Source organism: Anopheles gambiae, chromosome X (genome assembly GCF_943734735.2).
Source record: "Anopheles gambiae chromosome X, idAnoGambNW_F1_1, whole genome shotgun sequence".
NCBI classification, from domain to species: Eukaryota; Metazoa; Arthropoda; class Insecta; order Diptera; family Culicidae; genus Anopheles; species Anopheles gambiae.
The window spans coordinates 3,954,072-4,098,250 of record NC_064600.1 but is presented as its reverse complement, the minus strand read 5'-3'; the positions used below and the strand labels follow the sequence as shown (position 1 = coordinate 4,098,250).

The 144,179-nt window shown below is 47.7% G+C and overlaps 1 protein-coding gene across 7 annotated transcripts; it reads right to left on the bottom strand.

Annotated features, from left to right (window-relative positions):
* Positions 1-32,647: 32,647 nt before the first annotated feature.
* LOC1272049 (irregular chiasm C-roughest protein) lies at positions 32,648-105,722 on the bottom strand. 7 transcript variants are annotated; one of them, XM_061644207.1, is made up of 10 exons: positions 105,440-105,691; positions 101,746-102,309; positions 79,660-79,772; positions 59,149-59,387; positions 37,764-38,333; positions 36,400-36,929; positions 35,535-36,320; positions 35,167-35,450; positions 34,808-35,049; positions 32,648-34,661 (listed from the first exon to the last, which is right to left on the bottom strand). In XM_061644207.1, exons 5-10 carry the CDS (start codon positions 38,146-38,148, stop codon positions 34,237-34,239), a joined length of 2,652 nt encoding a protein of 883 aa, XP_061500191.1. In that variant the 5' UTR covers positions 38,149-38,333; positions 59,149-59,387; positions 79,660-79,772; positions 101,746-102,309; positions 105,440-105,691; the 3' UTR covers positions 32,648-34,236. The 7 variants fall into 7 exon arrangements, with proteins under 7 accessions (XP_061500191.1, XP_061500181.1, XP_061500174.1 ...); XM_061644197.1 differs by lacking the exons at positions 59,149-59,387; positions 79,660-79,772 and adding an exon at positions 70,139-70,224 and having other exon boundaries at positions 101,746-103,165; XM_061644190.1 differs by lacking the exon at positions 79,660-79,772 and having other exon boundaries at positions 101,746-103,165.
* Between the last annotated feature and the right edge of the window lie 38,457 nt (positions 105,723-144,179).

Below are 144,179 nucleotides of genomic sequence, written 5' to 3'. Positions count from 1 at the left end.
TACACATTTCCGGAAGCAAAATGCTGCCATCTTCTGATATAGAAACTAATTAACGGCTCACTGTGTCGCAGAAGAAAAGAAAGGAAAAAAACGCCGGATTTTCGATTTGCCGTACGCTGGGTGGCCGGATTTAAATGATTCTCTTAATGCCCCACATTTTATTCCGATCATTAAAGTATCCCGTCCACCGACCGTCCCGACTCCCGGAAGCATTTGCAGCAGCAGCCGCAGCTTACGCTCAGCGAGTGTTTCCGATGGGCCGGCCGCTCAAGACCATTCGTGAATTGATTTTAAATAAATTTTAATGATATCACTCCTCCTAAATTCCAACGGTCGAAAGCTTAATGGGATGTCCCTTGCATGGAATAACAGTAATGAAATTTATTTAAAAAAAAAAAAGAAATGCGCTTATTCTTGAACTGGGTGTATCGTGAACGTCCATCGGTCCACCATTCGGTCGCAAATCTTGCCCGAATCGATCGGCTCATGGCGACGGTAATGAAGCGGGGTGCGTTGTTGTTTTGCTTCAGCGCGAGTATTGCTTCAGCCTGCGCGCATAACGAAGCTCGCATAAAAATGTGTAACGCTGCCGATCGCCGAAACAAAATCGAATCGAATTTAGAATTGCTAACGGCGTGCCTCGTGCTCGAGATGACAAATGAACCCCTTTTTTTCAAACGTTTCGATTCGATTTCGGTATCATGTTTCTAGTGCTTGTCGTCGATTTGGTGGTCGTTGGAACTTTTAATGCCCTGCGACCACGTGCTGACGTGAACAGTGAGCAAATGTGGTGAGGAAAATGAGTCAAGAGTGTTGGGAGTTTTTTTTATGGCAGTAATCGTTCGATCAAAGGTTTTGCTAGATTTTTAATTTACGAAAGGACCACGTTTGCATAGTCCACTTAATGCTTCAGCCTTGTAGGTGTAGCGTGGAATGCATACATTTAGGCTTTGAAGGTTACATACATTTAGGCGCTGGTTTTTATAAATTTTGTCCAATTTTGCTTCCTGATCGGGCTTAGGGTGACTTTGCCTTCACGCTGTTTAAAATGCACTGTGGGTTAGTAATACACGCGCTAGCGTTTTGTTTCTTTTAACTGCTCATAGTTTATCACCGCTGCTTTCACACTCACTCGTGATTTGTCAAATATTCAAACAATTGCAGATGTAATGGGATATTTCACCGGCAATCGAGCATCGGGGTGGGCAGCTGGCTCGCCCGGAAGTCACACCCTGAGGTTTTACAGTCTCCCGTGGCCGTGGTGCACCCACCCACACACACACAAACACACAGTGGGAATTAACAGCAATTGCTATATTTTTCTCCGCAATAAAAATTGATTTATTTCATCGAGTTTCCCGAGCGCCAGCCCGTGCCCGACGACCGAAGAGTGTCCCGGCGGATGCTGCTAGTGTTGAATTGATCGCTTTTCCATGTGTGCTGCAGGGTGTGGGGGAGTGTGTGTGTGTGTGTGAGCGCGTGCTTTTACCGTGATTGATTTTTCGTTAAACCGGAAATTTTCCGACCATCCTTCAAGAAGCAGGTGGGGCTGGGCTGAGGGAAGAAATCGTAATAAAAATAAATAATGTAACATCCCTTTGTTTTCCTCCCGGGGGCTACTGCCCGGGGAGGGGTTGACCGGGCAGGGGATGGGTTTTTGTGCCAATACCTGAATGTCCTTGTGACGGTGTGTGTGTGTGTGTGTGTGTGTGTGTGTGTTTGTATGACTGGGGGTTGCTTACCGGACGGAAACGGTTTTCACTCACCGATATCCGATCCGACCTTGTGTGCCAGCGCCAGAGAGCGAGAAAGAGAAGGAAGGCAAGAGATCTGGGCCGGTGAATGAAGTCATCCAAATCAAAATTCGGGTTCGATTGATTGGTTCCGAATCGTGGAAGAGCATCCGGGCAGGGGGCTGCGGGAACGGATCCATTTTGAATTGATGATGTCGAATGCGATGCCCCTGGGGGGGGGGGGGGGGTGCGCTCTGACTTAATTTTCATCTTTGCAATACCACTGGGATGGAGGGGAGCTGGAAGGGGCAGGTGGAGGTAGCACGGACGGTCGGGAGGGTGGGAGAGGAGGGGGAGCGATCTGGAAAATTTATCTATAAACATTCCTTCACCCCCCCCCCCCCCCCCCCCCCGCGGGCGCTTGTGGCTTTCGTAGCGACGGTAGAAATGTTTATTTCATTGACATCCGAGCTTCGAGTGCGGTGCGGTAACGAGTATGTAAATGACGTGTGCTGTTGCCCGAATAACGACGTTAGGGTAGGGGTATTAATGTGGCCGCTCGACGATAACGACAACGACGACGAGGGGCAGCGCAGAGTGTGCTAGATGGCTGTCCTGCTAGGCAGGACGAATTTTTCGGGCAGTGTTTAGATAATGATGCGCTTCAATAAGTGTTACCTTCTAAGGTCGTGCATAGTATGGCAAATTGTAACGGCACTCACTGTGGAGTTCAACGAGCTGAGTATGGTTTGGCATCCATGTCTATGATTACAGTACAAGAAATAAATGATTTATAGTTAAAAGTTTCTGCACGTTTTTATTTCCTTCCTTCAAAATGAAAAAAAGTAAAGATTAATCATTGCCAGCATTGAAATGCGCCTGAATGCATGCAATTTTTGATGTTAGTTGTTTTATTGCCTATTTGCTTTGGTTGCGCGTTTTGAATGAATTAGTTATGTAATTATCATTAACAGTTACAACAAAGTGTTCCCACAACTGCAAAAATTGGAATAAATCGTCTTGTTGCATAAATTTAGGCGCTACAATGAAATTGATGTAGCTTACACTAAAACTAGTTATTTAGTTGAAATCTAGTTGCAATACCTTTAGGCGCTTAATAAGAGTAAGGATAAATTATAAATTTTTAGATAAATATTAAAGGGTTCCCACGATGTATTGGTTGGTTCTCATCAATTTTTGGTTTCCACGATGTTTTGGCCGATTCCGTTGTACTTGTTTTTACGTTGTTTTGACCGAGTTGTTTTGTTTTTACTCAAACACTGCTCCAAAATGGGCGACCGAATTACCGACCATTGAACTGTTCCACGCATTACAATTGTGCTACGAACATGCTAACACTCCGAGCGCTTGTTTACAGGGTGCAAATTTTCCAGAGAATGGTACACTTTTTTTTACCCAAGTAAAACATCTTTAACCTATGTATGTCAGTGTGCGTGTGCATGTGTGTGTATGGGTGTGTGATAGTGCTTTGCTAAGATATGATCCTATTTGCACCCACCGCAGCTATTCGTCGGTGATTTGTGAAATATTCAAACTAATCCATTTTGCTCGCACTTGCTGTGGGGTTGAGCCGAACCTGGCACTGGGACGGAGTGAGCTCGAATCCGACCGTGTAACCTTTACTCGCAAACGGCGCAACACCCCCGAGCTCAGGTAAGTCGCTGCAGCCGGTGCAAGGGCAAACACGATGGGCGTGCTACGGGGTGCCCGGCTGTAGAAACTACGTGTGACGTTTGATTGTCAGCCGTAGCCGTCGGGCGATGCGTACGGCGCCTTCAGCAGGGTCTCTTGGGTTGTCCGGTACAGTTCGGCTCGCTTGGATTTTCGACAAGTGCACTGGGTAAATGTAGAACAAAAAATCTCAATATTAAATAAAATGCGCCCAAATTTATGCAATTTAGCTAAATTTATTTCTGTTTATATTAATTGTCTGATAAACAGTTTTGTACCTAGAATTGTAATGATTTATTAGATGAAACGGTAAAAAAATATTATATTGCATACATTTAGGCGACTATGAACTTTTCTTTTAAATTTGTATATTTTAAAATACGCTTTTAACACGTAAAACCAAATTAAATAATGTACGCTCAACCGTTAGAACTTCCCCATAAACCTACACTGCAGCTTGGGCGGCGTCCCATTTTTCGGCAACCAAGCCGCGCATCAGTTGCAGGACGTGTCGGCACAACCAGGAGCTTGGGCGATTGCAAACGATTGCACTTCTTTGCACACCCTTAGGGCGCCCTGTCCTGGGCCGGTGCCCATTCCCGCCGCACACCGTCCCAGAGATCAAGATCACGGGTATAGTCCCCCCCCCCCTCCCCCAACGTCCCCCGCATTGCTCCCGCTCAGCAGTGCATACGATGCGCTCCATCACATCCGATATGCATGAAATGTTTACTATTTCATAGAAAATTATGATTACAGATGAAGCGAACAAGGCGGACTTGGGCTGGAAAACGAGCCTTCCCAACAACAGGCAGCGAAAAAAAAGCGCCTCTCTTGTTCTTTGTGTGTGTGTGTGTGAGAGTTTTTTTGTCTTGTTAATTTTTTCACCTGCACCCCCACGCGGGAACAAACGGCAAACAGTGAATCACGTTTCGCGTCCATGCTTGTGCTGCAGTTGTCTGCTGTGTAGTTGCGCATCCGGCGAAATCGGTTTGGCGAACGAGCGGTGTGCTAGCAGTGTGTTGTTTTTTTTTGCTGTCTGCGGAGTCTTCGCCGTGTTTGCGGGCTGCTCGTAGGCGCTCAGGACTTTAGGCAGGGTCCTGGGCGCCGGATCAACAGGCCGTGGCGTATCGGTTTCATCCGTTTACGAGGCAATCGAGCCGCGCGATCCCGCGTTTGCGATTGCTGCTCCATTCAGCAAACGGGTGCAGTGGCTTTTTTTGTCGTGCTCAGTGTCGGTATTACATTCATGCCCTTCCGGGGGTGGGGGGGGGGGGGAGCTTTAGTTTATCGCTTTTTTTCCGCTGTTCCCCATTTTCCTGATTTATACGAAACGCTCGCGCGTGATGGCTGTGTACCACCCGCTCGGGAATGTCTTTGTGACGGTGTTTAAGCATCCGTTTCGTTACAGGTTCGCGAAGATGGTTTATCTTTGTCGCCGGCGCTCGAGTCTGAGATCGTTCGCATGGCTCCCTGGATTTTTTGTTCTTGTTTTTTTTTTTTTGGTTGCGAATCCACGAAATAACAAGCGTGCAAACAACAACTGCCACACGGGCCGCAGGTGAGCGGCAAGCGCGTAAGGCATGGCAAACAGAGCAGAGCATGATGTCGGAAATCAATTTTGATTCACCCCCCGATAATCCGCACAATTTGTCGACTGTTGTTTTTTTGTCTCTTCCTGCGAGAAAATATTAGCGCCAAACAAAAGTGCGGCACCCCGCGTCAGCCCCGATTTATGGTGCGGCTTTTGAGCCGGAAGAAAGCGAGCACGGGAAGGGCATTTTTGAAGGCGGGGGCAAGCGTTAAATAAAAGCGAAACCTGTTTACGGGCTTCACTTCCCCCTCGAAAACCAAGGCGCGCCGGAAAATGGTAGGTTTAGCTTTTATTTGTTTGGTGGCATCTTTTTCTCCGCCTGGTGGTGTTTGATTGTTTAACTTCTGTTTGAGTTTTGTTTTCTACGGTGAAATGATTCAGCTTCGCTCATCCGTTGCGGGAAGTGGAGGGTAGCATTATCCGGTGCAAATCCAGTCCCCACCATAATTGAACTCCTGGTGTACGTAAAAAAATAAACACAAAAAATACATTCCTACGGTGTACAGCTCAGCGCCTAGAGGTATGCAATTTTCAGGGATTTGCATGTTATTTTTGCTTTTTCTGGATAAAAACTAGAATTATTATTTTATTATGTTTTATTTGTTTAATTATTTCAAAACCTTCAATCTCAACGTTTGGATCGAAATCAATTTAAAAGAAAAGAGTCTAAAGAAAAATTTGCGGCGAAAAACAATTTACACTTACAGCTAAAAGAAGACATTTAGGGGTTGAAAGATCGCCGGTATAGCAAGCATAATCGGCGCATAAACGAAACGAAATATTTGTATTTTGTGGCAAACACGCTTTCCCAATTGCGAACCAATTCTTTCAAAGCTATTGTAATAAATAAAAAAAAATTAAAAATTTACAAATGGGGAATGGTTTTTGTTTTCAAAATTGGAATATTTAATTGAAGCTTAAACATCGCTTAATGAGCTATGCGCCCGAAGGTATGCACGATCAATGTTTTGCGGCTTTTTAATTTGAATTTATTTTGAATCGAACGTGGAATTTGCGTTAATTAAACACACATTGAAAGCAACAGTGTTTTATTCGATGTGAAATTATTTTTTAAGGGCATTGATTGCATAATTTGCATCATTTAAGCAATCTAATCAAAAGCTTGTTATTACAGCACAGCGAAAATAACAAATTCAAACCAGTCTCCCAGCCTGACTGTTCTGATGGCTGTATCTCTGTGTATGCTTTTAATGAAATGTTAATTTGTCTGTTAAATGTTGCGTCAGCTTGCTTCGTGTGAATTTCCAGCACAATAATATCACCTACTTTTGGTAAATTAAAAATTGATTCTAAAAAATGTTAAGTGCCAATCACTTCAATCGATGCCATTGAGAAATGGGAAATAAAACTAACTACTTCTAGTGAAGTTTTATTGATTTTGCAACCTTTTTTCCCGAAAAAACAACTCATTTGTATCAGCGAGTGGGAAAAACATACAGATCCCTTTGTGTAAATGATGAAACAATAAAGAAAGAAAAAAAAAACAAAACAAAGCGTAGTGCATGCGTGAGTGGGCGGGCACCGAATGCGTAGCGCAGCGGCCATGAATATTAATTCCGGTTAATCTTACGTGCACCATTTCATTTCCAGCCCATGGGTAAACGAACGCACGCCGTACGCAGCTTTTGTAGTGTTTATTTTGATGGTGCACAAAACAACACAACAACAAAAAAAAAAATAGGAATGCACAACCAGTGGAACAAAGTTGTTGTTTTCGTGCCGTTTTATCATGAAAACAATTTGTTTTTTTTTGCTCGCTGCGATTGGTTTCGTTTTCCGGTTCCTGAAACACTAGGATCTGGTATCAAGAGGAGAGAGAGAGAGAGAGAGAGTGAGTGACGAAGCACCCAAAACTCGCAAACACACACACACACACTAATCGTCTCATCCCCTACCTCGCACTCCAAGCACCAATAACACATATTTTGCGCCGATGCCTTCCCAGCGGCGGGCTGCCGCGACAATTGCGGCGCGCGATCTCAATCACCTATTGGCACTGGAAATCGCGGAGCAATAGAGGGCGTGTGAATCCGGGTGAAGGACGAAACCGAAACCGTACTGCCGTAGCTGCACAAATAGCCCGAGACCTTTCGGGATCACGGGGTTGTCGAGCGAACGGTTCCGCTTATTCCGCCCGCCCAGCAGAAGAAGACGAAGAAGAAGAAGAAGCGGGAAGCGACAGCGGCAAGCAAACACAAACAACAACAGCAACGCTATCCATCCAGCTTTGATGTTGACGATTCGCCTATTTTGTGTTTCTGCGGCGGCTCCTGCTGCTGCCTGTTGTTCGACAGTGCTGTCGCCCGGTGCTGCGGTGAGCGTAAATTTTCCACCCCCCGGTTCAGCCTATCCCTCCCGGCTGGCGGGTGGCAATTGAACGGTAGCAGCACACACTGTGTGTGTGCCGCTCTGGCGTGTCGCAAGAAAAATATGAGACATTCAAATCACACCGCCGTCCGATGGTTCGCAAACAAATAAATAAATCAATCCCCGTTCGGGGCGGTTGTTTTCTGCCTCCTGGCACATGCTTCCTTGGTCCTGTGAGTGTGTGTGTGTGTGTGTCGATGGTCGTGGGATGGCATTTTGTTGCGAAGGGTAAATATTTTCGCCCAACGAATGGCACACCGCTGTCCCGCTGCCGCTCAATGAAACTAATAATATTCCACTCGCTAGCGGTGTGTTTTTCTTTTCATCTACAGTTTTGTCTGTGTGTGTGTGTGTGTGTTTTTTTTTTGACTGTCTGTCTGTGCGCTAATCTTCCACCGACAGACACGCGGACTCTTTGTTTGTGTATGTGTATTTTTGGAGTGTGCCTTTTCCACTTTTCCGCTCCGCCGGCCGGGAAGGCTGAGCCCAAACGGGCCATCCCTCCACTTTGCACTGATTGATTTTAATTAACGGGTCGCTCATTTGCTTGCCTTGGCTGCTTCGGCGAGTGCTTTGGTTTGTTTGTCTGTTTGTTTGTTTGTTTGTCACGGTTTGTTTGTTTGTTTTGGCACATTTTAGCACACAGCAGCAGATGCTGCTGCAAGGACAGGAAGTTCGAATCCGTGACAGATGTTATTATTGCGACTCCATGAGCCACGAAGGTGAAAAACAATGTCACAGCAGGGCAGGAATGCAGGTACGAACAATAATAATAATAATAATAATAATAATAATAATAAAAAATCACGGATATTGACTCAGCCTCAGCTTGCTTCTTTTAGGGATTTTTGTTTTTTTTTTGCGAGTTATTTATTTCAGACCTTTGTTTGTGCATTTTGATTTGTATACCTTTTTGCTTTGTTTTTGGTTTTTGATGCCAAATGTGACGCGTGGAAAGAAGCATACCTGCAATAGTAATAATAACAGAAAACCAAGTTCCAATCTCGTTGAATGGGTTTTAATAAAGTATTCGCCTTTTTTTTGTACACTCCAGTTGTGAAATATATTCACTAAAGTGCTGGATTGTGATATTAGCTTAGTATAAATTTGTTACGAAGAGTGCACCTTAATCGCCGGTCTGTTTGCAACTGTTTATTCGTTTGTCCCGTAGTTCATTACATAATTCATTACAAAGTTCATTCGTGTAGTTTCGAGCAGTTCATTTCATGTAGTTTAAATTAGTCAAGTAGTTTTATCTATATCCTATGGTTTATTGCTTTCTAATTCATATGTGTTTTCTTATTTGAATTCATATTCGAAATATTAATGTATAAACCCAAAATCCAACACCAGTTTAAAATGTTTAGCTTACGAAAGAGCCACGCTCATGACGATTCCCAGTCAGACAAATCGGACTTAATTTACCCCTTTAATTTACTTTCTTACCACTAAATTACCGGTAATTTAAGAGTAATTCAATGGTAAGTTAGCAGTCGTTAATTTACCCATTTGAGCAGTTTTGACAGATCCTATGCCTTTTTCTATTTTATTTATATTTTTTTCGGCCAAATTGTTAATAAATAACACGAAATATATTATAATACAGTCTAATGGTTATATTCAGTCATTTTCCTTAACCTACACAAACAATTACAGTGTATTTTTTTTTAGCAAACTCGACTTGAACAGCCGCTTCAACCGGAGTAGGTGATGCACAAAGAGCACTCATAAACACAATTTCTCGGCTGTTTTTTACATTTAACAGTTTTGAACACCCCGCCGACGTCTTCTGCTATTAATATATAATTAAAACAATACTCTTTTTGTTCTTTTTTTACATCTTTTCACTGACAACAAACGACAACACTTCGTACCGCTAAATTGCTCTTAAATTACTGGTGTGACAGACACAAAACTGATCGGATGGGTAAATTAACAGAAGGCTGTCTGGCTCGGTTATACTTTGGCGTATTTCTTTTCTCTAATGTTAGCTTAATTGGTGCCAGTCGTGTGTAAACATTTTATGTTGAATCGAGTTATTTTATGGCAGCTTGAGGCGCCTAAAAGTATGCAACCATAACCCATTACTTAGTAATTATTTAAGTCTCTTTGAATTTAACTCTCCTGCTCAATTGAATTACATTCATTTAATTACAAATCATTAGTTGCAGACGAAGCCTTTTGAGCTTTAAAGCACCGTACGTACACGCTGGGTTTGATCTTGGATAGCCCGAGCATTTATTTTCAAGAAGGGCTGGTTCATTAGAGGGACAGTGAGAGCATATCGAACTGCTTTACTTGTCAGTACACGCAATATCTTCATTGAGAAACATACCGGCAGCTTCAGAAGCTAAAAAACGACCCTTGTCTATTAATCTTCGGCATGATTTATTATGCAGAATGTCCCTTTTACATACATTTAGGGGCAAAAGACCTTAGAAAAACAATTCGCTCAAAGGTTAATATTTAGCAACATTTAAAATAAATCAAAATATCAAAACAAATCATAATTAGTTTAATTTTGTTGATAATTTAATGCCAATATTGTGCACATTGGTCATTGTTTGTTTTTCATCAAACGCAGCTAACGAGAAACCCGCACTGCCCACAACAAATCTACAATTCCGTGCATCATGAACACATCATATTGCATACTTTTAGGCGCACAGGTAGCCATGGCTTTCCAGGAACCATTACGAGGAACAATTTTCCATGAAATACTACGTGCTGAGGAAGAAAAAAAAACAACATTACGTGCAAAACTTTGATTGATTAAAACAGTAGCGAAGCACCATATACACTCACACACACACACACACACAAGCGCAGATCATGCTTCACATCGCACAAACTCGCGAAAGAAAGACGACGCACAAAAAAAAACCGGGACTGAAAAGCTGCACTCTTCATTACATACCTTTAGGCGCTTTCCGTACCCGGCTGTAACCGGTTCGCGATGCAATCAAAACGCAAGAGTTGATTTAAAGTGCGCCCACCTGGAAAGCTAATTGGTTACACAAATAATTACTCGAAGACCGTCCCTGCCGGACGCGAAACCCAATAAACTACACACACACACACACACACATATATGAACGGATGCCAGTGCGCCAGCGGGAACGGTCTTGCAAAAATCTCTGATACCGACACGCTCTTATCGATCCTTGTCGAAGTCGATTGGCGTTCATCTTGTTTGGTGAAAGTGGATGTGTGTGTGTGTGTGTGTGTGAAGTGTATAGAACAGAGCGCAATAAAGTTAGTTGATTAAGCTCGTGTTCCATTTCGCCGCACAGCCCCCCCCCCCCCCCATTGCACCTTCCCCCCGTTGCTGGTTTTCATGTCTTCCGGCATTCACGGTAGATTCGTACCAGATCCAATCGGTGTAAGTATTATAATTTAATATAAATCGTTTGCTCGTTTGACTGTGCATACACGTGCACACAGCTGGTCAGTTGGGGTTTGAGAGGGAGGGAGCCAATGTATGTGTAACCCAGCTGTTGATGACCGGTCGGGTTGAGTAGCGACAAGCAAGCGGAGGACGCCACCACCATGGTAGATGTGGATAAATCAAAGCTTACCGGACGCCTGCCAGCTGGGTACTGCGGGGGAATATTTGCTCCTACCCTCCGCACCCAGCACGCTCCATCACACGGAGCAGGGCGCACTGGTGACTGGAAGGAAAAAGATAGCTTATCATAAGCCGGTTGGCAGAGGCAGATCGAAAAATGCGCTGCGCTGCTGCTTCTGCTGGCTGCCAAGAATCTAAAGATTAGCACGTGAGCTATGTTGGTCCTGCCACTCTCTGTCTGTGCCCCTCCCCCCCCCCTCTGTGTTCCTTCTTGCTTTTCCGAGTGCTGCTACTGGCTGCACGGCACGCACGGACCGCTCCCTGTCCCGAGCAAAGGTGCCCGACCCTAGTTTAGTTTTTATTTACACAGCGGAAAATTAGGAACCAGCGAACCGATACGGAAACATCAATCGCCCGTGAAAATGGGATAATTTATTCGATTTTCCCACCCGGAGCAGAAGCTGCTGCCCCGGAGCTGGGTCGCCCGAGCCCCGGTGCCGGGGCAAGCGGGCGTTAGATTGGACGAGTGGACAGTGTGTGTGTTTTCGTGTGTAAGTGAGTCCGAATAAACTTCCGGGCAGCCGTCCGCGGCGCTACCACCGGCCGCTCCTTGGCTGCAGCAGCTCGACGGTGCCGGCTAAGCTGCTAAGCAGTCGTGTGCTGAATTCTATCTCACCCATTTACGGATCGCTTTACACGTCCCCACACACACACACATGCAGATACACACGTACATACACCAAAGCATACCTACGCGTGCTCACCCACGTTTCATTCTTTTCTTTACTTCGATTCGTTGCGATTTCATTCCGTTTGATGTGCACAGTGGTGGACATAGTTTTACAACAGGTTGCTGTTTTATTTCCAATAACGTTTTGATTAATTGTTTTGTAAGCTCCACCTCAGCTTTGTTAAGTACTCGTCGGGGAATTCGGTTTACTTTTTTCACTACCTTACACTGAATTTTGAATTCGTCTCATGATTTTATGATTTGTTTTTTTTTTTCCAATTGAATTCCCCGTACAATCTTGGAATGTTTCATCATAAAATAAACGAAAAGTTAGATTATTCCAGATAAAACGCAATTTATCCCCGAAAAGTATGAAAAAAAGAACATATAAGGTGTCATCCATAAAATACGTAACATGAAAAATACTTTTTATTTGAAGATTTTTTGGAAAAAAAAGTATTTAACAAGTACGTGTAATACACACAAACATAATCTAGATACATTTTGTTTAATTATATTGATGTAAAAAATGCCATCGTTGGCTGTTTCATGATATTTTATTGTTTATTTCAGGCAAATATGGAGTTTTTTTCTTAATCATTTGTGGAATGTTATGTAGCACAATTTCGAATCTTTTTCCTCTTCATTGAAAGCGTAACGTAATTCATGGATGGTCCCTGGGCTGCTTATTTTCATGCAAGCTTTGCTGAAACATGATTTTACTATATGTATTTGAATACTTTTGTATCATTCAAAAATTATCAGCAAACCAAAGAAAAGCCAACCTTAAAAAAAAAAAAACAGAAAGCGAGTAGATGTCGGAGAATTTTTCAAATGAATAAATAAATTTAAATTTTTTCATTACATCCAAGGTAAGTGGACACTGAAACACACCGCACCCACTGTAATCTATCTCAATTTTTCCTTTTTCTAGTTCTATCTCCCACAACCTTCAAGCACCCCTCCCTCCCTCCCTCCCTCCCCCTCGCCCCCGTTCCATCTCGGGTGGGATTGATAAGCCACCCAAGCCCGGTTAGGTTGAGTTAATTTTCTGATATCAATCATTCTACCACAGCGCAGCCCCTGGCCAGCTGCTGTGGCGGGAAATCGGTACCGAAAACCTCGCACACCCTCGCGCACACCAACACACATTGCAAAACCAGCATGATGGGGATGAGGGACGAGGAGAGGATGTAAGCAAACCAGAGAGATGATCCAAGAGGGAATATATTTAATGTGATTTGTAACAAATGGCATTTGGCATACAGCACACGTACCCCCGTCGGTATACCTGGACACACTGGCGATCAAGCGCGTGAACGTGGCAGAAGCTGCGTGTGTGTGTGTGTGTGTGTGAAAGAGAGAGACAGAAGGTAAAGTGAAGGGAGACTAAAATAAAGCAAATATCAAACAAAATTCCTAGCAAAAACGGTGGCGGTCTCATGTGGACGAGATCCGGCGGACTTGGGTTTTGGTTTCTGCGCTTTTTGTTTTTTGCTCTTCTTTTTGTCTTTTTGTGTTCTGCTCTTCTACCCGCCTGTCTATGTGGATGAACTTGCGCGCGCGTGTCTGTGTGTGTCTGTGTGTTTTTTTGCGCCGTTTTGAAGACAAGATTGACGAATGTGTCCTCGGGTAGCCGTGCCGTCCCGGCTCGTCCAGCCCGTTACAGCGTTTGCGGCGAGCCGTTGGCAGGACAAATCTATATAAATACTTCAGCCCGCCACCAGCGAGAGGGGAACGTTGGCGAATGCCAAACGTCGAATCAGATCAAAAACCGATTTCGCGGCAATCCGAAATAAGCGGCGGGAGAGCAGCAACGGTCGTACGTACGTAGGAAGCTGCGGGAGAGTTTTGCCTTAAAATTCAGCCCACGTGTTTCACTAACCCAGCGCCTCCCCCCCCGTGCGCTCGCCCCAGTGTGTTGCGCCTTCGGTGTTCGTAATCTGTTTCTGAGAGGCTGAATCCTGAGCTGAGGGGTGTGAGGGTGGAAGGTGGAGGGTAAGATTCGCGGGCGTTTGAGCGTCTTGCCGTGCTGTGCCGGGCTCCGTCGACACTTCTTATTTTTTTTTTTTGGTTTCTTGTGTCTTCTGCATTGCTTGATCGAATAGGGGGGGGGGGGAGAGCAGGAGGAGGAGGTAGAAGGATGGTAGTGAGGGTGTGTGTATTTGTGTGTATGCTTTGTGTGCTGTGGAGATGTGGAGATGTAGGTCGTAGGCATTGACGAGTTTTCATCCGGTTACTGTCTAGATTGAATTTGCTCGGCTGCTCGCACAACCCACCCCCGCACACGACGCCGGCGGACCGTCCGGAAAACGGGTGGCGATGAAGTGGGGAGGGTGGTAATGGTGGAAGTGTCCTTCTTGGCGGCTTGCAGCAGCGGAAGCATGCGGTTTTACACCACTGCTAGGGAGCGGCGCGACCAGGCCTTCCGTTTGCAATGGAAACCCATGCCCTCCCGCTGCTCGCCCGCCCGCCCCCTCCTACGTCCTTTGCTTTGCTATCGAAACCCGGGCTGCCGGATTAAGAAGAGTGGAGCGATGTTGCCCGTTGATGAAATTAATTGAATACTAAACCTTGACGAGTGAAGAATAATAACGAACTCCGCCGGCACGGGTGCGCTGTGCGGCTTCCGCTGTTTGTGGAACGTGGAGGTGCGGGGCGGGTGTGCATTTAAAATAAAAATGATACCGTGTATGATTGAGAGGAAAACATCCGCTCCGTCTGCAGGCATATTGGGTTGCGATGGAGTTGTTTGTTCCCGCCGGCGGGATGTGTAATTTAAGATCATTCGCGTTGCAAGACTGGCGCAATGGAGCACGTTGTCGGCCGAAATAGTGTCGTATCTTTGTGCTCGATCGCACTGGTAATGACGCCTAAACGTATGCATGCAATCATAATTAGCAGGCCCAAATCAGTTGACCGTGTGGTTCTGAAGGAAATTTATATGGTTCGTGGGAACTGGTAAGTTTTGTAGATAAAATATAGGCCAGACTAAAAAAAGGATTTTTTTTTCTCACAAAATGAGCACTAAATTGTGCCTGCTGTGCTGTGAACTAATACATCAGCGGGGAGCTACACCAACTTTTGGACAGAATTAAAGCAAAAAATATTACCTCGGGAATGGGTTCGTTCATTAGCAGCGGAATCAATAACTGGAACGGAATAGGCGCTTTATTAATTCCTGGACTAATTCGGGTCGTAATTCGTTGCTTGATTGAGATAAATAATTGTTGGGCATCAGTTTCCACGCGATATATGAGTTCTGCATAAGGTATCAGTTGCCATGTTTATTCCAACAGTATTCCTACAGCTGTATGATACAGGATTAGCGATGTAGGAACGGTTTGGGATCAGGATCAGTTCCAGGGATCAGGATGGGATCTGTATAATCACTTAAGGATCAATTCCAGGAACGGAAAGACTTCCGTAAAGGCATCGGAACCGATATGCGTTCATGATCAGTTCCAAAGTTGGTATATGTTCAGGGTTAGGCCCATGACAGGTATGGCATCAGGACCAGTTTCAGGACCTGTTGGTATAAGTTCAGGAGCGGTTTAAAGATCAGTGTGGGTACACAACCAGTTCTGGGACGGGTATGGAATGTGTATAAGTTCCAGGACCTGTATAGATTCAGGATCAGTTTCACGACCGGTATGGGACGCAGAACAATTTCTGAACCGGTAATAGTTGTAAGTGAGTTATGAGGAGCGTTATGAGTTCAAGACCACTTCCAGGACGTGTACAGGTTCTGTAAAAGTTTCAGGACCGGTATGGGTTTATTATCAGTTCAGAAGCGGTATGCCATCAGCATCAGTTCCTGAACCGTTATGGAATCAGTACCAATACCAGGATTTATATAGGTTCTGTATTAGTTCTGGGATTGGTATGCGGTAACAGTTCTTCTTCTTCTTCTTCTTCTTCTTCTTCTTCTTCTTCTTCTTCTTCTTCTTCTTCTTCTTCTTCTTCTTCTTCTTCTTCTTTTTATTCTTCTTCTTCTTCTTCTTCTACTTCTTCTTCTTCTTCTTCTTCTTCTTCTTCTTCTTCATTTTATTTTTCTTCTTATTTTGCTTCTTCTTCTTCTTCTTCTTCTTCTTCATTTTATTTTTCTTCTTATTTTGCTTCTTCTTCTTCTTCTTCTTCTTCTTCTTCTTCTTCTTCTTATTCATTTTATTTTTCTTCTTATTTTGCTTCTTCTTCTTCTTCTTCTTCTTCTTCTTCTTCTTATTCTTCTTCTTCTTCTTCTTTTTCTTCTTCCTTTTCTCCTTCTTCTTCTTCTTCTTCTTCTTCTTCTTCTTCTTCTACTTCGTTTTCTTCTTTCTCTTCTGCTTGTTCTTCTTCGTCTACTTCTTCTTTTTGGCGTTGTGGGTTTTTATAGAAATATTGTACAATAGTATGTTGATTATACTTGACTACTTCAGCATATAGGACTACAGTCAACTCTCTCTCTCTCTTATTTGAGAAGCAATGGGACTATCGAATAAAAGGGTTCACTGAAGGTGAAAGTGAATTAAAAGTCCATACAAATTAGAAAGAGAGAAGAACATTTAATATGCAGCCTTGACTGTTGCTGAAAGAAACTTCGAACGCGACTGCAGATTGGAGCATACATCATTCAAGAACCATGGCAACACCATACACAAATAATAAGAGGAGTATAGATTTCAGAGGTTTTCCAAATTGGAGAGCGAAAAATGTACTGAAAATGAAGGGACTGTGAAACATGTTCAAATAAGAGGGGGTTTGCAAATTGAAGAGGTCTCAAATAAGAGAGCGTTCACAGTGTTTGTTTCTTATGCTTGACGTCACAACATAAATAAGGTTAATGGGCAAAGTAGGACATAAATCAAACTCAAATTACAATACAATACTGGTCCCGAGTAGCTTTGCTCTGCTTTGTTTTAACCTACAATCAGTAAGCAAATCCACAATGAAAAAATATCAAACCATGTCGATTTGTCAATTTAAAATCCATCCACTAATGTAAAACTACAAACATTGATTGCCATTTGTACATCACAATCCTAAATTTGCTCTGCTAAAAAAGAATCGCTATAAACTAAGCTTTCTCTCTCCTCTCGGCCCACTCCAAAAAAAAAAAAACGGTACGTTGTCACGGAACCATCCACACATTCGACTGAAACCGGCGCACAAATTGACCATTCGTGCGGTGGCAGAATTTTCGCCGTTGGTCCGTTTGCATAAATTTATCATGTGCAGCGAAAGCCGTGCTGAAGCAACGGCAACGACTTGATATTTATGAGCGCACGCTCTCGCGCGTCCTCTGGGAAAGGGTCGTGGTCGTCGTCGTCGTCGGTAAAGGTAAGAAATTAATTTATCCAATCTCACCTCCGGGGGCATTCCGTCCCCCTTTTTTTGTCAACCCGTGATCCCGAACCGCCGGCGAGCGTTGCCGAGGAGCCTGCGAGGCTGCGAAATCGATGCAACGGCTGCTGGTAAGTTGCCAACTTTGGTATCTGCCGTCTGGTTGTGCTGCTGCTTCTGCTGCTGTTTTGGCATGATCCTTTCGGTTCGGTGATTGTCGGTTTTGTTGAAAAACAGTGACACACTCACACATACACACACACACACACACACACACACACAGGCCCTGTTGGACCCGTCTAGAGACCGGTCCCGGTGTGCCGGTCAAAGTTCGGGTTAAAATACCTTTCAACCAGAAGGGGTTGTTTTTAAAAACGGAAAGGGGTAGCGAAGAAGATTGCGATGAGGGGGGGGGGGGGGGTGAAGGTTTCGTTTTCTTCGTCCCGTGTCTCGCTCGCCGTTCGCCAGCTCAATCACTCGATAGCTTTCTTTATGTGTTTTCTTTCGTTCCGGGCCTTTTTCTTTTCTTTCTCAACAGAGGTTGTGCACCTCTTCTTTTTACGCTGGAACCCCCATTCCACCCTGCTCCCCAGTTTCACTCTAAGTTTGCAATCAGAGAATGACCACGAAGGAAGAAGGGGGGGGGGGGGGAGGGGTTGGGGCCGTTCAGGCTCCGGGCCGTGGATCAGGGGAAACCGTAAGCGAAATCGTGAAATCTCCGGAGCGCTTTTACGCGACAAATCCTTAAGCACAAACAACTTCCGCATTGCAGATGTGAGGCATTTTGTCCTTGTGGTCGTTGCCGACCGTGTGCGGGACCGAGTGCGGTCAGTGCGAGGTGAATGGGGTTAAAAAGGGGGGGGGGGGGGGGGGGGTTGAGGTTCGGACCGCTCGTGCTCGTTTGATCGAGTAAAACATTTCACATTTCCCAGTATGGGCTGCCCACCCCGCCGACCCGTCTCGGTGGCTGTTTCCCACTCCTCTATGGCGTGGTTCACGCTGGGGAAGGATCGTACGAGACTTGCTACGAACAGCCGATTGGGTGAGGGACATCAAACGGCAATAGTTCCCGCTTTGCTCTGAAGTTTTATTTCATCGCAGCAACCAGAACGGACCCGTGCGAGCGAATGGTAGTGCAAGTGAGTGTAAGAGAGAGAGAGAGAGAGATAGAGAGGGAACGAGGGGTTGTACAGCTCGTTGTACGAGCTGTGGTGTAGGATCGTGGTGTCGGAGTTTTGCATTGTGGATTGATTTGGTATTAGCGGACGAAACGAAGGATTACCATTATCCCTTAGCGTTGCTGGCGTATACTGCAGCGCAGTGGAGACGTTTCCCGCTCAACCATTATCCATTGATGAATTAATTGGCAGTTTGTTGTCAATGGTTACGCTACGTGGCGTGGCATACAGATTGATTTATATGGTTGGAATGCATCACAGCTCAAAAGAAAACAGCTGTGGCAGTGTGCAACGGTCCGTTAGGTAAGTGCGGATGTAGAGAGCAAAATCTAGGCCGAGTGAAAAATTTGCAAATGATAATAAAAACAATACTATCTTCATTACTGTAGTAAACTACCAGGCGCCTCCATGTACTAGACGCCACCATGCACTAGGCGCCTCCATGTACTAGACGCCACCATGCACTAGGCGCCTCCATGTACTAGACGCCACCATACACTAGGCGCCTCCATTTTCCAGACACTCCCACACACCACACGTGCCTCCTTGTAGTTAAAATATAAAACGATCCAATAAAGTTGCTCCGTAAAATAACCTTTTCGAATTACTTCAGTGCACAGCTTCGATGGGTAAAAAAAACTGTATAAAATTTATCTCATTGCATTAATACAAAATTGCTATGATCGTAACTAGCTGTGATCGCTACCCCTTGCCATCCTGCTGATGCTGACAACTTGTCCCTAAATCGACGCAACGTTCAAGTCACCCAGTGCAGCACACAGCTCCTCACCGCAGTGCGAGATTTTCACCGAAGCAACAACAACAACAACAACAACAACCGCAATCGAGATCGCAACAATCCGATTAGATTCGTCCGGTTCGGCGTGGGGTGCCGCAAACGTACGGTTTTGGCGACCCGGGCTGTTTGTTTTCATGCTGCGCTGCGCGTTCACCTTCCACAGCAGAATATGTGTTTTTGATCTCGGGCGAACCACCATTTTCGCAATGACGCAAATCGTAAGACGCACACACACGCAAACACACAGCCGAGCAAACAAACTGCACGCTGCCGGAGGGTTGGCCGGGATCGGTTGCCGTTATCAAAGCAGCAAGGATGGTTTGCTCGCCAAAGAAAAACGGCCCCATGCTGTGGATGCGGGTGGGCGGCGGCTCTGAAGTTGATCCATCGGTCGGGCGTGTTTAAGTGTCGCATGCGAGTAACGGTTGCGCTCTCGGTTTCACCTTGGCGCTCGCGTTTCTCGGGGGGGTTCGCTTTGTTCCGGAACGATAGGCGAGACTGGTTCACAGGTTGGCTGAGGGTTTGTTGTTGTGTTTTGTTTTTTTTTTTGTGTCTGTTTGTGGTCGTAAATGTAAAATACATGCAGGAGTGCAAATGAGGCAAGCGACCACAGGACGCAGGCGAGTGGCATGTGGTGGCAATTATATGGTGCAGCAAAAAAAAAATTAAATAATACATGTTTGCAGACAAAACGATACGACTGCCAGTAAATCATCCATTAACTTTAGCTCCTATTTGCAGTATGCCGCGTTTTGCATATTTAAGTGACCGCGTGCAACAAACAACAACAATAGCAGCAACAAAACACACACACACACACACACACACATGCACACCTTGAAGCAAAAACGTGGTCCAAGCTGGTACAGCCGCAGACTATTACCGTAAAGCGCGCTGAAGCTAGCATTATTTTATTTTTAAACCCATCTGCAGCCCATTTAAAACGATTAGTGTAGCGGAGTCGGAGCTCATCGGTTCGTACTGGGTCCAGGGGGTTGAGGACAGAGGGGCAAAAGCAATAAACGTTTGATTTAAATCGACAAATTTAAAACAGTTCCAGGGTCGTGCGGGTCGGCGTAGAAACGTGACACGGGGAAGCGGCTATTAAACCGGGTTGGTAGCACAAATGATGAAATAATTTACTGGCAGGCTTTTGGAATACGGGTGCATTTGCTTCCGTTACCTCCCGGGCACGATAAGTAGGTGCTGGACAGTGAGAGCTAATCGAAGAGAAGCTCAACATGGGAAATGAGGCGTCACGCATATTAAATGCGATATAGCTTAATAAAGTGATATACAGAGCTTACCACAACTATATGGACAGTCGGAAAATCGATAAGAGATAGATAAAAACAGTGAATGTATGAGTTGTGCAGAGTACTATTGCACATCTTTGTATATTTTTTTTAAATTTTTCAAAACGTTTTTACACGACTTATTATGAAAAAACAATTTTATGTTCGTACCATAACTATAGAAACACTTCGAAAAAACAGGGTTTTTTTGTGCTAACTAACGCATTTAAAAATCATTCAAAAATATAAATAACATATTCAAGCAGTGTTTTAAAGAAAAATGTTTTTAAACGATTTTTAAAAAGTGTATGTATAACTTATTTTGAGGTTTTATAAGTTTTATGAGAGCAATAATCGACATATAATTTGTTGGATGGATTATCAACAAACTTTAAAATTAGCCTTAAAGCCAACATTCTAATAGTGCTTTCATGAAAGTTTGGTAAAGATTGCTTCGTTTTAGGTAATGAAATATGATAAGTGAATATTAAATTAATCAGTGGTCCTATTGATTTGTTCGCCACTGTACATTCACTGTTTTTATCTATCTCGCACGGATTTGCCACAAATCGCGAAAAACGACTGTCCATATAGTTGTGGTAGGCGCTGTAGCTGAAACTCGTTAAATAAAATAGCTTATATGCAAGGTTTTAAAAACATCTTTTCTTATGTTATGTTCATAGGTTCGAATTGCCATTTTCGTCACTTTAAATCTAGACAGTTTAAGATTCATTTCAAGTCAATTTATTGAACAAAATGGTTACGGATCGCCAACGTCTACGTTTTCAATATAAAACTCAACAAATTGTAAAGTAAAATGTGTGATTTTGCTAATGCTTTTGGATTGCAAACTGACCACTACTGCAATGACGTTTCATTTGCAATCCCAAGCAAATCTTACCTTTGTTTTGATGGCAATAGTTGTTGATAACATGTCCTCAGTTGATTAAAGAACTTATATAATATAAACAAATCATTTAACAGTTGTAAACAAGTTCATAATCTATAAAAAGATAAAGACAAGTGTCAAACGCTTGAACAATTCATTACTAGTTTGTTGTTTTACTCTTTAGCTAATTATATCATCAAACCGATCATCGTCGTATTAGTAAGTTCATAATTAATAAGTATTTTGTTTATTTTGTAAAAATATCTTTTATTTTAATTGTACTAAAAATTCAGTATTTTGCAGTAGCGGACGACCGAAGCCATTACTCAAACTCCGCGCAGTATAAAACATCGATGGAAGTCTTTGTTCCATTCAATTCCATGTATTTAGTGTGTACCACGAGCATGACATATTTTTGATTTTTTTTTTAAACATTTCAAATGATTTTATGAAGTAATTGGGTGTCATTACAGGATTTTTCAATTGAGTTTAGACTCACAGCATACTTTTTTTTTAAATAGTCGCAATAGATCCTTCTAGATTCTAGTCTAGCACGTCTAGTTTTGATGACGTGCAATGGATCATTGACTAGGAGCAATTGATTTCAGCAGCCCTTTGCCTGACAGTTTAAGAGCGTATATAACACCCGGTGTGACAGATCGACTTGAATATTTATCTGTTAATAATATTTAACTTCATGCACCCATTAGTTTAAACGATTTGTTTTATTGTTATTTATCATTCACAAAATAATAGATAAATCTGATCTGATAGGTCTTCGGTGCTATTGTTTTAATTTTATGAATGTACAATACAAATTAAAAGCATTTAACGGCTGAATTTTAACATTGCAGTAGTGGACCCATAGGCATAACCTAACCATAAGCTAGATTGAGCAAGTTTTTCAGAGTGACCATGTGTAGTTCTATCGATTTTCGACCGAATATCGGGTTACAATTGAGCACACTAAAACAAAATTTTTCTAACCTAAAAGCTAAGATTTTTTTATATTTTGATTATTTAGTAAATATTTAGACTTTTTTGAATTTCATGAGTTAATGAAAAGTTGTTTTTACCGAAAATTATCGAAATTTCCATTAGATTTCCTACCTGTAACCTCTAAAAACAAACTGATCACTCTGCACCAGCAACCGGTCTGCTGAAGTCAATTGCTCCTACTCAATAATCCATTGCACGTAATCAAAAATAGACGATGCTGTTCAAGAATCTATTGCAACTATTCAAAAGTATGCCGCTAGTCTAAACTCAACTGAAAATAGCCTGTACATTTTGAGCAATGTTTATTTGTTGATCGTACATGAGCTGGGGAAAAAGTGAACGCATGTTTTAGTTGTTGCCGCAGCATATTTTCATGTTCATGTTATACATTCACAGCTATGCATTCAAAATATCATCCATTAGCTTTGAAAAAAAACAAAAACAGTTAATGGATGATGTTTCGAATGCATAGCTGTGAATGTATAACATGAAAATGAAAATATTGTTTTTTGTTAATTACAAAATGAAAAAAAAAGTAACAAAAAACTATCAAAAACATGCGCTTTACCGGCTCAAACAATGTCGGATATAGGTAGGAAATGGCGTCCAATGAGGGCTTCATCTTTTTTTTTGCTTGTATGTAATGATTTTCTTGATAAACAAAATGTCATAATGCATACATTTAGGCGTTTACGGAAACCGATCAAAGAGAATTATTTGCCTTCTCCGGACCGGAATATTGAAATTGAACGTAGTCCTTTCAAAGCGCCTAAAGGTATGCAAATGTACGTACGTCTTACCGTTCCCAGTGCCCCGCAATCGTTCGGAGTGTGCAAACATTGTAATATCACACCAATCGGGTCAGAGCAGTGAGCCTGACAGTTTGGCCCTCCAGCTGGGTTGACATTGACAACAATTGCACTCCTCGTAAACCGTGCACGCTCGAGCACGGTGCTTCCAGTGGCCCTTTTCGACACTCGGCAGTGCGTGCTGCTCTACACACAAACTGCACACTTTTCATTAGAATGAACTACCCGCCACTTCGGTGCGGTGCACCAGCGGTGCGATCCACAAAGCGGAGGTGTTTCATCCAACCAACTGTGCCAACACACTCCTTCCTCTCTCTCTCTGCATACCCTTCGGATTAAAAAAAAAAGATTCCAATAAGGACTACTTTGCGCTGCTGTCACGCAACAATGGTCATTTTAATTTGTAATTATGTTCCACCACTCAGGGGTAAAGGTGCGCGCACGGTTTGGCACCGTTTTCTCTGCAAAATGTGGGTCGAGCGTGCGTGTGTGTGTGTGCGATTTCAAACAGCTTCACACACTCTCTCTCGCATCGTGCCGCTCGCTCGCTCGCTCGCTGTGGTCGGAATAATCAATCAACATAATAAACCACTCATTGCGGATAAAATGCGCCGGTTGTTGGTCCCGTCGGCCCGTGCGTGATGGGAACCGTGGGAGTGATAAGACGGCCGCCGTTTTTGGAGGGTCGCCGGGCGGCAGCGCTGTTTACGCGAATACGGCGAAAAGCTTTCAGCTGCTGCTGCTGCTGCCGCGGCCGGTGTTAATTGGGAGGCGCGAGGCACCGAGCGGCTACCGGTGCAGGTAGCCGCACACCCTTCAACTCGCGCTCTGCTCGGGCCGTGGCGTTACAAACGCGCGCCAGCAAGTTGCGCCAGCACGCAGCGAATAAACGCAAACGGAAGAAGGGGGGGGGGTGTGAAAGCTGTCCCCGACCGCTAGTAAAGCTGGGGCCTGCAATTTTAAACACGTTCGTACGCGCTCAATCGTCACCTTTGGCCGGCTGGTTTTTGTCTTGCCTGTTGTGTTTTGGCCAATTTTTTGACTCGCGTTTCTTTTTTTTTTTGGGGCGCTTTTCTGCGCTTTTCACTTTTTGCCTTGTACTTTCTGCTCTCAACCACCCCTCCCCCTCCCCCCTCTCCCCCTAGCAAGCCCCGAATCGACCCAGGATGGACGGACTAAAATGAACGGAACAGTCATTTCCATTCCGCTTCGCCTGCTAATGAGAAAAATGGCAACAATAATCACAACGATTAATAATAATTACGAGCGGACGGCTGTGACTGTATGTATGTGTGTGTGTGTGTGTGTGTGTGTCTGCGTGGCAATGGTGGTCCAAATGGCGGTTCCGGGGGCTTTTAGCTGTTGTAAGCGTTGTTGTTGCCGTTGCTGCTTCGCATGTTCGCTTTTTATGTTTCGCTTCCCAGGCGCGGAGGAAAGAAAATTGGTACCGCAATGAGTACCGGAACTGTATTACGGCTGTCGCTTGGCCCATTGTGCCCTTAATCCACGATTGTGCAGAGCATAGACAGCAATAGCACACACACACATACACAAGCAAATGAAAAGCAGAGGACAGCGCAAAAAAAAAAAACACAACATCCTCCGCGTAGCTCATAATGATGGAAACCAGACCTGTTCCCTCACGCGCTACTTCTTGGTGAGAGGGTTTTTAGTTCGATCATTTGCTGCCGGGCTTCTGCCCGTTCTATCCCCACTCTACCCACCTCTACCGATTGCATCCCTGTCGTGTACAAAACACATGTATTTCAATTAGGGATTCGTATCGAACTTTGAATGCAGGCGCCCACAAATTCACACACACACACACACACACACACACACACACACACACACACACACACACACACACACACACACACACACACACACACACACACACACACACACACACACAATCGGCATGCTAATGAGGTACCGATGCTAATGCTCGATGCAGTGTCATATTTTATGCTTTGCGAATCGGATAACAGGGTGCCCGGTGGTATTCTATCCTTCCTTCTTTCTCTTTCTCTTTCTCTCTCTCTCTCTCTCTCTCTCTCTCTCTCTCTCTCTCGGGCTGGGATTTTGCCGGGCAATATACGGCCCGAATGTTAATCATTTTGCGAACGCTAGCGGTTAACCCGTTTGTAATGTGACGCGTGGTTTTATTGCCACTTTTTCCACGGTTTTCAGCTGACGGCCTTTGAGATGTCAAAGGGGTGAATATGCCGGGTTTTTTTTGTTGTCTTACCACTTACCAAGGAGCCCACGCTCTTGTGGAGTTTCATAAAATGTGTACTTTTGTTCACTTTTCGCTGTTTTTTTTATTTTAGTTTGGAATTTTTGATCAAATATTAATTGATATTGATTGCGTATTGCAAAATGTAAGTTTGAATTTTGATATCAAATTAGATAAGCTATTGCTATTGGTATATGCTATTGGTTTTTGGTAACAAGAATCGTTTTTCGATTCATTTCTAATAAGATGGCCAACTTCGTAGCGCTTATTGGCATACTTTTAGGCGTTTAATTGCTACGCGTTGTGGAGCCAGCACGGCGGTGCCGAAGTGCCCCCGCCATCTTTGGACGAAGTCATTGGTGCCACCGAACAGCTGTAGTGTAACAAGTCAGCTGGCACCGATGATCTAGTGGCCGGTACAAGATGGGTTCGGAGCAGCGGCATGCCGTCACCATGCATCGGCGGATTGTGAGGATTTGGGCATTCAGGAAGAACGAACCGGACGAGCGGAAACTGGGTGTCATATACCCACCAGTGTACAAAACGGGCGACAGGCTGGACTGTGCCAACTTCCGTGCCATCACAGTCACCTGCATGCACTTTCGTCGGCAGTTAACCAGCCTGGATTTGTTGGAGGACATCTTTACTCTACGGCAGATCCTCCAGAAATGCCGACAGCACCAGATCCGGGCCACGATTTTCACCGCGTTCTCTCCAATTCCTTGCCTTCGCGGATGACATCGACGTATTAATGCGAAGCGTACACCCGACTGAAACGCGGATTGAATTGAGGATACCTGAGGAAAGTACCTGCTTGCCGGGGGCTCTGACCGTGATAGAGCCCGACTCGGAAGCAGAGTATCAGTTGACGGCGACGTTCTCGAGGTGGTAGAGGAGTTCTGCTACCTTTTGTACGATCGTAACCTCGGACAGCAACGTAAGCACGCGAAATCCGAAGGTGCATTGTTCAGGCAAGTCGTGCCTACTACGGGCTCCACCAACTCCTGCGATCCAGAAGACTCCAGCAACACACGGAGGACGCCAATGCACTCGCCATTTTCGAACGGCGGGTGCTAAGGACTATCTTTGGCGGTGTGTGTGAGCAGGGCGTGTGGAGAAGGAGGATGACCCACGAGCTAGCTGGATCAGGTGGAGTCGAACCTGTCGGAGATCGGATGCAGCCCAGGATCGAGTTTCCTGGAAACGGGTTGGCGACCTGGCCATGTCTACGAGACATGACTCCAAGAAGAAGAAGAATAATGATAATAATAATAATAATAATAATAATAATGAAAATAATAATAATAATAATAATAATAATAATAATGAAAACAATAATAATAATAATAATAATAATAATAATAATAATAATAGTAATAATAATAATAATTATAATATTAATAATAATAATAAAAATGATAATAATAATAATAATAGTAATAATAATAATAATAATAATAATAATAATAATAATAATAATAATAATAATAATATTTATAATAATAATAATAATAATAATTATAATAATAATAAAAATAATAACAATAACAATAACAATAATAATAATCCTAATAATAATAATAATAAGAATAATAATAATAATAATAACAATAATAATAATCATAATCATAATCATAATCATAATCATAATCATAATCATAATAATAATCATAATCATAATCATAATAATTAAAATATTAATAATTATATTAATAATAAGAAGAAGAAGTAGAAGAAGAGGAAAATTACTAGTTTTACCATAAAATACAATTAAAAGCACCATATTGCATACCTTCAGGCGTTATGTACAGATGTCATCAAGGTAAAGTTGATGTAGCTACCTTTATGACTTTTTTTTTAATGCTCAAATGACTGCATAACTAAATAAATGCACCAAAATGGTGCATGCCTTTCAGCGTTATAGACTTTTAGCGTCGTGCTACCTTGCTGCTAACGAGTGCTGATGACTTGTTTGCCCAGCGTGCATGTGCGGAATAGGGGGCAAAAAAAAAAATAAACAAACAATTCGTCTGCAGCTGCAAAGACAAACAAGGCTTGTTGTGCAAGTCCAGAGCGCCTGAAGGTAGGCAGAAAGCTCTTCCAATAACACTCCAGCGCCTGAATGATAGGCTAACCAATCAGCAACCGGTAACAAAAATTGCATTCTGGCGCAATTACAAAAGCTTTACATATAATTACAACCACACGGTTAGCTTTACTGTTCTTCAGTTGCAAACCAGCATGCTGGCAAGAACAAAACAAAACAAAAAAAAAACAAAAACAATCGCCCAGTCAGTCCATACAGTGCGGCAGATAAAAGTGTACCGGACAGCGAGCAACAACCTTGGCCTGCTCGGCCGCATCTCAAGACAGCAGCTCAGTTGCTACCCTCCGGTAAGCGACCCCCAGGACCAGATGCAAAACGTTCGCCCCATTGTGATGCAATGCCCGGGCACAGAGCACAGCGACGGTGTCCATCAATGAATGATTTCCAGTGCGTCGACAAGGACATATCATGTTGGCATTCACACGACCCGGCACAATTTGCCGCCTTGACGAGCCTTACACGTTTCAGGTCTTCTTTTGTCTTTCTCTCTCTCTCTCTCTCTCTCTCTCTCTCTCTCTCTCTCTCTCTCTATCTGTGTACGTGTGTATTGCTGTGTGCAGAGGTAGAGTGGACGGTACGAGCAAGCGGGCCAGGCAGGCCCAGGCAGTTTATTATTGTCGGTGATATACCGCTGGGAGTTGTTGATGGCGCTGGTGAGGCGGAACGGTGCCAGCGGGCACTGCGGGAAACGGGCTGGTGTACAACTACGGCCGGACACAGCCACTGCTAATTGAAGTTGCTGTCTTGGCTGAATGCGAAGCTCTGGAGGCGTTTCTGCCCTTGCTGCCTTTGCTTCTCCGACCGCACGAGACACAGGCCGCCCGCAACCCCGCACGGGTGGACACGATAAGGACGATAATAATGACCGTCAGCAGGACAATCACTACGGCAAATCGAACTTTCCTCCATCCCAAACACACACACGCGCACACACACACACACACACACACACACACACATGCGTGCTCGTAGACAGCACTGCTCGTCATCGGTTGTTTTGCGGATGCAACAGCTTCGGTCGCACTGGACCGAGCGCGTCCGGCCCGAATGTCCAGTGGCCGGGGCTCAGCATCCCTTCCACCCGCTGCATAATTTATTAATGAACGCCGACTATTTATGAAGTATTAATGCGTTTGTTTACGTCGTACGCGTTCGGTGGGCAGTTTCGTTTCGTTTGCGGTCGTCCCTGCTTTTAGCTGCTGGCGGGCAGCTGGCAATTAGGCTGGGGGCAAGTTCCAAAAACTACGCACAGAGCAGGACACACAAGCTGGCGGCAACAGTTGACAGTTGAAAGGCTCGACAAAGGCTCGAGGGGGCGGGCGGACGGATGCCTTTTATTGATTGTGGCTGCTCAGAAGTGGCAGCAAAGTGGGGATTAGTTTTTCAATTAACTCACTCGAGGCACAAAAGCTGGGACGGACCGGTAAGTAGGAACAATCGGATCGGAAATGTATTCGTCACTGCAAACTCCTTGCTGATGCCCGGTAGCAAGAGAGAGCGAGAGAGAAAGAGAGAGAAAATACAGGTACAACTGAATGGAAATCAGCAATGAAAAATATATCCGCGAGTGACATTCCTAGCTGGCATAGAAAATTCGTTGCAAACGGAGGAAAAACCAAGACAGCTCCGACAGTGATTGTCAACCTCGGTGAACAGTCTAAAAGGGCCCAAAGGTATGCAAAAGTATTGAATGTTTTATAGCATGTAATGGTCGCCTAAAGGTAGGCACATTTTCATTTTACTTCATGGTGTTCTGTATGCGCCTAGATGAATGCTTTTTGTTATACAAAATCAACTTATTTAACGCATTATGAAATTAAAAAAAAAACTAGAATACAACGTCGAAAATGTACATCTATAGTCAGTACCAGCAAACGTCACAATCGATCTTGCCATAAGTTATCGATCGTTGGCTTATATTTGAGCAAGCATCATGCTTAAAGTGATGCAAACAGCAAGATGCAATAAAAAAGCTTTTCAATTATACCTGAACATTCTAATCAAAGCATCAAATTATATCAGAACATTTTAATCAAAGTGTAGCTTCATTTTTTGAATTAAATTAATGTTACCAAATGAGCAAATTTGAGAAGCGCCTAAAAGTATGCAATTTTTCTTTCCATATGTATTTTGAGATAAATAATAGTTTGAAGCAGACAAATCAGAATTGAGCGCAGCAAAATGTAAAACTCGTGTTTTATTTTCATTCTTTTCGACAAAGACACTCTTGAACTCCTTCTGTACTCGCAAAATGAGTTAAAATAGGAAGGAAAATTAGGAAAAATACACAACAATTTTCATACAAAACGACTATTCTTCCATTAAAAAAATACACACACACACTAGTTCAGCAGCAAGTTGCCCACCACTGTCGCACAGTCGAGGAAGCGTACGGGCAAAGAATGCAAGCAGAAAAGGCCAAAACCTAGCCTGCACCGAAACCATGCGACTCGCTTTCATTATTCATGCCCCGCAGCGCGTTTCGCGCGTTTTCCGGCAGGGAGCTTCCAGCAAGGCTCGTGAAAGACGCGCGAAAGAAAGAGCAAACAAATGAAAAAAAAAAAAACCATTGCAACTACAGCTCGTTTGCCGCCGTCACCAGTGTTCGCCCAACTCCACTCGCCCACAGAGGAGGAAAGGGCTTTGGTGGAGGTAGATTTTTGTGTATCATCGCACCGGGTGAATTTATATCGTGTACCCCGCCCCGCCAGCCACCGTCTCGCGCGCACGGGAAAGCGCATCGTGGCGGTAGACGAAGCGAAGTTTTGCTTTTTTTTTTTTGCACACCGGCGAGCGCAAGCGAAACGAAGAAAATGCAAACCATTTGCATTCAAATTGACTCCTCGCACTCGGGCCCCCCCCCCCTTAGCCTCGTAGCGTGCGTACGTTCTTTTGTTTTCGGATGCCGTGGTGGGGGGGGGGGGGGGAGAAGTAGGTGACTGAGGGCGAAAGGAAGCGAAAGCGGAAGGCAGGGCTGTCAGTTTTTAAAATCTGTTTCGTTTATTTAAATGAGATTCAATTGACTTTCAAATACTTAACGCTATAGTAAAGAATTCCATACTATGTACAAATTGACAGTTTTGTTCACATACTTTTTGAGTGGTTTTCGCTCGGGGAAACGGGGAGGGGTGGGCGGAAGGAGCTCGAGGGCGCTCGCTTTGCCGTCTGCTTGAGTCTATGTTGCGTGTGCCGCAGCTGCTCCGGCCTGCCTGCTAGATCCCTTACCAATTAAGCTATAACGTGGTCCCCACCCCGTACCGCTCCACCGATGGGGATGCGATGCGGCAGGGTGGGAAGGGTTGGGGGAGGGCTGTAAGCCGAACAGTGTCGCTGTTGTCGCTATAATGACGGTAATTACAACATCACTTTCACTTTCCCGCATCGAGACGCGAGCTGACAACATGCGCGGGGAGGGGTTGGCATGGAGAGTCGGGGAGGGAAGATGAAGGTTAAAAATATGTTTATAATACAGTCGAGTTTTGCTCTTTCCTCTCTTATTTTTCTCTATCTATAAGCATAATTTCTATTTGTATATATAGCTCTAGTTGTATCTTTAATATGGATGCATGTCTGTGTGTGTGTATGTATATATGTATAAACCTATACGCTTTATAATACATGAACGAAAAGAAAAGTATAACGATTTCGTATGCGCTTTTTATCTGTGTATGTACAAACTATCGATAGATTGGATGCAAATTTCCCTCTCTTTCTACTCCCTCTTACTGGCGTACAATTGTCGGGCCCTCCGCTGTGACTACTCTGCGCGTGGTTGCATTCCCTTTTGTTTTGTTTTACTAGCATCATGCTTAGCTACTAAGATATATGTGTGTGTGTGTTCCGCGTTCCAAGCTGCTAAGGTTTGGGCACCAAGATTCGTCTTACCGATTAAGTACTTACTGCCTACTGCTTGAATGAGTTTGAACGATGTATTGTTGGGACAATCTGTTTGTTTGTTTTCGTTTTTTCGTGTGTGTGTGTGTGTTCCTGTTTTCTCGTTTTTTTTTATGCAATAAGACGCTACGTCAACCGGGGGAGGGTTCGTCGCCTACTGTAATGCGAATCGAGCGCCTTTAAAAAACGATACGAATTTCAGTCGAATGGCCTTAGCGAGAACTTTGGGGCGGAAAGTGGGCGACGAGATGGAGGTAACCTCCTCTCGCTTCTCCGTGCTTTCCCTTTCCCCTACTTCCCTCACACTCTCAATCTCTCTTTCGCTGGAGCTTGTGTTTACGTTTCTCCGGCGAGTACTTACGTGCTATGTTCTATTCTTACGCGAGTAGCTTGTTTTTTCCCTTCTCTCTCGATTTTCGCTTATATTATCCCTCCTTCCTTTTCTTCTCCCTCAACTCTAAGCACCGGTCGAAGGGGGGGGGGGGGGAGGGGGGGGGGAGTTGTTTCGCTTTGCTGCCCTAAATGAAATCTTAGCGAAGAGAGTTAAACCTATAAGAAGCGGCGAGCGGGCTGTACACGAGGCGAGCCGCCGCGACCGCCGCTGACTAAAAATTAATAGCTATACACATATTAAAAAAAGAAAAAAACAATTTGGTATATTCTCACATGATGCATTCTCTCGGGGCCACAGGCCAGCCAGACCCCCCCCCCCCCCCCCCGCAAACAAAATTAGGAAGGAAAAACCAATCGCCTCGCTGCCCCAATGTACATGTTTGTTTGTTTGCTTTTCTCTCGAATAAATTCCGTTCGGCTGCTTCGCTGTGCCGCCGTCCCAAAGCACACTTTATATCTCAGTGTGTGTGTGTGTGTGTGTGTGTGCGTGTGTGTGTGTCTTTGTTAAACCAAGCATATGGATACAGTAATATGGGGGAGGCAAGGTGCAAAGGTGAAAATGGTGTTGCGTGCAGTTTCGAAGCGCCTGCAAGGTAGGCAAACGTGCAGTGCAAGCAACAACAACAACACAACAAATGTGCTCAATCGCGCGCGCGTGCATCGCAGCTGGTGCGATACACGTACACTCTCACACCTTCACAAACGGCACACACACACACACATACACTTGCCAAAAACGAAGAAAGAATTATTTTAAGCTGCTTAGTTTGGTTTTGTTGTTGTCTCGTTCCGAATTCCTTTGCCAATTTGAAGTCACACACACACACATACACACACACACACACATACATATACGCATGGCGCACGGCCACAAGCACCAGCATGCATCAGCCTTGCATGGCTTTCGGTGTGATTTCCTCTCGTCCAATAATCCACCACCGCTCATGCCTCGCGCTTGTTTGTTTGTTTCATGGCGATTCATGATATTGGGATTTTTCTCCTTTTTAAAAAAAAAACAAAAGAAAGGCATTATAATGTACTAAACTCTTTACCCCCGCTCCGATGTTCAGCTAAACATGTGTACTTTTTTAAGCTAAAGCTAACGCTAAAGCGCTCACCATCCCTGTGCAGCGAGATTTTGCTTTGACTTTTCACCCCTTTTCGTACGTTTCGATGGAAAGTGGCGGCGTTGGAGTGTTTTTTTTTTTTTTTTTTTTGCTAGTCTAAAATTGTGTCTAACCTTTGCTGGCCTGCGAATATCTTCCACCTTTGCTGGGCGGAGGAGGAGGAGGAGAAAAGGGGAGAGGGATGGTTTAGCAGCGAATCGCTAAAGCAGCTTGCGCGCACATCGTAAGCAACACGTCAAGCTGCGTGTATATCCCTATATAAACACTCCAAGTATATATGTATATATGCACACACACACACACACACACACACACACACACACGTATGTACACGCAAGTGTAAACTCACACATCGCACGCTCGCACGCACATTGTCGTATTTAAGCTATGAGTAGACGAGCTTTGATGAATTCCTTTTACCAGCATTTGGCTACCCTCCTTCCGCTTGTATGTGCAGCACATGTGTCACTGTGATTGTGTGTTTCGTGTAATTGTTTTTTTTTTAACATTCTTTTGTAGTGTGTTTTTGGTTTGCTCCTGTTTTCCTACATTTTTGCTTTCTCATTTAATAAGGCCACACATTTTGAATCAAAATAGATTTAAAAAAAAAAACAAACGTTAAACGATCAAACGGTGCTGCTGCTGCACATGCTAATTTTGCCTTTGGGTGTTTGTGCGTGTGTGTGTGTGTGTTTATGTACGTTTGTTTGTATGACACGCTCCATACACATCCATTACATCTCAGGCAGTTGGCATGAGCGGGGTGACGGGGAAGGGGCAGATACAAAACAAAACTGCATACAGTCGCCCCGGAACCGGGGGGCCGAAAAGAAGACCAAAACATTAAGCATCGCTTCCTATGCTGTCACGCTCGTTTGGCTGCGGAGTATGACGCAGGAAAGCTGGAAAAAAAAATGAAAGTTTCCTACTCCAATGTGCGTGTGTGCTTTGTTTTTGCCCACAAAATTAGACCTGTTTCGCTATCTGGTAGCAATTAGGGGGCCGTCCATAAACAACGTAACAATTTTATTTTTGTTCGTTTTTGGCATTACATCATTTATGGACGATCTCTTAATGCAATCATTGCACACGGGCGCATTTACAGCCTAGGATTGATTACTTCTGGTCAATATGATCTAATGGCCACGCGTGTGTATCTGTGTGTGTGTCGTGTGCTGGTTCCAAGCATTGATAAAATCACTCACACACATTCACACACACACTCTCTCTCTCTCTTATCCACTCATGAGGAAACGAAAATTAAAAAAAAATACCTATCCTACACATGGAGACACGGATGCCCCTAGATGGCTGCAAGCCCGCAAAGCAGCACAGTGCGCGAGGGGGGATGGGGGGTTTTGGCTTGGCGCGGGAGCGAGGAGCGCGAGGAAACGATGGAAGGAGACGGGTGCGGGGCCGCCGCTCTGCACGCTCTCGATGGCTCGGTGGTGGATGGGGGTGGTGCGGAGCCGCCGCCCCGCTAGACGTGGGTCGCCAGCGCCCCCTTGCGTATGTCCCCGTTCGCGGGCAGTATGAACTGGCCCGGGGCCGGGCTGCCCGTCTGTCCGGCGGCCACCTGGCCGCCCTGCTGCTGCTGCTGCTGGGCCGCGGTTCCGGCCGGGTCGCTGCTGCCGGCACTGGTCGACCGGATCGATTCCGGGCTGGTCAGGCTCGAGCCGATGCCGATGACGCTGCCCGAGTTGACGCCCATGTTGACGCCCATCAGCAGGGCGCTGGTCGGATGCCGGCCGGCACTGTACGGTGGCGGGGCCGGCGTCATCGCCGGGTTGGCCGTGCTGGGCGGGGGCAGCGGGGGCAGATGGGTGCTGCTGCTGCGCAGGTACGGATTGCCGTACGTCGCGCTGTACCGCGGATCTATGCTCGGTGCGTTCATCAGGGATGTATCTGTTTTTGTTTTTTTTTTTTTCATGGCGAAGAGATTAAGGTTGAAGATACGGGTGGTGAGTTTGTGTATCCTGAGATGCTTGTAATGCTACTTTTGTTTTTTTGTTTTTGGAGAAAAGTACTAAACGACAAAAAGAAAGACTTACTCATCAAACCGGCCGACAGCGAGCCCATGCCGCTCTGGATGCTGGGCAGCCCGTTGTCCTGCCGCAGCTCACGGTTCCGCGTCAGGCTTAGGTTGCCGTTCGGCAGCTGCCCGTTGCTCGATATGTGCATCGGCAGGTTGTAGTCTTGGGCGTAGTCGACGTACGGCACGTACCCACCATTGCTTTGTCCAATTTTCGCCTGCAGCGTCGAACCAATGCCGTCGGAATAGTCACCCGAGTAGCTGGGGAGTGAAAGAAAACAGAACGAAACAAAAAGACGCTCAATTAAATACCGCCCGAATGGTATGCAACGTGCATCGCAAACTATCGTTTTTTACAACCAAAACTCCCAAACTTACCGATAATCGTTGGGAATGCGAACCGGGCCGGCTAGCGGTACACCACCACCACCACCGCCACCGCCACCACCTCCACTGACCACTCCTCCTCCTACTCCTCCTCCTCCACCGCCACTATTGTTGCTGCCGCCGCTCGACGAGCCCATCATGTTCATTGCCAGCCGGGTCGCGATACTGTCCGTGCCGGAGCAGGTTTCGGAGTACTCGTGGTCCCGGTCAATCTTCAGGTCGCTCACGTTGGACGACCGGTCGCTCTCCTTGCACGTCTTTTCCGTCATGTAATGCTGCTTTGCAAAAAAGAAGAAAACAGCAAATAAAAAGTTAATGTATAAGTAACACATTTCCCTGCGGTGCCCCCCCCCACTTACATCCGTAATGACGTCCGCCGGCGGCAGCTTCTTGTTGCCCTTCCGCTCGCAGCAGCACAGGCTCACCACCAGCACCAGCACGAACGTGATGAACACGACCGCCACGATCAGTATGATGACGACCGGCAGCGACGACGACTCCATCGGTGCGAACTGTATCTCGAGCGAGTCGCTGCCGTACTCGTTCAGCACGGTGCAGTTGTACACGCCGAAGTGCTGCCGCTTGCTCTTCGGTATGATCAGCGTGGACCGGACGCCCTCGGGCGAATGGTTCTCCAGTATCGTGTGCTCGTTCTCGCCGCTCACCTCCAGCCCGTTGTACGTCCAGATCACCTGCTTCGCCTTCGGGATCGCGATCGCGTCGCACTGGATCTGCGAGTTGTCGTTCACCGAGCCGTACTGCTGGCGGGGCGACCGGATCGTCGGCGGGCCCTTGAGCTGGATCGCCGCCGTCGCCTCGATGTCCGGGAAGCCGCGCACGCTCGCCTTGCAGCAGTACCGGCCGGCCGTTTCGCGCGTCGCCATCAGCGTGATGTTCGCGCTGCTGGACACGATCCGGCCGGACTCCTCGTGCACCCAGATGATCTCGGGCGGCGGATTGCCGTCCACGTCGCAGGCCAGCGTCACCTTCCGGTCGAGGTCCGTCTCGACCGACTGGGGCCGGGTGCGGAACGTCGGCCCGTAGCTGATGTCGAGGATTTCGCTCTCCTCGCTCTTGCCGACCGCGTTGTGCACCTCGCACTTGATCACCGCGTCGTGGTACTCCTTCGAGACGTTGTGTATGACCTGTTTGTTTTGTGAAATGAAACCGTTGCGCTCAGTACTGACGCGTGTGCTTAGACAGCTGCTGCACTGCATCACTTACCAGTTCCGTCGTGTAGTCGCCCACGATCGGTTCGTCCGCCCTGTACCATCGGTAGGTGACGTCGCTTGGGTTCGCGTCGGCCCGGCACGACAGCCGCACCTCGGCCCCTTCCGGGATGCGACCGCCGGCCAGTGCGCCACCGACGACGCTCACGCTTACCTTCGGCGCGTACTTCACCTCCAGCTTGAGCCGCACCGACCGGTACGTCCGGTCGGCCGTGTTCTGCGCCTGGCAGGTGAAGGACGTGTTGTGGTGCTCCTTCTTCGGCGTCAGCTTCAGGATCGATTTCGCGGTGAAGCGGCCGGTATCGCCCATCGGTTCCTTCACGTACTCGATGCCCTTGGTGAGCACCGTGCCGTGCCCGTCGATCCAGGTAATTTCGGCCGCCGGTTTGCCGCCGACCGACACACACTCGAGCTCAATCTCCCGATCCTCGGTCGTGACCAGAAAGTCACCCTGCACTATTTTCGGCGGTTCCGGCGGAACTAATACTGTCAGCGTGGCGAAGCTCGACCTAATGCCGGGCGTACCTGCAGGAGAGGGTACGGTAGCGGGAAAGCGTATGTCAGCACGTGATGTACACACTGGGTAAGAATGAGTGAGTGAGTTGAGTGCAAGCAACAGGAAGAGCACTCATTGGCGATATACCTCTTTGCAAAATTGACACTCAGCTCAGCTCACTCATCGAGATTTTAATGTATTGTGAGTTTTCCACTTTTTTAGTAAATTAATTTGCAATGTGTTACTTTTCTCATCATACAGTAACTCACTAACAGATAATTATATCATAAGACAGGTAAAATTGAGGTAAAGAGCAACATCTTCACGAGTTATTTCACTTCTAGCGAACCCTAGAAGCTAAAATGCTCTGAGTGGGAACTCATTTTGGAATAAAATTTCGAAATCTGATTTAACTCTTCATGCCATCACTCCCTCCAAGATATTCTATGAGTTACATAACTCTTTTGAGCGCTAAATCACGAGGAATGATACTCTACTGCGACTCGTTCACTGTGAAATGAGTCATTCTCAAGTTAAATCATTCTTTTGCGAGTTCATCCGAAATGAGTGATTGTCACTCAGGGTGAACTAAACAATCATAGGGCAAATAACTCTTTCGAGAGCTTATCTTCGATGAGTCGTTTAGCTCTTTAGATGTAGCGCTAATTACTAAAGTGAGTGGAAGAACTCTTTCCAGAACTCATTGTCGAATGAGTGATTTAGCTCTCAGTGACTACTAGTAACCCGCTCATATTACTTTTTAATAACTCTTAGTGAGTGAGTTAAACATTTGAGCCACACTAACTCATACGCTCTGAAGTAACTCACGCTGCTGAGTGGATCACTTCTCAGCTCACACTTACCATCCTTTCCGCGGCCCACCTGGCACTGGTACCGTGCCTCGTCGTCCAGCATCAGCGGGTAGATCTCGAGCGAGTAGTCGCCCTCCTCGTCGCTCCCGACCATCGAGTAGCGGTCGAAGCCGCTCAGGTTCCGGTGCCACCCGAGCCCGAAGTCATCCTTCGTCCACTGGAGCTGGCCCACCTTCGACTCGACCCGGCAGGGCAGCGTCACCCGCGACCCCACTATTGCCGTCTGGTTCTGCGGTTCCATCGCAAACTTTTGCACTCCACCACCACCACCACTGCTGCTACCGGCACTGGCCGTGGTGTGCACCACCGTCCGGGAGAGGAGCAGCGCGAACGTGCCGTACACTAGCACCGTAAACCGCAGGCTTCCGTTTGCCATTTTTCGGTGTATTTTTTGTTGTTGTGTTTTTTTTTGTGGTTTGTTTGTCACTTTTCGCAAAGCAGCTCCCTACTACTGCTGTGTCTGCGCTCAATCGTCGGTCGTCTTCGTCGGCAAGGTCGCGTCGGCTACCGGCCCCGATGCATCTCCGAGTGCGCCTAGTACGGCTGTGCACTAGTCGGGACCTGCAACGAAAAAAAAAAAAAGATGCAAAAAATAGATTAGTATTTCCGCGATTGAAGCGATAACCCCTTGGGCGCAAGGGGTGGAATGAAGTTAATTTTACGCCCCGAGAAAAAAAAACGTAAATAAAGGGAAAACCACCCATCATCAAACCGCCATCATGGGTTTCATTTCGGTGGCAATAACAATTGAGTGAGTGTGTTTTCCCGCCAGCAGACAGCGATGGATGATTTTGATGGCCCGTTTTACCTGTGTGCGCGCACACACGTACAGATGCGGAAGGGGGCGATAATGTCTCCCCCTACCCTACCACCATCGCTAGGCATCAATTCCGCCCCTCCGATACAAATCAGACCCAAGCGGCAAGATTGATTTTCCGTTTCGTATTTTTTTTTTGCTGCTGCTGCCTCCGAGATGAGGTGAGATGATTCAATTTCTCATCGGGGAGACGAACCAAACACAACAAAAAAAATACAACCAAAAATCAAACAAAAAGACAATCTCTTCCACTCCGCTGGCACCGTCGACGAAAAGTGTGAACGGTGGAAGAGCCCAACAATTATCTGGCGTGCGGGGCAGTAGCCTGTAGAGGCCAGAAAGAGAGACAGAGGGTGAGACAGCGAGAGAGAGAGAGAGAGAGAGAGAGAAAGGGATGCAAAAGGTAATCCTCTGCGGAGGCACACTCGCACAGCACCGTTCCGATCCGCTCCTTCTTGTTTCGTTGCCGATCTGATTGAAAGTGGAGCAATCGACCGGTTCCGATTGTTACTAGCCTATCGCACGCTCCCCTCTCGCTCTCCTTTACCCACAGATGCACAGTAAGCAGGAAAAGAGAGAGAGAGAGAGAGAGAGAGAGAGAGAGAGAGAGGGGGGAGGGGGAAAAAACGAGCACAAAAATGGTTGTCAGTATGTAAATGACAGTGGTTTTTTACGAGCAGTTCGATCGAATTTCGGAGGATTGTGATTTGATTTTATGCCCCAAACTGCCACGGGACTCGGTAATCCGTCGAGTTGCTCATCTCAGCTCCGCTCTTTGCCTTACTGCGCTCTCCCCCCCCCCCCCTCCCCCTCCGGTGTCGGCTTTTGGGGTTGGATTAAGGATTGCTGCGGGGCCGAATGCTTTTTTGTTGTCTCCTTCCTCGCTTCTTTTACAAAAAGGCACACTTTTACGACATTCCCTCCTTCGTCAGCACCCCCCCCCCCCCCCACGCACAACACACAGCTAGTGAGCAGCGAACGATTCTAAGGCACGTTTCGGCTACAGGGTTCGGTGTCGGTTGGGGGGGGGGTGTGGGAGGGGCCGCACACTTTTCGTGTCTTAAAAATTTGATTTACTGCAGGTTTATTTATTTTAAACAGCATTTTATGTGCGTCCAGAATTGCTTCACCTTTCTTTCTTCGGTACGTGTGGGTAAGTTTTCTTTCTTTGGGCAGTCTCCCTCCCCCCCCCGCCAGGTTGTTAACGGATGTTTGCGTCGATTGGGAGGTTGGGCGAAACCGTTTTATGCCGTTGTAAACTGTTTGCCCTTAACAAGATTCCATCGACCGGCTATCACCCGAATGGAGCGGATGAAATAAAACACACACACACACCCACTCACCATCCACCTTCAACGCGCGTGCTATAATAAAAAAAAACCCCACGTCCCGCAGAGAGATCGAAACAAATTGATTTTGGCTCACTTCACAATGCTAAGTCGCGAGTGGTCCAAGCGCAGCTGTCCCAACCTGTCTGTTTTCCCCCTCCTCCCTCCCCGGCCAGCCAGGTTGATTGAAAATATGGTCCGCCCCGCCAGGCAGTGCTCTGGCCTCCGGCCGGCTGCGCCGTAAAATTATGTCTTAATTTTATCAACCATCAATTCCCGCGCACCAAACGCCGCACGAACGCGCGAGCGGAAACCGGCTGCAGGAAGCCGTTCCCGAGCGTTGTGCGGATGGCCTACCATGCAGGCGCAACACTGCACCGTTCGTCCGCGCGCACACACACACACACACTTGCAATACACACGCCATGACAAAGGCCGCAATTGAAGGCCGTTTTTGCCTCAACCGTTCCGTTGACGTTATCTTACCGCAAACGACCCAACAGTACCACAGTGGCACAGCCACAGCGTTGCCTGCCCTTATCTCCCGGGGCCCGGCGTCCCCGGACACACCAATGCCCGCCAGGGTGGGTGGGTGGGTGGGTGGGTGGGTTTGCGGGCAACTGCCAAAGTGCCGAACGGTGTCCAGCGCAAAGGTGGGCTTTGCAAAATGGCCCTTTGGAAAAGGCTTTGGCTGCCTTGCATACCACCGGTCGCGGCTTTTTCGAGCTGGAGAGTGTCATAAATGATAACACACCCATTGTTTCGGGCTGCGGACTCATAGGCGCGGGACCACCCACCCCCCCCCCCCCCATTGTGTCCCTCCAGTGCGGACCGATAAACCGTTACACTTTGTGAGCTTGGCGACACTGCCCCGGCGATGCGTGCCACTGTCCTGCGACATATGCTAACGCTCTTGCACATACACACCCACACACACACATATACAGGCAGCATGGTTTCGCTTTCACGGCAAGACAATGGGACCCCGGACAATGGGACGTGGTCCAACTTTTCATTTACATGTGTTTGCGCGCGGAGGGGTTGAAGTTGGGCTGGGCGGACCGTGCACGCTTGTTGACTGGCACCGCTTGAATCCGGTTCGAAGGACCAAAACCGAACCGAAGTGAATCGCCACCCACCCGTGCAACCGGGACCCAATGGCCGGCGCTTTTTGTTCTTGCTCTCTCTGTGTGAGTGTGTGTGTGTGTGTGTGTGTGTGTGTGTGTGTGTGTGTGTGTGTGTGTGTGTGTGTGTTTTTGCTATTTCTAACACGCCGAAAGCATCCTCAGATCATGGCTGGAGCGCGCTGGAATCTGAAAAGAGGCGATAGCCCTTACTTCAAGCACTCCCGCTCGCATATCTGACGCATGCCCCACATGACCCCCCCCCCCAGCGAATGAATCCAATAGAATGCAGAATCGGCACCCGGGCAGGTAGCTTTTCGACCGTGTCGTGACGATTACCATGCTCTCCCAAGGGGACGAGAGCAGGGGAGCGCCTACATTCACCGCACCGCCCCAAAAAGGTGCCAATGGGGCACCCTTTGTGGGGCACCGTGGCGTAGCCTCTGTCGCGCGTGGGAAGAATGTTTGCCAAAACCCGGAACATGCATGCATCTGGAGACGCGTTTCCTTTGTTCACTTCACTCGCTCCGAGGGTGTTCGGCGGGAAACGGGCGGCACAAAAAAAAGAAGTGGGAACCAAATCCCAGAAACAAAACCTGCGGGAAAAACCTGGGTAACTTGCACAGTGCTCTGTGCCACGCTGCCGTCGTCGCTGGCATTCGTTGGCATTCGAACACTATCCGCCAGCCCTGTCACACGCAGGTCCTTGCAGCTTTTGGGGATGTTAAAGCTGGTCCAGTGGTTCAGTTTTTGTTTTCCCCGCGGGGGTGACGGGTCGTTCAGTGTCTGCCGTAGCAGACGCTAGGCAGCGTGCCTATCGGGCATATCTTTACCATTGACACCGTGCGATTGGTGTCGGAGACACACGCCGTTTGTTGCATTTCGCGGGTAGGGGAGGGGGTGCACATCGATCCTTTCACGTCCACAGCTCGAACGCTTTGCAATGGGTTGTAAATTAAGATAAACGGATACTATTGCTTAATTGAAATAATTTTCCGTGCTTCAGCAAAGTTGCCGTTTCGGCCGAAAATCAACCCCAAGCTCCTGGGGTTTTTTTTTTTTTTTTTTGAGTGAACAACCCACGAGTGGAGCTTCTTTTGCGGGTTTTCAAGTGGCCCTCCTTTCCCGCACTTTTTTAGTTGGTTGTTGTTGCTTTTTGTGTGGACCGTCCACTCCGCTCCGCACTTTGCCAAGCTCAGCAGTATTTTGCCGAGCGCGCACGCACGCACCCACTCGAACCGAACCGCTTTTGCGTTTTTTTTTTTTGTGAAGAAGGCGAATTGGACAACATCCAATTAGAGATCGATTACCGTCGATCAAGGGGAAATAAAATAGGAGCAGCACACAGAAAGAAACAACCCACACACACACACACAGAGAGAAGAACCCGAAAACGAGAAACAAACGGACCGGACAAGGACACTCGCTCACGTCTGTGGAGGGTTTTTGAAGTCCTGCAGCGCGAGTGTGGGTGGCGGAGAAGGGCTAAGAAGCTTACCGACGACGGGGTACTTTTATGGGGTTTTTTTCCTACCACTCTCCCTGCCCCCCCCCCGCTCCTCCCCTTTTCCAGTTGGAAAATTGGAAATGGGCCGGCCGGGGGCCGCCCGGTTTGGCCTTCCACACGGTGCGACGCCGCCACCTCCAATCGTCGCTCGTCGTTTTCTGGTTCACCCCCAGCTTGGAGCGGGCCTGTTGGTTGGAGGGTGCGGCACGGGAAGAAGAAAAGTTTTGCGTAAGAGGCTTAGGTGAGTGATTTTCCGACTACCACCGGTGGAGTGGAGTGGAAAGCAGCGAAAACCAAAACGGACACAAAATAAAATAAAATAAAAAAAAGTCTGAACTCGAACGGAATCGATCTCGGCGCACACACACACACACTCTGCCGGACCACCGTGTCAGCAAAAGTGTAGTGGTACTGAAATGCGTAAGCATTTTCCGTGTGTGTGTGTTCCGTTTTCCGAGGCCAAATTTTCAACCGTTTACCTTTAGCACTGAAATACTGTCAAGTTGCTTCTTTTTCCCTCCCTCCCCCCCCCCCCCCCACACACTTCCCCTTTTAGCATTATTGGGCGGGCATGATAATTTGGTTTTGGGCTTTTTTTTGCGGAGCGGGGGGGGGGGGGGGTGGCTGGGTGGAAGTGAAAAAAGAGCACGAAAACGAAAGGTATTCGGTTTCTCACGGGCAAGTCTCGCAGGGCAAAGTGTAGCGTGCAGCTTTCGCGTTCCTGCCCGCTTTCCTTCCCAGGGGGGGGGGGGGGGGCGGCAGCAGGCGCACTTTATGACCTCTCCGTCATATGTATATTGACGGGGGGCATGAAAAGGGGGCATAGACGGGGCGAATGAGCTCCATTTCCGGGTTCGGCAGCGAGGGGCAAACCAACCAAAACAATGTTCCGTTTACATTTCCCAAAGCAGCATCCCGTTCAACAAGTTCCCCCCGCAATTAAAACCTGAGCCTTGCGAGCACACACACACACACACACACAAGCACTACATCCGCTCGAAGGGGAATAAACGAAAAAAAAAGGCACACCGCCCCACAGGGCTAGAAATGTGGCTCTCGGAAGGCATTTCCGGTTTGCGCTTTGCCACCCCTGGCACCGGGGGCGAGTGGCGTTGCGTTCCTTCCTTTTCCCCCGGTTGCTGCTGTGCCGTATAGCCTTATTATTAAGTTCTCCGTCACCGTTGTTTGCCGGCCAAGTGACAGGAGAAAGATATTTAAACAACAAAACGCACACACACACAAATACGTTTCGTTTCCGTCCGTGGGCTGGTTTTTGAAAATGGCCTTTTTGTCTCTTGGCTGTCGCTGTGCGCGAGCGGTTGGTCAGCTCAAGGTGAGATGACGGAGGGCTGCCTGCTAGCAGCTAACGCCACAACATCTTGGAGGGCAGGTTTTTACACACACGCGCGCGCGTGTGTGTGATTTTGTGACGTTCGTTGCCAAGTTGTTGGACGGGGTTTTTGCTTTTTTTCCTGTTTTCTTTTTGGTTTCATCAGAGGGCTTCGGCGTCTTGTGTGTGTTTTTTTTTTTGGTTTACTACCGTGTGCATGTTTATAGTGCCACAGTCCCATTTTTAAGCTGAGCAGACCATTTTGGACTCTCTACGGCGCAAGTCGTTTCATGCAAAAGGGAGACAGGCAAAGCGACGGCTTTCATTTACCTATCAGACAGGCACCTAACTGAGCGGCAAAGTGGGGGGTTTTTTTGTGTCTGTTTATTGCGCAAACGGGCAGGGGAAAGCAATAAAAGAGATACATTTTTTTTACATAATTTTGTTTTATTTCTCTTTTGCGCCCTCAATCGCTGCAAGAAAAGCTTTTAAACGTTTACACTGGCAGCGCCACAGTACACCGGGCGAACATAAACATCACCGTGCAATGAAGCGATTTGCTGCAATTAGCCCGCCAGAATGTATGCAATGCACCGGTGCTAATGCTAGTTTCAAACTGGTATGCAATTTGCACCGCAACAGTTGATTAACAGCTGAAGTAGAATTATTACAGGCGCTCAGGTGTGTTTATTTGAAATTTATCTTTTAAAAATTAAAACAAAATCCCTTCCCATTGAAAGCACGTTGCTGAAACAGGAACAAAAAAAAATGGCCAGTGGAATGTAAAAAAAAAAAAAACATGGCCAAATTTGTCTCGCGAAAGTGCGAATAGCGTGAACGTGCTTGCGTGGGCATCGCACACATCAGCCCTTTGTGGCGCGTGGTCCCCTCAATCAGCGAAACCCCCCCTTTCTGTACCTGTGTGTGTGTGTGTGTGTGTGTGTGTGTGTGTGTGTGTGTGTGCACGGGCGCACGCCGTCGATCTCTGCAGAAGCTGTAGCCCACGCCACGCGCGTTCACTGAACCTCGCGCTAGGGCCGCGATCAGCGCGCTGTTCAATCCGTCGTCGAGAAATAATTGCTCAACTCGTCACCCGGGCGCTACACCCCTCCCTCTGCTACCACCGATCAGTGCAGAGTTCCTCTTGCATGCCCCCCCCACCACCACCACCCCCTCACGGAAGCTGCGTATCGTGGCCGAAGCAGGAGGAACAGGTCGCGCGCAAAGATTGAAAGACATTAATCATGCCCCCAAATCCCCCCCCCCCTTCACTCCACTCCCTGTGGTGTGGATGGCAAGAAGATGAGAAGAGAGAAGGATGTAATAAAGAGAGAAAAAAAAACACACACACACGGGGGAAGAGATACAAAGAAGCAGCCACGCGAACGGGGAGAAAGCGCTCAGGCGCGCGCGCGCCCCGACTTTTCCGGACCGGTTCGCGTGGCTCAATCGATGATGGGCGCGCGCGAGCGCGTTCCAGCGCGGCCAACGCTGTTTCGCTACCGTGTGTGTGTGTGTGTGTGTGTGTCTATACCAAAAGGTGCTTGCCTCCACCTACCGGGAGCCGGGGCAGCAATCGCGACAGACCGCCCCGCGCGCGCTCGCACTGAACGAAGGCATCCTTCGGAAAGGCCGGGCCCGGGCGGAGGAGCAGCACAACGCAGCACGGGGGCAACACAAAATCACACAGGCCGATGGCCGCTGCTTCCTTTCGAGCCATTTGCAAAACCGAGCCTTGCCGCGATTATGTGTAGCTCCACACATCCGCGCTGCGCTGCCGTACGCCGCGGTTTGATTTTTATCACATCGTTCGTTTGCGCTCGTTCTCTCTCTCTCTCTCTCGTTGGCTCTGTTTTTCGAACCCTTCGGGGTGAAGGTTTTTGCCCTTGTGCGTTTGCCTGCACGGTGAAAACGGGGCAACGTTAATGCGACCAGCGTGCGACCCGAAAATGCTGCAGGTGGCCACTTATCTGGAGATGTTTGGAGCCACAAATCAATTCCTGCCCGGGTTTGAAGCAGAGAGAGAGAGAGAGAGAGAGAGAGAGAGAGAGAGAGAGTGCGGAAGAGCGGACGGGGAAGAAAATGGTTGAGTTGGGAAGGTTATTTTCGTTTTTTTCTTTTTCGGGCACGTATGCCCCACCACTTTTCTGTTACCTTATTTATTCTTCCCAGCATTCCCACCTGCTGCTGTGGGGCAGCGCTTTTCACCCATCACCGAAAGTAAGCGACACGAGGGGCTTTAGTTAATCTCCAATCGTGGTCGTGGTTGTGCGGGGAGCATAAAGAGAATGAAAGAGAGGGGTGGCAGCATCGGGCGCTCGCTATTGAAGCAATCATTAGGGCGTGAAATCAATTCGGAATATGTTTGCCTGATGGAAATTGAGCTGAATTCAGTTGATCGTTGATCCGTACAGCAGCAAATCTCCCGACCAGTTCCTCCCTAGTGGGAAGGGGGGGGGGAGGGGGGAGGGAAGGCGGAGGGAAGCATCGAGGTGGTAGGAAACTGTGTTGGGATCAACGTTCCTGGGCTGCCGTTGCTGCTGCTGCTGCTGCTGCTGCTGTCATGTCCTTGCGGGATTGCTACCGCCACTGCTACCGACAACAATGATGGCTGTTTTTGTGCCCGTTGATGCGTTGGGTTCTGGCGCGTTCTGGAATGTTTGAAGTGCGGACCCACAACTCTGTGCGCCTGTCGGGAGGAGGCGAACCAATTGCGGTTTTTGATAGCGACCCTTTTTTTGGATAAAGGCCAACAACATCGGGGCAGGCGAACATGGGGATCGGTTGGTAGAATTATCGGGATACAAATACGGGATACAAATACGCGGCCAGCCAAATCGAATGCTGTACTGGGGGCCTCCCCGCCAACACAGGGGCCACAGGGGCCAGTTGCTATCCATTCCCGCACGCCGATAATCCATGAGATCTGGGGGATCTTCCAGACAACGGGGGGGGGGGGGGGGAGGGGGGGGAGTGTTTGGTGGAGGAGTGCAGTTCTGTTACCTGGCTCACTCTCGGCATCGATACGTATGCGTGACCGTCGGTGAATGTGTGTTTTGTGCATTTTATCCACTCTGTTTGCTGGTGTACTTAGCACATTTACATCAGTTACATGCCCAGGCGGCCATGTTTTGCCTGCTGGTTTGTTTTCTACGCCACTGCCAGTGTGCTGCAGTGCTTTTGCAAATTCGTCCGATGACTTGTAATAGCTTGCAGTAGCACTTGTATAAGTTTTTCCAGATTTTCATAAACTTTTTTTTACTTTTTTATTACCTTTCATTTGGCATACTAAGCAACCTCTATTCAATGGAAATAGCTTCATACATTTACTTCACCATAAATCCTGCATTTGAGCTTAGGTTTGAACAAAAGCATGTTTCGCCAATTCTCGGAATACCCAAAAACTACATTTTGTTTTTTGTTTCCTTCTGCTGGGTTTGTCAACCAGTCAAACTGAACGCCAACTGCAGCAAGCAACAGCTCAATCCCAATCTATTCCTGCGCGTGTTTGTAAAGTAAAATAACGTTCGCATCGCCATACTGATGGCAAGTGCCAAAAACAGTGCCGAACTCGTTGGGCGTACACCACACAAAAAAAAAAAACCCCCTGCCCTGAGAGTTTCGATCGCAATAAAGCAAAGCAATGCAAATTGTACGTTACGCCGGTAATAAAATATCAAAGGGGCAGTTCGGGAGAGAACGAAACCAGCCGGCAACCAGCGTCGGGGGAAACACATATCGTTTTGCTGTAATCTACCGCTTTCCAGTCCTTTCGCTGCCCCGCCCGAACAAGCAGAACAGGATGTCGGAAGTGCCACGGAAGAACGGCAGGAATGGCAGCATCAACTGTACACACACACACACACGCATTCGTACATGGCAATAGGCAATCATAATAAATTGTCATCTTGATGCTTGGGGGAGAGAGCGAGAGAGCGAGGAGCGCACACAGCGGGCGGTCGACCCTCCTGACAGATAGTTTAGCCGATCCCCTTCCTGGACGCCCTTTGCACTGTGTGTGCCAGCTTGGTGGCTTAACTTGTTTTTTTTTTTTTTTTGGTCGGCACTGTTCGTGTTCTGACCAGCTTTTTTGGGCAATTTGCTCCGTGCCTACCGAAAAGAGAGAGAGAGAGAGTGTGAGAGAGAGCGAACGTAGCGTCGTAGTCAATAAATCTGTAGCCATGCCAGGCTAGACGCCCTGCTCCTGCGACCTAATCATTTCTGCATTCCCCACTGCCGCCCTGCCTCTGGACCGTCGCATTCGGTCTGGCGGAAAATCGACTGCTAATCGACAAATATAGTCTCCTCGGCACGGCGCACAGAACCGGCCACGAGCTGAAGCAAGGGGGACCATCGAGTGTGTAACGGAGAGGCTTGGACGGTGTTACACGCAAACAACACACAGATGATTTGTGTGCGTGTGTGTGTGTGTGCGCTTTCGGGATTATGAGTGTTTGGCGATTTTGCGGCATGTTTTAAATCAAAACCCGAGGCATATTAGTGAGAGCTATTTTGCGGCAGGCCGTGCGTTTTTGTGTGTGTTTTTCGGCCAACCGCGCCAACCGTAATGCAATTAATGATTTGAGATGATTTATTTTAATTCACCCATCTCACCCTCTCACCTTCAGCAATGTTATGCAACTCATAATGGGTACACACACACACACACGCGTAATTCGGTTTGATTTGAATTTTGGGGAGGTTTTTAGTGGAGTTTCTCCTCAACGGGCCATCGCTATAAACACCCATAATTGTCACCAAAGCCATATTTGTGGGGTTCGCGCCGTGGATCAAGTGCCCCGGGACCGATCTGCCACCAATCGTGGAGGTCATCGAGCGCGTGCAACCCAATGCAACCCGGGCCCAGCGCTGCCATCGGTACCCGCGCGGTGTAAATTGGGCTCGCGGGGAGGTTATTTCAATTATGTGACCCACTCACACACGATGGATGAATCGCCATTATTTGTGGCGCTTTCGTAACCTCTATTTTGTGTCTTCTTCTTTTTCTTCTTCTTCCTCGGGTAAGGGTCAACTTGACATTTCATGTTTTTTGTGTGTGTTTGTGGAAAGTGGAACAGAGTCGTAAAAGTTTATTAATTGTGATGTTTCGCTCGGCTTTTTGGGCATCCCGAAACCGGGGCGGGTATGAGGCTTAGAAGTGCATAAATAAGACTCACACTTGGTAGCAGCAGCAGCAGCAGCTTATGTGCCAAGCAGTGACTCCGTCCCGAAATAGCTAATGGAGACGGTGTGGGTTGTTTAAGCTACATTTAAAAAGCGGGTGATTGATAGTGGGCACCCTTTTTTTATCGCTCTTTAATTGCTATCATTTGCTACGGTTTTGCCATATCAAAACCAAACACCAAACACAGCACTACGGGCAGCAAAACGAGTCGGAGTTGGGAAAGCATTTGTTGACAGCGTTGATGGTTGGACGCCCACACGGTGGTGCATTGCAAGGATGTTTGATTGCAGGTTTTGATGTGAAATCATGTTCTTATAAGCTTTGATTGCAATTAGAATTTCATTCGAGTGCACAGATTTTGAGAAATTTGACATATTGTTCTACTTTACGTCAGAGAAAAGAAAACCACGGACAAGCATCATTAAGGGTCAATTCAACAGATAAAGGATATCAAAAGGATTCTGATTCTACAGGGAAGAACTTCCCAAGGATGAGTTTAATTCTCATTTATTTAAGAATATTCCATTGAAATCAGATTTCACAAGAAAAAGTAAAATTATACAGAAAATCAGAATTCACTTTATTTATTTTAACTGTACGTTAAATAATGGGATTCTTTCCGTTTTCAGTTGTTAGGCTGAAATTTCAGCCTGTTCAGCTGTTTGCATTGTATAGCAGTTTTCGAGCAGCTATCTAAGTAAGTATAATATACAGGTGGGCTTATTCCAAGGTGTACGAATTTAGAAGGCTGATTTTTATCGCTTCTGCTTCTGAATGATGGAATGATGGGATCGTGGGATAACTCAAACATGTGCCAAAGCTAAAACTTTTGAGCTATGTATCTTTCCAACCATACTTCATAGTTGTAGTTCCGCTATTAGCCCTAAACACCATGGGTTTATGCCTGCTAGGTCTACTTCAACTAATCTCATGTCTTTTGTTTCCAATATTTTTAGATCTTTTGAGGCAGATATCCAACTTGATGCAATATACACTGACTTTCATGCTGCATTTGATAGTTTACCTCACTCTTTACTATTAGCTAAACTGTCTAAACTTAGTATTGGTGATGGCATTATTAGCTGGCTGTCCTCATACTTAAGTACTCGATCTTGCAGGGTTAAAACCGGGTCGTACCTATCTGAGGAGTTTTATTGTAAGTCAGGTGTCCCTCAGGGTTGTGTGTTAAGTCCACTTCTGTTTTCTTTGTTCATCAATGATGTCTGTAATGTTTTACCTCCTGATGGTCATCTCCTTTATGCGGATGATATCAAAATCTGTTTACCTGTGTCCTCTTCTTCTGATTGTATGAGTCTTCAGCATTACCTTAATGCATTTGTTCATTGGTGTTCATCCAACTTACTTCGCTTGTGCCCTGATAAATGTTCTGTTATTTCTTTCTCTCACTCTCTTTCTCCTATTTCATTTAACTATACTCTCTCTAACTCGTCTCTCTCTCTCGTGTTATGTCCATCCGTGACCTTGGTATTATACTCGACAGTCGTCTTAACTTTAAACTGCGGCTTGATGAAGTTCTACTAAAAGCTAATCGAACTCTTGGGTTTATTTTACGTTTTACCTCTATTTTTAGAGATCAAAGCTTCCTAAGTAACCTTTATTGTGCTTTGGTAAGGCCTCTTCTTGAATATGCTAGTATCATCTGGAATCCTCCTACTATTGATGGCTGTTCGAGAATTGAAAGCATTCAGCGCCTTTTTATCAGGGTTGCTTTTCGTCGTTTGTTCGGTGCTGCCTCACTACCTCCCTATGGAACGCGATTGCAGTTATTCAATCTACACTCTTTAAGCTTCCGCCGCCAAGTGTCTCAGACATGTTTTATTGGTGGCTTATTACTTTCTGATACTGATGCTCCTGATTTAATCTCGTCCATCTCGTTGTATATTCCCTCTCGTTCCCTTCGTCCTCGTGATCCTCTGTCAATTGAAACACGTCATATTCTTTATACTTTCAATGATCCTATTCTATCCTGTTTCAGGTTGTTTAACCACTTTTACTATCTCTTTGATTTCGACTCCTCTCTCAACTCTTTCCGTAACCGTATTTTTTCTTCTAATTCTCTTTAATTATTCTTCTAAGTTTCATTAAGTTTTGATAGTCTCTACGCTCTACCTATGTTTTTTTTTCTTTAATTTTTTTTGCTAGGTCTAGACTACTTTAGTTAGGCTTAGTTTTTCATGAATTATTTTGTTTATTTGTTAGGGTTTATTTAGTTTTAAGTCTGCTTTATTTACCCTTGATGGCGGATATTGTATTAATAATTGAAATGAAATGAAATGAAATGAATGAAGATTTTAGGAGATTTTGTTTTGTGAATTCGTGAAGCCTCCAAAAAGCTTATTTGAACAAAAATTTGCTCCTATCCTGTCAAAAAGTGATATTCAAATTTGGTTATAAAGAACATGCTATGAGACCACCTGGACTACATACACTTTGATTCTGGATTCCACCACGTGATCTCTTTAATGCACCTTGGGATAAATGTAAACAACACCATGTTTTCGAGCAGCTACTCGAATCTAATTCTAGCTTTGAGGCTAGAATAATCTAGACTGAAAATTGCAGGCTAGTTGTATGTGTGGTTTTGTATGGAGTGTTTACATGATTTCAGCCTCCAACTGACAAACTCCATACAAAAAAAAAAAAAACTGACTAGAATTGTGAAGGGCCCCAATTTTAGGTTCTTTGGATTGTTTTCACAATGCTTCACAAATTGCTTGCTATGCAATAAAACTAAACAAGGTACTAGTTGTGATTTGGAAAAGGTAGGATTGTACACATCGGGCAGCAAAAATTTGCAAAAAATGGCGTCACTAAAAATAGCATAATCACATAAAACATAAAAAAAAAACAGTGAGCAATGAAGATGTCATGTTCAAGAAATTAATCAGGTCGTTTTTTTTTAGTTTGGTTCAACTATTTTTGAAATTTGTCATTTTTTGTTCCATGTTTGGGAAGTTATTAGTTTGCCAACGTTGTCTCTAAGACTTCAACATTTTTAATTAAATAAAACCGAGATTGTGAACTTTAATTACCTGAATAATGTGAGATTATTGCATCTTTTCCAAAAGAGTGTTTTTTTAAATAAAATAATGGCAGTTTGCTTGATAATGACCGCCCACTCCCCATAGTGCTCGCTAATTTGCAGCGCTGCGGGTATCCTGGTGCGCCTGCACCAATCAATGTACCGCACGTTATTCGACGTTATTCGGGCGTTATTTTTATAGATCGCTTGTAATGCGTGTTTTGCCTGCGTGTGCGATCGGTGTGACACATCGTTGCAGTGATTGCTTGATCTTGTTGCGGCGGCTTATCTCGCACGCGCACTTCTACCACCCTCGTCCCCCCTCTTTCCCACAGGCTCCTTTTAGTGGGAAGCCTTTCAACAGTGCATTCCACCCGTTACACGGCGTGTTAACGATGCCCGGCCCGGCTATCGGGTATAGGCGGGTTCGGCCTTCCAGCGAGGAAAAAAAAGGGACACGAATTCGAGCCCGAAACCCTTCAAGTGCCCCAAAAACCAATCGTTTTTGCGGCCCCTCGTCGGCGCTGTCGGATGGCCAAATGTGAGAGCTGCGATTAAATTAAAGACAAACACTCGCACAACTCACAACTATGGACCGGTTTGGAGGGGACGGGTGGAAACGGGCGGGAACCAAAACTCATCATCACCGGACTCGGCGACCCACAGCGGTAATGGGTTTGGCGAGGGAAATGGGGATGCTTTTCCGTTGCATTTTAGTTGCCGGTGGCTCCGTCGCCCGAGAACGCCGCTGGGAAACGAGCTGAGATGACGAGGGCAGCACAGCAACGGTGAAGAGAAAGGAGAGGAGCAACAGCAAAAAAAAAAACGAGCCACCACCAGAGGAGAAACACACACACACACACACAGATACAGGCAGGAGATCACAACATACACACTTAACCCGGAGCACCCCTTGGAGATGATTGCCTTTCGATTTGTGGTGTGTACGCGCGCGCGACGTGCTACACCACGCACGCAGCAATCCGGGGCCATTCGCGTGTGTACGGCTTCCTTTCGGGTGCCATTTTCTATGCGAAGCGTCGCCCGGTTGTTACGATGATGATGATGATGAGGAGGACGACGATAATAACAAGACCCGCAGCAGCAGCAGCAGCAGCAGTGGACTGGCTGGCGTGCTGCGATCTCAAAAAAAACGATCAAGCGCAACACAACAACAAAAAAAAACGACGAGATGAGATGGCTGGAGAGCTATAATAATAAGATAAAATAATACGACAACCGTTGACGATGGGGAGGGGACGCAACGGAGGACGCTTCCACGGCCAGCGGACAGAGAAAGAAATTAGCCTCGCGGGCAATTTAATGCATGCATCCTTCTCCTTCCCCGGTCCCTTCGCTCTGGGCTTGGGCCCCGTTTTGGAGAGGAGGCCGCACAGCCGAGCACAGCGCTGTTTGCTGTGACAACTTCGTTTGTTTTTTTTTTGTTAATCCCCCCCCAAAAACGATGAGTTTTTAAATGGTTTAATTCGTCCCGGAAATGGGTGGAAGTGATACGCCTGTACGGTCGGGGTTAAGCAGCCGCCTAATCAGGCTGGCAGGGCGCCCTCGGCTCCGTAGGGACGCGCAGCGCACAGATATTGAGTGTAGTAAGAGTTTGAACTGTCTGCTTGGCGTCAAGTTTTCAAGTGGCCCGAGAAGTTGTCCAAAGGCTCGGTGCTCGTACGGCCCACCGTAAAACTGGGATGACGTTTGTGCGAACAGGGATCACAAAAAATAAAAAATTAAAGAAGAAACATATTCGGCACACGAAGCAAATGAAGCCCACAGTAGAAGCACACATCCCGAAAGTTGAATAGGGCAGCAAAAAAAATAATAATAATACACACACAAGAGGAGCCACAAAATAACCAACTGACAGGATCCCATTCCCTGAGGTCTCATAACCTAGCTCTCCCCCCCCCCCCCCCCCCCCCAGTCCGGGCAGGCCGCAAAACCGGTGTGCGCTCTTGATTTTTATGATCACATTTTGTCCCGATCGCATTTCGGTTTCCCAACCGCAGCATCTCTCTCTCAGGCACACAATACACACACACCCTGGGTCGACTCGCATCATCACTTTTAATTCGTTTTCGTTCTTCTCGGTGCTGTTGTTGTTGTTGTTGTTTTTTTGCTGCTGCTGCTTCTGCCACCGGTTTCCGCTGCGCACTAATTTCTACCTTTGGTTGTTTCTTTCTTTTTCTCTCCCTCTATTTCAATCTCTCTCTCTCTCTCTCTCGCGCGCTCCCGCTTACCGTCCGATGGTGCCTCACGCAGGTATAAGCCTTTCCTGCTTTATGATTATGAAGGCGACGGGGGGGGGGGGGGGAGAACCCTGCCGATGCGCGCGCGCGCTCTCCTGCGTCCCCGAGCCAGCTTCCTGTGCCTTCTCGCTTGCGCAAACGCAGCGTGTAAGGGCGCGCGCGTACGATCGCAAACCCGCCGAACAGGTCTTGCGCGTGGCCACGACGCGTCGGGTCGCCTGCCCCCCCCCCCCCCCACTCTTCATGCGGGTCTTCGTTAACCGCCGAGGGCAACAAGAGTGCAACGAGTCAATCGCGTCCATCACGGGCGTCCATCATCAAGCATCTCTTCATCGCCGCCGTTTGCCGGGATGCTGTGGCCGGCCCTTTTTATACATTACGCACCCCCCCCCCCCCCCGTCGTGTGCCCCCTTGGCCCTTCACTCCTGTCTTATGTTTTACTGCTTCCTTTCGATCGCGTTTTGCGGTCCCGGTTGACTTTAGTTTCCTTTTTTTTGTTGTTTTTTTTTCTTAACCTTCCCTTCTACTGCTTCCTCTGCTCTGCTGCACACACACACACTGCAACGCACACGGCCAGCACAGGCACCACCATCGGCAGTATCAGCAATCACCGAAGATTGCCGCATCAGATTGCCCCTGCGCCCCTTTCCCCAGCCCGGCTAGGCATCCCCCGGAGCCCCTGCGAGCGACTGTGAGAACTTCTGGCAGGTGGTAAAAGTCTTGCGCTCTGGGTCGTGCGTGTGTGTGTGTGTGTGCCCTTTCTGTTGTTGCCTTTTGCTGCCTTTTCTTGTTGCCTTCGTTACTCGGTTATTGTAATTCCCAAGTTCGCCTGTTGATTCCATTGCGCCTCCTCTCCTAGGGACCGTGTAATCAGACCCCTGGGCCTGGCCTCCGATGTCTTTGCTCCGATTTGTGTTTCCTTCTTCTCCCAACCTGTGTGTCTATGCGTGTGTGTGTGTGTGTGTTTGAGAGAATGCATGATCACGCAATGGGACACACAGGTCAGCCACCGAGTTTGTGGTCCCCGAAAGGAGAAGGGAATCGGACAACAATTTTGGAAATAATGTGAACCCGCGTAGAACCCTTCGGAGGATGAATCAATGAACGCGAGTGTCGGACGGGTTTCCTTGATTCGATTCTAGCAATTAGTTTCGGTTGGGCCTTTTTCCTCTCTCTCTCTCTCTCCTCTGTTGTGCTCAAAGATGAAAATGGAATTTGATTCGAAATAAAGTTGTCGAATAGATCAAGATGAGTCTTCCGTTTTTTTTGTGGTTGTTATTGGGTAGGGTGCTATTGTTGCTGTTGGTTATGGATGGTACGGTTGTGGTAGAAGGCATCAGACAATTCGTTTCGGAATCTGGCTCGGATCTGAGAACCTGTGCTGCGGTGCACTTGATGCGGCCCAGAGGGCCTGAGGATTTTTTGGGGAAACATGAGACAATCTGATCTGAATTAAATCGCATCTCGATGTCGAGTCAGGTAGTTGGAGAGGCATTTTAGGGGAGAAGACGACTATTTGAACGACCCCAACAAAAAAAAAACCACACATGATACACCTAACCTCAAACGGTGTACACGCCGAGAAAGTGTCATTAGCTGCAAGAGTGGGCACTACATCAACCGCTGACAGCATGTAAAGCGACCCGTTCGCCCTCCCCCCCCCCCCCTCTGATCACCCCTTGTAGCCGGTTTGACACACTTGTATCGCTGCCCTGTCGCGCGAGAAATAATCTTATACACTTGGAACAAAAAACAACAACACAACAACAGCAACGACAAAAACCACAAAGAAGCCAAAGTGCGGATCGCGATTGCATCGCCTGGGTCCAGTGGAGTTTGGAGTGCACCTGGACGCCCGTCGGACGACCTCAGGGCGAACGGGAAGCGCAAAGCAGAGGTAGAAAAGACACACACAAAAAAATGCAACACAAACACACACACACACACACGACACCGAGCTTGAAATCAGGTTGAAGGGAAAATTAAAATAACCTGCATCCTGTTGATTACATGTTGCCCGCCACGATAATGGTCTACGGGAAGGTTTTTTTCCTTCTTCTTCTTCTTCTTCCTTCTGCTACCCCCCCCCCCCTCCCTTCGCTGCTGCACCCATTTCAGCAGACGACGAACCCCGGCCCTTCCTGGCTGCAGCCCGTTTGAGCCCCCGGGGGCGGTACTTTGGTCCACGCTTTTTCGCCGCCGTTGCCGTGCCGATCGCCGGGGACAAAACCGGTACCGGGCTGCCCTCCCAATCATTACCACCGCGCTGCACCACACCACGCCACGGTCCGCGGGAAGGATGCTGTTTCCCCCCCCCCCCCCCCCGCCGGCTGCGCCCCTACTGCTGCACCGTGATGCTCGCCCGGAGGGCACGGAGTAGCCGGGGCCCCATTTTGCCCATCAATTGTCATAATTTCACATCTCCTTCCGATTCGGTTGCAAGATATGATACAGGAGGGGGAGGGAGGAGCTGGGGGGGGAGCGGTTGGAGTTGGCCTGGTGAATGGAGCCGTATTACTTGGGGCGATACAGCAAGAACCTGTTTTATTCTCTTTTCTTTCTGTTGTTGCTGTTGCTGTGATCATTCGTGCGTGTGTATGTGTGTGTGTTTGTGTGATTACGGTTCAGGTGGCAGGATGCTGGACCAATTCTTCGTTTGCGCTATCTCCCCACGCCGCGAGGGGCCAGATGGTACGCCAGAACGGTTTAATGGCGAGATCGCCTTCCCAACAAACTACAACTTCAGTTTTGGTTTATCGCGTTCTTTGAGTCACTTGAAAATGTTCGCTCGCAAACAACTAACAAAAAAAAAACTAACAAAAAAAAAACATCTTTTTAAATCCCGTTGTCATCGAGCGGAGCTCGGTGTTTGCGGGAATATCGTTAAGGATTGCAGTCGGAGCACGTCTTGGGAGTGCGACAGTACTTAAGAAATAAAAGGGATAAAAGGGGGAGGAGAAGAACCTACACAAAAAAACACAAGTGTTCCAAAACCTGAATCAATTTCTGGTGCAGCAAGCGCGAGAAACAGAAGAAAAAAGGACCACGAGGACCACCCGAAACACCCCAAGATGAAGATAAAGTGTCTCAAATATACAGACACACACACACACACACACACACACACACACACACACACACACACACACAGACACACATTTTGGAATGAGGCACCAGCTTTAACGAAAGCCCGAATCTAAAGCATAACATAAAACTAGTGACGACTTAAGGGACATCGCCGGATTGCATTAGGGTTTCGGTGTTTGTCGTTGAATGGGGGGAAAAAAAAGCTGGAACGTATTGCGACTAGATAACCCACGTCCATGGATTACAGTCGCTATTCCAACATACACAGCCACATAGACACAAAGTGCCGAGATTGTGCCCGGTCGTCTGCAGCGTATCAAGCGTCAGTGAAGATGTGCATGTTGTCAAACTTGCACTTACGCTTATCTTGCCCATCAGCTGAGCGGATGCCTCCCCGGGTCGTAGCCGGTGCCGCGTCTGGCCACAAAGAATTGTGGTACGAGCACTGGGCAAAGCCAAAAGCAACACCCCGCCCAGACCATGCAGAGTGGGCGAAGAAGACATTTGCAGGACGCCCGGGTGGCGCTGTGGCGCGCTTTCGCTATCCGGGTGACATCGAGGAGTGAGCGGGCGCTCTCGCTTGGTTCATCAACGTGACGATTTCGACTCGGTGATAAATCTTACCAGACCGAACCCAGGCTAGTGGTAGGTGGCATGGGGCGCTATTTAGCCTGGCACGAAGGATACAACACACGGTTGCGTCCTTTATACTGGCTTTGTGTGTGTTTGTGTGTTTGCGTGGGTCCCAAGTGTCGTCTTCAATATTGCAAACGAAGACGAACGAAGACATCCACCCACCGAGACACACAGTGAAAGGGAGATTGCGATGCAAACGATGTAGAAAAGCTCCGGGGAGCAGTTTCGCCACCGGGGGCGGCGACGGTTCAAGGGGCACCGCCGACCGGGCCTGCTACTTTGTGCAAATTCTGGGCCAGCCAGCAAAACTGGCTCGGCAGTAAAAGTAAATATACGCTACGATGATGTTGTACAGGACCTTTCGGACCGTCCGCCCAGCAGTGCCCAAGTGGTGGTGGTGCCTGGAGGCGACAATAAATATTTTCATGCTTCATGATCATTGGTTCGATGTGCTCTTGCGTGTGCGCTCGGGACGTTGCTCCTTTTTTCGTCGTTGTCGTCGACCCAGTCCCGTGTCGGTAAGTGTTATTATCACCCCTCGGCACTCTTCTGGCAGTGGCAGTGCCACTCTTCTTGCGGTATGCACTCCCCGCTTGCTGGTGTGCTGACTGCCGTAGCTAGACCAGATATCGTTTCTTAGCGTGTTTTCTGGTGTACCAGATTTGATAGAGCCCACAAGTAAGTCGTTACAACAGCAGCAGCAACGACGAGGACGACAAAAACGAAGCAGAAGGCTGGGCGTGCTGAAAGAAACCCTCCAACAAACAAGATGGCGGCGCGGTTGGTGTTTTTGTTTCGCTTGTTTGGGTGGTTTTGCAGCCGCTATCACATCATTACTACAAGCCAATTTCATCTCGATTGGCCAATCTGTCGCGTCGAGGCAGGGCTTCAGCAGCAGCAGCAGAACCGCAAACCGCACCAGCGCGCTGCAATTTCATGCGCTTCTTTACATTGAAAGAAAAAAAAAACAAAACCGGTGCGGCTTCCTGTTTTGCGGTGCCTACTATCACTGCCTTGGGCTGGCGCAGACCCCGTTGGTCACATTAAGCATTCATTACCCTCTGCTGGAATGTGTCTCAGATCCGGTGACGAGATCCCGGCTAGCACTGGCGCAGGTACAGTTATCGTTATGATTTGTGCAGTGCATTAGACAGCCACTCGCAAGCAGCCCGAGACGAGTGCTCTCGTTTCGCTTGTAGAATATGTAGCGCTTTCTTCTCACCCTTCGGCTACAGACGTCCGGGGCGTGCTCCAGCGATGCTTCCCAGTAATCCCCCAGCTCGTCCAGTACACGTACCTGGGAGTAGGAGACAAGAATACAAAGATATTGTACAATTAGTGTCTACTGCGCGCGCTGTTTTTTTTTGGCTTAAATGTTAAATGTGTGTTTCAATGTGTTCGGACAACTCGCGGACATCTATTGGAGCCCCCGTTTTTAGCAAGCAGTCCTTCGCCAAAGCTAATGAGTCGCTTATTTGACGTCGCTTGCGGACAAAAAACCGCATGCAGCGGATACTTGCAGAGCCCACAAAACAAGACGCAGACGCTGTTGCCCCCTGATTGCCAATTGGCACTCGTCGCAGGTCTTTTTCGATGAGAGGGCAATTTTGTTTGTGTTGTGAAACCCCGATTTGGGGTACTTAGGTTGGCCGTCTTTCGTTTACGGGGAGGGATAGAGCTCAAGTAATGAGTGAGTCTCGCTCGAGCGGTGCTGAAATTCGGGCTCGAATTGATTGTGTTTGATCGAGGCTGAACAATTTCGCATTTTCGCTCTCTCCCTCTCTCTCGCTCTGCCGGGGCCCATCCACGCTGCTTCAGGTCAGGTGCGCGTGGCCCGCCGAACGGTACTCGCTCACTCAATCAGCTCACTTCAGCACGCCGGAGCCACTGAAGTGTCTTTTGCTGTTGTTATTGCTGCTGCTGCTGTTCGGGCGCTCTCTTTCTTTCGCTTCTGGCTGTCTGCTCACTTATATCGCCCGGCACCATCAAGTACCATCAGCTCGCTTCATCACGAGCGTGTGTGATTCGGTGCTTGCGCCGGTACGCTACCTCACTGCGCGGTGCGAGAATGTTGGTTTCAACTTAACGGCGTCAAAAAACGGCTCGCTCCCCAACCACAACGACACTGTTTCTTCATTGCTTCACACATCAATCGGTGTGCGAGTGGTGCACACTAGTGATGGGTAAAGTTGGCAAAAATCCGGAGTCGACTCCGATCCGACTACGATAAATTCGGAATCGACTCCGGAAGGTAGGTCCGCGCTGCAATATCCGGAGTCGTTTGGAGTCGTACGGAGTCGCCCGGAGTCACCCGGGTCGGAGTCATTCGGAGTCATCCGGAGTCGTTCGGTGTCGTTCGGAGTCGTCGGAGTCGGAGTCGTCTGGAGTCGCCCGGAGTCGGAGTCGTCCGGAGTCGTTTGGAGTCGTTCGGAGTCGTTCGGAGTCGTTCGGAGTCGTTCGGAGTCGTTCGGAGTCGTCCGGAGTCGCCCGGAGTCGGAGTCGTTCGGAGTCGTCTGGAGTCGTCCGGAGTCGTTCGGAGTCGGAGTCGGAGTCGGAGTCGTTCGGAGTCGTTCGGAGTCGTTCGGAGTCACCCGGGTCGGAGTCATTCGGAGTCATCCGGAGTCGTTCGGAGTCGTTCGGAGTCGTCGGAGTCGTTCGGAGTCGTCCGGAGTCGCCCGGAGTCGGAGTCATTCGGAGTCATCCGGAGTCGTTCGGAGTCGTTCGGAGTCGTCCGGAGTCGTCCGGAGTCGCCCGGAGTCACCCGGAGTCGGAGTCGTTCGGAGTCGTTCGGAGTCGTCCGGAGTCGTCCGGAGTCGTTCGGAGTCGGAGTCGGAGTCGGAGTCGTTCGGAGTCGTTCGGAGTCGTTCGGAGTCGTCGACACCGGACGACTCCGAACGACTCCGACTCCTGGCGGATCTAGTGGTTCCATTTTGCCGGAGTTGGAATCGAACTAAAAATAGTCGGAGTCGGATCGGAGCCGTGGGTGCGCTCCATACAGCACATCACTAAGTGCACACTTCACCCTACCGTACAGCGCAAACAAAAAGCCCGAACAATCCAACTACCCATACAAAACCCAAAGAAACTGTGGCATCCGACGACGTGCCACAACGAGCAGTAATGCGGTGTAAAAATGGTGAAAAAATTGAATCCGGTCCAGTTGTACCCCGCGTGTGTGTGCACTAAGCGGTCGTAAGCTGTAAATGTCAGCGGTGTGGCGAAAACGTAATGTACTGCTTGCGTCGCAAGGCTGGCGAGACCGGCGCGGCGGAAGCTACTGCTGCCTGGTGCAACTGATCTTTGCGTTCGGAGGGATTAGGGCCTCGGTTTACCCGCACACACACACACAAACACACAGTGCACAGCAGTATTATTATTACTGTGGTCCGTCCTGTCCGACACAGCGCTCCAGCCCTCGAGGGCCCAGGCGCTACGCAGCCAACTATTAATTATGATAATCGATTTCCACCTCTCAGTCCTGCAAGGTGCGCGACGCCGAACCCATTTTCTGGAGGAATGGAGAAGGACCCAGCCGGGACTTTCTCTCCGCTCGGGTGCAGTATGTGTGTTTGGGGGCAGTCTTCGTCTTCATGGACATATTTGCCTACAATCGAGGGCCCGTGTGACCTTTGACCTGCGACCGGTGCGTCAAGAAGACGACATTTCTCCGGCTTGGATGTTCAGCCAGTCAGTGGATCGATTTCTGATGCCAGACACACGCACATAGCTGTGTGTCCGAGAGCGTCCTCGTTGCGGACGATAAGCTTCCGGGGAAGGAGGAGAAGAGTCCAGTTTATGACCGCTGCTCATTAGCAGCCCCCCGTGGGCCATTCCGGCGATCCCGCCACACGGCACGGGACCATTCCGGCAACATCCAAGGGAGCGCGGAGACAAAAGCACACAGATCCTGCAGCTGTGGCGTGGCTCCGGTGTCGAGGATTTGCTGCCGATGTGGGCCCCGCACAAGCTGGCATGGCTCCGCGGGCGGTCACCCGCGGGTCCTTTCGGTGCCGATGGTGAGCCGCGGAACGGGAACTTGGGGCGGCGATCCTGAACGACCGCTCGTCACGGATGGCTGGCGTTGGTGCGCACTGCTCGCCGAAGAAACTATTAAGAAGCCAGATAATGAGCCTTTCGCTGCGATAGACTGCGACAGCACACACACACACACACACAGTGGACCAATTTCCACCGCCACCACTCCACGGAAAGCGTCCCCGAGGGCATTGTAGTTTATGTTATTTTGGGGGGTTTTTGTTTTGTTTTTTGTTTTTGTTTATTCCTGTGCGCCCACCAACACGCAAAACGTTCACGCTGGGAAGCGCCAAAAATTCTACGCCAGCACTACCACTGTCCCTGTTAGTAATCAAAGGGGCCGCGCGGGCGAAAGCACAGGCGAAAAGCGGCGTGAGGTGTTCCATTTAGTAGTTGTATATGAATGCGCGTGTGTGTGCCTGAGTGACACACATGTGTGATGGTGAGGCGAAAACCTTTACATTTTCTGTGATAAACACACACACACACGCACAGCACAAGGTGCTTTAAGGCAGTCTCTAGGCGTCTAGTGACTGCTAGAGGCTCCCGCACAGAAAGAAAGCACACCGAACGAAACTGTTACAGTCCGAGACCATCTTTGGGATGGCAGGGGAAGGGGAGGGAGGGTCTCTCTCTCTCTCTCTCTCGAAAGGCAAATGTGTTGCGAACCGTCTCGTGATGCTTTGGAGTTCCCCTTAATGATGTCGCATCGTCGTTGTCATCGCGTCCTCGTCGTCGTCGTCGCCGCCGCAGTGCTCCACAACTCGTATTCATGATACTACATGTACGTGTGTGTGTGTGTGTGTGATATTTGTTGTGTTGTGTCATTGTGGATGGTTGTTTTCTGCGTCCGTGGTGTCGTTACTCGGCGCCGGCGAGAGTGGTGGGAGAGAAGGTTGTAAATTTTAACGACGTTTATTTGGGCGCTGCGGTTGCTGCCGGCTGCCCATCCTTCTGTTTCTTATTAGTGCCCTACTACTGCAAGCAAGGATACTTTCTTCTTGCTGCTGCTGCTCACCCACACCTCCAACTCGTTGCAGACGGTGGACGGTTTCGGTGGGTTTCGTTGTGTGATTTTAGATACGTTTTGGTGCTGAGGACACACACACACACACTGGTCCGCCCGAAGGATATACGAGGTAATATTTTGCCTGATCAGGGATAGATAAAGTAATGCCCGTGTAGCCTGCACTGTGTGGGTGGGGGTGGGCCTGCAAGGGGAGCATGTTGTTGTCGTTTTTTTCTTCTTCTTCTTCTGCCTGTTCTTTGGTCGTCAGCATCTTGCCTTTTTGCGCCCGTATGTGATTGCGAGCAGGCCCCGCACTGCTCTGCCACGAAGGGGCCAGCGACTTGCCATCTTGTCATCTCGGTGCGCCTCATACCCCTAACTCCTCCCCTCCCCACCCCCACCACAATGTCCCAGTCCCGGAGGCTAATAACACGGTTGACCTAGGTGGCAAGCATTATCTGAAACGGCTTACCGGTTATGTTATGGGTCGTCGCATGGCCACTGCGACTTTTTTTTTTCCTTTTTTCTTGGAGAAGCTCGCCTACTCCGTCCAGGCTTGGAAGTTGCTTGCTTGGTTGCTTTTTTTTACTACCTCCTCCTGATGGGTGGTGGCGCTCCGATATGCCTCATATATCTTAATCTTATTGAACGCTACCGGTGGTGGTGGTGAGGGGAAGCGGACGCTACACCACACTAAGGCCACTATCTGCACACTATCAGGTGCCATCGTGCACGTAGCCATAACACGGGACGCCACGCAACAACGGCCACACACACACACACAGACAGCAAAAAGAACCCCGAAATAAAAACATGCTCGAGAACATAATATTGAAGCGGAGGACACTCCAGGAGATTCAAGAGATGTGTGTGTGTGTGTGTGTAAGACGTTGTGGTGAGGTTGGTTTTGGTGCGCAGGCACGGGGTAGGGAGCAGCTGTCAGTTCTGCTTTCAACGAGCACCAGGACCTGCTCACCCACCAACACCAACTACTACACGCCAAAAACCTTCGTCACATTGGGCGACAGTTTCGCTTCACGTGCGTTGGTACCCCCTCTCCAATACCCCCAGCAATCTCAGGGAGCCCCCCTGTAGAAAGGATCACGTTTTTTTTTTTGGTAAGCTGCGGTTTGATTCCGTCCCAAACCCTTGTCCAAAATATCTTGGCGGTCTGGCGCAAGGGTCTGGGGCCTTTGCTTATCGATTTTTGCTTCTTCTTCTTATTCTTCTCCCGTGTGCTCTCCCAATGTCCAAGCACTCCGAGCAACACCGGAAACTAGGATTACACACACACACACTCGCACACAGGCACGAAGAACATGCTGCTTGTGGTTGGCAAATGTTCCTCAGCTCATTGCCTCGCAGGAAATCGCCTCCAGGAATTGCAGTCTTCTCGGGGCTTGTGCATAGGACTTTTGTGGTTTTTAACCACTCCCTGGTCCTCCTCCTCCTCCTCATTCTCCACCGGTTGTAAGTGGTCGCTTGGACACGGGCCACCAGAACCGGACCCGAACCGAATGGTGCATGCTCATGGGCCCATGATCCCGTTGGCAAAAGTCTGCGGTCCCCTGGTGCCTGCAGCTCTTGGCTTACGCTCCTTGTGTGTGTATGTGTGTGTGTGTGTGTGTGTGTGTGTGTAATGCCAATCGGGATTGGTCCATTGGTTTGGCTTCTCATCTTCATCCCCGGGTCCGGATGGTCAAAAGTCAATTGAAGTGTGAGATTGAATTACACGACCGACTCTTCATCGCTGCACCGTACCTACCGAAAGGGTGGGCAAAGGCTGTCAATTTTCATCTATCAATAAATTTAATTGATTGGCTTCCCCACTCTCCGACCAGCATGGCACAGGCCCGGAAAGGAAGGGAACGGGGGCCGGGGGGGGGGGGGGGGGGTTCGGTGCGTTAATTCTGGGCCCCGTTGGGGCATTGTCTAACGAGAACCAACAAGCAGCAGCAGCAGCAGCCGTATCTTTCCCCGTGAGTGTTACAATTTACAGTTCCAGCACTGCTTCCCCCATCCCCCCCCCCCCCCCCACTGGGAGCACCGTCGTAAGCGCGACACCCTGGAAGCTACACCTTCGCAGGCTCGCGGCTCGGCGTCAAACCGTGATGACCTTCCTCAGGGGGGGCTGGCTGCTCCCGCGTCGCCATCGCAAATGATTTGTTTGCGTTGCTATTAGCTTTGCCGGCAAATTTACATACGCAATACGGCTGCGGGGAGCGGAGGGGGCCGCGAGCATTATGGTGCGCTCTTGCCTCCCTTTGCCCCGCGGGTGGCGTGAAACGTAGCGCGTGCGTCCGCTAGAATATGTAAATCGGGCAGCAGAAGCCCAAAATGTGCGGCAGCGTGTGTGTGTGTGTGCTTCGGAGAAGTGAGATAGGCAAGCAGGTCCTCCTTCGGCATGGTAATCAATTCCACTGGCGTAATGGTGAACTGATAAAAAAAAAAAAAAAACACACACACTGAGATAGGTAAATTATGCCGAGGCTCGCTTTCTTTCGCCCGTTCGTCGCTTGCCGTCCGTCCCTTTTTGAGCGCGAGCGCGTTGTCGCATTCGTGGGTAGGGAGAGGAGGGAGGGGGGGAGGGTAGGAGGAGCAGTGCTGCATAAAATAAAACCAAAATATTTATGCGAATGCTTATACGGGAGACACATTTTTGTGTGGTTTCGGTTCCGGTTCGTCCAGCGTCGATGCCGCTTGCCCGCTCGAATTGAGGTCGCTTGTGGGGAAGAGAGAGAGATCGAGCGAGAGCGAGCGAGCGAGAGATAGTGAAATAGATTTCTTCATCGCTTCATCAGGAAACAGGCAAAAGGGGGAAGGGGGTGTTGGTCGCGTGTGCCCTCGAAGTGATCGGACGCCCGACGCCGGAGCTACACACCAGCAGCTGACGATAATTAACCTCGAAAGCTGTAGCAACAACCGGGTTTGGGAGTGGAGGAAGAACACTCCCCAACCCCGAAAGCAACCCTCTCCACACGCGCGGGAGAAAGGTACGGGCCGAGCGTAACAATAGGGTGTGTGCGATATGCTTTTTTTTTGCGCAGGGACGCTCGGAATGGAGCAAGCGACGAACCTGGCCGGCCCATCGCCCCACTGCAACGGGGCGTAATTAATAACGTCGATTAAGTGTTCCTTATTACCGCCGTGCCGTGCCGGCAACATTAAACTGGACAGCACACACACACACACACACATGCATGGGAAGGGAAAAGTATAATTATCGTTTTCTACCTTTACAATTGATCTAGCACGCCCCGCGGTGTCGATTTGCGGATACAAAGCCCCAAATTCCCCCCAAACCCACCCCCCGCACACCGGGCTTTGTAGGGTCATTTGTGCGCACGGTTGTGGCACGGTTGCCTGCTGCTGCGGCACAGTCCCGCCGCGTGCTAAAGGTAATGCGATTAAAGGCGGGTAATCAAAAATTAATTTAAACTGCTCCCACACACACACGCACCTTTCTCGCGTCCTGACTGGAGGCGGCATGTGAAATTTTGCCAGATGGTTTCCTCTACCCCCCCCCCCCCCCCCCCTCAATCTGGCCAACAAACTCAGCGGTTGGAAAAGGCTTGCCCTTTGGATGGTTGCAGAAGGAAAACTGTTGCGTTTTTTTTTTTTTTTGAAAAACAAAATTCCCACACTTTGAGCCCACCGCCATTGCGGACATTGCGTGCCGATGCTGCTCCAAAATAATGCTCTCAAGCCCTGTGTGTGTGTGTGTGTGTGTCCCTGTCAATTTCGTGGCTTGCTTCGATAATGATAACTGAGCGATTTCGGAATCCGGTTTTAGCTGGCACGAGAATGCTAATGGCAACGACTATCGACCGAAGGTGGAAAGAGGGAAAACGGCTCGCCGACCAAGAAAGTCCACCTACCCCACGTCTCCCCCGTCGCACGGAAAACTTGGCAACCGCATCAAAGTCAAAGTTTCGGTTGCGGTGAGGCCGAAATCAATGCGCCCGTCCCCGGTGCTTCGATGGTATCAATTCTGAGTTTGGAGTTGCTGGCCGCAACGCAACTCCGCGGCGGCGGCGGCGGCTGTGTGTGCGGTGCCGTTTCGGGGATGATGGTAATTGTAATCCCAAAACCCTGCACCAACCTCCCAACCCGCACGGTCCCGGTGGAGGAGGTTTTGAGGCATGCAACAGTTTGGAACACTCTGGGCTGTCACTGTCACCCCACACACATTTACATACCACCAGTTTCGGTCAGGAATGTGCCAGTGTCAGAAGGCTGTGTGTGTGTGTGTGGCACATCGGGACACAGCTGGAACCGCAAAACATTCCATTCCCGATTGCAGACGCACAGACAGACGCGCACACACGCATAGGCTGACTTTGGTTTGGGTTTCGTTTTGTGGTCAGCGCGTTGTCAGCGCTGAGGCAACCTGATACGCACCGGGGGCTGGGCCCCGGACGGACAACGCACGCACGAAGGCCGAGACCTTGAATCCCAGCGTGTCTACGTCTTTGTTGTAGGAGATAGAGAGAGAGAGAGAGAGAGAGAGAGAGAGAGAGAGAGAGAGAGAGAGAGAGAGAGAGAGAGAGAGAGAGAGATAGGGAGAGGGATTGGTAGAGCAAATGAGATCACAAAAACACCCCACAAGGCACACACAACTTTTTTTTGTTTGTTCGGCGAAAATGTTTGGACACGCAGTTGGGCTTCTCGGAACAAAGATGTCGTCCCTATTGTCTCCTGCCAGCGTGGAAGTGTGCTGCAGCTGTGCGGACGCAAAGCTCCTCAGCAACGAGCAGGCAGATTTTCCCGCACAGGTCCCATGATGCTTTGCGTGCGCGCGACTCCTCGCCGAGGACCTGTATCTTATCACGGCGTTGTCGTTTTTGCTTTGTTGCTTCCCCCTTCGATAGGACCGTGACGACAGCCCGCGGCAAGGACTTGTAGCAGTAGTCAACAGCATTAGATCATTGTTACACCGGCTCGGGGCATTGGGGAACGAGAAGGTCATGCTTATAACGCACTTAGAGCGGCGATACGCTGGCCCAGTGTCAGTGCGCCTTAAACAGCCTGCGAGGCCAATTTAGGACTGCCATCCACGAGCGGGCATTAAAGAGGCCCCGCGGTGAGATATTGGTAGCGATGGGCAAGATTATTTCATCGGAAATAATAACACAGGAATAGATTGGACAGTAGGCGGGCATGTGTGTTTTCCAGCAGCCTGGCTTTGCTGGAGTTCGGAGCATGGTGAGCAAAAGGCTGAAGTCAAGCACGCAGGCTCTGCTCTGGAGTTCAGAATATGTTGGGAAAAAGTCTGAAGTCAAGCAAAATCTTCACTGGTCGAGTAGTAACCAATATTTTTTTTTTTTTGCTGGAGAGCTAGCGAGCACTCAGCTCCGGCTACTACGGTGTGCAACTTGATTGGAGTACTCGCGGCACTAGGGTGAACCAACCTCCCACACGGGGACTAATTTTGACAGGGAGCGCTTAGCAGTGTCCGTGTCCTACACCTGCGCTAGCTATTTCTGCTTGGGAAAAGCCATTTCGTGCCTTGAATTGCGCCCAAGCACTCCCAAGTAGGACTCCCAAAGCTGGACGGCCCACAAAAAACACTGCGACGCTGAGGCGTTTAGAGGAAGGTGTCGCCGTACAACAACCCCCGCATTCCCCCGCCCCTTCCTAACGCCAGAAAACATTATCAAGTGGCGATGTTATCTGCATTATGGAAATTTATCGACCAGACCGGGGCGCTGTAGCTGATTTAAAATTCTGCTCCAAAAATTTTTTGGGGAAAAGAAAAAGTCATCGTATCAGCAACATCACACACACACACCCATACGCAGGCACACATTTTGACTAGGTCTTCATTTCTGGGGCCCTTTCCTGGAAAGGGGGAACTCCACAAACTTCACGGCCAGTCAAACAGGCAATTCCTGCGCGTCCTCCTTCTCCCGCAGCTCCCCCAGTAATGCTGAACGGAAAATGATTTCTCTCTATCAAATTATCATCTGCGCGACAACTTCGGGACCCGGTTCGCCCGTGTCCTTGCACGTGCGCGTGCGTGTGTGTGTGTGTGTGTGTGTGTTGGTGTGTAATTTCGTGTGATGTGATGAATAGATTGAGCGCAAATAAGCTCCTGGTGGCGGCGTGTGCTTTTTGTCGCCTTCCTTTTTTCATGCCCTTCCTTTCGGTTGCTTCCGTGTTTCTTTGTGTGTGTGTGCGACTCTTGGTAGAAGAAAGAAGAAGAAGAAGAGGAAGAAGAAGTACCAACCATCAGAAAGAAAAAAGAAACGTGTGTATGTCCCCACACGCTTGCTGACTCGTCCGTTTCGTTTCGCTCCCGACGCCGACACGACGCAGGCCTTATGGTCTTGGCAAAACTTTGCTCTCCAACACACAAAAGAAAAAGGGGATGGTCTGAGGAGGGGGGGGGAGAGGGAAAGCTGCTAGGCGAAAAACTTTGACACTCATGTCCCGTTCCGGACAAAACCTCGGGATCCCCGGGGGTCCCATAAGGCCCGGTTGGTGCGGTCTGGCCTGTTTTGCTGCCCCGGCTACGAAGGCTACGAAAGGTTCCGTGTACGGGTCAGCAAAGATACTGTCCGGCGGGGGGCGGGGGCGGGGGGTTGTGTGCAGCATCGTCTTGTGCTTCATTTTCAAACTTACTCGCCCGACTGAGTGAGTGTGTGAGAGACTTCTGCAGTCTTTCTTCAGTCTTTTTTTTTGTTTTTTTGTTATGTTTTTTCGGTAGTTGTTGATGCGGCAGCGAACGTGGAGGCGCGTTCGTCGCTTGCTGGCCGTCAACTAAAGCGAGCGTGGTTCGGGGGGGGGGGGGGGGGGGGGATCGTAGAAGCAAAAAACTAAAATGGTCAAAACAAAATACACCAATAACACGCTGAAGGAGGTTCGGTCCCGAAGTGGCACAAAAATTGTGCAAATCAACAAGAGAGATATAAAGAGAGAAATAGAGAGAGAAAGAGAGAGAGAGAGAGAGAGAGAGAGAGAGAGAGAGAGAGAGAAAGGAGTAAAAAATCGCTTCAGCTTACCTTGTCCCTTCGCAAGTGGAGAAAGGAAACACGAAAAATACATTTGAAAATAGTACAACAAAGTCGCACACAGAACTGTCGAGTGTCTAGTTAGGAGAAAAAAAGGAGAGGGGGAACAATACTAGAAAGAACAAGAAAATAACGCACCAAATTGGAAAAAAAGGTAACAGAAAAATACACACACAAAAAAAAAACAACCGAATAAAAGGGACTTGTTACGTAGCGTGACTGAAGTTGGCCCGCGGTAGGGTTTTGGGACCGAAGATGTGTCTTGATGTCTTTCCAACATCAAAAACACACACACACACACACACCCCACACAGAGAAACATACTTGCTCGGGAATCTCTTTCGCTCCACAAGGGCAGCAAAGGCCACACTGGCACGGACGGCACAAAACTAACCAAAACTTTTCCCATTCTCGGTCCCGAAGACGCAGCGCTGCGGCGGTCCCGGTGCGCGCGCGCGCGGGCAAAGATTTAAAATGTTTCAATTAATTTACCATCCTTATTTTTTAATTCATTTATTTTCATTACCATCGCCCCCCATCCCTTTCCCCTATCGCACCCTCGCATTTCCACCGTTCGGTTTTGATGGCCGTTTAGAAAATTACTTTCGGGTTCACTAGCTGGGGCCGCGGCATGATTTGTTCGTCGTTTTTTTGGGACGCTGTCCGGGCGGATGCACGGAGGATGCTGGATAATGGCTCCCACGGAAGGGGGGGGGGGGGGGGTAGAAAGAGCACTCGAGCGAGAGCAAGAAGGAGCAGAAGAAAGAAAAAAAAACAACACCTTATAATAATATAGACGAAAAATCTAGTTGAGTCAACGAGGAACTATCTCCGCGGCGAGCGCGAGCGCATGCACAGCGAAAGGGGTGCGAAAGATAAATTAAAACGTTTCCACCCGGCGGGCACCCCCGCAGGCACCGCGAGTTTTCTTTGCCGTTTGCTCGGTTTCGGGTTTTTATCTCGGTGCTTTGATTATTTTGTTTTTCGCCCCCCGGTACGGTTCGGCTCGCCCGAGACACTTGAGACGTCTGTTTTGAAAAGGTTTCAGTCGCCTATTTTTCCTGCCCGGTCCTGGCCACTACGGTGGTGGAGTAGCAGCCCTCGGTGGGGTGAATTAAGGGAGGGAAAACACTCACACACAGGCACACACACACACACACACATACAGTAACCAACTACTTGCGGGGATGCATGTCATCTTTTCATTAGTGCTGGGGAAACAAGCTTTTATCGGTGGCAAGCGATTGCTCCGGCGCAACCTTGGGCGAAGAAATGCTCTACGATCTACGCCTGAAGACATTTGCACGATCTTCGAGTTGTTGCTAGTCGCCATCGTCTGACTTTCTGGGAACAGCGATTGTTTTACTGCTTCGTCTTGGGTTGGGTTCGCCCAAGCAATCACTTCTCCTCTGCTAGAAATGGTTTTGCACAGGAATAATTATCTTTGAATTTTGTTTTTTTTTTTCTACCTGAATACATACATTTTATATACATTTTGATCAAATTTGCGCAAACAATAATACACGTTCAATGCTTCAAAAATGTCATTACACGTTTGCTGCATTGTTGCAACACATTGTGATTATCAATTTGAAACTGATTCAATACAAAACAAATACATTTTAACGCGAAAATTCAAACAAAAAAAAAAAAAGCGAAAAACCACAAATCCGCATTTGTTTACCTTTTTTTTTTAGTTTGAAAACATTTCCAATGAATGTTAAATTTTATTTAAAAATACTATTTCCAATCCAAGTGCTCCTTCCCAAAATCCAAAATGGAATAAACATCTTTCCGATTAATTTCAGCGTTCCAATTGCATTGTTACCATAAATGAAACAAATTCCAGTTGGTGGAGTTATACCAATTGCATAAATATGACGGAAGCAATTGGCATACACACATATCTATTTCTATTCATTTGAACGTATTTGGGTACTAATGCATAGGGTTAAATTTTTTATTGGTCGATTTTTTATTAATAAAACACACTTAATATTTGTTGCAAACCATTGTTCTAATTTTATACAATTTGCTTTTTGTTTTTTTTTGCTTACTTTGTGGTGCCTAGCTATCGTGAAGCATGGAATAGGAACATTTGTCAGTAGAAGGGCACGATCAACGTGTTTCGAAACTGTTTTTTAGCAACAAACATGGGTTTGAAAATGACTAAAGCATGTACGTCATTGCAACGCGCACTCTTATATTTACATAGAAAACCTCAAGCCTGTTTGTATTGGATCTCATGTTAGGAACCATAACAAAATGATTTTGTATTCCAATATAAACGGCACTACACTACTTAGGCTTAACGTTCAGCCAGCAATCCTGTGCTCGAGCTTGGCATTGCTGGGAAACCTTAGCACACGATTGCGATCAATCTATTATGAGGCTTCGGGTACACTGCGCACTGCGCCCGGATAAGATTGGAAATTGAAATAGCACCGGAAGCCCCCGCCCCCACACACACACACACATCCCTCCCACCGGGTAAGCGAAATGCTTATCCCGGACGAAAAAGGGCTGAACCAGGCGCTCCTGCCGGATATTTTCCGGAACCGCCAGGCCGAAGAGACCGCTACAGCAGGAAAACGCGCTTCGCCAAACAGCTTTTCAGCTTTCGCCACGTTTTCCCATGAAATGTCTTATCATCACACACACACACACACGTACGAGCCGAAACACGGGTTATTGTGTTGCGATTTATGCGTCGCCACTCGAAATCTGTATTCTCAATCACTCCGTTGAGAGAGAAACTTTTAGCGCGGAGGCAGGGAGTGTGGAAGGCAACCCGATCCAGTAAAATGATACCGAAACCCTTTTTGCGTCCCCTCGCAACTGCCACCCTCTACCGTCTCCGTCTATTTGTGTGTGTGTGTATATGTCAATCTTGGTTCATATCTCGCAGTTTTGGGGGAGTGCGGGGGAGCGTAAAAAGTGCACTTTGGCGAACCCTTTGCCTGTTTTTGGAACGGGTTCGGCGTATGGCTTCATCTGCAACATTACTTCGAACCCCACACAGCCACAAACACTTGCAGCACACAGACACACAAACGCACCTAAGCCCCGTGAGCAGTGGTGTACGTTATTGATTTCTTTGTCCTCCCAGCTTGGTTGTGGTTTTGCAAGAAAAACAACAACAAAAAATAACAAAAAAGAAAGGGAAAGATTGCGTCCGTTTTGCTGTCGTTGTTTTCGGTGTGTGTGTGTGTGTGTTTTTTTTTTTTTAATTTTATTAGTATTTTTAGCAGTCCCGTGTGGAGTTGTTCGCTGCAAGAAGCAATCGCTGCAAAGTGACGCACACTCCGGCCTAACCTCAACGCCGAAATATCATCGGTTCGGGACGGGGGCAGCAGTAATTACCAGCCTCTGCCAGCGCTGGGTAGCCGGATGAAGCCTCAGAAGCCACCGAAGACGCCCGCAAGGAATCCTTAAAGCTGCCCCGGCCCACGCTTGCACCATTCGAAAGGGGTGTGCGTTTTTGTGCCGATGGGTAGTGTGCGAAATTGTGCTCTTGACGCGTGGACACTTGGATCTCGCGGTCGTGGGCTTGAGTGCGAAGGTTACAAAACAACAACAGCAACAACAAAAAGGTCTCCAGAGATTTCCGCCATCAATGTCTACGAATCAACAGGTCAGAAAAGAAGAGGAAGCGTAAGAAGACAAGGCGAAAACGAGCAACGAGGCTCGTGCAGCTTAAGGCGTAAATAATGTCGCAACGGGGTCGCCACGTAGACCCCCCCCCCCCCCCCCCCCCCAAAAAGGCTCGATGGCGCCGGGAACCAAGAAATCCGTTGCCCGACACTCGACACACAGCCCGGCACTCGAGCCGTTGGTTGACTGGTTGGTTTGTTTCAATTCACACATAACCTCAATACCTGTGTGTGTGTGCAATGCTAAGGGAGCCCCTGGCAAAGGCGTGGAGAGGTGGTGGAATATGCTAAGCAGATCTAAGCATTATTTGTTGTCATCTTTGCGCCTCGCAGCTCCCCCCCCCCACCCTGTTCGCTTCGACAGGTCGCCGATTTATGAGTCTGGCGCGATGGCCCGCGGACGCATACGAATAAGACGTGCGGGCATATAAATTAAGAGAAAGAAAAAAGCCCACAACAGTACCACAGCAAATGCCCCTTTGCTTTTTCGGCGCGGCTAGGACACAGCGAGCGAGAGATGATTAATAATCCGCCCGCGTGCAGCCTGGGCTTGCCTGGGGTAGCTGGTGTGGGACACATTTTTCGACGCTGCTGCTGCCGTTTGTCGCTACCCCAAAACCGAACCCGGCCATGGCATGGCCCCATGCACAGATCTTTCATCTTTCGGGTGGAATGTTTTTTTTTTTTTTTTTTTTTTTTTTTTTTTTTTTTTTTTTTTTTTTTTTTTTTTTTTTTGGGCGACGCTGGTTTGGCGACCTCCGGGCGGCCTCACCTCAGTAGTGGGTTGCTGTGGGAGCCCGGGCGGGCGGGTGCAAGATCATTAAATGGGAGTTTAACTTTTTGCATACATAATGTATGCCCCGGGACGGGACGTCCCCGTGTGTGTGCGTGTGTGTGCACGCCGCTCTGACCATATTTGTGTGAAAAGAGCCCCAGACGTCATAAAGATGTATGTGCCTGTGTGTCTGTTTAGGTAGTCTTTTCATTCGATTCCGCACTGTCAAAAAATAGTCATCTCACAGCAGCGCAGCAAGAACAAAGCGTAATGGGCCGAAACGGGAGGCAAGCGACGAACCGGGCTTGACTCGGCCGAAGCGATAGGAGCCGAACCTTTGCGCTGCTCAATAAAACAGCAAAGCCAGAGCGAAAACAACACGCAGAGACGGGCGTCACATCCCACGCAGCCCAGGCCCAGCAGCAACAGGGCAGCAAGGCTTCAAACAATCGCGCAGCAGCGCCCCCCCCCCCCCCCCTCCAGCGCCAATGGGCACGCTACAAACACTCGAACGCCTACACGCGCTCGCACGCTGAGGCACGCGGCACAAAGAATAATGAAAACAATTTAACCAAAAAAAAAAAAAAAAAAGGCAACCGAATCGGCTAACATGTGTCTCACCCGGTTTTTTGAAAAAAAAAAAAACACGGCCACAACAACAACACCAACCGTCAACCAAAAACAGAAAAGAAGCAAAAAATGTTACGAAAATCACACATAACACGAGCGAGAGATCGATCGAGATTGGGCGACTGTGGCTGTGGCGGGGCCTTGGGGAGCAGCTTCTAATGACCAAAGGGGAAGCAAAATAAATCGACTCCAAAGCAGCACGGCGCGAAGAAGCTGAACATCGAATAATAGCAAAACACACGCTCAGCACACACACACACACACACACACACACACACACACAACCTTCGGGGTCCGGTCCGCTCGCAGCGAAACACCTTCAGGAATCTGCGTGCGTAGGCGGCGACGACCCGGTTTTGTGCTGTTGTTGGCCGTTGAGCTCCAATACCTCCCCAAAACGTGTTTGATAGAGGAGGGGAAGCAGTAGGAGTAGGAGGAGAGATTTAAACCCCAACAAAGTAATGGCGCTGGTAGCGACGCAGGAATCACCGCTCTTCAGAAACACATGTACACCAAGGGCCTGGACACACGGGACATACAAAACACAGCCGCACATCGTTGGCACTACTTCGAGGTGAGCTGTGCCGAGAGGCGACGACGTGCTCTCGACTGAAGGTGTCAAGATCAAGATGGCTGCATTGAAAAGGTTGCTCGGAGTCTCGGGGTCTTTTGTGTCTTTGCCAGTACTTTGCCAGATGCCAGATTGATGCCGAATTGCAAAGGCGGTGGAGGAGTCTAGCGGAGCCTGCCTGAGAGCATCTAATTATACGGTTTCGTGCCGAAGATCTCCGGCAGGCTTCCTGCAGGCTTTGCGAGCGGTGCGAGCGCTCGCACACAATTTTGGAGGTCAGCGCAGCAAACAACAGTCGAGTGTCCATATACGTCGCGGCGACCTCCGCAGCGTCACACACGAGGCAAAGCACGCAGGCTGCGATCAATGTTTTGCAATGGAAAGGGATTAATACTCCGGACCCGCTGTCGGGTACTGTGGTGCCGACTCACTGCCGGCTTCATTAACGCAAAAGGGACACCCGCACACAGTGTGCGTTCGAAGGTGCTAAGATACTGGACGACCTCCGGGAGTGTGTGCGTATGTACCGACACCCTCCCACGGGAGAGATCTTCCGATAGGGTCAGCGACTCCCACCTGGGGCCGGTGTGTGTGTGTGTCTGTGTGTCTGGGTGGTCGCCCTGCTAGAACTTCGCCAGAAGGCTTGCTGGCAGGAGAGGTCTTTACAATGCGCAGTAGTTGCTCGTACCACCGTGGCGATTAATCGATCGAATTGGAAGGATTTTGATTTGCTGCTAGGGAGAAGAGGAGAAGACAAAACCCCCAATCACACACATACACATCCATGCACAGAACATACGATGAAGGAAGTCGGATTAACAATCACGCCGGTGAAAAAGAACCTAATGTACGTCCACGCCCGGGGACGTTGGGAGCAGCGCTGCGAGGAGCATGCTAAGCCTTGGAAGCAGTAAAGAGAAAAAGTTTATGACGCTGGACCGGTCAGCTTATGCTGCTGCTGCTGCTGCTAGCGTAGTAACACAATTACTGTGCCAAAGCCTCACGACCTAGGAGTTTGGCCGGGCAACCCGGAAGACGGGCAGAGCAACACCGACAAAAGATCCATCATCAGTCTGTTTCTAGGGTATTAGGCATCGAACATTCCATCCCGTGGCGAAGGGCGTTGGAGTTGCAGGAAGGGGTTGGTGATGTGTGGACGAATAAATAATCGTCCTAACGAAAGAATGGACAAGGGATGTTAGAAGAATTAAAGCACACACACACACACACACACACACACACTCAGACCAGACGGCTCGAGCTGTACACGTTCTGGATCATGAGAGAATGATTATAACTTTTGCCCCTTTTAACTAGCCCGCCTGGTGGTTTTTTTCCCCCTCATTGCCAAGAAGACGTTTCTCCCTTGCTAGCTCACATCTCAATTCCCACGTCACATTTAATCATCGCCGACAAATCATCCGTGGCCCCGTGGTGTGGCTCTAAACGCGCGGGAGGTACGGCCGGCCCGGCTTGTGGGGCCCACACAGGAGTTAATATCTGTGATGATTTTACAGAAACCCAAAAAAGCCACCCTGAGAATCGCAGAAAGCTGTCGATGAAGAGGCAGGAGAACTGCCGAAGCCAACCTCATTTTACCCGGTAAAGCAAGACGTAAGCGTAAGCGGCAGCTGTGATGATTATTGGAAAAGTTTCACCACTCGGTGCGGAGGTGTCGTGCCTCCGGGACCACCGGAGCCGTAGATACCACAGACTCATGGTTCCCCTGTCTCTTGCTGGACCTGCACAGCGAAGTCACTTCCGGCAGGCTGGGATAGAGCGGGAGCTAAGATAGCCCCTATGTTTTTGGAGGTGCAGAACCTAGCAAAGCTGTCATCAGTTGCACTGGATAGTTTGACATTCTGCTTGCCTGGCTAAATCCCAGTGTTGTGCGGCCTCAACCGTTATTCCCAAGCAGGAAGCAGCACCCCAGTATCACTTTCTGACATTGATCTCCCGCGCGGATCTCGATTGGCCTTCGGTAACATTAATTTATTTTATCTCTATTCATCTGCGAGCACACACGCGTACACGCAGGACCTGTGCGGTGGGAATGAGAGGACTCACACACACACACGCTCGGGTAATGTCCTAGCATTAGCACAACGGAGCGATCGCGCGTGAAGCCTTCCACTTTCGAGCTTCATTAAATGTCAACCGATATCTGCGTGTCTCCGCGTGTGTGTGTGTGTTCTGTATTCGTTTGTGTCCGATTTTGTGTCGTCATGCGATAACGGCACCCGTCCATCCCGCGCACAGAGGACACACGTTTGCAGGTGACAACTGTCACACAGCTTGTGTGTGCGAGTGGCGCTTGCCGTCATCCTCATCATCTTTTGGAGCAAAATTTGTATTTGATTAGCGTCGAAAACGGGAGCGCCCTGTCGTGTAAGTGTGCGGCTGGGTGACGATAATGAGGGCGAGCGTGTGTGTGTGTGTGTGGTCGATGGGACCAATCAGGGAATTGGGGGTGCCACCCCGGCCACGCGCCAATGATCGTAGCACGATTGATTGTGACACACACGGCAATCGTAATTGGCATTAGCCGCAGCGTGTCCCGGTTTTGTCCGGTGGTGGTGACAGTGCACACACAAACATACACACACACACACACACACCCACACTGCTCTTTGGAAGGATAATTGGGCAATCTGTCAATATAGAGCCGACTGGATGCAAGCCTCATAACAAAACAATGCTGCCCTCTGCTCTCTCTCTCTCTTTCTGCGCGTTCTGACAGCTCTGTCACAAGCTCTAGAACCACTCGATTTATCGGTGAGCAAATGTTTACCCTGTTTCGAGTAGTAGTTTGCTTCCTCCCTCCCTCCTCATGACCCTATACAATTCCACGCCCAATCCCTCCGCCCGTCCTGCTCCAGTAGTTTGTTCAATTGCTGCAGCCTTGAGCCAGGACCAGGTGCTGAATAAATATAGTGTTTTCGTTGAAATTAAATATTTGTCTGTCACTGTCCCATCTATCATAGAGCGGGCAGCGTCCGGCACAAACAGCCGGACAACTCCAACCATCACCTCTGTGTGTGTGTGTGTGTGTGTGTGTGCCTTTTTATTGGAGTTGTGCAAGCGTGTGGCTACAGGAGTGCAACGCTCTCGGTCAGTTTTATCGTCCTCGAGTGGAGATGAGCTTTCTAGAGCGTTCCGCTCCGGCTAGGTTGATTCCTGTGTCGACACCACAGAAACGGGATCGTTACCGCTTCGTCTGAGATCGTTCGGATCCGGACTCGTGCCAGGAACCGACCGTTCTCGTCTCGAATCGTTTGAAATCGTTCGGAATCATTCGGCATTGTTTGCAACCGTCTGCAATCGTCCGGAATCGAGCCCGGAACCGTCGGATTCGTCTGGAATCATTCGGAACCAGTTCCGATTCCAGCCGGTTTCGAACCGTTCTGGATGGGTACAGATGATTCCGGACTGTTTTTGGTTGTACCTACCCGCCGGAACTGGTTCCGAAAGTTGTTGGAACCGTCCGAACCCAGCTCCAATTTTTTTTTTCATTTCTACCCACCACTACTGTACCACACACACACACACACACACAGTCGTTGATGAACGATGGGTTTTGGGGGTTTTAGTAGCGCGCTGCAGTTACACAGGCACACCGGCAGCATCCCCCAGCCTTCTAGATCATCCATTAAAACCAACAACAAAAAGGAGTGAGTGTACGTGTGAGTGAGTAAGCGGGACAGCAGTTTGATAATGATTGTGTACATAACCTCAAACCCCCGCCGGGCTGGGAAGCAGCAGCAGCAGCCGGAGCAGAGCACCAGAAGCATCATCAGGTGCTCGAGGTGATGGATAGCTTGTTTAACAAACATCTGCACTTAAATTGTGAACCATTGTTTACGTGAAGCAATTATTGCTTTACCTGCAGGCGGCGGGAAAGTTCGGTCGGTGGTGATGGGGCTGCTGCACCTATACGTCAAGCACGCTCGCCCTCTCTCGTCTATCAGCGTAATAGTTTTAGGTGTGAAATCATACCTGCCAAATGGGAGGAAAGAGAGTAAAAACAATTTAAAAAAAAGTATTAGTTGCGAAGCTCAATTAGAGAACAATTTGTGTTGCTCCGATAGGTTTATGGATGGGCCGGGGATGTTTACAGAAGATCAAATATGTCAGCCAGAGGTGCCAGCTGACGTTCGTCAATAGTGTCTGTTTGTGTGTGTGTTGGTCTTTTTTTTACTCTCTCCCCCACCCCCCACTAACGCCCCATTCCAGGTGGTACTGGGGAATGCTGGAAGGCATTTCAACGTCGATAATGATTTGCGGTAAGCGCGCCCGTGTGTGCCCTGTTTGATCATAAATCGTGTCAGATAAAATCAGATACAAACAGCTCAGCTCAGCGAGCCTGGCAGCGAGGGAAGGAGGGAGGAGCACAATCACGAGGTGCCGATGATGTTGTACGGGTTAAATGTTTCCACCACTTGAAACGATGTCAATTTTAATATTACAAACAAGCCCCGCGACTAGCGGGGGGCAAATGGAAGGGCAAAGATGCCGGCCGTGTGGAGTGTTTGGAAATTTAATTTCATTCTCCCCCCCCCCCCGTTGGACTCTTTCCTGTTGTATTTGTCTTTTTTTTTTTTTTGGTTTTCCCAACCAACGCCATCGTTCGCATACCGCGCGGGGACTTTCAATTATGTGCGGGCACACATTTGCGGTTATCGCTGGCCGGCCCGATTTTTAAAAGGACATTCGACCAACTTGCAACATTGCAGTCCACTCAACAACAACAACAAAAAATGGGGGGAGATTTCCGGTCACTTCCATTTTTTTTTTTTGCACCATCGTTCATTACAATTTCCACTTACAGCGTTTTTTTTACTGTACGCTGTTTTTAGTCGAATTTACCTTTTTTACGCCAGCACTGTTGTTGTTTTTTTTTTTATCCTCGTTTTGGTGCTCAGCGATTTAATTTTGGGATTTTTTATTATTTTTTTTTGAAGTGGTACAGAAAACAAAAAGCGTGTAAAAGAGATAGCAGGAGAACGACGGGACACTTTTGTGCAGTTTTCCTTCCCTTCGCGAGTTTTCCTTTCATTTCGCCATATCATCCCCTCAAATCAAGAGATCAGAAGCGCTTTTTGTTGGTGTTTTAATTCAGACGAATCAGAGAAGTAGAGAGAAGGGGGAGAGGGACACCATTCACCCGTTCAATCCGTAACACTCTCTCCCGCCTGCTGCCTTATTGGCCAGATGGCCCCCGGGAAGATGGATATCGTGTGCGATGGCGGCGAGCGGAAATGTATTTCCGTTTAATCAGCAAAACCCTTGCGCAGTGCCTCGCTGCGGGACACCCGTGTGTGTGTGTGTGTGTGTGTTCAGAACGTGGTTGCAACCCATGGGTGGACCATTCACCCCCCCCCCCCCCTCCCTCCCCAACACTGGACTGAGATGGTGTTAATTAAATCCATACCGTACCAATTTAAGTGCACAATGCATGCAGGGGAAGCCATTTGGGATGCAATCGGCACTCAGAAGAAGAAATAAAAAAAAACGCGCACACCCACACGAACAAATATTAATAAAAACACACACACACACTCCCGCCAGTTAAGAAGAAATAAAGTAAAACAAACGCCATCTCTACAGCCTTCCAAATCCAGCCCCAGTTCCAAGATGAGCTGCTCGAAAGTTGTGTAGTGCGGCTATGTATGTGTGTGTGTGTGTGTGTGTGCAAACAAAACATTCACCGGCCCGCGTCCCCCAGCCCAATAAATAAAATCGCAATCGAGAGGGTGGTCGTGAGAGGGTAGGCAGAGAAAGCACTTTAGATAAGAACACGATTGCATACAAGTGGCAAAGCGAGGGATGGTACAGTAAAGCGAAAAAGCAGTGGGGCCTGCTAGTTTTCTGGATCTGGTTCGTCGCGTCGTTGCATCGTTGATGCTGTTGGGAGCAAAAGGGCTTATCTGCTCCACTCTTGTCTGCATGTGTGTGTTTGTGGCTGAGTTTTTGAATTTTGTTCAAATACGCTTCGGCTTCGTGCAATCGCGCTGGAGATGGAGGCAAAACGTGCTGCTGCTGCTGGTGGTGCTGGATTGTTTTAATTTCTTTATCGAGCCACATCGAGCCCTTTCTGGGCAGTAACTACGGCCAGACAGACGTACGAACAGCCAGAAAGCAGAATGGAAGTGTGCACACACGGCGGTGGAATTAAAAAAACAAAAATCGAATTCAGCTGGGCGCGCTAACGCTTTCAAGTGGATTTTGTTCTAGCTGGTGCCGTGACCAGGATGGGCGAGTGTGACGTGTTTTCATGTGCGTTGCGTACAGATGCGTTTTTAAGGGCGGTGTTTGTTTGCTGTTACTTCTAAAACAATGGGAAACCGCGAAATTTACCAAAAAGCGGTTGAAAAGATTATGTTGTTGTTGTTTGTTGTGTTTTGTAGTATTTATGCCATTTCAGCAAACAGCAATGGGGGTTTGAAACTATTCCAACCAGAGTGTCTTCAAACTGCCTTTCCGAAGTGTGTGTGTGTGTGTGTGTGTGTGTGTGTGTGTGTGTGTGTGATTTTATGCAAATTGTAAGGGATTTTCCCACTTTGGCGTTTGTCGAAAGATACATCCCCTCCCACATTACGCTGGGACGCCAAATCGGGGCGCATCTTCGTCCCAAAACGATCAGATTGATCGGTCGGCATCGATTTCAAACCCCCTTGCGATGTTTGTCGTTGCTAATAGTCAAATGTTAGCGCAAATGCGGCAAAAAAAAAACCCTTTCAACCCCCGGTGCCGGTGGTCAGCATTTCCGCTTCCCGTCATTCCGTCCATGCAAAGGGACGCACAGGAAGGGACACACGGAAGCACTGTTGCCCCCCCGTTTGACAACAATAAACATAAAAGCCACAGCCCTCGGGGCACACTCGTACGGCCCCCGGGACACACATGACCCGGGCGCTAAATGGTTTGATCCCAGCCATCCGAGCCCCTACTGGGCATCTGCTTAACTGGGGGAAAGGATGCGTAAGTCCACCCCTTGCTCTTCCTGTTTTCTTTTTCCTTTTCTTTACACACACATACGCGCACACACACACACGCGTGGTGTTAAAAATCAGCAGCGCAACGTTCATGCACGTTCCCGTCGTTTTTAGTGAAGTTATTTTAGTGCGTGTTTTAACCCCTGCGATTTCTTTTCGCAAACGTCTTTAAGCACTGCCCGCCCGATTAGGAAGCGAAGGGAGCGGGCGGGGAGGGGGGGGGCGAAGGTTGTATCAGCGCGGAAAATACAGCAGTAAAGTGGGATGCCCAAAAGCAGTTCCTCCGGTTCAGGTTTTGGCAGAGGAGGGTTTGAAATCTGTTCGCTGGTGAAAATATTCCACCCACCGTTTTTCCTTTTTCTTTTTTGGTCTCTTCTTCTCTCGCTCTCACTCACTCTCTCTCTCTCTCTCTCTCTCTCTCTCTCTAGTGGAACGAAGAGTAGGCAAAGCTGTCCGGGTTTTATTGGAAGCAAACCGGAAAAGCATTTTTATTCGGTTTGATTTGAATTTTCCGTTTGCAGCCGACGGCCGAAGGGGCAATTCCGGGAAGGGGATTACAGTAGTGGCGGTGAGTGAAGCGGGCGGGTTAAAGGGAAAAGGATTCACAATTGTTTATTTCCCCCCCTCACCGCCATCCCTTCCATTCCGCTTGCACCGAAGCGTTTCCCGCAGGCAGTCCCATTTGGTGCGCGCCTGCCGTTTGCCGCGCGCGCTTTTATTGTTCGATTTGTTGCGGAAGCTTTTACAAACCCTACATTCACGGAAGGGGGCAGAGGGGGGGATCTGTATATGTGTCCAGCATTTTGTAAAGCAAGCCTGAACACACACACACACACACACACACACATAGCTACCAAGAAATGTAGAGAGTTCCATTCCAAATGGCAGCTTTTCGGCTTCGCTTGGTTGGGAGGGGGTGGTAAAACCCGAGCAAAAGCACGCCCTTTACAAGATCGTTGGCAAAATTGACGCTTTTATTTCCACACTACCAACAACCCCTCCACCTGCCACGACCCCCCCCCCCCCCTTGGGGTTGGAAAAGCTTGAAATTTGGGGATTGAAATGTTAATATCAACTTCGGCATGTATGTGTGAAGGTGTGCGGACTCGCGCAAAATTTGCATACAGCCGCGCTTGTCCCTTTTGCGTCGTACCACCCCGCCTCCCCCCTTCCCCCCCCCACCCTAACTGTCGTGTTATTTCAACAATGCATTATTTTATCTCCCCGGTACCTGAGTTCCGCTGCTGGACACGTACAAATATACAGGCTGGGAGGCGGAATGGTGGGTGGGGGGGGGGGGATGGGAGTGGGACGGGCCAGAAAAAGTTGTTCACCTCCTTCTCGAAGTAAAAAAAAAAAACAAAAAAGGAAAACAAACGCTCCTCCCATCAGCGAATTGTTTTACACGGGGAAAAATAAATAATCTCTCCCTCCCAGCCCAGCACCATCCCCCCCCCCCCCCCCCCAAATGGGTGCTTAAAATGCGCGAGTTTTTTTTTTGTTTGGGGGGGAGGGGGGAGGAGGCTTGCTTTATTTTTCTCGGGCAAGGTAAAACACACACACACACACACACATACTCGAGAGGTGCTTCAATGGTGGGGGGGGGGGGGAGGGGAAGCATTACACACGGGTTGCGGGTATGTTACAATAAACGAATAAACATTTGCGTGTGCAAGTGAGCATGAAAACTCCTTTGGCCGGCCAGTTGCTGGGTGAAAACTGTACCCCCCTCCCCCCCCCCCTCCAGGGGGAGGGCGAAGGCTTTTTGGGGGTAAATTGGGACGGAAGCGAGCGAAAACGTTTAGCAATTGTTAAGCTTATTGGTCGCGCTTAAGACGGGGAGGCGGCATTTGCTTACATTGGACGCTTTACAATGCTGAAGGAGAAAATACGCAAGGGTTGTACGTTGCGTTTAATTTGGCGTACAAAAAAGGAAGAAGAAAAAAAAAGCATCCTTCCTACTGCTTCAGCCCATTTGCATGAGTATTGAAACGATCTTGTTCTTATTTTTTTTAATTTACTTTTACATGTTTTTTTCTGCATTTTTCAAAACATCTTTTATTACATTGAAGGTGTTGTTTCGAAATAAAATTAACAACTTCACAATTGACCGCGACAAGCACCCACACAAACCTCGCGATACCGAGAGAAAAGAGAAACATCAGGCTTTCGCCGTTCTTTCTGCGCAAGTTTAACCGTGAAAAGCCGGCACAAAGTAAATAACTCTCATTTGAAAACAGAAAAGCTGTTACTGGAACGTTATGGGTTAGCAGCAGGCAAAAAAGAGGAAGAAAAGAAGCTAATCGCAATAACGAGCTCAATAATTGTCACGCCCGGAAAGGGGTGAGAAGCTGAGAAAACTAATTTCCGATTGAAAATAATATATTTTAAAAAAAGATGACCATCAAAACCATACAAAAGAGACAAGCGGGAGGCAAAGTAGTGACCGTACGCATCAGCAAACTGGAAAGTATTCAACTTTAACCTTACTTTTCCTTTGGGTCGTGGGTGTAGTAGTGGTGTATTGGTAAAAAAAGAAAAAGCAAATCAAGCGAAGCAGCTAGGAGTGGAGGAAAATCCTTTCCGGCTGCTGCTGCAAAGACCCAAGGTTGTGTGTGTGTGTGTACGTGATGGCGATGATGTACGGCCGGACCGGTGCTCGGAAAATGCCATCGTTGCACGGTTTTGTTTTCCCTTCCCCGTTCGCTTGCGTAACGGGATGCGTGTGCGGCTTTCCCTTTTCGTTGCATGCATGCCCACGCAGTTGCGATTTAAGTTCGTGCAATTGGATTAGAAAATGGCGCTGGCGAGGAGGCAGGTAGGCCCCCCGCCCTCCTGCGCGAAACTGCTTTTTTTTGCAGTGAAACAAATATGTGTCATACATTTTTAAACTTACCAGGGTATTGATACAACTGTAGCTCGCAGGGGCGCGTTTGCTGTGTTGCCAGAGCGCTCTTTGCGCAGGGTTTGCGTCCGCAAAAAAAAAGGAGTAAAAATGTGCTCCAGGCTTTTGCCCTCTGCTAGTCTCGTTTCGTCCTCTCATTGGATTAAATTTCGCCCCATCCGTCGAGCATCGTTCGGAACGGAAGTATCGTCCTTTATTAGCATTCTGATGGGGCTCTTGCCGCTGCCAAGAGCGCCAGGCAGCAGGAGCAAATCTATTTACGGCAGCCGGCATTCCCTGCCCAGGAATTACTTCCCCAACGCGAGACCAAAATCAACCCATCCAATTGGACTTTTTTTTTCTAACTGTCTCGCGCAAACACCGGAGTGTGAGCTATGTGGCACATTTGAAATCATTCTACTAAATGTTGATTTTAATCGTAACAGATCGAGAACAGTTCGAGGGGAGGCGAGAAGAGGGTTGGAGGTAAAGGTCTTGAACAGAAATAAATTTGCCCTATGGGGACGGGGGGACGGGGGAGCATTGCGCGCGCGCGCAAAGGTCGGAAATAATGCCACCGATAGGCGCGTGGCAATATGTCAATCGCGGATAAGTTTGGTTTCGCTGCGGCAAGGAAAAGCAATCGCGCAATTCACTGCTTTCTAGGTTATTTAAAGAGAGGGAAAGGGAGAGCGAGAGAGAGAGAGAGAGAGCGAGAGAGAGAGAGAGAGAGAGAGAGAGAGAGAGAGAGAGAGAGAGAGTTTCACCAAGCTGTCATACTGATGGAAAAGGATGTGCACAACCAACTACAAAATAATTTTAACATTCCAGCTGTGATGTTTAATTCATATTCATAATTTTATTTTTAAAAATTTGCTCAATTTTTTAGATTTAGATACTCACAATTTAAATGCCTGCTATTTAAATAACCTTTGTGATTTACAATCTCACATAAGATACAGGGTTTCCCACGATTTTTTGGTCGTATCCCATAGAGTTTTGGTTCGTTCCCATAATTTATTGGTATTTTCCTAGTGGATATAAATACAATTGGACCAACAAAATCTGGGAAACGAACAAAAAATCGTGGGAACGCACCAAAAAATTAAGGGAACCCACCAAAAATTGATGGAAACCGACCAATAAATCGTGGGCAACCTTGTAATACTATTAGAAGAAGTAATATGGCTTATTCTTCTTTAAAAACTGATAATTACAAAATATGATGTAGCTTCCAAAGTTGCGAAAAGTGCATCTTGATTTTTGGACACAAGCTTTATAACAAGTCATTCTACACTGTGTAGTACTAGCGAAAACGTTAAAATACTAAACTCTAGAGATTTTTACCATGTTGAAGACAAATATTTTATTTATTTTAAGTTTTCTTGTTATATTTATTACCATAACTTGCATGAAAATTATATTATTAAAGTGAAAAAGGCATAATTTTAAAGGATATTACATAACCTTTCCGAAACACTATTAACTTTCAAACCAATACCAAAATCAAACCAATACTTTTTGAAATATTGTAGTTGAAAGATGCTCCCTCCATTTTTCTAAGTATGAAGGAAATCATACATTTCTCCAATTTGATTTTTTTTCCTTGCAATCCACGAGGTTTAGAAGTCTAATTTTTTACCTTTGCTAATGTAATAGTATCAACTTTAAAGCAAAAATACTACCGGCATTGAAATCTAAAATAAAAAAAAAAAGATTTTCATTCCGGTCTGCTTGCACTGTGCAATGGTTGGAACATTAGGAATTGTCTAGTAATTTAATTACAATTTCTTATAAATGAAATAACAAGCATCTCCAGTTAATTACACAATTGTTTCAACTATTACCACAAAAGTGATGTTGCTGAACAGAAGTTCTGTTTTGTAATATTGGTTTCAAGCGTTTGAAATTTCAACCGCATCGATTGTTCAAATAAACGACGTGGAGCTCAAGATGCTTTAAATGTTAATGCAATGCAACTCCCTATCAAGAAGTGCATCCCCCCCCCGCCCAAACAATCAAAACATCCTTTTAAACGTCGTTTGCAATGGCCTGAAACGTTCCTTGAACGATTGTGCCACATCAAACAGGGGGGGCAAAAGCGACATTCGCTCCAAAAGCCTGCGGTAGTGTGCACTGCAGCACTCAGCCATCCAGCGAGTGTGTGCGCCCGGGCGCACCACGATCGGCCCGGGTGTGCTGCTATGGCTCTGCCCGATCATGACGCGCGCCCGAGTGATAGCTGTCCAAATAGAGTGGGCTCACTTTATCATCCCGAAAAGCAAAGTGCGTACGCCGGGTTGCAATGCGGTTCAAAGGTTGTGTTCGCTTCAGAGGCCGGACCGCTCCGCAGACACTTTTGCAAACATTGTACTTTTTGTGGGACGAGGAAATAGGAGGGGGGGAGGGGAAGGATATGAGGGTCGTTTTTAAGCACGCTCGAAAGATGAAAGCATCACCGGTTGGCACCGGAGACCGCGTTTTCGTTTGTTTCGTCCGCCGAGCTGCCAAACGGGTTCGATTGGTTCGGCGGGCGCCTGGTCCGGAAATGGATAGGCTCCTGTGTTCGGGAGGCATTCGCGCTCCAATACCTGTACTGTGGCTGAGTGTGTGTGTGTGTGTGTGGGAGTGATTGGTTTTGTCGCTTAGAATGGCTCCTAGGTAAGCGCTTAATAACCTCGAAATGGAGGCGGTAGCGCCCGAGCAGCAGTGTTACAGATGAGAAAAGTGATATATGAACCTTTTCGGGGGAAGTTCGGATCCTTGTTCCTTGTGTCTTCTGTGGGCGCTTGCATGCACCGACAGCATCTCTGTCTGTGTGTGTGTGTGTGTGTGTGTGTGTGTGTGTGTGGGCTAGCTAATTGTGGCGAACATCAACAACCTTTCGCCGAAACTGTGCCACTCGGTTCGATTGTCTGTGACGAGTGTGGGCGTCAAATGGCCATGTGGTCCTGTTGCGACTGATGCTCATTTTGCGCACTAAATTCGGCGAAAACGCCTCCCCACGCCACTAAATGGCGGCAATCGTGTGGTGCGATCTGTGTGCGTGTGTGTGACAGTATGCAGCTGGAATGTGGGTGGATGCTAGCGCTACGATAAGACCGTGCGGGAGCAAACCGAGCGAGCACAGCACAAAAATAACTAATAACAAGTCAATAAATGGCATCAAAAGCACTGCTCGAATGCAATTTTGGGCAGTGGCAGCGGTGGGGGCAGCAGATGGGGCTTTTCAGAATCGAATTAATTTCAATTAAACAGTCCAACCGGGCTTTCCCTCTTCCAACTGGTAACGTTTTGTACGGAGACGACACAGACACCGAAAGGGGAAAGGGCAACAATTGAATGAAATCTGGTCTCCATTACCAGCACCACTTTATCACACACACATACAGAGCAAATAGTGGGCGTTTGATGTAACCTTTACCCTCCGGGTGCAAACGATACATCTCCCACACACAAGCACACACACACACACATGATCCCCTTGCTTGCGGGAAGCATATGTCCACTTGTCCGAGGCCAAACACCGATTCTTCGCATCATCGAAAAATAATTTATAGTTCAGCTAAAGGCACACCGCACACACACACACACGATCCATCATGATTTAGTGGCAGACATTAGCAGAGGACGCTCTTGCTTGCCGCGTCCGACGCTGAACGTTGGAAATGGTTGGGGAGAACGACCGTTAGGCATCCCGGGGAGGGCTTTTTTTTTCTCCTGGAGTAGGTTTTGCCCCGATACTTTCATCTTGCCAATAGCTGTGAGTGCGCATAAAAACTGTGCCGAAACGCGTTCGAAATGCTGGAGGTCATTGCTGGCCGATCACTTCGAGCGGCGGGGTCCGGGCGGGGAAATTAACAAGTATTGGGAGAGTTCTGTGGGAAGCGTTTTCAAAGGAATAAGGATCGATGGAGGGGAAGGCAAGAGATCAGAAGAAGCAGTTGATAACTCTAGAGAGCAAAAAAGAGAGAAAGCGAGAGAGAGAGAGAGATAGAGAGAGAGAGAGAGAGAGAGAGAGAGAGAGAGAGAGAGAGAGAGAGAGAGAGAGAGAGAGAGAGAGAGAGAGGAAGCATAAAGAATCTACCAATCCTAGCCAAAGTCATCACTCGATACATTCTTTGAAGATAAATGATGTATTGACGATACCGCTTGTAGCGAAGAAGCGTCTGCTGAATGATGACGACCTCGATGATGATGCTGCTGGTGAAGGTGGTGCTGCTGCTGCCAATGATGATGATGATGATGATGATGATGATAGAAAAGCAGATGATAATAACGAGCCAGTGCCGGCTGCTTCCGGCTATGATGTCCCGATCCGGAGGAGGCAAAAATGAACCCAAAATAAATATCCACCTCGTGAGGTCTTCTCCGCTACCCGTCCCCTTCCCACTCCACACCACCGCCATCGGGAAATCGAGAACGAGGCACGTCGAAATCAAAGTAAAGCCCCCAGATGAAAGAAAAGTTGAAAAATCGTCTCGCACAAGAAATTTCCTCCACCGATGGACGAACGTTTTCAGGCGGTTGGATTTCGCCGCTGCTGATGAGCATTTAGACGAGCGGCACTCGGGATGACACTCCCCCCACTGCGGAAGGGCGCCCTGCATCGGTATTGAACTTGAACACGAGCGAACGAGCGCTCAGTGGTGGAAAGGCAACCAAAAACAAAACAAAAAAAGAAGGAAAGAACGAACGAAAATCGGGAACGAACCGAAGTACCCAGAATCCCAATAAGCGGATAGTGGAGCCTAATAGGATGAGGGAAATTTGTGACTCGTCTAAAATCGGATCAACGTGTGGAATGCGTTCGTGCGGGGCACGGTCCTCTCCCTCCCATCGTCGGTGGTTTGAAGAAAGGTTTGGCTTTTTTTCAATTAAAGCGTTCTGTTCTCTTCACCAGACACATGACAGTTCGCGCTCGCCCAAAAAAGAAAAAAAAACAACAAGAAAAAAGACAAAAAAGGAAAGCAACAACTTCCTGATGCACAGAGCCAGACACACGAACCACACACTGAGGAGCAATTATTTCAGTGCAAGAAGCGTGTCATTTCGATCGTTTAGTCAGGCGGAAGTATGAACAAGCGGCACCGAAAGACGATTGCGCCATCAAGCCCGGCACTAGTCCCGGGCCGGTTCGGCGCTGCCCCCTGTTTGGGGCCCGGGGTTTTGGAGAATGCACTGTGGCGTCCATAATCCGGCAAGGACACTCTACAGACACTCCCACACACACACACACTGTGAGAGAGAAAGGAGAGGGCAAAAATCATCCACATCGAGTCGGCCGGTTGTGGCCCGGAGGCTTTTCATTTTTCGCCTTTGTAGTATGGTGTGGAAGGGCTTTGAACAACAACAACAACAACAAAAAAGAAGGTTCTGCTTGTTTCGGGCTCACCGGTGCCTTCAAAAGCAGATTAGTAATGGAGCAGTAGTGACAACAACCTGACCAGCATACATCTACACACCCACACACATGCACAAAAACGCTCGCATCGGAAAGTTCTCACAGCAAATTGTTATGATGCGACGCATTTCTACTCAAAATACTTGCCACGCAAAAATGATTTCGACAAACGAGACGTTGGGTGTTGTTGTTTTGTTTGTTTGTTTTGTTTTTGAACGAGTCTTTCAGTTCTGGGTTCGTTCCATGGCGATCAAAGTTTGAGAGAATTCAAACGAATTAAGACAGCAGCCATTTCAAACAAACTGTGCTGTACAATGAGCCTTTTTTTCGATTAATTTGAGCCGTTTTTTGGCCGCCATTTTGTAGAACCTTGAGCAAACTGTGCAAGATATGCATCTGTAAGTAAACTGTTGCCAGCAGACTGCAATTCCAATATCTTATTACAGTACCAGTCTTGCAGGCGAAGATTTCACCAAAATACTGACAGGACTTAGGAAATTGGAGCAATAACTTTCCTACTTGCTTTTTTTTGCAATTTGAAATAACTTAACAGGTTTACCGTGAAAAAAACCTCATATCAGATAATTGAAAGCGTTGCTGTTTACATCTTCTTGTCCTTCGTTTGCGTTTCATTTCGTTCTGCAAAGTCCACACCACCTGCAAACCATCTCTTGAGGCCAGTTTGAACTGACCTCTCTATTTCCCACACGGGTTTTCCGTTCCGATCTGTTCGACCTTTTTTTTGCCACATGTGCCCTTCCTTTGCAGGTGCATCGCCGTGAAAGACGGAAATTGCTTCAACCGCCCCCCATTTACCGAACACCTTTGACCTTTAGTGTGCATGTGAGCACGTCGAGAGAGAGAGAGAGAAAAAAAAACCAACACCAACCTTAGTACTCAATCGCTCCCCGATCCAGTCCCGGGACGCACAAATGGGAGCCGGGGAGAAAAAAATCCCTCCTCTGGGAATGGACGGGAAAATTGATTCCAACCGATACCGGGTATCGAGTAGATGACCACGGTCGTTATTTTCGGTGCCACCTGGAAGGCAAATTGTCGCGCAAGCTCTTCCGTAGTTCACTACACGCTGCCCGACAGTTCCAGTGCGCATCAGGTGCGAAGCCGGATCGGCCTGAACAGAAATGCTTTCGCACGCACTCACTTGCTCTTTCTCTCTCTCTCTTTCTCTCTGTCAAACACAGAGTTAAAAGGAAGGAAAAAAAAACCCGTAGCAAGAGCTCAAAATGTAAGCTACTGTTGCATGACGGCGAGGATTGGCACGCTCGTATCATTTCCATGGAGGCGCATGGTGGCGCGTAAAAAAATGGCGCTTCATAAAAATCAAAAATAACCTCGCGACCCACCATCATCCCATTGCATGGCCGGGCTACAGTTGTGGCGTGTATGCGACGATGGCCTGCCCGCCAGTACTGTAGTTGGGGGGAGGTGGGAAAAATGAAAAATTTGCTCTCCGAGAATTTATCAATGGGATTTCGGGGAAGGTTTTTTATTATTATTATTATTATTATTATTGCTATTATTATTGCTGCTGCTGTTGGTAGGCTCACAGAACACGCGCACAAAAGGTTCATTGAAGTGCGTATTTGGGTGAGCTGTGTTTATCATGTTTTGGCTTTTCCGCACTGCAAGGACGGAGCAGCACGAGAAGAATTAAAACCCAATGAATAGTCCCATTGATTGTGTTATAAAAATGGCAACAACGAACAAAACACACGGAGAAGATAATAAAAGAAAACAACAATCCAGGTGGGTTTGCAGAGCGCGTGGAAGCGGGGCCCAAACAATGGGTACCTTTTGCGGCTAACGTTGATGGGATAGCATGTCCTTATCCGTTCTCCATGAATCTTTTAATTTGACCAACATTATCTGCTGCTCAGCTCAATATCGAGACCTTGGGAAGCCATCTTCTTGCTGGTTTCCTATTTTCTTGCTCTAAAAATAAGAAACGTTGCGCATTATTCTATTTCACTCTTTCCCTATCTCTGTCTGTCTCTCCGTGTCTCAGCCTTGCTTTTCGTCTCGGTGTAAAATTCTTTCCACGTTGTTTGCTCATTTCCAATTTTAGAATTAAAAAATGGCCCCAAAAATGACAGGCCTGGAGGTTGCCAAATTAAAACAAAAAAAAACATATAAAATTAAAAACAGAATAGGAAAATGAGAGATAGCTCTGGAAGCAACGACAGTCCCGATACAACGCTAAAACGGGGCAGCCTCTTGGCCAGGCGGAACAAATCACTTTCCAAGCGCCACAGTGAAAAGAAATTTATAATTAATAATTAAAAATGGAAATTAATAGCTAGCTCAGAGTACTTTTCTCCCTCCTCTTTCTTTTACCACTCCCCCTTCCCCCCCCACCCCCTGCCCTTTACGCCTCCTCCTTACGTTTGCTTGAGTTCACTTTCACAGCATGCTGCTGTGTGAGTGAAAAGTGAACGTGTCAATACTGTTTTCCGGAAAGATTTTTTTTGGTGTATGTTGCTTCTTTGTTGCTCTTCTGGTTGCTCTCTTCCCAATCTCTTCACATCCTCCCACTCGGTGTCACATTTCCTTGACACAGCTAATGCTATCGAGCAGTAGCGGAAGTGCAAAAAAAAAAACAAAACAAAAAAAAGAAAACAGCAGAACAGACCAAACGCTGCCGATAAAAATGGCTGCCGACTACCACTGCCATCGGCCGACTCGGGGGCCGTTATTAATCGCGAATAGCTGCCCTCGATGCAGAAATTAAATTATCGTAACCGAGTGGATGGCGGGGAGGGGGGGGGCTCGAGCAGTGCGGCACAGCACCCCGCCTTTCTACCCTTGTCTTTTGGGTGAAGTTTTTAGTAAAGTTTGTCAGCGCACCCTCCCACCACGCACCACTCTGGTTCGCCATCAATATTTTGTACACTTCCCCCTCCCCTCCCCCCCCCCCCTCATGAAAAGCATCGCCGAATCATGTCTTCATTGCTGTGCCGCCCCTTGCCCGAAACGTCCAGCATTGGCTGCCGAGACGAGACGTTCGATTTTGTGCGTGCTTTTCTTTTTTTTTTTCGTGCAGTATTTTGATAAATATAAACAAGAAAGTGCCTCCCATCTCCTGTTCGCTCCCTCCTCCAAGCGGCGTGCGCCATGGGGCGGACAGTAATGATGGAAAAGAGATTCAATTATCTAAAACACGGGAAGCTCTCATCGCGGTGCGGGCGCGCACCAAATTTTTTTTGCCAAACAGTGTGGCGCTCGCGCGCTCGTATCGGTTCCATTAGCCGGGTGCTCACGGTGGCTGGATGGCTTTATGCCCATAAAACACCACCCCAAGCGGCCCCCAGTTCCCCCATTTTCAGCTCACATGCTAATCCGCGGAGCTGCAAACAGAACGTCTCAGCGGCGGAAGAGGGGAAGCGCCAAAGCGAAATGTTAAAAATCCGGTGGAAAAGGCAAAAAAGCAAAAAAGCAAAAAAACCAACGGCGGGGACAGGGGAAAATTCAGCAAAGTTCGGTGACGGAACGAGCTGCGGCGAGTGTTTATCGATGAGGTAAGTAATCCCGGGTGCCCTTGTTGTCACTTCGCCCCTTTTGTTGCTACCGCAAAGAGTGCCTCGTGGTTCCCTTCCCCGATTTTTCACTCCCCGATGGAGATGAAAAATTTAACACCACATTTTTGTATGTTGGGCATCCATTTTTCTACCCATCATAATGCTCAGAAGATAATACAAAAAAAAAAAAAACAACAAACCATCCCACGAGCAGCAGAGCAGACAATTCATTCCCTTCCGGGGGAAAAAAAAGGGTGCGAACGAAATGCATCACCTTCGTCATCCGCTGCCATTTACACAATGCCATCGTGCGGGGGCGAAGTGGGATGTGAAAAATAGTCAATCACTTTGTGTGAGTGTGTGTGTGTGTGAAAGAAGCATAAATAGGCAGCTGCAGCTGCACCAAGCAACAGCAGCCGCAGCAGCAACCAAAAGAAAACCTCTATTTGTTACTAGCAACGAGGGGTGCGCGCGCAGCGAGAGAGGCAGCTACATATTTCAAAGCGAATGGCAGGAGCGATCGGGTGACGCCTGTGCATCACGGGATGCATTTTAATAATCGACAGCAACTGCTTCCCGCTTGCCATGGTTAGTGACTTGCACTTGGTGGAGGTTTTCTTCCCCCTCCGCCCAAGCGGGAAGCTGTTAAGCAGCGCGTAAACATAAGTACCGATAAGTTGGATGGCAATAAATTAATCTTCATAAGAGCAATGAAGGTGAAGTGCACACCGTGCAGGGGTGTTTTGATTTTTTTTCTCCATTTTCCTACTTTGCTCTTCCAAGAACAGCGTCAAGAAATGTCGTCCCCATCGATGGTAAGGATCGGTTTACATGAGTGCGTATGTGTGTGTGTGTCTTTTTCTTATATTTCCTGGCTTTTGAGAAGGGGTTCGAAAAAAAAACACAATGCTCTGTGCTCGCGCCTCGCAGCACGATGAAGCACGTCAACGAGTAGGCGATATGAATCAGTTTAATTTAGATGCTGGTTAAGGTTCGTCGTCTAATTCCCCTCGGTTTGTTCGCTGTAAAATGTGAAATTTGTGAGGAATAATGATGGGTGAGGAATGAATGGAGATTCGTCTAAAAGAGTCAAAAGGAATTAAATTAGCTTGATTCAATCTGATCGATGAAAAGTCCACATGCTGCTGCTTCGATTCCTAGTATAAAGACCGACCACTCGACGATAGTTCAATTAATTTTAATGAGGAATTTCCATTTCATATTAGCTAAATGCTTAACGTTTCCATATGGTGTTTGGATGAAGTGTACAGCATTAAAATGTCTTCTATTTCTAGGAAACGTTTGACCTACACCGATCAATCCACACTTTGGTCCTTCGAGCCGGATTTTAATGCATTTAGCTACTTACACTAATCAACTGTCATTCTGCAGGATTTTCCTTCTATAATCAATACTGTTAAACTGCTAAAATCAGATTACAAATTGTGCTTTGTGAATGGAAACAAAAAAACCGGTTCAGAAAGAACCTGTTTTGCAGTAGAGCAGATTTTCTCTTTTTAGTCCTTCGAACCGGATATTGATGAACCAAAACCGATCGCAAACCTGATTTAAGCCCGCAATATTCTCAATAGCGTTTTATATTATGAGGCAAAACTTCAACGATTAAATTTCAAACTTGAGTTATCCCCCCTTCTTCTGCACCCCCTTCCTCCTATTTCTTCCCCTCGCTCTAATTAAAACCTTTTTGGAGGCCACTTTAAAAGCCACACACACGCGCACACAAATGCCGCACAAATGGCGCAGTTACTTTACGATGCACTTGCTGTTACCGCTTTTTTTCCCCGCCAGCGGCGAAGAAAAGCGCAGACATTAAATTAAAAATATCACACCCCGTATCGCTCCATCGCCAGCGTGCTTTAATCCCCCTAGATCGACTGCGCGCGCCGCCCCGAATACCCCGCTAAATTGGAAATAACTCTTTCCGCCCAGCTCCTGCCTAATCCTGCCGATCGTGCACCGGAGCACGTCCCGGCGAATGCGCTTGCCTAACCGTGAAGATTAACACTCGCCTTGCACGACGATTGGCGTTGGCTTTCCAAATGCCATCCTCGTTTGGCATTTGCACCGTCCGTTGCATGCTGCGATGCGAACACCCGATCGAACCCGGTCGGTGGTAATGGGCCGCTCGCCGTAAAAGAACATTTACTGCAACGCACCGCTAGAACAGCCCGCTCAAAAAAACAAAGGGCAATTTATAGGGCCCCGTCCTAAAACCGCACGCCAAGCGCGTCGCCATCGCTGGGGCAATGGAAACATAAATAAAACGGACGGCGCGGACGGTGGCGAACGAGACCTCACCCTACCGGCTCACCCAAGCCAATTTAACAACGAAATTATGATTTTGCCACCAGCAACAGCGGCTCACGCACTTCGTAGCGTGCGCGTCCTAATTCGACGGCCAATCGCATCTTCATCTTGCAAACCAAACCTTCCTCGTTTCACTGTATCATTAGCGTTTTTTTTTTACTGGCTGTAGTTTGCTTTCAGGCGGCTCGAAAATTATGTTCACTTTTCCAATCAAGCAAGCGGATAACCGCAAACTGAAGCCTCGGCAAAGGGAAAATGGGTACACAGTCCGCCCCCTCTTCCCTTTTCAGATCGTGCGCGAAGGAATTGGGAAATGGAATGTTAAAAACTCGGGAAGGAGGGAATTTTCCCCGGGAGTGTGTTAGCAATTAACGGGAAATATGAAAATGGTAACCATTTGCTGGCGGCGTGCGCGCTCGATGGAGGGAGGGTGGGTGTTTTTTTTTTTATTGTGATGTTTTCTTCACGCGCACATTTTCACGCATGGTTGACGGAGTCGTTTGGTCGTTTGCCTGGCATGGGCTGCTTCTTGGTTGGTTACGTCGCTGGTCTGCATTCGCTTTCCTTTGTGCCGTGGAGGTATTAAGCAATTGACAGCTCGTAATGTGTCAAACAATTTTTGGAACGCGCGCTATGTGTGGAAGTGGGGGATGTGGGGGAAGCTTGCCGCATCGTAAGCTAATGTGTTGTAACCAGGTTGCTTTTTATGGGAAAGTGGAGGAATTTCCGCGAGCACGTGACTGTTGCATTTACAGAGTTTTTTTTTTTAGAGTTAATAAAAATGGTCCAACATCACAAAGTAAAACGTCATTTACATGTCATTTGTCTGCAAAAAATGACAGAAAAAGATGACTTACTATTATCATTTCTTTTTTTTTCATTTTGTAAAGAAGTTTTCTCTCTTCTTCTTCTTCTTCTTCTTCTTCTTCTTATTTTTCCTTTTTTTATTCTTCTCCTTCTTCCTCTTCTTTTTGCTTTTCTTCTTCTTCTCCTTCTTTTTGCTTTTCTTCTTCTTCTTCTTCTTCTTCTTCTTCTTCTTCCTCTTCTTCTTCTTCTTCTTCTTCTTCTTTTTCTTCTTTTTCTTCTTTTTCTTCTTCTTTTTCCCTTTCTTATTCTTCTTCTTCTTCTTTTTCCCTCTTCTTCTTCTTCTTCTTCTTCTTCTTCTTCTTCTTCTTCTTCTTCTTCTTCTTCTTCTTCTTCTTCTTCTTCTTCTTCTTCTTCTTCTTCTTCTTCTTCTTTTTTCTTTTTTTTCTTCTTCTTCTTCTTCTTCTTCTTCTTCTTCTTCTTCTTCTCTTTCACATAGCTGGTCCGAATCAAATTTCTAATGTGGTGTAATACAAAAAAAAAAAAACGAGAAACACAAATCCGTCATCCACATCACCATTTTTCCTTTCCCGTTCCACATTATTTGATATCGTTCCCATCGCAACGCCGATCCGAACCGTGAGAAATCTACCCTTTCGCGCGTGTGTGTCGGAGTGGTTTGATGAAATCGTTACAAATTTGTACACCGCCAGCCACTCAAACACTCGACAAATCGCTCGTCGCAGTCAATAAAGAAGCGTACGAAGCGCGTTCCGGCGGCGTGACGAAACGGGCCCGCGGAACGGATCGTACGGATTTTCAGTCGTTTGCTGCCGGTTTTTAACAGCGATCTGCTGCAGCAGAGCGGAGCACTGCTTGTAAAACAGTAATCGAAATATTACCATGACCCGCTCCCCCCCTCCCTCGGGCCCACCTTTCCCGGCTTTCCCGGCCTTAATTGCATCTCCCATCGCAGTGGGCGCATCGCATTTCTAATCGTTAGCGTCGTTTTGGGTGTTAAAAAATGGCCCTCCGCACGCCATACGCGCACGTTTGCCCCAAGATGCTTCAGATGGTGATGGATTAAACGAGATCTTTGTGGGTTAGCTAATGCAGTCGTACAGATGTTAGCATTCAGCTGCACCACAATCGGAAGCAGCCAAAAAGAAACTTTATGTCTTACAGTTGTCAGTCCAGCCCACCCTGCTGGCTAATAAAACGCTGCAAACGTCTTACGTCTCACGTCTTGTGACGTCTTAATAAGGCATTAAAAGGCACATAAAAGGCGCAAAATATTTCTAGACATTTAGCGGCATAGTAAAATTCACAGTAAAACAAAAATATCATCCTCCCAGAACCTTCAGCTCGTCTTGCTGACATTCGTTTCAAGAGTAGAGAAATTTTCCTACGAAAGCATATCTGGGGTTTTTTTTATTCGTGCCGAGATCCATTTCGTTTGCCATCCAGGGTCGGTCGGTACATCGTTATCAACTTTTAACCACCCACATGGCTTATGATATCTTATGAAAAAAAAAAACACACACACACACAGGCTGACGAGTCAACCCACCAGCCCAATATTGAACCCAAATGGGTACGGGCCTTGTTACGAGCTGATAAGCAAAAGTCAATGTCAAATTTCGTCCGCTCATTTGTTTGTTTGCTCGCTTCACACACACGCGCGTGTGTGTGAGAGAGTTCCTTGCTTGCATCTCACCTTTCGGCTTCCCTCTCCCCACAGCCGAGCAATGCTTCTGCGTGCCTCATCGCCGATCAGGTTCGGATATTTTGTTTTTATCTACCTTCCTGCTGCGCCTGCCACCCGCATACCGGGTTTTATTGCACCTTTGTTCTCGTGTCTTGCTTCCTTCCGGTTCGCGGCGTTCTTCTGTTTGGCTTTCTTCGAAATCACTTGCAATATACGCGCAATGTTCCCGTGCATGTTAGAGGCTCTTTATGATCTTTATGTTTTGCCAATTTCTTGCTGCCTGCGTCCATGCCATCCTCGACTGCTTTGGCTTTCATTTTTCCGAGCCGGATGGAGCACCGAAACAGGGTGGAAAACAACCCCCGCGCGTAGCCTAAACGTGCCATCGCCTTTAAAAGGTTTGTTTCCGTTTTTTGTTTCTTGTTCGTTCGCGCAAGAAAGTTTTCTTTTCCCGCTGCTCTTACCAGTCGTTGTTTCATTAATATCTTTTCCCGCACCTCCCCCTCCACCGGGCATCATTTGCGTGCAAGCCATACGCGAGTGGTTGGCGCCCTTCCCCTTGCACACAATTGCCAGTGTGCGTTGGACAGGATATGGAAAAATCAAACGATGACATACGCAAACGCTCTCGCCCGCCCAAGCAAATTTGCCTCATATTCCGTTCCCTAGCTTACTCCCCGTGGGTGGAGGAGTTGTGCGTTGGATTGTGTGTGTGTGTGTATGCTTTTACTTGATGCCCCGCGTACGGCGCATCGACTTTTGAGGTAAGGATTTTTTTGCTGCTTCGACTGAATTTTCACGAGGGCAGACGCTTATAATGCTCAAGCGATTCAGCGCAAAGGTGTGTTCGGGTGGGTGTGTTTTTTCTTGTCGTTGTTTTTTTTGCTTCTTCTTTTGTTTTGCTTCTGTTTCTAGGGCACGTCCACACCACACGGTACCGCACGGTGGAAGGGGGACGGGGGAAAATGCCGGAGCGTTTGTTCCTATAAACACACACACACACACCTTTAGTTGTAGAGCAGAAAAGGGGTCCGCGTGCACGGCAGGAGCATATATTAGCGCCCGGAATTATGCAAAGCAGATCAGCCTTTTTGACAGTTCATTTGTGCGGGCAGACAGTGTCAGTTCGTTGTGGTGGTTTAACGCTCGCTAAACGGTGCGCAGTATGTTTGAACTATATCATCGTTGAAATGTTTCGCTTTTGACACTAATACACTGAAGTGTGTGTAGCTGTAAGCATTGAGGAAACCTTTTTTTAAGTCTTTGGCACACAAATCACTGTTCTCCAGTTGGTAAAGCGTTGAATTCAAAGATACGCTATGCGTCTACGACGATTTCCATATTTCGACCTAAATTGGAGCAATTCGAGCAGCTGCTCGAATCTCGTATTTTACCTTCAATCTACTTAACTTGAGTTTAGCTATCGAATAAAGTATATAATGTTTATCGAGCAACTCGAAAACTGCTCGAAAACTGCTCGAATGTAAGGATAGAGCTAGTTGAGCTGTGCATGTTCGCACCACTTTAGCGTCGCAAGACAGTGCCGGTCTAATCGCGTCGTAAAACTGGGTAAACCGAAACGTTAAAGACATCCTTACAGCGCCCATTTTGGCTTCGCTTTATCTATCTGTCGGACATTCGTTCAGTAGCACTCCAGTTTGAGTGCACAACTTATACTCTTTAGCTTTAGCACGTTACCCGCTACCTCTCGCACGCTGTTTCCAAACCTCCCCCCTCCCCCTCCCACCTCGTACCGTGCCCAAATTGACCTGAATTCCCGATCTGCTGACACCCGCCGATGGGTTGTTCGTTGTTCGCCGCACCGTGTTGGGAACATTGACGAGGCGAAAGATTGATGCTCCCCCGAGGAAAGAAGGATACGTGACTCCACTCGTTTGCCTCGTGTTTACCACGCCTCCTCCCCCCCCCCCCCCCGCGCACAGTGCGCCCAAACAAATGGGATCCTTAAGGACACCATCAGCACGATTCCACCTCCCCCGAAAAAAAAGGGTCACCTTGCCCCTCCACAGCGGTGGGTAAATAAAACTGACGCTTCCTTACTGCTGGCACGGCGAGGAGCGTTTGGGGGGAGGGAGGGGAGGGACCCGCACACGTTCGCTGTAAGTCAATAAATCGATCCAATTTCCACCTCAAAATGTTGGTGCGCCATTGCGATTGCATTCCATCGCGCTCACCAGCCCCATTCGCGCAACCATTCGCATCAGTCATTCTCAAAAAAAAAACCTTCCCGAATCGTACAAGTAAAAAGAGACCAAAAAAAACAAAAGAAAAGCTTCACCCGAAACTTACCTTGAATTGTTTCCGAATCCGCGCTGTTCCTCCTGTTTGTGCGCGCTTGTCACAGGATGGCAGGACACTCTTCCGCCCCGACGCCGCTCTCGGCTCAACCACTCACAGACGCCCGCCCACCCAACACGCACAAACACACACACAGACAGACACACACACACGGCACGGTTCGCTTTTGACGCGCGCGTGTTGATTCGATTTCGTGCACACGGTGGCTTCCTTCTGCGTCCCCGCTTCTGTCGCTGGAGCCACACGTCCTATTTACTTGCCCTTCTCGCACCGTAAGCTGATCGGGCAGGAGCGCATCAAGAGTTGAAATCCAATTATGCTACTATCTGACCAGCCGAGCGCTGGCTTGATTTCGCGTCGCTAGAGCAGCGTTAAATTTTACACCGCGACCAGGAGCTGTTTTTCCATCATTTTCTTTTGCCTTCCTCTCCACCGTTGGCGCTACCGCCGCGCGCGCTCCGTGTGAAGGCGGTGCGCACTTTTTCAAACGGAATTAAAACGAAAAAAAAAACGAAAAACAAACTAAAGCCGACCGGCCCAGCTTGATCACATTGCCTGGATAGGGTGGGATGGGAGCAGCGAGATTGTAACGATTAGCGAGCGGAAAGAGCAGCTACGCAGCGAGAAAGGACACCCCCGCCCGGAAAGGTGTTGCACTTGTGGGGTCGGGTGGATTTGGGCCTTTTTGTTGTTGTTGGTTTGCCGCTTGCGTTTCACAATTTGAATGCTCTTCCTTCTATGGCTATCACTGTGGCGAATGACACTGTGCTGAATTATTGCAATGCGGACAATTAATTTGGCGCGGTCCAGGCAAGTTTGGTTGATTGTTGCTGCTGTCGCCTCGTCTCCCTCCTCCACGCGCAACCACTCGGCGTCCGTGCGTTTGTGGTTTTGCTTGCGGGCAAAAGCAACACGCTCACTGGTGTTTTGATGTAGGGAAATGGCGCTTCCCGCACGCACTTTTGCACTGCAAAAAAAATTAAAAAAAAAACCCTTCACTCGTTCACACTGTTCACACAGTTTCACGCACCCGGGATCAAACAATTTTCGGGGTTTTCGCTGCTCCGAAGCAATTCAGGAGTGCGCGACTTTTTTTCTTAAATGATTTTTTTTTATTATTATTATTATTTTGCTACGCACTATTTTTTCACTCTCGTGCACGCACTTTTCCCACTCGCTTAAGCACCACTTCGCTTTGATGATGTTCGGCGCATCGGCTTAAAATAACTCACTACACTTTTTCCTTGCTTGCCGCTTGTGGTGGAGCTGAACGGCAAAAAAGCACTCACACAAAACAAAACAAAAAAATAATTCGTCGTATTCCGGCAAACACCGTTAAAAATGCAAACGAAGAGCCACACGCGCACCACGAATGTCAAGGAAAACTGTTTTCTTTTCTCTGTTCTCTATGCTGTGAAGCGAAAAGCAAGAATAATACGATGAAGAAGGTGTAGAACATTGCGACGGTGACAAATAGAAGAAGAAGGAAAAAAAAAACAGTAAACGACAGGGAAAACACACACACACATTTTCTTGCCCTGTCTGCTGCCCTGTAGGAAGTGAAATGAACTCTTAAAGCAAAAAAAAGGAAAGAAAGAAATGCCGGCCACTACCATTACTACTAAAAAAAAAAACCCCTCTCACACCCTCCTCGTGCTGGGTGTGGGTGGATTTAAAAAAAAAAATTAGAAACTCGTGAAGGCGTTTACGCGCGCGCGCTTGCATTTAGCCCCCCCCCCCCCCCCACGGAACGGTTTTGCGCGATTTTAGAAATATTTTCTAGCCGCGGAGTTGCGTGGGTTGCGCCGTTCGGGTTTGGTGTTTGCTGTCCCGATTTGCCGTCCAAGCTACTGGCAAGTCCCATTTCGTTTGGCCCTTGCCTTCCTGCCGAGCACTTCCAGAGTTCCACAATTAGGCTGCTGTGCCGTGACGATTGCTTTCCGTGCTGCAAATTGGGGCCACCAATAAGGTTGAGACTGTAAACATTGTGAGTTGCATTTGAGCCGTCCAAAGGGACCCTGGTGGCAGGTTCCAGCTCGCTGCAGACGAGCTATAAAGCAAAAAACACAGCTCGGAACGAGCAGTAAAAAAGCAAATGGAGCAAATTTTAGTTTCCATGCCAGCGCTATTTGTGCGTGAAGAGAACGACAACAAAAAAAGTGCTCCAAACGAACCATCAAAATACAAATAAATGTATGCTCGATTCGTGACACTTTTTCTTTCCACCCGCAAACAAAAGGGGGGGGGGGGAAATAATGGAGCCACAAACCAAAACAGTGTCACCGGTTTGCCTCAGCTGGCGTGTTTTCCCCTTTTTACAGGAGCACAGGGTTTCGTCGTTTGTCACATTTTTGGCGACGTGTACGCAAAACAAATAAAAAAATTTCGTAAAAAAAAAAATACAAAAATTTCAGCCAGAGCCAGTCGATGTTTTGGCGATCGCCCGAAAGTGTTCCCCCTTGCATAATTGCATATTTTCAGCAACTTAAGTCAAAAAATTAATTGTTTTTTTTTTTTGCAAATTTAAAGTTGCATTAAAAAACGTCACTTTGCTATTAAAATTTGCTGTACAAACAGCTAAAAACTTATTTTTGAAGGGTAAAAACAAAGGCGCATACAGCCCTTCCCCTCCCACGGGAGATAGTAGCGCAAGGACACAAAGGACACACTGGGGGGAGCGCGAGCCGCAAAGCCACAAACGCCGCGACACACACACACACAGCTTCACGCTACAGCCAGGGAACGGAGGCGAGTGTTGACGCGCTGGGGGAGGAGGGCGACGAGGTGCGCCTTTTGATAGTAGTGGATCCGTGGCCGGAGCAGGACATTTTTGATAGCAGAAGTAAGAGGAGCGATTCTAAAAACGTGGCCGCTGTTTCGATAACGTTTCGTGCAGTCTGCAACTGCAACTGCACAGAACGCTAAAACACAAACAGCACTTCGAACGGGTACGTTTCCTCAACGTTTCACCAGTGCATTTGCTCAGTTTCTTTCGTTGTGTCTGCTTGTGCTGCTTTTTGTTTGTGAGCAAGAACCTTGTGTTTGTGGTAAAAACGAACTGCACTGCACAGCGATTTGCATTTTTTTTTGTTTCACTGTTGCACTTTCCTCGTGCGTAGTTTACACTCTTGTCGACAAAACAAAAAAAAAAGAACAGCACCAACACCCACACTCAGACACCAGCTCGAAACACGTGCGCAAGATTATGTTGGCCAGTTTCTTTGGCGCGTTGGCGCGCCACTTCCGGTAGTAAACGATTTATTCAATATTTTCTGTTTTTTTTACCATTTGCACGTTTGATGCATTGACATTGCATGCATTACTTTTTTAATTCACTCTGAACTGCACGGCTTAGAAACGCACCAGCACGCACCAGCTTTGCCGGGTTTTGTTTTTGTTTTAAATTTTATTCTGGCAAATCAAAACACTGCACTGCGGGCAAACCGTGTGTTGTCTTGGGGGTAGAATTCTAACAGCAAAACTCGCACCGTTTTGTTTTGTTTTCGTTTGATTTGGTTTGTTTGCCTCGTTTGGCTGTTCCACGATGCCGAACGGATGCACTGCGCGCTTTCGAGCGATACAATTCGTTCGGTAGGACGAGCGGCACACACGCTAGAAAGGACCAAATAATCCACGCTGACGCACGCACACACACACACACACGCGTACACAAATTGATACACACCTTCCACACAGCGGAGAGAGAGCAAACGCCACGACAGTTTCGTGCTGACTGAGCTGCGTTCCGGGCTACCCACTGCGACAAACCCACCATTTACTCACACACAAGCAGCGCGTTCGGCGGCCACCCCGTACACACGGTGCGGCAGTAAGCGCGTGTGTACAACGCGTGAGGGCTTTCTTGTTTCATCGGTGTTGAAGCAAGCGCAAGCGTGTGTGCGAGCGAGCGGTCGTGTCGGTGCCGGGCGACCGGGAGGGCCAGTTCGTTCTGTTGCGTATACACCGAAGCGCTGCGGCGACGCGCGTGAGCGAACCAAAGCCGAAAGCCGAACCCCGTTCGAAGGGCCCGAAACCCGAACGCCCGAGAGCCGAAGCTGAACATGCTGCCCTTTCGCACGCCGCCACCGCCGGCCGTCCGGCCGACCGCGCCAAGGGCCGACGGTGCTTTGTGCCGCGTCCCGAACTGTGCGCCGGTGATGGCGGCGGGTGGACAAATTTTGCTTGAAACGATAGGGGCAACACCATGCAAAAGTACAGGCGGTCCCCGAGATACACGGTTAATGGGGACCGAAAACGGCCGCAAAATACCGCGTATCTTGAATTTCCGCGTAAGTCGAATCTCGTGATTTCCAGCTAAAATTTCACTAATTTTCGTGTAATTTTGCAAGTAGGGGGCGGTTTTAGTCACTTTATGAGTTATTTGATATGATTCTGACTGAATATAACAGTTTTAAACTTTTTGAAATAGTTTTTAACATTCGATCGAAGCGGAAATTATTTGGCAATATACAATTGATGTGTCAAATCAGTACAATTTTCTCAAAGAACTGTCAAATTTAGAAAACCGCGTATCTCCGAATCCGCGTATAAGAGGTACCGTGTATCTCGGGGACCGCCTGTATTGTTCTATGAAATAGGAAAATGGGAAATGAATAGACAGAGAAATAAGGAAAGAGAGTGAGAGAGATAGAAAGAGAAAGAGAGATAGAAAGAGAAAGAGAGAGAGAGAAAGAGAGAGAGAGAAAGAGAGAGAGAGAGAAAGAGAGAGAGAGAGAGATAGAAAGATAGAGAGAGGAAAAGAAAAAGTGATGATGAAAGAAAAACAAGTTGATAGAAAAAATAACTTCCAAACTGTAAAACCTGATCGCTTAACATCATACAACGACAAACTGCAACAAACAAATAGAAAACACTTACAATTACTAAAAACATAAATTTGGCAGACATGTGACAAACGGTACATAACATTTCATCAATAAAAAGAAACAACAAAGAAGTATAAAAACAGAGAAAGGAAAAAAAAAGTTACAGAAAAAGGAGAAGGAAAAGGAAAAGACTAAAGGTAATAATAAATAAAAGATATTTTATAAATAAAGAGAGATATTTTAAGAGATAATGAATGAAAAGTACATTGCAAGTAGAGCCTCTCTCTCTCTCAATTGATCACAGAAGAGATGCAAGTTTTGAACAAACTTCACAAAACCAGATTCGATCTCTTTCCTTGCGTTGTGCATGACCAACCACTTACGCTGTGCACTATACGGTCACCTTACGCGTTTGATGCATACATGGCAATTAAAAGATAAGCCTAACGGTGGGAACGCTTTATAGCTTGCTATCGATACATCAGCTGCTGATTTTTACAGCTCGGATTGGATTGTTTTATTTTGTTCTACTGAAATATATACATTTTTTTACTTAATTATGTCTGATCAAGTATCCTGTTGAAGAATAATAAGTTTTCATATTTATTTTTATTACAATATTTTTTTCACCCCGTTGCGATTGTTTTGTCCCTGCATCCCATAGTACAACGGCATCGTGCTGCCACAGACAATGAAGCTGCGATACAGCGGACAGTGCGAAGACGCTGTGTGGATGGTTTTGGAAAAGCATCGACCGGTTTGCCCTCTTCGCTTCGCGCTGCCTTTCCGACCCCAGTGCGTGAGACCAGGTAGCACAGCGGCTAACGCCGAAGTCGAGCCGAAGTTTGACATGCGCGTGCCTTGCGAGGATCTCGGTGTACCGTTTCGGACGGGGCATATACGCTGCCTTGACGTTCGGACACGAGGAACGTGTGTTTAACGCTTACTGTGTGACACGGCCGTGTCCCGTTCGGTGTGCTCCAGCGCAAACAGCGAGTGGATGGATGGAAACAGCGATAGAAACAGCGTGAGTGAGGGAAAGAGAGCGAGAGACATGGCGTATAGCTGTGGAGCGAACTCAGGGTAGCTAAATGGGTTAAATTTTGACCACCGCCAACCAGCACGGATGGCCACGGTGCGCCTCCGCGGTGCGCAACAAAACGTGCCGTGGTATGTGTTGCGCGACTTTCTGTCGCATCGGACCGGAATTGTACCGCGCGCGTTACACCACGATGATTATGAAGTTGTCGAAGGATCGTGTTAGAGTCCCTTGTCTGGCGGGCGGTTAATCTTTCTCCGCGGGCTAAGACAACGGGGCAAAAGAGAATATGGAAAGAAAAAAATACTCTCGCACACACACACACACACATACACGACCTTTTTTATTATTTCCTGCGCTCTACTCCGGTTTGGCGATTTGCGCGACAGCGTCGCCTCGGCTTTGCTCTGTGCAGAAACGCTAGTACGATACATGATGGTTGGGCCCTGCTTTTTACACCTCCGGGGCCGGCAGGATGGATTCCGCGCGTGAGGGGTTAATTAAAACGAGTTTTTATTGTATCGCAATGGCAGGTTTATTTTATTGGTCTTCTTTTTTTTGTACTCTTTCTCTCTCTCTCTCACACACACACACACTATTCTGTGCGTTGCTTTGCCCTTGTTCGTGCGGGCTTAGCTTAGGTTTGCTTCATGGCTTAACGCACCAAAGCCAACAAAAAAAAGCGCTGGAAGCAAAGAAGGAAACAAAACACACATTCGCACACGAGACGGCCCTGCGTGAGACTGCGCCAGGAAGCATGTGTAAAATTAATCTCCACAACGCGTTTGCACCAAGCGAGTGCTCTCCCGTTGGCTTTTGGCTTCTTGCGGTCCCGACTTTGCGGCACACTTGAGGCAATAGTGCCTTGCTACAGCCGCCTTAGATGCAGGCGTGTAAAAAAGAAAGAGTAAAAAAACAACAACACGACAAAGCAAATAAATGAAGAACCTAACAAAAATCAAACCAACCTGCAACCGCTTGCCAAGTGCTGCTGCAACTTGGGTGCTTGGGAAAGGTATCCCTGTTTTGGTCACACCCGTGTAGAGTGGGTCGTAAATAAAAAGCCAACAGTAAACGTACACCAAAAACGCGAAACCACACTGCGTTAAAGTACGCAGGTTCCCGAGCCTATATCTTATCCCGCCGCATTCACTGCATCTTGTTGTAACGCGAAACGAATGCGAACACGTAAAGATGGTACAGACAACGAGCCCATTTGTTTGCGAGAGAGAGAAAGAGTCCCTCCTGGCCCTGCTATCTGGTGGTTCGATTCTGCGGCAGTGGTAAGGACCTCCTCCCGAAGGGCGCGAGTCGGGTGTCGGCTGTAATTCGAGTGCGCACTGTTTGACTGTAAAATTGATTTCTAATTTTTTGTTCGGCTGGCGATCCAGAACCTTTCTTTTTTCCCACCACAAAAAAAAGGCCTGGACGGACACGCCTCCGCGTTGCAATGGGTATGGCGCCGAGGCGAGAAAGCGACAACCGGAGAAAGGGCCAGTTGAAATATGGCGCTCAGATTGGGCCTTTTTTTCGTTAATTCTTACACGACCCACTTCAATCATCGGGAAGGGCTCGTACATGGTGACAAGTGGGTATTTTGGTGCATACAGATGAGGCCGATCGTTCTCTCCCGGGCTGTTTTAAATAGAAGGCGAGAATTGAGCTGATCTTTACATGTGAAAAACAGATTGATTCTTTTCAGTTTCCATACACAGCACATCACTCTCAAAGAGTTGAATATTGTATTAAGTGGCATTGAAGATACATCGTTACTCTGGGACGGCTTGCAGTTTGTGACTTTGGACAGTAAATGTTTCTGCTCATGCGGGCTATATATCACTCCCATTTCCCACAGCCCACAAATAATCGCAACAATCACCGAATGGCACAAAACAAAACAGAAAACGCAAACAGATCGACAAAGTATCGTGTTGCACATAAAAACTGATGTCCATAAAACACACACACACACACAAACACCTCCGTTGCATCTTCTCACGCCACGACGACCACGAGGGCGCTAGTGAAGAGGATCGCAAAGCCGCAAAACGACACCAACACGCGCAGATTTGACCGATTGGACGCGCGTAGTGTGTGCGCGTTCGCTTTTGACACCTCCACGGTGCGAACGGTCACTCACCTGATCGGTGGAATTGAAACGCTTCATAAATCACACCCAGCTGACGAATGGTCGTTTTACGGGCGCCGATTAAAAAAAAAACAAACAAACAAACAAGCTATCGTCCACACAGTCGCTCTCCGGTGACACTTGGGATCAAGTCAAGGTTTGGATATTAACTTGCAGGAGATCTGATCCTGCGTACTGGGCTGATGAAGGACAAGGTGGATTATCTTGATAAAGTTCTGCAAACAATAATGTGGTTGTTTTTTGTGTGCGAATAAAGAGAAGTTGCGAGTTTCGATTCTCAGGAGAGTCATTCCAGCAGTAAAGTTTATGAAGAGCGGTAAGTGTTTTGTTGCATTATGTTAGGTGCTTTTATATGTTAAACAATAAGATGACAGAAAATATCTCTCTATCTCTCTCTCTCACACACACACACACACAAACTCTCCCCACCAGTATATGCTTTTTGAGGCGAGATTTGAACCTATGCCTCGGAGCATTTTCGTTTTATGCATGCTTCTGTGAACGATTACACTATCCAGGTTGCATGTAATGATCGACTACTAAACGGGAATAAACGTTGCAATGAAAGCAATTACCTCAAGCGTTGTTTGACAACACAATCAGCCTCGCTTCATAAAACTAAACGCTTCAATTGATTTTGTAAAACAATCCATGAAAGAGGAATAAAAAAAAACCGAACAGATTCCATCACATCACATAAAGCCAAAACGCTACAAGCGAGACATTTTGTTCCCAATTTCCCGGCGCGATGAGATAATCGGTGCATTTGTTTCTTCCCGCTCTCCCTCGATGCCTGAAGAACGTTCCCCGTTCCTTTCCCGAGCGCGGGCTGTGAAACGTAATCTCCGCGCGAGGGAACGCGCGATAAACGAGATCCCGGGACGGCAGTTAGCGGTTGTGTGACAAGGCAAAAGAGAGAGAAAAAAAAAAAGAAAACCATTCGAAGGGCTGATCATGGCCCCGTCAAACCGAAACCACGAAGCCGAGCCTACGGCCCTTGCCAAGGTGTCGAATTGAGCAATTACAGTTACAGAACAGAAATCGGAACCGGATCGGAATGGTTTATTGCGCGAAGGTATCGCTGTACGGCGCCCTCGGGCCTCCACTCGCTATCTAATCATCGCCGACGATTGCTGCTTACTGCTCGCAGCAAAACAACTCACATCCGGGGATGCGCAGGCCCTCGGCATCGGTTTGGGCTAGGTTTATCAATCGCTGCACAGGCTGCGGCGTAAAGCGGCTGTTTTTTTTTTTGTTGTTGTTTGTTGAAATATTCTCAAATGTGCTCTCAGCAACGATTCTGGAGAAAGAAAGAAAAAAAAAAACACACACACACACACACCCTGGAGTGTGCAGCAGGGGTGTCGTAAAACATGTGGCCGTATACGACGACGACAACAACAAAAAGGGATCTTCAAGGAGAAATAGAGCAGAAGAAGAAGTAGAATAACATGAGTAAAACAAAATATCACGCAACATTCCGTGGGGTTGCAGGGCAGCGACTGCTGGATCAAGCAGAGAGAACGAAAACACTGCGCAAAGTACACGGGAGAGATCAACAACACTCGCAGACCAACCTTGGGATGAGTTGCCACGGAGGAGAAGGATGCCACGGGACCGACACATGTGGCCGCGGTCTGTTTTTCGCCCAGGACTGGAACCTTCCCGCGCCTTCGGTCTTCGTAGAAAGCATCGGATCCCGGGACGGTATTCTGGGTGTGCACGGTGTCCTAGCCTGCGCGACAAGCGTTCGGGGTGGTGTCGTCGGCAGGGTCTGTGTTGTCTCTTGTTGTTGTTGTTGTTATTTTTCCATCCTTTTTATTCTGGTTCCCTACGCCCTGCATTCTTCTTGCGCAATCGAATGCAGGGTATGGGTGTGTTTGTGTCTATCATCAGCAATGCGTCCTTGCGGGGCATTTGGGCCCCGCCACAGAAATGAATGCAGAGCATTCGTTGTCTCGATGCCCTGGCAGTGTAGTAAAGCGGACATATAAATCCTTTGCAACGCACCACACGCTCTTTGCCCGAGACATTGTTTTTACCCTTTTTCGGGAAAGTGCCGGGACGCAGCGGCATCCCCTGTCTGTGAGATGCCTGAAGAACACATGAACGCACGAGGAGGCAAAATAAACAATGATGGCCACCGATTTTTTTGTTTTTTTTTGCTTTAACGGTTGTGGGATACTTGTGTCACTGTTAATGCTTAATGGCAGGCACCAAAGCCTTGCGTGCGGCTGTGTTTGCTGTGAAGATCATTCAACATTTGTTTGATATTTCTTCAGTTTCTGTAGAACTCTTCACATTCCTTACAAGCGGTGGCGTAATCATTTGGACCCACTTTGGTTTAACACTTTTCTCTACTCTCCACCCCTAGTCCAGACAGTACGAGCATTGGGAAATAGGCTCATAGATCTGCGCTGATAAAGAGAGTGAGATGCCGTCAGCTGGTGTCAATTGGCCGTACAAAATGGGGGTTTCAAACAGTCGCACAGTCTGGTGGAAATGGGAGAACGAAACCAAAACCTACACCCCGAATGTCCTACACTGGTTAGGTGGGACCTCTCACCGCTGTTCCCACAAGCGACGCCTAATTGAAGCGAGATCCTCCCGCTTTGGGCACGGTGATTGATTCGACCCGTCGGGTGGATTGTGTGAGAGACACCAACGAGCCCAATCAGAGCCTGTGTGCCTGTGTGGCCGTGTCTCACGGGACCTTTCAATCAACTGTGGATGAAATTGTATCGATGCTCGGGTTCTTGGGTAGCTGGACAAAGTCTAAAGTAATGTGAGTTGGAGGGAGACATTCAAAACATCTTGTCCAGAGAGTAGAGATGTATGCGACACGGAGCACTTTTGGAGATATGTTTCCTTGGCGGAGTCTTCTTCGGGGTAGGCTTCTTATTGGAGAAAATCTTCACTCCAGGCGAGCCTAAAATATTGTTAACATCCTACGAGCACATACGAGCTCATTGTTGTCTTGCTCCAGCTGTACGCGCGTGCTCATCAGAATATCTCCAAAGCCTCATAAAGGCCGATGTATGACGCCTGCAGGCATCAATATTTGAACAGTTAACGGCAAGCGGCAAATCCACCGGCCAATAACTAAGCGAACCATCAGGTCCGGGCAGATTAGGCAAAGTGTCGTTCCGTTTCATTGCTTCCGTGCCCAAACTCCACCACCCATCGCCGTGCAGCTGTGTGGGTAAAGTAAGAGAGAAGCGGGGGCAATGTTCTCAATAACCGTACCTTACAGAAACTTGTCTCATTTCAAAGAATGTAAAATCAATCGAACAAGCGCTCAACCCATTTCCAGCCCCGGGCAGGTCGCGTGCCGGGGGAGCTTTCGCGGCTTACTCGGGCCGGTAAATTGCGGCCGGTTGTTCAATTTTACTGCCCAGCCACCCGTTGCCCTCCTGCCAAACATGGGGCTAATTATTTAGGCACTGCCTTCCAATTCCGGTCACCAGCTTCCGCAACCGTCCCCACCCCTTGTCCCTTCCGGTTGCTCTGCGCCGGTTGCGAAACTTTTCTCCGGCGGGTGGTGAAACACGACGACGCGGGTTTATGTACGCCCAGGCCTGGAGTTTAGCCTACCGGCGGGGCTAAATCTTGATGGTTTGCTTTACTTGTCCTTCTCTCGTTCTGCTCGTTACTTTCGTTCGTTAAGCGCGAGTATGTTGCGGCACAACGGACGCTGAAGACGACGCCGGAGCAGTCCGTGAGCCTTTCGGTCTCTTTACGATCGTACCGGGACGGAACTATCTTCATAACCGTAACCATTACCGGCGCGCAAAGTCTTAAGGTAATGGTGCAACTTTTTCCCTAGGGTCATTTGATGAGGCAAAGGTGTGTGTGTGTGGGAGTGATGTGAACTTCCGAAAAAACCCCTGCTTCGGGCGTACGGTTACGGCTCTGCCCTGTGCGAAGGGGACACATAAGGTATATAAATATATCAATTCGTCGCCGCGTATGGTTAGGCTTTCGTGGGGGAGCACTTTTCCGGATCTGTAGCTCGCCCAGAAAACACACACACACACACACAAACAAGCATGCAAGGTCAGGCGTGTAGCGTTAGGCCAACTAAATTACACCGCCAGGAGCAGGTTGCGCCGTTAGAAAAAGTTTGAAGAAGACGAAAAAGTTGTCAGTGTGTGTGTGTATGTGTGTGTATGTTTGTGCCGAAAATCCAAACGGAGCCTGGAGATGGAGCACCCCAAATGCATCCTTTCTGTGGGTAGGGGGAGGATATTGAGTGTGAATTGAAAATAATTGGAGCCATTCTCCTGTTCCGTATCGAGGGAGCTCGGGGGTGGCTTGCCGTGTACATCAAACCGTTTGCAATTTGCCTGATAGCCAGCAAACAATGTGGCTGTGGTGGCGCTGCTTGCAAAACCCACAGCTCCGCTGCCTGATTGCATTATCCAGGTTCCGAACATTAATTTTAAATTACCTTGTGCGAGCTGGTATGCGGCGTTCGCCTCCAGAAAGATCCCGGTCACGGCACCACCCAAGCGTCCAAGTAACAAGAAAAAGGGCAAGCGTGAGGAGATCAAAAACTGTTTTTTGTTTTTTTTGTTGTTTTTGCTCGATTTGAAAGGAGCAGAGCCAAAAACGAATCCGCCTCTGCCCGTCTTTATGACATCTATAAAACCATTACCAATCGCGTATGCAGAACGGGTGGGTGGGCTTTTTTCCCCGTGTACTTAAGTACATTACTGTGCGGGCGTGGAAGGGAGGGCTGCGGAGGGCACGCGAGCGCCATCTGGTGCTGCCGGAAGCAGCCAAATGCCAGCCCAGCAGCGGCACGGTAATGATCTTGCGGGAGTGCCCAATAAACAGCTTCACGCAGCAAACCGTGCGCGAATGGAAAATGGAAAATTAGGCATGTCAGTTTTTAAGTGATTAAACCCGAACCAGACGTTTTGGCCGTTTTCCACCCCCGACCCGCTCCCCCTCCCCCATCTTCAATCACCCTGTGCGCCGGTCTGATGGCAGCAGCTGCAGCAGGCTTGGACGGAGTGAATAACCGTGTGAGCACGCAGAGAATGTCACAATTCTGCGCCCGGATGGATGATGGATGTTGCTGTGCATTGCTGCCATGGGGCGCGCGTGTAAGCTTTGAAGCTGGATGATGATGGCTTGGATGTTTTTTTTTTCATTGTACTTAGTTCGCGTGAAGACAGTTGCCATCAATTGCGCTCACTTGCCAGCTGTTACTTTAGTGTGCGACGTGCGAGGCTGCGCCACAAGAAGCGGCGGTGACTGAGGACTGGACCGCCCCAAGGTCCAGAACCGGACCGGCGTTGTAGCTGTGGTTTTGTGGTGGAGTGACATTCCACAAACTGACCCGCGGGATGATAAGCAGCGCACAGGTACAGGCGTCGCGGCATGTATAACCTGAACCGTTTTAAATTAGCCCCATGCGCCACTGCAGCCCGCACTCGCATGCGACAATGTGGCCCCAAGGTTGTTGCTTTTTTTTTTTCTCCACTCGCTCAGACACTCGATAAGTGCAGCCGCGGTGCGTGTATGAAATTTCACTCCCGATACCAACCAACTGACGTGCGCGCCCCCGGACGCTGGCGCGTAACCGAACCGGCAGGCGCGTCGACGATTATTGCGGTGCAAAGGCTGCACTGGACTCTGGACTGGTTCGGAGCGAGGAGCAAACCGTCCGGTGCAATTAACCGGTCACTCGCGCTGCACTAATTCTAACGGTGCGCGCGATTTGTGTGGGGAAGGGCGGGGCGGACAGAAACAACGGTCCCCGTTGGGTTAGGAACCGATCCGGATACATTGCACCGCGAGTCAATCAATGCAGATGCAGCGTGTGTGTGTGTGTTTGTGCGCTACAATAAATGCACCTCATCAACCGGGTGCGGTAGATGAACGGGTTTGGCGAGATGAACGTGCGTGTGTATGTGTGTGTAAACGACACGTCTGGGACGTTAGCGGTCATTGGACGAAATAATTTCATTGTGAATCCATAGGAGATTCGCTGCAGCGCTTTTCTGGAACGGGTTGCGACACGTCGTTGGAGAAGTTTTGCGTCCAATGGCACTTTTAGAACCGTTCCAAGATATTCATATCTTTATGAGTAACGATTCTTCTAACTCTTGGAGGTGCTCTGAGATATCCTAGAACGCATTCTTTGGAGTCAAGGATATCTGTTCCAAGATATTAAGATCTTATGATTCTTCAAGTTCTTGGTGCCCTCAGTTGTGTTCAAACGTCTTTTTTTTTTGGATATATTTCTACAACATTCATTTTGAAACATTCCGATATGTATGAGTAATGATTATTCGAACTCTTGGAGGATCTCAGAGATATCCCAGAACGCCTGCTTTCTAAACATTTCACAGGACATTTGTTCCAAAATCTGTAGATATTAATGAGTTATGATTCTTCAAGTTCTTGGAGGTGTCCTGATATGTCCTTGAACGTCTGCTTTGGAGATATATCAAAAGATCTTTGTTCCAAGATATTCAGATCTTAATGATCTCCTTTTTGAGGAGCCCTGAGCTATCCTGGAAAGCATTAGGTGATAAATTCTCAGATCATCTTCTTTGGGGATATTTTAAAGTTTATTTCGCGAATGGTCTTCAGATCTTTAGGCGTCCTCCTTCTTTATGCTCTTGGAGGAGCCTTCAGATATCCTGAAATGCCTTCCATGGAGATATTTGCATGGTTGTTGAACTCTTTTAGTGGCATTTACGAGCCCGGTACCACGACGGCATTAGAGCTGTTTCGACAATAAACAATAAACAACAAACATAAGACATCTCTGTTCCAAGATATTCTGAATTTTATGAGTCTAGCTTTTGCAACATCCCAGGGGTTCTCCAAGAGTTTGATTCGATTACTGAAATGAATCGTAAGGTGTTCCAACCGCCCTCAAAGAATCTTAGTATCAATATCCGTTCTTTGAAGGTCTGATCATCAATACATGAATTGAAAGTTTGTAATGATAAACTACTACAATCTGACGCAACCGGGGCCTGATTGACAGGAATTCTCCGTGTTCTCGTGACCTGTGGTGCCTACCATACAAATGTTCAAAGAACTTAGAGGCTGTGGGATGTGAACCAACCTTGAATCTGAAATATTCCGCAGAACAACAGCTGAAAATGAAAAGTATAGATGAAATTCTATCCTGCCTGCTTTAAAACAAAGCTTTCTAGCTTTAGTTCGCGCACCATGATACGTGCTTTATTCCATCAAGGTTGGGTTGAAATAGAAAACTAATGCTATTAAGCAAGTGATTGGTAGGACATTTGTGTGCTTAACGGATGCCTCAACGATGCTCCGAATTCCAAGACCTGACCAAACACCCATCAGCCCACCGGAGCTGAATGGACTTCTCCTGGGTACCGGAGCTATGAGCAATCAAGCCTGCAAAAACTGTCCTTCGACTCGTCCGACTTGGACCGAACGCCGAGAGCCCATCTGCTGCAGCGCTCCTTCTCGGAACTCTTTGCACCGGTGGAAAAAAAAAAATAAGCCGACCAATTGCGCAACCAGGTTCACTCGAGCTCGAGCCATTGATCGCAGGATCTGTGTCGCGGTGCGGAACCTAAGCAAGGGACGGTGCCAAAAAATGGCACTGCCAGTCGGAGGAAAATTGAAATTCCACGAAGGATACTGCCAATGTTTCAACATCTAAAATCACTAATGAGACACTGGAGGTACCGCAACCGATGCGGAGCCACTGCTCAAAAGTGTCCCGACTCTCGCTTTCAGCATCCCCCTTTGCTTTCGTCAGGTGGCAAAGAAAAGAAAAAAAACACGGATTTACGTCTCGTTTCCCCGCCGCCAGCGGAAGCAAACAGGGCATCAGCGTGTCGCTCACATTTCTTTCATTTTTTTTTTTTTGTGTGCAGAATTAAAAAAAAAATAGCACGCGTTAAAAGAAATGGCGTACGTGATAATTTTTGCATCACGGCGAAACCCACTCCCCTCCTCCCCTTCCATTCCCGTTGCCTTTTTGGCAACCGAGTGCGGTAGGGGTTCGTCGCTTACCGCTCACCGGAGCGGAGCACGGTGTGTAATAGGGTTCGCGTGCTCTTTCGCTACTTTGCGCGCTAAGAATAATACGATTCGATTCGGCCGACAGTGAGGGAGGGGTGCAGCGGATGTTTTTTTTTGCTTCTTCATCCTTTTGTAGATTCATTAAAGCGCCCTCTGCTTCTCCTCTGCAATCTCTCGCTGTGTCTCTCTCCCTGGACACTTAACGTCTTGGCGTTGGCAGCTGCTGGACGGTTGGTCCGCTTGCATCGCGCCCCGAATCGAGCGTTTTGTTGACACCTTCTGGGCAAGCGGGGAAGAGCACAAGCACAGTACGCCAGAGGCCGGTATATGTTAGCGGCCCCACCCTTTCCAATTCTCCGTATTGTTTTACAGCGGCACGCTGCACAGCGACTTTGAACAACCGCTTTTGCCGCTGCCTACTTGTGCGACGATGCTGACTCTTCATCTCATCGTCGCCGACATCGTCGTCGAGCACACAGACGCAAAATCAGCAATAAATCCGGCTGCTCGCTCAACTTCTAATAACACCAATGAGGCACGTTCTGGGCGCGCGCCGTTGCCACCTTCCCGTTGCCGTTGCATGACATGAACACCACGGGCCACGGGATCCTCAACTGTCGAGCTGACTGACTGACGGGGCGGGGGTAGGAGAATAAGGCGGGGGGTTCACCCGCACCCGAGTGCAGCCGAGGAAGTGCTTCATGGTACAACTTCAAGAAGTAAAAACCTGTCACTGCAAAAGGGGTAAGCATAATTAGGAGCTATCGCTCTGGAGTGTGGACTGTCAAGGTTTTTTTTTTTGCATTTTGAGCATGCAGGGGTGAAGCTATCGGGGAAGGTTGAACACACACACACACATAGATCCAAAAGAGTCCCCCGTGCCTGTACAATAATAATGTGCGACTCGGTGCGGTGCTCGAATTCCCGTTCTCCAGAGTTTTCTCCAAGCAAAGGGGGAGCGTGATTGGAGCTCTAGTGCAGGGGAAGGCGGGAAAAAGTACTACCCGGTAAAAAAGCCGGTATTCATTACGTGCAATAGCCGAGGAGGACTGGTGCAAGGGAGAAGTAGAAGGTACTGTTTCTGGTAGAGACTTCAGACAAACAGCGGAAGGGCCAGAACAGCAATCCCTGTTCAAGTGTGACAGTTGGCAACAATGGGAAATTCGGGCCCGACGAAGCGGGTGTGAGTGTGTGTGTGTGTGTGTGTGTGTGTGTGTGTGTGTGTGTGGAGGAGCAATTCTCTATTGACACGTAACCACGGGCTCGGGGAGGCGGGAAACTCTCCTTGATAAATCCAAGCGAGCATTGGATGCGGCAGGATGGGTACGGCCTTAAACAGGCCGAGGCTCAAAGGAACTAAAAACCCCAGTCTGCCTGCCAGACACGGCCGGGGGGACTAGCGGGGGATGGAGCGCAGGCATCCCTGGGGTTGGTTTCAAGTGTGGGCTAGATAAATTTTACGTGCAATAAAACATAATCAGTCTCAGGCACCCCAGCCAGCGCACGGGCGAGTGCGACGACTTCATCCCTTGCAAAGGCTCCAAGGTTCTTGTGTGTCCTTTTTGTGTGTGAGTGTGTGTGTGTGTGTGTTTGTGTGTTATTGTTGAAGTGGTAGACTAAGGTGTGAGGTACGTGTGGTGTCTCGTTCCTGTACATGTGTGTGTGTGTGCTCCCTAATGCCATTGTAAAAGCACTTCATATCAAGAGACAATTAAAACCATGGGCTGAAACAGTAATGCCTGGCGTATGTCCCGGAATCCCCGGAGCAACGGAACGGTTACGGTCGTCGGCCACCGAACACGCTCCCTGGGACTCTCTCTCTGTCTCTCTCCCTCTATACCAGTTCGACACAATGTCACCATGTCTGGGGCTGGCTGTGCGTGAGCGAGCATTTATGAAATCCTTCTATCAGGGCGGCGTGTGTTTGCTTTTTTTTCTATTGCTACTTTTCCTCTCTGCAGTCTAAATGTTGGTTTTTTTTTTGTTGTGTTCCTCTACCATGAAAAAGTGTGTGCTCCAAACGATCCCGGCAAACCTCATGAGTGTTCCAGCCCCGAAGGAAGCCCGGCGTTGCCCGAAAACTGAACGAATTGAGCTATTGGAGAGCCTTTCCCGGGCCGCCCACAGTAGAACGAGTTGTGGCGAAAGCCTTTAGACAGCCACCACCACCTTGCAATTACTTCATCAACGGAAGGGAGGAGAGCGAGCCGATTCTCAGGACTCTGTGCGACTCTATGTCCGAATGCAGGCGGCTTACGTTTACACTCGACTCGTTTGAGTTCTGAAGTTGTAAACGGAGCAATCAGGGTCTGGTTCATAGGATGTGGGTTGGGGTGCCGATGACTTGCCGGCTGACCCTTCGCCAGCTTTTTCCAGGGCTACTGGAACGACGTTTACGGGTCGGACCGCACCCACCGGGCATGCCAGTCAACATGCCTCACTTCTTCTCTCACTCTCTCACTCTCTCTCTCTCTCCGTCCTGTTCTCACTCCCAAACGGCCCCATGGACGCTTTTGATGATAATCATTGCTTTATTGCACCCATTATCGACGTCGTATTTCAGCAAAACACCGTCCGGAGAAATGAGGTGACAAATCGATGTTTACCGTTTGGCTCTAGGGGGTGGGGGGTGGGGGGGTGGAGCAGGGTCGAGGGTCGTGCGTTTGTTAGTGGGTGGTTGTGAGCGGCGCGTGGAAGGATCTAAAATGGTGCTCCTTTATAGCTCCATCAAAATACGGCCGAGAGAGCTGGGGTGGGGGTTTCGGGTAATCATTTTGTTGCCCAACCCATCACGACGCCACGCTAGGGGGGGGGCTCTCTGACACACTCCGGGCCGGCGCCAGCGAATCCATTGTCATCGGTGGACGGTCGGATTAAGCCTCGGAGATTGGGTGCAGTGTCCAAAGGTGCAGCCGAGCTTTCCACGGCGAGGGGTTGCAATTTATACCCCACAGCGCCCCCAGAGGCAGAGATAGAGAGAGAGAGGGGGGGGGGGGGGGAGTGCAGAGAGTTTCCGGGGTTTGGCGGATTATAGATTTCCGAATCGCTTCCGCTATTACGGGCTTAAATTTAGTGGGTGCTAGTGTGAAATGCTTCAATTTTTAATTAGATGCTGGAGGGGAATGGTTCAGCGGCTTCGAGGGGGGCGGGGGGGGGGAGCGGGGGAGTTGAAGCTGGACAGAATGCTTTCCTCGCCGGGCTGACGGGATTTGGGATTATCTAGACAATGTCGACCGTACAATGTGTTACGTGTGCTATTCTTTTCACCCTAGCAGCTCTTTCATTTGTGTTTGATCGTCGAGTGGAGTGATTTGTGTGGTTGCTTTGAGCTTAAGTTTGTCTTTGATGCCGTACCTTCAGAAGTCGTACGAAACGGTACACATTTCTTGATTAAGCCTTTGAAGTGTTTTTCATTCGCATGGTTGTAGAGCATCTGTTTTGAGGTGTCCAGTGCACTGGCAATCAATTTCCTATAGCCGGAATCCGGTTCGAAGGACCAAAATCTCGGTACTTCGAGTCTTAAAATGGAGTTTGCTTAAAGTGAGGATCTCACCTAGAAGTCACTATCTTCTATGCAGTGGTGGAAGCTTGCTTATAATCTAAAAATGGAAGATGTCAATCATACCTTCATAAATGTACTGCCCCATACGTAAAACTTTGGCTCAGCGTGCGAATGAGGAACGAGAACAACTAGAATTGACAATTACTCCCCCTACTTACATTAATTGCACCACTATTCACTATTGTTACGGAGCCGTTTATCGCTCAGCTTGGTAATGAAACCTTTACTAATATATAAAAAGCTCTCCATCATTAATGAATAATGGATTGATTTTGGGCAAGCAGAATTGGTGTGCTTTGTGTTCTGATTGTGTGCATTGTTTCGTTTATGGATTATTGTTCATTTTGTTAGTACATCAGATAGCACTCAACAACAACTGCCATAGGAATAACTGTTTATAATGGTGCTTTAAATGCTCTAAATGCCGATTATGAATGCTTGGACAATTAGCGAAGTAAGCAGAATCAGATGCTTATTATTAGTAGTAGTGCCACTATTAGAAGTTTCATTATGACATTTTGAAATGAAAAAGTTTTGGTATGAGGAATCTATATCTTTTTTAAGTATCTCTTAAAGTAAGTTAATTCCTACTACACACTTTAACCGTATTTTGTAAATAATGTTAAACTTATCGCAAACTTCAATTAAAATAAGTTGTGCGACCTAGAACTAGCCTCAACCATACCGGGCCTGGAACTAATCCTTAACCTATACCAGCCCTAGAGTTGATTACGACCTAATATTGGTCCTTAGACCCAAACCAGTAGTACTGGAACTAATCCTGAAAAAGAGCTCCTGTAAAAGATCCTGGAACTGATCCTGAATCCATTTCGGTGTAGGAAATAATACTGAACCCATACCTAAAACTGAATATAAAGCAATACCTATCGAGGAATCACTTCTGGAATCATACCAGACTAAACTCAGGCAACCGATTACGAACCTAAATCTGATCTCAAACTATTAAAAGTGATTCGCGTTTTCCTCAAACTTCTGGTCTTGCTATAGACACTGATCGAGATGCTCTCCCTGTTCTGAAATTCATCCTGACACTGTTAAGGTCCTTCCACTGATCCCTTACCGGTCCTAGAGGTGATTCTAAATGTAAACTGATTCTGGAACTCGAAAACTTTTAGATCATGTAATACATCCTGAATCAATGCCGGCTCTGGAACTAATTCTGAGTCCATACAATTTCTGAAGTGGGTCGCTGTCCATCCCGTTGTAAGAAAAAAGAGACTCCAAACGCATTCCAAAGCTGTAAGTGGTATCTGTAAGCAGTTAAAGGTAGTAATTTCAAAGACCCGGAAGTTACTAGATGAAGTTTGATCAAATTTGTAAAGCAATATAGCATTCACTAACAGCACCAGTTGGCACTGCCTGTTGGTGTACCATTTATGTATTCCTCCCTTCGTTTCAGCAGTGCGGCTGGAACGGCATCGCACACATCAGCAAACAAAAGCTCACCGGTAATGAGTGCCGAGTGCCGTTTGCACGCCGCTCCGATATAGTGGCGCCGAGGAAAAACGACACCTTAATGCATCATAAATACCGTCACATTTGCTAATAAATTAACGTAATGAATCTCTAGGCGGGCGGCGCTTCCAGCAACGGCACCGGAGATCGCTTCCCAGACTGCCGGGCTGCAGGGATGCTGCGCGGAAATTGTCCGCGCCCGTTCGCGCAATGGCGCACGTGAGGTGTATTTTATGCTAATTAGCGCGCAACGGTTTCTTTCCCCCGGGTGGGTGGATGGCGGACCCGAACAAGTGACACAATGGGGAATCTGGGTGACAGTTGAAGTGTGTGTGTGTGCTGGATAGTCGCACCGCCGCCACGCAACTGACACTGGCAGACGATTCGCAAACCGCTTTTCTTCCCGGTGGGTGTAAGAAATATTTTGGACAATGAATTTATGACACGCTCAGCGGAAAAAGCATCCGAAAGTGAATAATCCTGCTGGAGGATGGGGGGGAGGGGGGGGGGAGGAGTGGCGTTGAGATCGAGAGCACTCCGCTGGAAAAGCGCTCCGGTGCGGGTACGGGCTGAGTGAAGATGCTTGCGCTAATTAATGTGTGTGGTCACCTTTTCGCCAGCACCCAGCAACCGCTTCGGTGTTCCCGCGAGCGCGTGACAAAAACAGTTTGCAGTAATTTGAAAATATAGTTATTGCACTTTCTGCCGTTATGCATGGCTCCGTCCCGTCCCGTCCCGTGGCGGCACGATGAATCGGTGGCCATTAAGGAAATCAGCATGATTCAGCAGCGCCCCGCTGCCCCGTGGAATCTGGCAGGTTTTCGGGTCGGCAGACGGGTCCGTCGGGTGGAGGGAGGACCTCCTAACTTCTGACCCTAATGGGTAAGGCGATGAGTGTCTAGAAGAGGCCTTCTAAAGAGTGCTACAGATAGAATCAGCAATCTGCGCACCCGAGTTCGTCGCTTGGTATTTCGGCTTTCGGCGGGGGGTCTGCTGCTGCGGCAAAGACTATGCTTCCACTATTTGTGACACCTGCAGCCCGGCTTTGATGGCCCGTCCGCAGTCATCTTGGCACAGTATGCGCCGGGGCTGCAGCATTTGCGTACATCATCTTTGGCGTGCTGAGGTGCATTTTCCCGGGTCAGCCCGGGCTGACGTCAAACCGAAACACATCTTTGCCACGCTCGCGTAAAAAAAAAAGGGAGATCGGGCAAGAAAATGAGTAGGACAACTGGTGTGAGTTGAGGTGTTTTTTGTTTTGTTTTGCTACCCTTCCAATTGCAGCTTATATCTTAATTCGTCCTTTATCCTTTCCCCGCGTGCCCCCTAGACACTCCTTTTCCCTAGCGCTCTGCAATAAAAACGCCACGCCGACTGTAACAAACGGGCCGGCAGCACGAATGCCGCACGGCAGGTACGTACCTCTGCCTGCCCCCGGCTGTTTGCGTTAAATAATTCACCAACACCACTATCATCACCGGGGCCGGGAGTCAGGTCTCGGGAATCCTTTGCGGCCATTGCGACCGGCACAGCCCGCCCCGGGAGGTAAATTATTTACCAGCGAATCTACACAGCACTCGAGCGGTTCGAGAAACTCGCATAAGCTTCAATTATTTCGCTCATTTGTTTATTGCAACCCGGGCCCGGGGCCACAAACGGCAGTTTTGCTGTTTCTTGTGTACATCGAAAACTGAAAACAAAAGCACTAAAACACATCAGGTACGCGATGCAAAGGAACGTAAAACATAATCAGATCGGGGTATTGTTTTCTTAATTCTATATTCTTAATTTTATTTGCAATAAGAGCAAGAGGTGAGAACGATGACTCTTTTCAGTGATTTGGCTCAAAGTAAAGGAGTCATTACAGGAAATTCAATCCACAACGCTCTATTTTGAGCCTCATCACATGAATATATTGTGGTACAAATGATTCACTCTGTGCATTGCCTCACGACACGTTAGGATTCGTACATTCTTTGGTTTAAATCCGAATCTGGATCGGTGCTAGAGTGAAGACAGCAAGTGAAGTTTACATGAATCATTCCTCTATTCACAGTTCACTTCTTACGACTCACTCAGGGTAGGTTTCGCTTTTTAAGGGATACGATACACTTACACTTTGTGCGTGAGGCTTCGGATATAATTTCTGGACAATATTTTGTAAGACCTGTAAGAACTAGTGTTGGGTAAATCTGATTCAGATTCATGAATCGGAATTAATCTTTGGAATGATTCAATGAATCTGAATCTCGGTTAGAGAGATTCACGAATCTTGAAAGATTTACGAATCTCGTAAGATTCATGAATTTTTAAAGAATAATGAATCCCAAAAGGTTCAAGAATCTCAAAAGGAATCTCCAATATCTCGAAATCTTAATGAATCTCAAGGGATTCTTAAATCTCTAAACATTCAAAGAGTTTTTTTTCCATAGAGAAATTTTTATTATTCTTTTTCTTGGCGTAACAACCTACGTGGTCATGCCAGCCTATAGAGGGTTTCGAGACTTCTTGGCAATACCATGCAGCCGAATAGTTTGTTTTGGTACGGAGAGACGGTCCATGCGAGGCTTGAACCCACGACAGGACGACACCTATGAAAATTCATGAATCTTTGAAGATTTGGGAATCTTTGAAGATTTATGAATCTTTGAAGATTCATGGATCGTTGAAGATTCGACTCGAGATTCGAATCACTCATCGTTGAAGATTCATCTCAAAGAAAGATTCATGAAACCCAACACTGGTAAGAACAAAAAGAGATTTATTAAAAATGATTATAATGAATCAATGATTCAAATCCCCATAGCGATTCTCCAACCGTGATTTTACCCCCTCAAACAAAGTAAGCCGTTTCATATCGTATCATAACATCGGTTCCCATTCTTCTGTGTAGGACACAGTTGCTACAAGAAAACTTTTATTTGTTATACGTCATCATGTCAACTATGGTGTGATTCGGTTGTGGAACTTGATTTGCAAAGCTGTTCAAATTTGCCACCGGTGACCGTATGTGGCCGGTACAAAGACCGGTGTCATCTTTTGCCTAACACAAATAGAAAGGAAAAATAGAACCTTGGGCTTTCTGGTCGCGATGCATGCGCTCGATTCTATCCCGTTGCGGCTTCTCTTCTGTTTGTTCGGGCTGCGGTTTGTGCGCCAATTCCGAATTGGGATGGGAAATGGGAGCTCCATCAATGATTAATGGTTTTGTAGGAGTTTATTCCATTGTTTAATCCTTTGGTAGGTATTTGCAGGTACGCCAACGGACGGATAGCAGCGAAACGAGACAGATAGATGCGTTGATTTGTGCTTCGCAAAGAATGGAAAGCAGTTGAGCTTTTTCATAAATGTAATCATTCAAAAACTGAATTTTGAAATCATGCTTGTAACTCTTGAGCTCTTCCTTTATTATTTGATTCCGCTTCAAATGTTCTATGTTTTAAGTTTTTGAATTTTTTAAATACACCTTTTAATGAAATAAAAACGACACAAATGGGCCAAGGTTCTTAACAGCGAAGCAAATTATAAATATTAATATTTACGGTTTCCATTCTCATGCTCTCATTTCCACATCTGTTTCGTGTGGGATTGCAATTGAAGACGATTGGGGAAAATAGAAACAAACACACACAAAACCAAGAAAAAAAAAGCATCCAAAACTCCACACCAGACTCCTTGGGCTATCGCTGCGCCAAGATTTTCCGGCAGTCTAATTTTCGTGCCTGTGCTTCCAATTCCAGTCCTGGCAAAAGGCGGCTGCTGCTGCTGCTGCTGGCCGTTCCCTATTTTATTCCCACCTTTGGAGAGGACGATTATGCCTGCCGGCGGACCGTAGAAGAATAATTCAATTTTAAAATCAATTAAAAAATATTCTAATTACGGACAATTATTGTTGCTGCTGGCGAATTTGTTCCCGCTCCCGTCGGGAGAGGATCCGATTTTCGGTGTGAGCCTGGTATGTCCACCGCAGGCCATGAGCTGGGCTACTGTCCAGGAACGTGCTAGAATCGAATAACGCTGATGACGACTACCCAATTCTCCCCCGCACACACACACACACACATATATACACACTCAAGCACGAAATGTTTCCAAAATGTGATCAATTGCATTTGCCTGCATCTTGCTGGGCTTTTTGGGGGAGGATTTTTTTTCTCTCGTGCTGTTGTTGGTCGGCTGTTCATCTCAACTTTGTATGCTGATCAGGGTAACACGTGGCAGACGGTGAACGAATTTCGCCCCTTTATGCTGCCATCGGGAACGCTCCGGTCAGACACCGAGATTGGTCAATTCATTTTTCGGCCAATGCATGGCTCCCAAAGATGGCTCCCCATTTGGTAGCAGGTAGCCCAGGTAATCGAATTCGTTCGACGGACCGTTTCTCGCTTTGGGGCCCCCGTAAGCCGCCGGAATAGGCCAGCCGGCTCCAGGGCCAGGGAGGTTCGGTTCGATCGATCGTTTGCTAATTGCTAACCGGTCGCCGCAAAGCCCAGCGCAGCCAGGGATTAGGGTTGACATTTCGCACACCGAAACCCAGGCGCATGTAACGTGGATTGATTTTTATTGGGTGTGCTCGCAATCGAGCGCACGGGATTGTTCATCTCCACGGATACGGTGTGCACGCTTCCCGGAAGCATCCGGATGGGGGTAGGGAACATTAACGGCTTATTTATGACAACCTGATTGAAGCGATCACTTTTGATGGATATCGCGCGGAATGCATCAAGCAATGCCGAGAAACATCAGCTTGAGAGCAGCATTGATTGGTGGAGATAAAGACTACTTGTGGATGATCTTGGAAACGACAGTTGGTTGTAGTGCTTGATGTTCCGACGGTGGTTCATCAATCTTAGGCGCGCACATCGAGAGATATGTGTTTCGGTTATTCTGGTTCCGAAATTCCAAAACATCTGGCTCCAAGAATAATATTGATATCTCTAAAGAATTTGTGCTAATAGATTATTTTCCTCATAACTTCCAGAAACCATTTATTCTCAAGATCTGCAGAGATCTTCGGATATATAAGCAGTTAAGAACACCACACCAGAGTCTTCCAGTAGTATTCTAATGCTAGCCTGTAGATATTGTTCCTTTGGGCCTAAATATTTTCCACTCAAACTTTATATACGTTACCGAATAAACTCCCATGATAAATCCTGTAGTGTAATATCTGGGTTTTATCAATTAGGCTTTATCAAAAAGTTATTGGAGCTGATTGAGAGATATAACCTCTTACATTTCTAAATCAATGTTCTCTCTGATGCGAAAGATCTGGCTCCAACAAGATAACTGATATTATTGAGAGAATTCTTCCAGGCACTTGTGCCAGTAAATTATTCTACTCGGAACTTGCGAAACCCTTTTTAGTTTTCAAGCTCTGGAAACATCTGCTGGAATCATGTAATCCCTATATAGCAGTATTCCAATAGTATTTTAGTGCCAACCTATAGAGCCTGGTCCGTTGGACCTACACATTACACCCACAGTTAATTTACACAGCCAGATATACACTTGCAATAATTCCTGTAATTCAATGTCTGCATATCTAAGCATCTCCACTCCGCTGGAATCAATCCGGTCTGTTCTTGAGAGATCCCGAGAAAACCCCTTCGGCCGTGGGTTTTGTCGGTGAAAGTTTTTCAACGCTGAAGCCAAATTCCTGCTCAGCCAACTAACTAAGCTAGATGTGAGCATCCAGCCCGGTATCGTAGGCGCTCGGCGTAAGGATACATTGCTGCAGATCCCGTACAAGTGCAGCGTAGCGTGTGCAGTCCGAGGTACACACTTCGACCGAAATGTTTGCCAAGCGAAGCACCGTTCCATCGCACACACATCCCCTTTTGCAGAATGGCATCGCGCAAACTACACGCGCGGTTTCTCGTTACAGAAGTTTCGCTACCGAGTTGTGTGCCATGGGCAATGGGCACAGAGCACAGAGCTACCCCGGGTTCGCCACAGGTATAGTTAGGTAAATGGCTTACCGAGAGCGATTGTTCGCCCAGTAATCGTTCGCCTTTGGTAGTTATTTGTAAAGCGAGCCGAGGTTTTATTTTTGGGCCCCCACTCCAAGGTGCCGGGCGGGGGGGGGGGGGGGGCAGGTTTCCAGTGAAACATGAGGGTTTGGGTAGGGTGCTGTTTTCCAAAGGCATATTTCCGCTCCGCGAGGGAAACCATTTGCTGCTCGAGGTGTGCCAAACACATTTCGACAGTTCTCCGAAGTAGCTGACGCAGGGTGTCGACTGACGGTTTCCACCTACCCCGGCGAGGGGGTGGCGGTTTTCATTTTCCCAGTTTGACGACCGCATTGACGATGGATGACGATCTCGGTCAGAGCGTCTTAAACCGTATCGGTTAACGTCTCGCAGCAGCAGCAGCAGCCGCCGCCGCCAGTTTGACCTTCGCAACAACGACCTCGTTTTTTCCACACCCAGCCAACAGTTCAAAGATTCACCCTCGCGTAAGCGAACATCAGTTTGTGTTTGTGCGTATGCATGTCTGTGTGTGTGTGTTTAGTTTTTCCATTAATGTTTCCCCCATGCCTCAATATCCGACCCCATGAAAAATGTAAATAGTCAATGTATGACAATTTCCGCTCCCGACTGGCACCCACACATACACACACACACACACGCACGGGAACACATGGAACAGGGAACACTACACTACGGAGGGAAGCGGAACACACCGACGGTAACAGGCAGCGAGGAAGCGGAACCATTTGTCGTGACGGTGGAAAACTGCATCCGCTTTTTTCTTCCCCTACCTTGCTCCGGATTGCTTTCGCTGGGGGAAATACGAGACCCTAGAAAGAGAGGGAGCGATAGAGAGAAAGAAACATGGAGGAAGAAGAGGATGCGTCAGAAATTCTTCGAAACGAGCACGCAGGGGTCGCGCCGTCGAAGTTAATGACCTTCATGATATAAATAAATCTATGCAAGCAAATGCGCCGCCAGCGACTTCAATACCACTCTCTCTCTCTCTCTCTCTTTCTCTCTATCCCTCCGTTACACGCGTCCTCTGTAATGTTGAAGGGAGTTTTCGATGATGTGAAAAATATGACACACAGACCCGCTGCGAGCCGTTTTGGACTACCCCCGGGGGTACCCGGGGGGGGGGGGGGGGGGGAGCAAATCAACCAAATGGACCGAAATCAGCGGCGGCACGATTCCGATGGATGGTTCGCGAGAGAGAGCGGCGAGCTAAAAATAAAATATAAATAATAATAGCAGTTGTAATAACCGATCACGAGCAAGGCGCGGCGGGCGCATGGAAAGACGCACGGACCGAGGGGAGATAATCGCGTTTCGGCAGCTGCAAAAGTCACGGTGCATTCACATTAGCAGACGACGAAGCAGTCCCGTGGCAGGTTAAACCCAAACCTGGCATCGGTCGTGCGGTCGTGTGGTTGGGCGGACGTCAGCCGCCAAGTTTTCAGGCCACTTTTTCGCGTGTGCTAGTGTGCGTTCGTTAGGAGAGCCGATGGTACGATTTTCTTTAAGAATTAAGAAGAAGAAATACACACACTGGAGGAGAGACTGTGCGCTGATGCTTTCGGACTTTACGTCAGACGCGTTGGACTGCAGATGTGCGCTGCTGGAGCGATTTGCCTCGTTGCCTCACATCAGACGCACGATAAATATAGATCCTGCGGCAGCGTCTGGCGAAATCGGTGTCGATGGCGAGGTCATCGCGCAAAGGAGACGTTAGAAAGGGCTGGATGGTTGTCTTTTTAGTCTGATAAATACAATAAAACCAATTTAAATATAATTCTGCAAAAGCTGGACCACGTGGCAGACCAGCAATGGTAGATATCAGGCCCAACAGAGCAAGATGTTTCTGGAAGATATTGAACTCTCTGCTGCATTATTAGGAGTTTTTATTGCTCCACTCGGAATCAGAAGATACAGTGAAGTCTGTGTACTGTAGTCACTCCAAGATCTCCAAGGTTTGTATTATTCTTCTTGAGGAACATTTTTTTTAGGTTTTACGTGGTTTCACATGCAATACTTAGGTTCTTGGAGACTCCACAGCAACTCGAGTGTGTAGATTTCTAACAGTGGGGCCCTTTCCGTTTTAAGGTTGTAGGCTGAAATTTCAGCCTGTCAGCTGTTTGCATTGTATAGCAGCTTTCGAGCAGCTATCTAAGTAAGTATAATATATAGGTGGGCTTATCCCAAGATGTATGAATTTAGAAGGCTGATTTTTATCGCTTCTGCTTCTGAATGAATATTTTAAGAGTGTTTTGTGTATTCGTCAAGCCTCCAGAAAGCTTGTTTGAACAAAAGTTTTCACCCATCCTGTCAAAAAGTGATATTCAAATTTGGTTATAAAGAACATGCTATGAAATCACCTGGACTACATACACTTTGATTTTGAATTCCATCACCAGATCTCTTTAATGTACCTTGTGGTAAATGTCATTTTTTCGAGCAGGTACTCGAATAGAATTCTAGCTTTGAGGCAAGAATAATCTAGACTGAAAATTGCAGGCTAGTTTTGTGTGTGGTTTTGTATGGAGTGTTTACATGATTTCAGCCTCCAACTGTCAAACTCCATACAAAAAATTGACTAGAAGCGTGAAGGGCCCCAGTGGAAGTTTCTCGGAGCTGTAGGTCCCTCTGAAATTATCTTTAGAGGCACTTCACTGTATTACTCTTCAAATATTGGGCATTAAATAGTAGAATTCGTGGAGATACTAACGTACGATTGAAGCTTATTCTTGAATCCACTTTTTGCTCTTTAGCATCCTGTTCGACTAGTTGACACTATCTTCTCTACTTCTCTTACAGAATCTTCACCGCCCAGAACTGTTTAAGTCGTCAGACCAGTGCAGCTAACACCAGGGACTTACACGTTTGACTCGTTTTGTGGGTTCACGAAGCCGTCTAGCACAAAGAGAAGTTCACGGTACTCACAGCTAAAGGCATTTCTGGTGGTATACTCTTCCCGTTCAAAGTTTAAGGGTACTCGAACCGCATTTCGGTGCAATCAGCAGGAGCAAACAAAACCCAGGCCTGCCCAAAGTGAGCCAATAATGGAACAGGATCTCGTGCCTAAATTCTGCACATGCATAACATTTGTACACCGGAAAAATGCCCCTAGAAAATCAGCAACAACCCTCCCCACAGGATCATTCCTTCCTGTATCCGCTTTCAATTACAACCACCGCGCACACGGCGATGGCTCTCAAAACGCACACGCTTTTTCGGACTACATTCGACCGCACGGGATCGCACACAGTGTGGAGTAACAAAAAAAAAAAAAAAAAAAAAAACCATCGGCAACTAGTTTTTTTTTCCTTCTTCTCGTGTGGTGTGTATCGCTATAATCAAAAGTTAAATCTCACAGCGCGCCGTGGATATCCGTGCGCGAACGCGTATGATACTCGTGCCGGTGCTCGCTGGTCGTACCGAAAAAACCCGCCCTAATGATGGTTTGCTTTGTGCACCGTGGTTGGAAGGGATGGGAGAGGGGGGGGGGGGGGGAGGAAGCGAAGGAAGGCAGAGTGACGGAGGAACGCCGTCCTGCAGGAATCCTGGGCACGCGGGGCTCAGGAAGCACAACATAAACATAAACATTGTTCGTCATTAATTCAAATTTGCCCGAATGTTTGGCCCACTCGGGGTTGTGCATGTGTTGTACATGGATGTATGCGTGTGTGTGTGTGGGAGTAACATGGTAAAAGAGAGAATCCTTTTTTCCCCCCTATCCTCTACCGCTTACTGCTTCCACCTTCTTTGACTGCAACCATTAAACGCATGTGAGTGTGGTGTACGTGTGCGTTGCTAGAATGCTGTGTGTGTGTGTGTGTGTGTGCACATATTATTTTCTCGAGGCTTCGGAGTTGCTGGGCCGCCGACCCTCTAATGCCGACTGCGTGAAAAACTATACAGTGTGCGAGTGTGTGTGGGTTGGGCACTGGCAGGATAACCGCCCTTTTGGGGGTTGACGCAGAAACGCGTTACGGTTTGCTTTTTGCCCTCCTTCTTCTTCTTCCTCCCCTCTCTTACAACCTCTCCCGGACCTAGGCGACAGTTTCAGCAGCTCGTCGGGCTCGGTCGGTCGCAGTCTTTAAATGTCACTCTCGCGCTGCTCCTGCCACAACTGCTGCCGCGATCCCCGACCCTTCGAAATGAACTGCAAAGAAAATGAACCTCAACAACTGGAGAGGGGGGGTTGGAAAAACTGGCGTTGGAAAAACACGCAAGAAACATATTCACACACACACACGCGCGCGTCTGTCCCACTCCATCAACTCCAAACTCGGGCCGCCTGTCTGCGTAGATGGATTCCGTCATTCACGTATCGTTACCGTTTTATTCCACCCTCGTCTCCCACACACACACACACACACACACACACACAACCCCTCCCCCCAACATTGCGCCCTGCGAGCAGCGCAAACATATGGCGTCGATGACTCACTCGTCGCATTCAAATTGCTTACCCCGGCCCCGCGACATAGGGGTTCGTTGCCTGCGCGCGTGTTTGTTGTGTGCCTGCCAGCACCGCGACAGTGATAGTTCCATCGCACCATCCAGCAACCAGGGCGGACCGCGGATTTCACTGTTCATCTACGCGCCCTGCGGTCCGTATCTTCCTTGCGAGGAAATCAATTTTCCGAACATTTACCCTTACCGGCAATAAATATCAATGCAATGCAACGAGCGGTAACCCGGACTGGTGGGGGGGCGGGAAATTATGAGCCGAGCACGCTCCAGGACAGCAGCGATTTGTGTGTGTGTGTGTGTGTGTGTGTGTGTGTGTGCGTGTGTCGACAGCTTCGAGTGGCCTGCTCATTGCTGGCTAATAGTAATGGGAGTTTGCTTGCGCAGCCGTTTTCCCTCAGCATTTTCGGGAGCAGATTTATTTAGGCTGGAACGCGACCGGATGCATGTACACTGTAGCAAGCTGTATTGCAGCTCACTTGCGAATTGTTTACCGTTTGTTTTGCACCGTCCAGGGAATGTGAATGTGAAATCTCGCAAACTGCAATGAAACATTAAACGACATTTACGAGACGAGGAAAGATATCAACAAAACACTGTTGCTCAATATGGGTGCAGCTGTTTTGCTATAAGTAGCCTGCGAGCGCACAGTGAGCGAGATGTATCTAAGTGTGTTTATTTTTTACCATAATTCAATTAATATTTATTACTGAAGTTGTTACTTCATTTAATTATTAAGTTAATATTTCCATTCCCATTCATTAGTCACCCTCATCTTCTGTACAAAGCGTTGGTTCGAAATAACATCCAATTCTGCATTTTCGTCTAGTTTTGTGCCCGAAGCAAAATGCGATTGAGTTCTCATATTGATAAATAGCATTATTATTTCTAAGTAAAGTTTCTTCAATAGGGGAAAGCGGGACAAAATAGAAACCCTCTATTTAAGCATTATTTGACTACAAAGATACTTTCCAATGAACACTATGTAACTTTCATAACTTTCATTTCAAATAACCAAGAAAAATTCAACATAAGGTTTTAGTAGCATATTGATATAATTTTTGCCACTTCGAAAATCAGCTTAAACCAGTGTCATAGGGATGCGTTGAAGTTTTACATGATATATTTTTAGAAATATGATATTTCTATACACATTTTCTGAAGAAAGCAAGGCGATTGAATGCTTGGTGAGGCTATGGTGTTGTATTTGTCGCCGCAATAATGATAACAGGCACAGCTCGAAAAGATTCGATTTTGTAGATTTAAACGTGTTAAAACTGTTCTAATTTTGATAACATATTTTTGGAAGAATTTTAAGGGCTTTCCTAACCAGCAAAACAACAGATGCAACGAAAATACATTTCACGAAACATGCGCAAAAGCATACCCCAGTGTTTTGACGTTTCACGGTTTGTTTACATGTTCCCATTTTGCCCCAGGGCTATGCCCATTTTACCCCGCGTGTCAAAATAGCTGCTCGTAAAACATCAACTTTTATTTGACACTGTTTTCATGATTTTAAGTTGTTTTCATTCGACGTGGCAATTTTAATCCGCATAGATAAAGGGTAGAGGCATACAATAATGTAAGAAAAATTGTTTTTTGCAGCATATTCAAAGAAATATTCAGTAATCTGCTTAACATGCCCATTTTGCCTCGTTTTCCCCTATCTAAACACACATTTTTCAAAATTTTCACGCAAACTACTAACGAAAACCAGAGTAATAATGATGACAAATAGAGTGGAACGCCGATTATATGGACTCACCGGGACTGAACTTCTTCCACATAGTCGGATAACATGGATTATAAGCCCAAGTACGTTATTATACACAAATTTGTTTGATTTTTAACTTTTTAAGCGAATATGCCCAATATCTCATGCGGTTCAGTGTTTATCCTGAATGGTCTGCTAAAGTTTTTTTTTTCAAACCTCCTGCTCAGCATGCCATGTACTCTTTGTAATGAAATGTAATTTCCCAATAGCTCTGATATACGGAAATTCAAGCTTAAATTAAAAAAAAAAAAAATTATATCTATTAAAACTGATAATTTAAAACTAACGGTTGAGCAATGAATAGAATGCATTACTAGCGACCAACAGGGTGCTTACACTAATTACCACCACTGTGCCGCTGGCAAAACTGACGTTTGGACGTAAACACCAGCTGTGCCGAGATAAACAAAGCAATGCAATTTGTTGATTGTTTAAGCCCCGGACACGCCAGTCGATTGTTGATGCAAAAGCGGTATGAACTTTTAATATTTCCGTTCATTAGAAACATTTCCTGTTGGTTTTTTTTTTCTCTCCGCACCGTGGTGTCTGCCTTTGGCACGGATTGGCAGACGAAGGCGCAAGACCGTGAGCGGTTTCGCACACTCCTAAACAAGGTGCGAAGCTTTGTGCCCTGCTCATTGCAAGCAAAAATAGATAAAATGAAACAAAACATCAAATTCCCTTTTTGGAGCGTTGAAGAAACTGTAATGAAAATGTGCGAAATATTAAAAATAACTCCAGCAAAACTTTCCCCCAAGGACCATTCCTAATCCAAACGTTTTTGGGGGGGTGGGGGGTGGGGGGTGGTTTCAAGAAGCTCAACCCTGTAACCGGTCAACTGTGGTAGCAGGAAGCAAACTTTCCCGCTTGCAGCCCTGCTGCGACTGGCTCCGTTTTATCTGTCCTTCTCCAGTGTCCGAAAATTGCATTCCTTTCGGCAATCGCAAATTTCAGGCATTAAGCACCTGGCAAGCGGCGCAGAGGATAGTGGGGGGGGGGGGATCTCCTTCAAGAAATTGTAACACGTCTCAAGCGTCTCGAGCACTGGTTGTGTCGGAAAATGAGACGACTAACAAAAAAACTTTACGCCCAGTTCCTAACCTCAAAATCCAATGCCGGTGTGCATCATGGTAAAAGTATGTGAGTGTCTGTGTGTGTGTTTGGTGGGGGAGTTTTTGTAAGTGTGCATATTTTATTATGTCTTCGAAAGGAATCAAATGTTCGTCGTCGAAAAGCAAACATCCCTACACACACACACACACACACACAGACACAGGCAAACAATGCAATTTTCATGCTCGTCTCGGGAAAGGGATGTGCCGCCCGGATGTGGATGAATCTAATTTATGGAGCCCGGTGATTTACGGGCAGAAATTTGTTAATGACCATTCCTGATTGCCGCTCTCGAGTGACAGCTGGAAGCCGGGCAGGGAAGGTGAACAGTCCGCCCCATGCTCTCCCTCTTCCCCAGCTAGTAATAAAAAGTTCTTCTCAATCTCGTGCACTTTCTTCGGTGCAAAAACTGCAAATCCCAATTTTGCAACACACCGCACAGGGGGGGACAAAAATCCACCCCAGGGTAAGCTAATTTTCGCGGGTGTCGGGACAGGTGGGACGCTGTGTGACTCGGCAGGTGAGTCATTCGCCCAGTGTCAAGCCGGGGGCGAGAATTGATTGCAACCACCCCGGGGATAGCCCTGGAGTTGGAGGGCGGTTCCAGGTGTTATTTCACGAGTTGCTGTAATCCTTACTCACAAGAACGTTGTTATTCTTCCTTCAAATGGTTTTTTTTTTATTATTTTTCCTTCATCCAGGGAGTGCTCGGAGGCAGCTCTACTCCTTCCTGGTGCAGCAGCGAATTTAAAGAATTCTGTTTGCAATAAAAAAAGTCAAGTAAAACGCCACAACGTACTATCTGGAATAGGGTCGTTTTCTTCCTGCAACGCCACCCCAGGAACGTTCTTTGCCACTTTTTTTACCTTTGACAGCTCGTTTTAAGCGAACCCTGCCTTTGGGAATGTCCTCGCAAAATAAGTAGCAAAGTAGCAGCGAACCGTAAGGCAAGCAACTAACGCTGATGCGGAAGACACAACATGCGCGCCTAGAGAATGACCTTAGACTCCTCAGCGCCCTACGATTGCGACGGTTGCGTGCGGTACAATCGTAGTGCCTACTACACCTCCCCCCCCCCCCCTCTCCACAGGCAACCGCAGGTGCTTTGCATAAGTTTTGTGCAAATTAATTTCGTGCATAATTTCGTGCCCCACCCGCCGCCCTGTGGCGTGTGCGTATTTGCTGGAAATCGGAGAGCTACTTGTCACGATTTTGTGCCTTTCTCCGCCTTTCATATAAATTGTGTGTCTTGGGTTGTGCTTCTTTGAATTTTAGGCCCTCGTCTGTACACTTGCCATTCGTTACTGGGTGACCAAGGGCCAAGTGGGGAGGAAGCAAAAAAGTCACACACACACGCAGACAGTGGGGTTGAGGATAGCAATTCTTGGAGTCGGAGCCGGAGAAAACACGCGCTGGAAAATTATATATACATTATTGCGTTTTACTGCTTCGGAAGGTATGGGGTGGGCAGTTTGTGCCCCTGCTGCTGTTGTGTTTCGCCTACCGAAGGGTTGACACAGGCCCAAAAAGTGTGCCTGCCATTTAAAGAGCAGGGAGGGGACTTTGCTGTCATGCTGCTTTGATTGTCATGCCGCTGGAAGCGAGAAAAGTGGTCGGAAAGTTGCCCACCACACGACCCAAAACTACTTCCGCATTGCGGAACTAGTCTCCCGGGAGAATGGGGGAAGGGGGGGGGAGGGGTGTATCGTGGTCGCGTATTTCCCCTCCACTCGCCCCGCCGCTTGTTACTTGGGTGCGTCAGGAGGCGAAGGAATGATGTTATTCGCATCTAAATTCCACCCATCGAAGCGAACATTTAAATAACCGATCACCGATGGGGGGTTTTGCTATTTTCCAGAAAACAGAACAAACAAACATTCTTTGCCACCATTCGAAACATTCAAAGGTGGCGCGAGCATTCCAATCCCCATGCACCCGAGCGATGGTGTAAGAATCCCGCAAAACAAAAGCCGCCAGCGTGTACCGACTGCGTGCCAATTACACCGGAGCGCTTCGCATTTGGTCCTTCGAGCCGGATTTCGGGGCGTGTCGAATTGCGCATTGTCCGCGTTGACCCGGGGATTCGAAGATAAAGCATTGCCCACCGCCGGCACAAAGCAAAGGGTAGAGTTTTGAAAAGGGGTAGAGAATAATAAAATAGTTTTCCGCCTCCTCTCGCTTGCCTTCCCACCCCCCCCCCCCTCCCCCACCCCCGACTCGTACTGATTTCTTTCGATGTCTTCCATGGCGTTCGTGCAATAATTTGAATTGAACCAAGGAGCACGGTGGATATGGGAGGGTTGGAAGGGTGCGTTAATAAAACAGGAGAAGAAAAGCAAGCTTTCCCCGTTTTGGGGCTGGACACTTTTCACGCTTTGCTCGCCATTTTTTTTTTGTTGGATGGGTTGAGTTTGAGGGAGACTGGGGGGGGGGGGGAGGGTGGGGGGTGGAGGTGATGGGAAATCAAAACTAGTTTTCGGGGCATGGAAAACAGCTCCTCGAAGGAACGGATAAGGCAGAGGAGGAGGAGAAATAATAAGAAGAAGAAGAAATAGAAGAAATAAGAAGAAGAAGAAGAAGAAGAAGAAGAAGAAAACATAGCAAAAAAATATCTTCGGACCCCCGGAGGAAAGGATCCGGTTTCAATCTTTTCCTGCTTTTCCGCAACCCCCCACCTCGCCACCCCCTCGCCGCCCGCCCTCAACCCTCCCGTGCCATTCGGTGGGGCATGTCGCTTTTTCCTAGATTGGGTGATAAAAGTTCAATTTAAATTTACCGGAAGCAACGGCACCAGGGGAGGAGGGAAACAGCACCGGTGGGGGGTGGGGGGGGGGGATGGAAATTGAATGAAAATATTTTGTTTAGCTTTCGGTAGCCCGGGTGATTGTGAGCATTTATTTTATTTTAGTTCTATTCATCCTTCTTCCGGCCAACGGCAGCAGCAGCAGCCAGCGAACTGTTCGGGCGCACATTTCCTTCCTTTCGCCCGTTCTGACTTGCGCCCGGTTTCATTCACAGTTGCAGCTCCACTGCTCCCGTAGCAGCCAGGTATTTTCCATTTCATCAAGTTTTTTTTTTTTTTTTTTTTTACTTGGAAAATAGTGACAGAAGGAAGCAAACAAACGGAAAAGAAGAAAGCAACAAAAAAGCTCTCTCACACACACACACACACACACACACACTCTGAGAGACAGCATCCAAGTGACATTTTTTCGCGCACCAAACTCTTCCTTTGGTCGCACTTGGTGCGAAAGTGGAGTACACACACACACACACATACAAAAAGGGAGTTCGATGCTGCACGGAAGGCATTTGCTCTTTATCCCCATCCCGTTCCCACCCAGTTTGCCGCCTGCTTTGCCAAATATGCCGCCAATAAGCCGGGTTTGTTGTTTTATTTTATTATTTTTCTCTCTCTCTCTCTCCCTTTGTCACCCCGCCTGCCTGCCGGCCTACCTTTGTGTGTCAAGGACTTTGTGCGATCGCGATCCTAGGCTAGCCAGTGCTGCAATGAGTAATTTATCATGCACTTTTTGTTTTTTTTTGTGGCTGTTTTGCTCACACACACGCCTGTTGTACGCGCGGGAGTTGCAATGACTTTTTTTTTCTTTCAGCGGGCCACCAAATTTGGCACAATTTTTCCCCCCAGCACGAAACATTCAATTTGTCGTTTTGTTTTCACACATTTTTTTTTTTTTTTCGCAATGATTTATGTCGATGGAAGTTTTGCAGCGCGCAAAGCGGCACTGCTCAATATTATTTTGCGCTCACGCGCCTGTTTTTGCATGCGGGGAAATGCAATCGGGTAAAGCAAAGAGCGGGGGAAAACATTTAAATAGTGTAGTGTGATTTTAAATAAACTTTTCCGTTAGGTTTTACTTCGATTAAAGGTAGAAGGAAATGGTGCAGAAAAGCAGGAAACGTTTTACCGATATTGTACCATAAGCGGGCGCCCCTTTTTTCCTTGGATCACTGGAGCGGCACTAAGATGGAAGCCTAACCTTTAACAAACACCTGTGCCTGTGGAGTACTTACACCCATCGTGGCTGGAGGCAAACTTTTGTTTTTTTGTTGTTGTTTTTTTGCACGGTTCAAAAGTCCAAACCGATCGCAGGCGAAACTAACCGAGCCGAAACGGTGGCGCGAAACGGATTAGTGGTGAACCGCAGGTAGTGAAGCAGAGGAGAAACTTAGCACACGCGAGAAAATAGGAAAACCAAACCTCCTCAGCGCTCATCTCCGCTCGCCTATAAGCACAGAAAGGTTACAAGCAACGTTCGCCGTGCCCAAACCCTCCATCGACTCAGCGCCGGGCCAGGGCAGATCGGGAATCAAAATCATCCCGCCAGGATCGGCTCGTCCGCCGCTGCAGTGGGTTTTAGCCGCGGGTCTCCCTGGCTTCAATCAGCTCGGCCTCCTGCTCAAGCCCCACTAGCCAATATCAGACGGAGCCCTGCGGAAAAAGCAGGTTTTACTGGTTACTCTGGCCGGTCGGTGTCGGTTGTCCGCAAAAAAAAAAACCCCCCTCTCCCCGATGCCGGAGCAGATGTTGCCGTTCAATTACTTTTTAATTTACTTATTACGCTATAAAAGCTCGGTGCCCGCCAGGCCGCACTTGGTGTACTCGTGAAGAGAGTAGCGGCGCAAGGTGAGCAGGGGTTGGAGGGCGGACGGCGGGGAAGGGAGGGGGGGGGGGGGTGGGGGTATAAAATTTGTGCGCTCTGTTTTCTTCCCGTGCAGGGGTTTTTTTTTTGTGTTGCTGTGAGTGGGAAAAATGAGATTATATGAAGATTTTTTGTGTTTGTTTGCTCCTTCCCAGCGCCACCGACTCACTCGGGGGAGCATTAGGTGAGGAGGAGAAGGGGGGGGGGGGTTCCCTTTTTTTATGAGCACGGTAACGTATGTGTGCACAAATATATGCAAACACACAGCCACACAAAGACACTTAGGCAGAAGGAGATTAGAGTAAAAACCATCCACAGTGTGAGTTTTCCGATGGGAAGCAGAAGGGTGATAAGAAGGGGGGGGAAATGCACTCCGCAAGCCACCCTTGAAAGGGACACTGGCCACACTGTATGTGTGTGTGTGTGTGTGTGGGAGAGGGTGTGGGAGAGGGTGTGTTCCAGGAAAAATGGTTTAATAACGAATGAGTGCGTTATTGTACGGGCTTCTACGGGCAAAAGTCTGGGGCATAACCGTTCCAGGAGCTTCGAAAGTAAAGTAATGTGTGTGTGTGTGTGTCTGTGTGTGTGTGTGTGTGTGTGTGTGTGTGTGTGTGTGTGTGTGGTCGCGCTAGAACGGTGCGCCATTCCGGGAGAACAATCCATGCAGCAGGCAGCCCTTCGCAGGGTTCGCCCGACTCACTGGCGTGTGTTGCGTTCACTGCCTTCGCCGTTGCCATTTTGCTCACCACGCCGTCATCTCAGCTCAACCCACTCCACTGCTGGAAGCTTAGCTGACCACAGATCGTTCGCTGCACCGAACCTTGCCCCGAAAAAGGTCCCCGCCCCGTGATGAAAAGTAGTTTAAAGTAGCCCCTTTTCATATGCAAATTAACTTATTGCCTTTTGTGGCCGAACTGTGGCAATGTAAAATTACTAGCGTTTGAGAGCTTTTTTCAGCCTTTCCAGCGTCCTGGGCAGGAGGAGAAGGTTCTGTTTTCCTCGCCTACTCCGAGTCGGTGCCATATTTTCGGGGACAAACTTTGCCCTTCCCAGCAACTCACCGTTTGACCACGCGTGATGATCGCACCACGGGCTAGTGAGGCAGTCGATGGCGGTCATAATGAGTGGTGAGGGGCGAGCGAAAGAGCGGAGCTCACTTCACCCAAAAAAGCTCAACAGCTCAACCAGCTCTCAGCTCATCATATTCGTCAAAAACACTCATAGCTCTTAAACAGCTCTCGAGCTACCTCACCAGGAGCTAACGAGCGAGCTGAACGGATCGCGTACATTGTCAACATTTTAGCTGTATGGTGTATGGTGCGGCTGCTCAAGAGCTGTTTTAGAGCTATGAGAGGTTTTACAATTGCAAAGAGCTGGATCAGCTGTGGCACTCTTGTGACTAGAGAAAAAAAACATCTCCTACGAAGGGGCTCCACTCTTTCGCTCATTCCTCGCCGCTCATTATGACCGCCACTCAGTGCCTTCGCCAAATAATGAGGCTGCAGACGCCATCACACAGCAGAAGGGCAATAGTAAACCCTCTGAGTGGATCAGATTAGGATTAGCGTAAAGCTGTTGAAATTGAGCCTTCTGCTGTCGTAAGCAAGATGAAAGAGGAAGAACAAAAAGCCTCTTTTGATTAAATTAAATTAAATTAAATTAATAATTAAAAGTATTAATTATAAAAGAAAAGAAAAGGCAGGAAAAGAAAAAGAATGTATAAAAAGAAGCACAACGAAAAAAGAAGAAAGAGAAGAAGAAGAAGAAGAAGAAGAAGAAGAAGAAAAGGAAGAAGAAGAAGAAGAAGAAGAAGAAGAAGAAGAAGAAGAAGAAGAAGAAGAAGAAGAAGAAGAAGAAGAAGAAGAAGAAGAAGAAGAAGAAGAAGGAGAAAGTAACATAACAAAAAAAAGAGAAAGAAGAAAAAGAAGAAGAAAGAAAAACCGTGAAGAAAAGAAAAAGAAGAAGAGAAAAGAATATAAGAGTAAATAAAATGGAGAAGATAGAAAAAGAAGAATAACTACAACAAGAGGAGAAAAAAGAAGTAGAACAAGAAAAGGAAGAAGAAAAAGTAAAAGAAGACAAAGAAGTAAGATAAATAAAATGAAAGAAAAGAAGACGAAGAAATAGAAGAAGGAGAAGCCACAACAGTTGTTTCCTTCTTACTGAATGCTACTACCAGGTAGTTGGTTATGATCCATCTTAGTCTCTCATCCAATTATGAAGCTTATGGAACAGTCTGTCACACATTGACGTAGCTGTAACAGAAAAAATAGTTCTAAGCGAGGAAAAGATTTTAACACACGATACATTTGACAGTTTCAACACACAAAACAGGCCCAAAGATCAGCAGCTTAATGTCAGAGGACTCTACAGCTTGGAATTTTATCCATCAGATCACAGCACAGAGCTCACTGTCCTGCCTTTGCACTCTTCCCTAACCCCAGTGTGTGTGTATATGTGTGTATGCTGTGTTCATGTGTGGCTGCACGGTTGCACCAAGATTCCACACGAGCTGTCCCACACCCAGAGACACATCCTGCCAGCTTCCATCCATTGCGCCGGGGACGAGGGATTGGACGAAACGAAATAAAATGATGCAAAAATAAAAACTATTACCAAGGCGCAGCAGGTCGCCCTGCCTGCTCGGTCGCAATGCTACGCACCCCTCCAACCCGGTTTTGCATTACGAGCGGGGGACCAGGACACTCGTTCAAAACGATAGCGTTGAACTTTTCCCTTCCCAGAGCCGCTGGCTCGCTCCTAGCAGCTCGCCCAAGCCCTCGTAATGCCATTAACGATACTCGTAAGTAGTGGACGCAGCCAAACGACGTCAAATGTGAAAGGAGCAGACACACACACATGTACACACACACACACACACATGCATAAAAAAGGATGCACTATTGTTCGCAGGCTTCCTTTTTCGGTTTCATGGAGGCTTTGAGGCTCTCCAAAATGTTACCTCTTCCTTCTCGGGGTCCCTGACAGAGTGGGGTAAGAAGCGAATAGAAGGGAAAAAAACACCACCAGGATTTGCAACCAAAGGACAGCAGTAAAAAGGTAGATTCACACACACTCACATAGCCATACATACACACATATCAGCGCACAAAATGCCTAAAGAGGATGGAAGGAAAGCATCAACGGTTTGAAGCATCAATGGAGGCTCGCGCGAGCAACCTGTGGTTTTCCGGTGCCGGTACGGTACGGGCATTTTTTTATTTTTATTCTTTCGGGAAAGCGCCGAACAACCCGAGGACAAAACCACCTTCCCTCTCCCCCTCCCCCTTCTCCCATCCACCCTTTCCCCTGCATGGAGAATAAAAAGCTAGTTGGGTAGTAA

Excerpts from the sequence above, each read along its gene's own strand:
- LOC1272049 (XM_061644161.1), bottom strand. The coding sequence starts at position 38,148 with ATGGCAAACGGAAGCCTGCGGTTTACGGTGCTAGTGTACGGCACGTTC. Across the intron at positions 36,930-37,763 it reads GGTGGGCCGCGGAAAGGATG|GTACGCCCGGCATTAGGTCG; the intron begins GTAAGTGTGAGC and ends CCTCTCCTGCAG. Across the intron at positions 35,451-35,534 it reads CGGCGGACGTCATTACGGAT|CATTACATGACGGAAAAGAC; the intron begins GTAAGTGGGGGG and ends TTTGCAAAGCAG.